This window comes from Rana temporaria, chromosome 2 (genome assembly GCF_905171775.1).
Source record: "Rana temporaria chromosome 2, aRanTem1.1, whole genome shotgun sequence".
Lineage (NCBI taxonomy): Eukaryota > Metazoa > Chordata > Amphibia > Anura > Ranidae > Rana > Rana temporaria.
Window position 1 is genome coordinate 332,810,322 of NC_053490.1, and position 144,179 is coordinate 332,954,500.

The window sequence follows — 144,179 nt, forward strand, 5'->3', positions numbered from 1 at the left end:
GGTGGACTGGCCCTCCCAAATTTTTTGTTGTATTACTGGGCGGCTGTCCTAGTTACGGTGCGCTGGTGGTTCTCCCAGCCCAGACAAAACCCGGCGGTGAGGCTGGAAGCTGCCATACTGGGGTCATACGCTGCGTTGTCTAATCTGGTGTACAGGGGTCCCGGCGCTCCCCATCCTCTGACGGCGTCCATGAAGACGACTGTTAGGGTGTGGCGGGTGGCCAGAGCTATTTACGCTAAACCGAATTGTATTTCTCCACACACCCCACTGTGGGGTAACCCCACCTTGCCTCATCTCTGCGATCTGCCCGAACCCTCACAGTGGGCCAGACGCGGGATCACCACCCTTAAACACGTTATAGCAGATGGTAGGGTCAAGCCCTTTCAGGACCTGAGACGACAGTACTCCCTCCCTGGCTCCCTCGAGTTTAAATACTTTCAGCTGAGACATGCGATGAAGGCCCAATTCCCGGACGCACTGACCCTGGAACCCGACTCAATTGAGCGACTGTTGACGTCGAGCGCAATGGGGAAGCCCCTTTCCACTCTGTACATGTACCTGACGGTGGCCCATGATGTTAAACTCACCCGGTTAATGGATAAATGGAGGGGGGACATTCCAGCTTTGGGGGAGGAGGAATGGGAGGAATGTGTCTCCACATACATCCCATCCATGATAGCAGCTAAGGACAGGTTTCTCCAGCTCAAGTTCCTACATAGGGCCTACTTCACTCCTCATAGAATGGCCAACATATACCCGAATCTTGATCCGAACTGTCCTAGATGTGGGGTCGAGGTGGGGACATTCTGGCACATGGTATGGGACTGCCCGAAGCTTCGGCCGTATTGGGCGGGGGTAGCAGAGAGGCTTAGCGACATAGGAGGGACCAGAGTGCCGTTGGACCCCTTGGTGCTCCTTCTGAGTCATTTGGGTGAGGTCGAGGGAGACAGGTACACTAAGCTATGTATTACGTTCTCACTGTTCTATGCTAGGAGGGAGATACTGCTACGGTGGAAGTCGGTAGGACCTCCCACCCTTGGATCCTGGAGAAAGGCGGTGGACTCGGCTTTGCCCCTTTACAAACTCACGTATGAGAGTAGGCAGTGCCCTGCTAAGTACGATAAGGTCTGGTCGGCCTGGGTGGACGCACCGGGATGGGGGGCCGGGGGGTTGGGGGACTAAGATGGATTCCCCCCCCGCCCGGAATGGGGGCCGTTGCCCCCCCTCTCTCTCGGGGCGCTGCCCACTTCGATCGGCTGCTGGGGTCCTCACACGTCTTGGGGGTTGTCTAGGGACTTGGTGCAGGGGCGACGGTCTTTTGCCCGTGGGTACTCTGAGGAGTACTCCGGTGATCTGCGCCTGGTGGCTTACGGTTGGGGTGGACTGGGGAGGGAGGGCTATGGACTAGCATTTCGTGGCTTATTATACTAGTAGTATTTTCCCTTTTCTTTTTTGGATTGCCTTTGTTCATGATCTGCAAATGCTGAAATCACTTGTTTCTGACTGTCATTGTTTCTATGCAAATCTGATTGTCGAATAATGCATATCTTGTAATGCTGTTTTGTTAATAAAAAACCTCTTTCTGTTAAAAAAAAGTATGGATGTCGGGACAGCGTCGGGTTTTTACGTCGTTTACGTAACTCGTCACGAATAGGCCTTTACGTTAATTACGTTGCCGTCGAAAACAATGTATTTGCGCCATACTATGGAGCATGCGCACTGGGCTACTTTTACGGCTGGCGCATGCGCAGTTCGTACGGCGCGGGGGCGCGCTTAATTTAAATAGAAGCCGCCCCCTTTGAATTACGTGGGGATACGCCGGGCCATTTACACTACGCCGCCGCAAATTACGGAGCAAGTGCTTGGAGAATACGGCACTTGCTCCTGTAAGTTGCGGCAGCGTAGTGTAAATAGCTTACGGGATGCCGCCGCAGGATGTACGGGAATCTGGCCCACAGTGTGTAGAGGATATATATACATCCCAGGTGTTGTACATATATTTATACACTGTATAGTTTAGCTAGATCAGTTCTTCTAATTTACTGGCAGGCAGTTGATTGTGCTAGCTGCAGTATTCTCACGTGGTGTATTGCCTGTGTCCTCTGTAGTTTGCACCTAAAGCTACTGCCCGTGTCCTCTGTAGTTTGCACCTAAAGCTACTGCCCGTGTCCTCTGTAGTTTGCACCTAAAGCTACTTGGTGTGTACTGCATGTGTGCTCTGTAGTTTGCACCTAAAGCTACTTGGTGTGTACTGCATGTGTGCTCTGTAGTTTGCACCTAAAGCTACTTGGTGTGTACTGCCCGCGTCCTCTGTAGTTTGCACCTAAAGCTACTTGGTGTGTACTGCATGTGTGCTCTGTAGTTTGCACCTAAAGCTACTTGGTGTGTACTGCTCGCGTCCTCTGTAGTTTGCACCTAAAGCTACTTGGTGTGTACTGCACATGTGCTCTGTAGTTTGCACCTAAAGCTACTTGGTGTGTACTGCACATGTGCTCTGTAGTTTGCACCTAAAGCTACTTGGTGTGTACTGCCCGCGCTTGGCCCACAATGTGCACAGCACAGTGGAATATTTAGAGTACCTAGGCTGGGTCCTCAATCTGAAGAAATCTTCCTTGCAGCCTCAAAAAAGCCAAGAGTACTTGGGCATGATTATAGACACGTCCCTAAGCAAGTATTCCTTCCACAGCCGAAGGCAAAAGCCATAGGAGACTTGGTCCGAGTGGTAAAGGCAAAAAGAAGGCCTTCCATCTGTCCATGCATGAGATTGTTGAGAAAGATGTGCCTTACGCCCAGTTTCACTCAAAATCATTACAGGACGGAGTTCTGTCAGCATGGAACAAAGATGTTCAGGCCCTGGATCTTATCTCCAGAGGTTCGGCAGAGCCTCAATTGGTGGTTGCTCCCCAAAATCTGTCAGAAGGAAAATCCTTCACACGGTTACCTGGAAAGTGGTAACCACAGACACCAGCCTTCTGGACTGGGGGGGCAGTGCTAGAAGAAGCATCTGCCCAGGGGACGTGGTCCGGGGCCGAAAAGCTCCTACCCATCAACATTCTGGCAATTAATTTGGCCCTCAAAGTTTGGTCTTTCAGACTGCAAGGCTGGCCTGTTCAGGTTCAGTCCAACAATGCTACGGTCATAGCCTCTATCAATCACCAAGGAGGCACCAGAAGTCTGGATGCCCAAAAAGAGGTGAATTACATCTTGGCCTGGGCAGAAGGGCATATTCCTCGCCTATCTGCGGTCTTTATTCCAGGGGTAGAAAATTGGCAGGCGGATTTTTTAAGCCACCAGCAACTGAGTCCAGGAGAATGGTCTCTACACCCCGACATGTTTCAAATCATATGTCAGAAATGGGGAACCCCAGATGTGGACCTGTTGGCTTCCAGGTTCAACGCAAAACTGGACAGCTTTGTGTCAAGAACAAGAGATTCCTATGCTCAAGGGTCAGATGCCCTGACAATCTTATGGGATTGATATTCCCTGATTTATGCGTTTCCTCCAGTACCGCTCCTCACACAATTCCTTCAGAGAGTCAAGAAGAAAGGAAAGGCAGTGATTTTTGGCTGCCTCGGCTTGGCCCAGGAGACCCTGGTACGCAGAAGTCGTAAGGATGGCAGTAGGAAGACCTTGGGTTCTTCCATTATGCCCAGACCTACTATCGCAGGGTCCAATATTCCATCCTGCCTTACAAAGCCTAAATTTGACAGTTTGGCTGTTGAGACCCACATTCCGAGGAAATGTGGGCTCTCAGGGCCAGTCCTAAGACCCCTTTCACACCGAGGAGTTTTTCAGGCGTTACATCGCTAAAAATAGCGCTGCTATACCGCCTGAAAAACTCCTGCCCAGCAACCTCAATGTGAAAGCCGGATCAGTGCTATAAAAATGCACAGATTACTGTATAAATTACACTGGCAGGCAAAGGGTTAACACCAGGGGCGATATAAAGGGTTAAATGTTCCCTAGGGATGGGTTTACTAACTGAGAGGGGCAGTGTTACACTGAAGGGAAAAAAGAGATCCATGATTCAGCTTAGCTGAATCACAAGATCTTTTTACCTTCCTGACAGATCTGTCTCTCCTGTGAATGATCAACGGGTCACTGATTGGCTCCCGTTGTGTCCAATCACTGCGGGAACGGCGCGTGCCCCCTAAACCGCATGCACAAAATCACATACAGGTACGAGATTATATGCACCCGGGCCGCAGTAAATGTACATGGGCGGCCTGGTGTTGCTTAACATTAAACTGCTTCCTCCTACTGTTGTATGTTCTGAGCCACTCCCGGATATGGATCCCTAAATAGATTTTCAAACTATTAAATTTCCCTGTTACTAACTTTCCATGGGGTTCTCGCCCACCTAGATTCCACAATTGATACTACAAAGGCCCTGGACTCAGGGAGGTCTTGCCTGCACCAATTTCTTCATGTACTTTTTAGCCTAAATGCATTAGCATGCCCACAACTGGACCTGCTGCTGGAAGCTTCTTTACATAGTTAGTCTGTCATGAACCTGCAGTAATGTTCATGTCTGTCGGTTTACCTCTCTGGTGTGTTCAGCTTAGAGACAGATCGCTGTTCACTTAGAGGAAGTAAACCTCAACAGGTTTTACTACCTCTTTGCTCCGCGCAAACAGCATAATGGGCTAGTATGCATCGCATACTAGCCCATTATGTGACACTTACCTGCAAACAAAACCCACGCTGTCCCCCTTTGCACGCCTCGTCCATCGTTGCCCCTCTTCCTTTCGGGCACGTTTAGGAGATATTTCCACTACCTATAGTCAAGCCTTATCTATAGATAAAAGTAAGACAAAAGGGTTTACAACCACTTTAAAGTAGTTTTCCCTTAAGTAAGGCTCCAACCCAGCCTCTAACAGCAAAAACACTCCATTAACCTGTGCGCTGCAAGCCAATACCCGCTGATTAATTTAAAAAAATAAAAACATTTTTTGGGGGTTTACATCCACTTTAAGCTTATGCTCTATCAGAACCTTCTCCCCCAGTTGTTATCCCCTAGTATGTATGATGCATGCATATTCTTAACCCCCAAGTGCATAATTTTTCATTTATCCTCATTTGCCACTTAGTCGCCCAATTAAAGAGTGCATCAAGGTCTGCTTGTAAGTTGGAGACATCCTGCAAGGACATTATTTCACTGCATAGCTTAATGTCATCGGCAAACACTGAAATGGTACTTTTAATCCCAGACCCTATATTGCTTATAAAAAAAAGGTATTGAAAAGTAAGGGTCTCAACACTGAACCTTGGGGTACACCACTGACTACCTTAGACCATTCAGAGTATGAATCATTAATCACTACTCTCTGAATTTGGTCTTGTAGCCAGTTTTCTATCCATTTACAAACTGATCTTTCCAAACCTGTAGACTTTACCTTGTACATTAGCCGTGTGTGGGGAACGGTGTCAAATGCTTTTGCAAAATCCAAATATACCACGTCCACCCCCTCTGTCCAAGGTTTTACTTACCTCCTCAAAAATAAATCAGGTTTGTCTGACTTCTGTCTTTCATGAACCCATGCCATCTTTAGCTTAAACTATTTTTCCAGCAAGAACTCATCTATGTGGTCTTTTATTAAACGTTCCAGTATCTTACTAACTATAGAAGTTAAACTAACAGGTCTATAGTTACTTGGTAAAGACTTTGATCCATTTTTAAATATGGGCACCACATTGGCCCTACCCCAATTCAGTCATTAACAAGTCCCTTAAAACTAGATAAAATGGCTTTAAAATTACATGAGTTTAATTTTAGGATCCAAGCGAGTTGTATAGAAACATACACCTGTGGACAATTAACCACTCCCCTTAAATAGACTAAGAAAAAAAAAAGTGTCAGAAAAAGTATTTTAAAAACCGATAGCAAACCATCAGCATTGAGTCCCTTTAGTGCAGGGGTCTAAAACTCAAAATTACCTGAGGGCCACAAGACAAGTTTTCATATGCCATGGGGGGCCGCATGCAAACTTTCAAACTTCAAAAACAACAGTACTGGTGTCAGCGAACACATTATTAACCCCCAGCACTGGTGTCAGCGAGCGCATTATTACCACCAGCACTGGTGTAAGTCAGGGTTTGACAAATTTGCTTGGAATCTAGGAGCCAGCTAAAAAAGTTAGGAGCCAGAAAACGCACCCCGTCCCGACGAGCTTGCGCGCAGAAGCGAACACATACGCGAGCAGCGCCCGCATATGTAAACGGTGTTCAAACCACACATGTGAGGTATCGCCGCAATTGGTAGAGCGAGAGCAATAATTCTAGCACTAGACCCCCTCTGTAACTAAAACATGCAACCTGTAGATTTTTTTAAACGTCGCCTATGAAGATTTTAAAGGGTAAAAAAGTTTGTCGGCATTCCACAAGCGGACGCAATTTTGAAGCGTGACATGTTGGGTATGAATTTACTCGGCGTAACATCTTTCATAATATTAAAAAAAATGGGGATAACTTTACTGTTGTCTTATTTTTTAATTAAAAAAAGTGTAATTTTTTCCCAAAAAAGTGCGCTTGTAAGACCGCTGCGCAAATACGGCGTAACAGAAAGTATTGCAACCATCGCCATTTTATTCTCTAGGGTGTTAGGATAAAAAATATATATAATGTTTGGGGGTTCTAATTAGAGGGAAGAATATGGCAGTGAAAATAGTGTAAAATTACATTAGAATTGCTGTTTAACTTGTAATGCTTAACTTGTAATACCAACGGCCACCACCAGATGGCGCCAGCTCACATCTGGTGGTAATAACTTGTAATACCAACGGCTCACCACCAGATGGCGCCAGCTCACAAAAACTCTTTGCTCCCCCCACTTCCGCCCTGCGGGCCATTTATAACTGGTTCGCAAATGGCCCGCGGGGCGGTACTTTGAGACCACTGCTTTAGTGGGCTCCTATGAAGCCCTGCAGAATGCCCCCCACCCTCCATGAAGATGGCAATTAGAGCTTGGGTTTTGGTTACTCCCTATGTTAGAAATGGTTCTCCTAATGCTCACTTATGGCTGAACCCCTCTTTAGCGGAATGCCTCTCAATCCTAGACCTTCTCTGTGGGCGTATTGTGGTGTCCGTTACTTGTTCCATGTCTGTGGGGGTGGCGCATTGCAGATGTTTGACCAGCTTAAAGCGGTAGTAAACCCGCTGAACATTTTTTTGTAACCCTGTAAAGTAAAAGGCATAATGAGCTAGTATGCACCGCATACTAGCTCATTATGAAATACTTACCTTAGAATGAGGCGTTGGTAACTTACCTGGTCCCATGCCGAGGAGCCGAAAATGTTGCCTCGGTGTGTCTTCCGGGTATCGCGGCTCCAGCGCTCTGATTGGCTGGAGCCGCGATGTCACTCCCACGCATGCGGGGGGAAACTTCTTTCCGACAAGGCCAGGCAGGTTCCGGGCCCCAAGCCGAAAACACCCTGTGCACAGGTGCCGCTGCATTCAGCAGGTCATCGCTGAAAGGTTTAGGAGATTTTTTTTTTACCTACAGGCAAGCCTTTTTATAGGCTTACCTGTAGGTAAAAGTTACAAAATTACCTATACAACCGCTTTAAGCACAAATTTGCTTTTCTCAACTGCTACTTTTTCCGGTTCCTTCGGGAAGAATCCCTTACAAAACCCATCATCGATCTACAAGGCACTACAACCAACTTTGCACCACAGTTTTGATAACCTATGCAATTTTTGGATGGCGGAGCTTCCAGAGCAGGAAACCGAGGACATATGGGAAGTTACTTTCGCTCACCTTATATGCTCCCGGGATCGTCTGATCCAGTTAAAAATATTACACAAGTATAATTTTACGGCATATAGACTGCATAAGACCTACCGAAATGCCAAGCTGATCCAGCCAATTACTGTGCTATTACTAAGCACCGTTTGTTAGTGTGAAACGGGTCAGCTCTTCTGTCCGTTCTGCTGTGGCATGTATTTTTGATTTCATTTTTTGAATAAAAAAAAAGGCAAAAACTTTTTTGGAGTGCGGCTGTCCAGAACTTGTTTTATAACCAATTACTTACATATGATTTGGCACTGCCCTCCCCTACAGGCCTTTTGGTCGAGTGAATTACGTGTTACTTGTCTAACTACTATCCCTTTACCCCAAAAAGGTAGATGTCTGTATTCTAAGGCTGGTGAAGGGTCTGGCCCACTCCAGAGCTGTCCGTATATTACTGGGTCTACTCCTATTTTATGCCTGGAAAAGCATTATACTTAAACGGAGAGTCTCTTCTGTTCTTACCCTAAACATGTGAAAGTTGTTGGTCAACTCAGTCATCCCCTTGTACAAGGAAACCTATTTGAACAGGGGCTGCCCTCAAAAATTCAACAAGGTATGGGATATCTGGTTGAAGTCTGATACCACTACAATAGGGCAAGATAGCCCTGCAGATAGCCCACCTTAATGACTCTTACCCGGTTTCAGCTAGTTAAATAGTGATGAAGAGATTAATGTATTGTAAGATATTTTAGCTCCTTAAACCCCTTGGTCAATTTGATGTAGAGACAACCGACCATTGATAGTGTGAATGATACTTTCCATGCGCTCGAGCCCTTTCATTCCCCTTTCTTAGCAGCAAGCTTTGGGATGTTAAGTTTAGTTAGTAATTCTTTTTGGTAGTTTTTTTTCTTTTGTGAGCCGGGGTACGCACCTCCTATACTTTGAAATAATAAAAAATTATTTGCAAAAAAGGACTACTTATTTACTGTATAAAAGCTTTTGCTACCACAGAGTGAAAAGAAAAGGTCTTAAGCGCCTTAGGAGCCTTCTTGTAGCCTATACTAGCAACTTTTGGCTAGAGGCTTCAGTTTTAAACAGCAGTGCATCTTATCCACCAGTACAAATATAGTATGAGTTTTGGAGAGAAAATGGCCGACATGGCCTCACCCTGTGGAAATTCTTCTGAAGCAAAAGAAAATGCTCCCTTTATTCAAATAAGTGAAAACTCCTCGTCCTCTCTGTCCTGCGGCAGTGCAGAAGCCAAAACAGAGTCAGAGAATGTGGAGAAGAAAATAAAGGGAGCATCTTGTAGCACTGGAGGCTAGGGGTTTCCAACATAGTGGTGAGTTTTCCCATAAAATCTGCCATAGGCAGAACATGCATGCCTGCTGAAACAAGAGGAACGGGACGTGCCTAACAGGAAAAATATGCCCCTGACATACAGCCTCCATTTTTTGATACTCAGACCCCTAGGGTACTTACACAGTAGTGCCGCAAGGGGTTGATTACAACTGCCATGCATGAGGCTGCTGTGCCTTTGTGTTTTTTCATCCAGTTTCTAGGGTCCCCCATATCCAAAGTGGGCGGCAAGGCCTGAGATGCATCTGGATTACTATACATTTCTGAAACTAGCAAGCATGTCTCCTTTTCATCGAAACTGACAAACACAGCTCAGTGCAGAGTGGATTTCTGTAACAAATCATCTTTCAATTCACCACGCTTATTGTGAGCACATGAACTAATTGAGCAGCTTCTTCCTCACACACACCAATCCATACAGAGACTGCAAAAGGCTAATCTAAGATGAAATTCAGGTTCTTGCACTGCTTGCATTTAAAACATACATTTAGTGACGCCTTAATGAGTACATGGCTACACTGGGTCACCTTTTAGATCTGTCTAAAGTTAATACCATTAAATGTATAACTGCACTTTATGATTTTTTACAAACATCATGGTACATCATCTTGTGTATAAATAAAACCTCTACATGTGGAAAACAACAGGCATAAAGAAAAAGTTACTTGAGCAAAAAAAAAAAAAACTGATCAGGTAAAACAACTCTGATCAAATGGATTATCATTGGAAATGTATTTGTAAAATAGATTATATTTATTAGTTATGCTATGAAAAGTACAATTCGGTAACTGACATTGTATCTTGGAAAATAATAAGGCACACATAAATAAGCTACTGAGATAAAATAAGACATAACGGTTAAAATATAATTGTGTGGCAAAAAAGAGAAAAAATACACAATCACAAAAAATGAAAATGTACTAAAATTTAATCTTCATAAAAGTTGTAATTTAATCTGTGACAGTAAAACAAGAAGCAATATTAGAGTTTAGTATATTATATATTTCAGTTTTGAAATTCATAGAAATCAGTTTCCCAGTTTTCCCTATAAAAGAACCCACCATCCCTCCCCAAAACCATTGTACACTAAATGTAGTTTTAAAGCTGAACTCCAGGTCATGCTCAATTTTCACCCTTCGTGCCCTTTCTCTGTGGACAAAAACGCTTTTCAGTTTAACAAATAAACGCCTTATTTAAATATTATTTTTTTTGTTAATGAAGGCTTATCTCATGTGACATCTTTGGCTCCTTATGCATAGTTTACAGTGCCCAGGCACCAGGGAATCAAAGCAGACCTTGCATGTCACATCTGCTGGGGTTCCCAGGAGGAATGAAGGACACTACATAATTTCAAGAGAATCCAAATACTTTGCTGGGCATTCATACAGGTGTTGCTTAGGGATGTTCACTGGCTGTGAGCAGGTTGGTGGGAGTTGCTTTGCTCTGGGCAAGTTGCAACTGGGAGTTGTATAATTGTACCTGCCCAGGTATGAAAGTGGTGATGTCACAGATACAGATAGAAGGAACACTAGAAATTTCTCCTTAAAGAGAAAACAGCACCCGGTTGCACTAACAAAAATTTTGAAGTAACGGGGGACATAGGACCTAGTTAGGGGGAACAGAAAAAAAAAAGGGCAAAACGGACCCAACGAAATGGAAAGCATTTTGGACGAAGATAAGTACGTACCTAACTATTCCACCTGGTTGGAGTTCAGCTTTAATTATAATGGCAAGATGATAGAAATTATAAACTCGTGTTTTAAATATAAAATGAAGTCATCGTGACTCATAGGTATTAGCCCCACTGAGATCATTAAAGAGAATATATATATATATATATATATATATATATATATATATATATATATATATATATATATATATATATATATATATATATATATATATATATATATATTTATAGCGCTACATTTTAGGGCTCGACACAAGCATGACTACAAACAGGATTTGGAAGTCAATATGAAAACCATGTAATTAAACTACTAACATGTAACATTTGAAATGCATTCATGCTCTCATAGAATCATTCAAAATAGAGTCAAGTAACTTTATTTTCACATCTGCTGTGAACACTATTGCAAAAGTTGACACGGTGGTGGTCTTGTTTTCAGAGAGAAATACAGCCGATTCATTTCCAGAGAACCTTGTGCAAACAGTATTGGAGATCTAAATTGTTTACATAATATATAAAATAAAAAAGGAGCCTTTTCAGATTTGTTAAATTATGGTTGGATTTCTTTTTACATATCGGAATGCTGGCACTTTCCAACTAGGCAACAGTTCTTCATTCCTGTACTCTACAAAAAATAAAGAAATAAATCTGTATAAACACATCTATTTTTATATTTAAAAGTCATTTCTACATATATACAGTGGTGAAAATTATTACAGGTATTTGATCCCCTGCAGATTTTGTAAAATGTACCCACACAAAGAAATTAAGGGTCTATATTTTTTATCATAGGTGTATTTTAAATGACAGAGAATATCAATATTTGGATCAAAATGCAGAAAAAAAAACCACCACAATACAATTGTTATAAATTGAGTTGCAGTGGGTAAAATAAGTACCGTATATACTCGAGTATAAGCAGAGTTTTTCCAGCACATTTTTTTGTGCTGAAAAAAACCCCCTCTGCTTATATGCGAGTCTCCCTGCCTCACTGTGCCCATCTGCAGCCTTATGATCTCCCGGCGTTGTGTAATGCAGGCTAGTCGGCGGCCATCCAGTGTAACAAAGCCCTGTCTTCTCCTCGTCTGTGATAGGCTGAACACTAACTCACTGCTGGGAAAGTCAGCGTTCCGTCATGGACGAGGACGCGACGGGGCTTTGTTACACTGGACGGCCGCCGACTAGACTGCATGTCACAGGGCCGGGAGATCAGGTACGCGAGGCAGGCAGATGGGCACTGTTGACTCTTTTCCACTTACAGTAGCTGCTGCATTTCTCACCCTAGGGTTATACTCGAGTCAATGCGTTTTCCCATTTTATTGTGGCAAAATTAGGTGCCTCGGCTTATATTCGGGTCGGCTTATACTCTAGTATATACGGTATATGATCCACAAGCAAAACATGACTTTGTGGAGAAACCCTTGTTGGCAAGCACAGAGGTAAGAAGTTTCTTGTAGTTGGTTAGCAGATTTACACACATCTCAGAAGGGATTTTGGTCCACTTTTCTTTACAGATCTTCTCTAAAGCCATAAAGTTGCTGGGCTGTCGAATGGCAACTCAAAGTTTCGGCTCCCTCCATACATTTTCTATAGGATTAAGGTCTGGGGACTGGTTAGGCCTACTCCATGACCTCAAGGTGCTTCTTGTGCCACTCATTTGTTACCTTGGCGGTATTTTTTGGGTCATTGTCATACTAGAGGACCTATCCACGACCCATCTTCAGTGTTCTGGGTGAGGGAAGAAGGTGCTCATGCAAGATTTTAAAATACATGGCTCCATTCAGTGGCCCCTCAATGCGGCAACACAGCCTGTACTTTTAGCAGAGAAACTCACAAAGCATAATGTTGTCACACCTCACTGCTTGACTGTATGGATGGTGTTCTTAGGGTCATAGTCAGCATTTTTTCTTCCTCCAAACACGGCGAGTAGAGTAAATGCCAAAGAGCTCAATTTTGGTCTCGTCTGACCACAGCACTTCCTCCCAATCCTTTGCTAAATCATTTAGCTGTTTATTGGCAAACTTCAAATGGGCCTGTACGTGGGCCTTCTTGAGGAGGGGGACCTTGTGTGTGCTGCAGGATTTTAATCCATGGCAGTGTATTGTGTACCAATAGTTTGTTTGGTGACTGTAGTCCCAACTGCCTTGAGATCATTCACAGGCTCCTCCTGTGCAGTTCTGGGCTGATCCCTCACTTTTTTCATGATTATCCTTACCCCGTGAGGCGAAATCTTGCATGGAAATCCAGACAGAGTGCAATTAATTGGTTATTTTGCATTTCCTCCATTTGCGAATATTCGCTCCAACAGTTGTCTCCTTCTCATCAAGCTTCTTGCTGATGGTCTTGTAGCTCATTCCAGCCTTGTGCAGGTCTAAAATCTTGTGCCCGACAGCCTTTGACAGCTCTTTGCTCTTGCCCATGATGGTGAGGTTTGAATTGAAGAAAGATTCTGTGGACAGGTGTCTTTTATACACATAATGACTTGTCGTTAGGAGCATCTTCTTAAATAGACAAGACTAATCTGTGTACCACATGAGTATATACTGTAGCCAGTCTTTGGGAGCCAGAATTATTGTTGGCTGGTAGGGGATCAAATACTTATTTTACTCACTGAACTGCAATTCATTTGTATCATGTTTTTTCTGGAGTTTTGGTTGATATTTGGTCTTTATCATTTAAAATACACCTCTGATAATTATAGACCCTTAATTTCTTTGTAAGTGGGCAGATCTACAAAATCTGCAGGGGATCAAATAATTGTCCCCACTGTACCACCACATCCAGATACATTTTTCTCATAAAGAAGTATTGAGGCTTCCATGTTAAAATGCTAGCTTCCCAGCCGTCATGCTGACATACTTTCAGAACAGTCTAATAATTCTGGTTGAAACACAATTCTTTCTCAGGTTGCCCTGGATATGTGCCAAGATCATGTCTTTGGAACTATTATACAAGTGTGAATCCACACAAACATCTACTGTATATTAGGAAGAAGTTAACATTCACCTGGCTCAGACCTGCTGCTTCAAGAGGGTCTAAAGCAGCAAACATGAAGATTTCTTTTTAGGTTTTTTCTTTTCCACTGGTGTTTTCCTATTTATCTGTCTGACCAAATCATAAAAGATCTAAAAATAATAAAATCAGAACATTACAATATACAGATTACTGGGACATTGATACAAATCAACCTTATTGCCACATTTTCTATTCAAGTATGGATTCTTAACTAAAAAGAACAGTCTATCCCGCCAAGCTTCCTCCTCCAAATATCTAGTGAAATAGCGAGAGTGCAAGGGTGTCAATGTGTTTAGGTAGGTAAAAAAAAATAAAAAAATAAACATTATCTTTTTTTTAGCCCTACTATGGATACAAAGAACAAATTATGCACACCTGTAGTATTCACTGTGATCGTCAGGAGTATAATTTAATTAGCAGGGATTTATGGTGGAGGGTCATGGCAATAGCATAAAAATGTAAGGCTAAAATTTAAAGAATGATATTTTACATTATTTTGGACAAGTTCCCCTTTTATAATAAAATATTAGGAGATACCCATTACCATTTACCAACAAATGAAAGCCTAATCTGTCCTAAAAAAAAAGGCATGATCCACCAGGATATACAAAGTAGTTGGAAAAAGTGTCAAAATTGCAGAATTGAGTCTGGACCTTAGGATTTGTTTTATGGGTGCAACGGATCAAAAAAACTCACGGTTCGGATCGTTCCTCGGATCAAGAGTCACAGATCGAATCATTTTTCGGATCGGCAAACCCCCCCCCCCCTCAGGTAGTACAGACACCCCCCGAGCGGTGTGTCTCACGAGTGCAGGCTCCTCCTTTGTGGGTGTAAACAGAGGAGGGCCGCTGCCGGGTGTACCAAGATGGCCGCGGCTCCGGAGCTAGGCCGAAGCCGCAGCCTTTCCTAATGTTATTCCTGCGGCTCCAGAGCTAGGCCCAGGAGGTAGGCCAAAGCCGCGGCCTAATGTTATTCCTGTGGCTCCAGAGCTAGGCTCAGGAGGTAGGCCAAAGCCGCGGCCATAACGTTAGGAAAGGCTGCGGCTTCGGCCTAGCTCCAGAGCTGCGGCCGTAACATTAGGAAAGGCCGCGGCTTCGGCCTAGCTCCGGAGCTGCAGCCGTAACATTAGGAAAGGCCGCGGCTTCGGCCTAGCTCCGGAGCCGTGGCAGTCCGCAGATCACAGTGTGTTCCGATCCGAAGGGGGTGACCCGTTTGGATCACGGATTAACTGTGATCCGTTGCACCCCTAATTTGTTTTGACCATCATGAGGGAGTTAATACGTGTCCTCTTTCAGTAGTCTAAAAACTGACACATTCTGTAACGAAATGACATATTCCATTATCTCTGGGTCTCTCAGTCTAGTACTGGTGCAGGTGACTGCTAAACAGTAATCAGACCTGTCAGCCACACACAGGCAGGGCAATTAAGACCCCTTTCACACTGGAGGAGCTTTAGCGCTAAAAATAGCGCCTCTAAAGCTCCTGAAAAACCCTCACCTGCAATCCCAGTGTGAAAGCCCGAGTGCTTTCACACTGGGGTGCTGTGCTGGCAGGGAGTAAAAAAAAAAGTCTTGCCAGCAGCTTCTTTGCAGCGCTTTAGGAGCGGTAAATACACTGCTCCTAAAGCGCCACCATCCCATTGAAATCAATGGGCAGCGCCGCTGAACCCTTTTTTGGACACTAGCGGGGGTTAAGAGCACTCCGCTAGCAACCAAAAAAACGGTAAAGCGCTGCTAAAAATAGTGGCGCTTTACCATCAACACCCAGGCGATTCTAGTGTGAAAGCACCAACAGAAATCACCATGCTGGAAGAGATGTGCTTTTGTCACATTAGCAGACCCACATTTGGGATGCAACAAAGAAGAAAAATGGTGAGGCGTGACCTAGACACTGTGCGACTTGCAACAAGTAGTTGCCTGTCCCTTAAGCGAATAGGGACAAGCTAGGTAAATTTATACATGGACATAGGGGAAACAATCAGCTATGACACTGCAGCCACAACATCATTACAAGGCAAGGCAAAAAAAACAAACACACACACACAACTGTAACAGCACTTAGAAAAAAGTAGCAAAGAGGACAATAAAGCTGGCCACAAATATATGGAATATATATCCAAAATTAGAGAACCGAGCGATCATTCGGTTTTCTAATGGTTAATGTGCTCAATTTGACTACCGATATCCAATTCTTCATGGGAAAAATAAACTGTCATGTTCGAAAATTGTTTGAATGCACGATTTTCAAAGTGTGAGTAGTGAAATTGAACAAAAATTCATTTGTTAAAAGAATAATGCACACGAACATGTCACAAGTTTAACCCAGAACGAATCAAAAACGGTATTTTAATGCCGGAAAAAGAATAAAATAAATGTAGATGTAAAGTTTTTCATACAGTGATGGGTGAGTAAAATGGACATTTCTATTGTTAAACCATCTTTTGATTGATTTTCTAACAATCTATAGCCAGCTTAACAGTACTTGAGCAGGTGAAGGGTTATAGCCCCAAGAGGACAGGCCTTTAGCTCACGTCACATAGGGGCCACTATAACATGCGATTTGACATGTCAAAATCAGCGACACCGTCCGAATTGGTGCCATGCCAACTTTGTGGCGCCACACCAATCCCCAAAAGTAGTCCCTGCACTACTTTTGGGGCAATTTGAATAAACATCTATGCATGAACACGCACAGATGTCTGTCAAATCCCCCAAAGTCTAACTGAAATTCCCAGCCCCCAGTGTGAACGTGGGCTTAATGTTCTATTTGCCTAGTGTACATTTCTCCTGTAGGTGGCAATACAAAAAGAGGGATTCAACATGCCAGCTTTCTGGATAGTTGGCACTGGAAAATAGACCACCACAAAGGGGAGCTACAAAAGTTTTGCTCATAGCACAAGCTGGGGTACATATTCATATTTGACAGCACTATAGACAACAAAACTAAAATAAAACAAAGATTAAACTTTAAAATTACATGAAAATAGTAAGGATACAGAAATAATGAATACAAATATCAGATCAAAACACTACTAACCTCATTAACATTGATCTTGGACTTAGCAGAAGATTCTAAAAAGGCACAATTATTCCACTGTCTGGCTAGGTTTTGTCCCTGTTCTTTGCCAACTACCCGCTCATCTTCCAAATCACACTTATTGCCCACTAAAATCATGGGAACCTTTATCCGGAGAAAAAAAAACAAAAAAAAAAAGATTTCGTATTTAAAATACAGAAATACAAGTATTCATATATTTTACTAATGAAAAAAAAAACTTCAGTTGATTGCACAGATATAGATATGCAGACAGACATTGTATCAACATTAACTCCACGATGCTCATTGCAGTCCAGTAAGCAGTGTTTGATCTAGTACTCTCAGTAATCGGCTCTTCATAACAGTAACTGGTCAGACATACTCCCTCCACTCCGATCCAATACAAGTCTGGGTGAGGAAGCTTGTGCTGTGAATGTGGCAGTTACTAAGCCACATCAACATAGAAGAAAAGTTCTGGAATTATAATTTTGACAAAAAAACAACACACAAGTAAATCCCACTTTGCAGTACAGTACAGGACACATGCTCGATATTTATAAACCCTGGGTTAGAGGCTGCTACCTTCAGGTGATTGAACAGGGGCAAACCTATCGACACACTACCTTGGCATATCCCTATACGTACCCAACTCAGTGAGTCCTCAATTTTGCAGCACTCAATGCAGGACACAGGACAGAGGGTGGCCTGTGCAATGTACTATACTCTGAGATGAGGAATTTACAAGCAAATCAAAAAATGTTTTTATCTTAATTGTACAGCACAAAGGCTTGATATTTAAAGACCAAGGGACATCCCCCAGCAATGAAGGGCGGCCAACAGTAAGGCATCCAGAACTCTGCCAAAAGGTCCAGCAATGACAAAGGTCAATTGACCCAATGCAGAGTGCTTCTGTCAAAACCTGTGCAGTGGGAAAAGTCATCCATCTGGTAGAATTTAGAAGAAAAGGAATCAACAGAAAAAGAGGCGGTGGCCTTAGAAAGCTAGTCAGAGGCTTAATGTCTGAATGCCCAGGAAACTACCAATCTGGTCAAGTGTGCGTGTATCAATGTAGGAAGTGCTTTAGGGCGTAAGCTCATGACATGAACGGTCTTATCCACCTAGGAGTGGTGGCTTTTGAAGCAGAAGGTCCTGTACAAGGTCCTGAGGGCAGGACAAATAGGAAGTCTGGCTTCTGCTTTTAAGGCAGATTCTGATAACTCTAACCATGCCCACACATTGAAAATAAATCTTCTCTGGGTGCGATGGAGCAGGGCACGAGGAGGAAAGAATTAAGTCTTCATTAAAGTGGAAGGCTGACTGACACAACCTTATGGAGAAAGGAGGGTCTTAGGTGCAAAACTACTGTGTCCCAGTGGATGCCACAAAACTTTGGAACTTGAAAGTACTTGTTTAGGGACTCTAGATAGGATGAATACAGCAATGGGTTTTGGTATTGCGAGAAGGCTTGAATAGAATCGTATGACCTGTCTTAAAGAGGCACTCAATCGACCACTCCCTAAGACAAGAGATGGTCCAGGGCACCAGAGAAAGGCAATATGCAACGGATGTCCTGCCCCCCCCATCAGGAAATGGGATAAACATGTCCGTGGAGGAGGAGTACACAGCAACATCGTGGGGACTGTCCCATAGTGAAGTCCTTGTGGCGAAAGGGGCAAGAGGAAGCACTTGGGTATCCTATAAAGCAGTGTTTCCCAACTCCAGTCCTCAAGGCACACCAACAGGTCATGTTTTCAGGCTTTCCATTATTTTGCACAGGTGATTTGATCAGTTTCACTGCCTTAGTAATTACCACAGCCGTTTCATCGGAGGGAAATCCCGAAAACATGACCTGTTGGGGCGCCTTGAGGACTGGAGTTGGGAAACACTGCTATAAAGAACTCTAGGTGGGAGGTAGTGATAAAGAATGGGAGCTATGGTGTGATGTACACCTGGTCATCCACCTGAGGCCAAGCTATAAACGACTGAATTTTATCATCAAGTTTGAAAAGTTTAAAGCAAAATACTTTAGTTCCAATAGTCTGATGCCGGCAAGGTCCCTTCCCTGACTTCTTACAGCTGCTGGTCTTCGATTGTCTTCTTTGGCTGGTACAGGATGACATCACTCCCAAGCATGTGCAGGAGTGCAGTCATCCTGGCACACAGGCAGCAGGGCTGGTGTAACAGTAACATCCTGAATATGGGTGCAACATGTAACAAAAGGTGAACTTATCCTTTCAACAAATCCTCCTACATAAAGCTGTAGCTGTTTATCTGCAGCCCTCGCTCTTGTATCTTTAGTTCAAAGTACACACATAAAAGGAATTTTCCCAGCAGTAGAAGGCAGGGATCTGACGTCACACACACTGCAGAGCTAGAGCACAAAGCTCAGTGAAATTTAAGTGAGGGAATGTACACATGGGAGTAGAATTATAGATGGACACCCGGGGGGGGCTTTTCCTAAGTGTCCAATTACCTGAAGGTACCAGCCAGGGTCTATCGATATCAAGTCTGCGTTGTGTAGTGTACAATTAAGATAAGGTATTTGAAAGCATTTAAGTAAAATCATAACAGGCCAGGGACAAGAATGTTAAAGAGATTAAGGCCCCTTTAACACTTGTGAAACCTGAAAGTCATGTGACCTTGCGGCAACTTGAAGCAATGCCTGTGTAATTTTGTGTAAAAATTACACTCTGCCAGACCCTCTTTTGTATCCACCTATAACACACAATGTAAGAGTATGTGGTGAACGAAGCTTCTAAATAAATTTTTTGCAGATCCCTTCAGAGCAGTCACGTGACTTCCGGCCGCTCTCCACCCCATTTAATAGCTACCGCGGGAGGAGCCGAGCAGCCAACACAGTGGTCAAGTGAACTTCTGGCTGACGTCAACTGGAGACCTCGGCTCCTCGTGCTGAAGCCCTGGATTGTAGTAGAAGAGCGGCCGGAAGTCACGTGACCAGCCTATAGAGATCAGCAAAAAAGTTATATAGAAGCTTTGGTCACAACATACTCTTACATTGTGTGTTATAAATGGATACAAAAGAGGAGCTTGGCAGAGTAAAAATAAATAGGTTAACACTTTAAAATAGTAGCGCAGGTATCATGTGACATAAAATAAACATTCTAACTGGCACAATTTTTTTCCTCAAGGTTTTTGTTTTCAGAAAATCTGTTTTAGGGTTTTTAAGTAATATTCATGCCTAAAGTAACTTGTGTGAAAAAAAGGCTCTGCCAGAAAAAGGGTTAAAAGACCCTCTAATAGTAGGAGAGGTATAGGAGATTCCACTGTTGACCTGTTTAAGGTGTATGCTCTAAAGTTACCATCCTCATCGGGGCATATAAATCCATATTAGGTGCCTTGACACCAGATATGAACATGCTTGTTCCAGGGCAGTGTCTTAACATATCGAAAAAGATTGATAAGAACATCCACATTAGGTTCCTAAATACACAATGAAAATGTGCTTCATCCAGGTCAGCGACTCATTGAGTAGAAAAGGAAGAATAAGTGAGCAACGAACTGCCCGAATTTCATTCAGGCAAGCCCCTTTTAAACGTACATCTGGTCAGGCATACCAGTGGTCTACGGTTTAAAAACAGTTGCAGAGCCGACTACTGAGTTGGCTTAGACAACTACAAGACAAATATGAAAAAAAACAAAAAAAAAACATAATTAGAAAATATTATGTACACAGGCAGAACAAGAAAACTGCAGGACAAAAATAGAAAAAATAAAAGCAGCATATGACAACTTCACACAGGTCAACTTTAGACTTAAATATGTACAAAAATATTTGGAAAACATTTTAAAGCCAGACTAAATAGAAAAGCAAAATCCTTACATCTTCCGTGTCTTTTACTCGTAAAATCTGTTCCCTCAAGTCTTGCAAGTCATTAAATGTTGACTGTGCGGTGATAGAGTATACTAGTGCAAATCCCTGACCGTTCTTCATATACAAGTCTCTCATGGCAGTGAATTGCTCCTAGAAATATTACAAAAGAAAAAAAAAATCATTAGATACTACAAAAATAAAGTGATGAAGAAAACAAACACACCACAATATATAATGAAATGCCTACAAACCACAAATAGCAGCATTATAAAACACCAGGTTTAGCCTCACACCACCCTTTCAGTAGTTGTGGGCGTATACTCAGGTACTGCAGTTCTCTGGAATGCATTTGTATGGACAAAAAAGCACTGCAGCTGTGGCTCCCCATGTCCACAAGCTGCATCTAGCAGATATAGCATATTAAGGACAATAGATTTCGGCAGTTTTTTTTTCTTGGTACATACCTTTATATCCTGATGTTTACCAGGGCTTCCGGGGTTCCGATGACCGCTTGACTGGGCGTTCCTATCCTTCCGTACAATGATTGACGTCTTGTGAAACAGGTGACCTGTCGCACAACGCGCGTCACTAGACGTTGGGAAAGAGCCGAGATGCAGTCAGCTCTACACGGCGGGCGCAGGCGCCGTATAGTGCCGACTCTTAGCTCGGGTATTTCCGGAAATCTGGTGACGCGCGTTGTGCGACAAGTCACCTGTTTCACAAGCTGTCAATCATCGAACGGAAGGATAGGAACGCCCAGTCCAGCAGTCATCGGAACCCTGAGGCTGGGATAGGAACGCCCAGTCCCGGAGTCGTCACAACGCGGAAGCCCTGGACAAAATCCGGATATAAAAGGTAAGTACAGAGTAAAAAAAAAAAAAAAACAACCTGCCGAAATTAAATGTACTTACTATTGTACTTTTTAATGTAAAAAAAATTGTTTTTAGGGTGAACCTCCACTTTAAATTAACATTGTTTGCACTTGCCGTAAAATCTTTTGATGTGGATAGCAATTCTCAGAAATGTGGGTTCTACTGCCACCTTCAGGAAGTTTGGATGCTGACAAACAATAAGTCAGCCCCCTTCCTCCAACCATCAGGCCTCAATTTTGTGACTAGTGCGTCTTTAAAAAGTAACTCCACTTTTGTTGAGGGCAAAAAAAAAAAAAAATGTCTTCAATAGTCAATGTACACTGCAGGGATTTTAACCTCATTGCAGATTCCCAATTCTGCTGTGATGAAAAGGTGTTTTGCCTTTTGGATACAGATTCTGAATAGGAGCGACTCATTTTTAATGAGCTTCATGCACTTTCAGGGTTCCGATGAGAAAATCTGCAGTGCCTGCCTTTTCCTTTGGAAGTAATTCACCAAATTGACATTTCTGCTGCAAAGGATGCCTAGAATTTGACGACTTCAGGGAAAATCAGAAAGCTAAACACATAAGCAGGAAATATCAGGGAAAGTTCTGTACACCAATGATGTGCCAAATGCCTCCAAGCTGCCATATTGCAGGAAATTAGAGCAGTTTAAGACTGAAAAAGGAACGTAATTTAATAAAATTAAGTTACTATGTGGCTTGTGTATCAATTGTATAGGCTACATTTGTTTTGCTATATTGTTTTCCCCAGAAAAGTGGAGTTACCCTTTAAAGGTGGCGAGACCTGTGCCCCTCAGTGGGTTTCAAGAAATAAAAAATAAAAATAAATGATACTATTTTCTTTATTCTTCATTGAAGGACACATTAGGATAGTAAGACCCCTTTCACACTGGGGCGTTTTTAGGGCGTTTCGGTGTTAACAAAAAGCCTGTAAAGCAACTGAAAGAAGTCTCATCTGCAATCCCAATGTGAAAGCCCGAGTGCTTTCAGAGCCCTTTCACAGTCGCCGAAAAATGTGGTAAAGCGCCGCTAAGACCCCTTTCACACTGGGGCGTTTTTCAGGCGCTTTGGCGTAAAAAAAAGCTCACTCAATGGGAAGGGGGCTTTTAGGCCCGGTGTATTCAATGCTCCTAAAGCGCTGCAAAGAAGCTGCTTGCAGGACTTTTGACGCCCTGCCAGCGCAGCGCCTCAGTGGGAAAGCACTCAGTCTTTCACATTGGATTGCAGATGCAGCTTCTTTTAGGCACTTTTTTTAACGTCCAACTGCGACTTGAGATCTAAGGGATATACAAGTCAGTACAAAAACATCTAAAGCTATTAATAGCCAATAAAGGCTAGTTGGGGGGGGGGGGGTAATAGGAGGGGACGAAAGCAAATATGTAACTTGCCATGACCAAAAAAAAAAAAAACAAGAAAAAAAAAAAAAAAAAAAAAAGAGGATTAACCTGGTGTTGAAGCACAGCTCAGGTAAACAGGGAACTGCTACCCAATGTAAGGGCCTCAACTGCCCAAGGACAACAAATATTCACCATGAGCTTAAAAAAAAAAGAGAGGATACATTTTTACCAATAGCAAGGAAGTCATAAAAGGGAGAAGGTTGAAGCCTAGGATACCTGACTGCAAAAATAGGAACAGACAAGGAATGCCCAACAGAATAGATCAAAAAGGCTTGTAAACCTTCATTTCATGAAATGGAAAGGTATGTCATAGCAAAAAGAACAACCAGAAGAGACTTGGAACCCCTATAACACTGGATTTGAGGGAACAAACAAGTAACATTTAAAATGAAAACAAGTATTCAAACAGCTAAAAGAAAAAAAACTCTTGGCACTTAGGATCAAGAAGAGAAAGGTCCATATTATACAGGATTAACCTGACAATTAAGACATTTCTCGAGAGATAGCATAAATATGACAATTCCTCAAACAGAAAGCAATAAGAAAGGAGAAGATCGTGGCAAAAATTAAAGTGGAAGTCCAGTCAAAAAAATGAAAAATGTTCTATTAATTATATGTAAAATCTCTTCATCTTTGTCATTATTAATTTTCTGTATAGCCGATTGACAAGCTTAGAAGGTCCAATCAAAGCCAATCAGCTTCTTCCTGTTCTTCAGGGACAACCTTACTTCCTTATTTCAGAATTTTGCATGCTGCCTCTCACTTCCTGAAAACGTTGTCCTTTTTACAGTCATGCCTACTCTTTATTTGAACTGCCCCTGTCTTGCCCAGCCGCACACCCATCCCTCCTATCCTTTTTAGACAGACATGCCTAGACCTGCCCAGCCCCACCCCCATGCCTCCTTCACAGATCTCCTACTGTCTTCATAGCCTCATTTTGGATAGCAGCTTCTCCCAAGAGGGGGATGGCAGGCTTTGGAAGCTAAGATTACAATGCAACATGCTGCAGATTTTCTACAGTGTAGAACCACATGGTTGTTTCTGCATGGCACAGTGATGGGCACTACGTGCATGGTGTGGTCCTGTGAGGGGCACTGCATGCATGGTGTGGTCCTGTGAGGGGCACTGCATGCATGGTGTGGTCCTGTGAGGGGCACTGCATGCATGGTGTGGTCCTGTGAGGGGCACTGCATGCATGGTGTGGTCCTGTGAGGGGCACTGCATGCATGGTGTGGTCCTGTGAGGGGCACTGCATGCATGGTGTGGTCCTGTGAGGGGCACTGCATGCATGGTGTGGTCCTGTGAGGGGCACTGCATGCATGGTGTGGCCCTGTGTGCATGGTGTGGTCCTGTGAGCGGCCCTGTGTGCATGGTGTGGTCCTGTGAGTGGCACTGTGTGCATGGTGTGGTCCTGTGACGGGCACTGTGTGCATAGTGTGGTCCTGTGAAGGGCACTGTGTGCATGGTGTGGTCCTGTGAAGGGCACTGAGTGCATGGTGTGGGCCTGTGAAGGGCACTGAGTGCATGGTGTGGTCCTGTGAAGGGCACTGAGTGCATGGTGTGGTCCTGTGAAGGGCACTGAGTGCATGGTGTGGTCCTGTGAAGGGCACTGAGTGCATGGTGTGGTCCTGTGAAGGGCACTGAGTGCATGGTGTGGTCCTGTGAAGGGCACTGAGTGCATGGTGTGGCACATTCCCAGCTGAGGGAGCTACATGTGAGTAATGACTTTAATGCTCCGTTTCCACTAGTTCGATTTGTCATGTGACTTTGGACACAAAGTCGCATGAAAAGTTACAGCCCGTTAATTTCAAAGGCAAACATTCCCATCTATGCGCCTTTGAAATTCAGGGACTTTGAAAAAGGTGCCTGCACTACTTTGATGCGACTTTGATCCAGAGTGTAAAGTTGGATTAAAGCTGCACTCAAAGTCGCACTCTAAATTGCACAGCTTTGGAGTCGCACCAGTGGAAACGTAGCTTAAGGCTAGAGTGCGACTTTGGAGCACAGCTTTGATCCAACTTTACACTCTGGATCAAAGTCGCACCAAAAGCATTGCCGGTACCTTTTCATAGTAATCAATTTTAAAAGTAGCATAGATGGGAATGGGTACCATTAAAATCAATGGGTTGTGACTGGTCATGCAACTTTGGACACATAGTCGCATGACAAGACGCGCTTCCACTATTGCGACCTGTAGTAAAAAGTGGTTGTTAAGGGTTTACATCCACTTTAAAGCAAGTTTAACGTAATGTGCTAGTATGTGATGCATACTAGCACAATATGGCTTTACCTTGCAGGGTAAAAAAAAAAGGCCAGCAGTTTACAACCGCTTTAAATTAAGCGAAGAGATTGCTGGCTTCAAATGCCTGTGTGGTATTGTCACCAATAGGCTTACTATAGGAAATCTTGTCGGCTCTCTACACTGAAACCGGGCACTGGGAACTGATCATGTGATGGGGCCAGAGCGGTTTCAGAATAGGCAAGTATAAGCATCTTTTCTTTCACAGGGTACATGGAATAGCCTTAGAATGGGGGTGAAAGTAGGTTTAGCCTTAGTTCCAGCTTGACTGAATTTCCACTTTAACCACTTGCCGCACGCCATATAAGAATATGACGTCGTAAAATCCTTATCTTTGGGTATATTAAAGACACGGGATGAGTAATTCAGAAGGTACATAGGGTTATGCTATACTGCCTTCGGAAGACAATGGCAAACAAAGCCGTTAGGACAGCCAAAAGCAAACTAAGGAGCGGGCAAACAAGCAAACACTAAAAGACCCACATGAACAGGTTAACAAAAGAGACCCACATGGGCTCATAACCGCCTTAATAACTTTTTGACCAAGCTTGCATCAGATGAGGCAAGACTATCCACCCTAGTAAAAACTTGACAAACTTTTGAATGGAAGACCAGATGGCAGCCTTGGGTAAAAAACAAACAAAAAAAAAAAAAAAAAAAAAACACGATGACGGATGCTAAAAAGCCAATCTAAAAGCCAATCTAATTAATACAGATCCAGCCTGATCCAATGCAGTGCAATTTGGCAGGGACAGATGGAACTTTGTCCTTAGATTTATAGGCTAAAACAAACTATGAGCTTCTAAATCTACCATGAGATAGTGAACAAGAAGCAACACCAGAGTTGAAAGTTTAGAGCTATTGCTGCAGAAGGAAGAACCTGCACATAGAAGGATCCAGGGGAAGGCCTAGGCCCGTGATGGCGAACCTTGGCACCCCAGATGTTTTGGAACTACATTTCCCATGATGCTTCACTACACTGCAGAGCGCATGAGCATCATGGGAAATGTAGTTCCAAAACATCTGGAGTGCCAAGGTTCGCCATCACTGGCCTAGGCTCTCTCCAAGTGTTGAGACTGTTCCAGCATAGACTTGTTGACTTTCTGGGGGTTCAGGATCCACCCAAACATCTGCCGAGTTTTACCCGTATGATGGACCTAGTCAAGGATTTGCCAACTGTTCCCTCAGTAGGGAGTTGTCTAGATAGGGAGGTGCAGTGGGTAGAACAAAAGTTGATGAGTTGGAAAGATGAGATATACAAGATAGCATACTTAATGTGCACATAGGCCAGAATATCTACCAGATAGGGGGGGGGGGGGGGGGACACTAGTAGACGATGCACAATATTTGTACACAAAAGAAAAATAACCTTATGATCCAAAATTAAGTGAATTCACTCGCTTTGGGAACAGTGAACAGAGAAAATGTGCCGGACATGGCGTAGGTCACCGCGGCGACCTATGCCCGGATGTGGGAGCAGATACCTGTGTTACACAGGTATCTGCTCCCTCACTGCCCCCTGAAAAGGTGCCAAATGTGACACCGGAGGGGGGGGGGGAGGATTCCAAAAAGTGGAAGTTCCATTTTTGGGTGGAACTCCGCTTTAAGTAGAGGGTCTATAACATGGAACTTGGCTTTCTTTTATTGTAGTAAAAGGGAGCTTTTCCCCCCAGTGACATCTCTGAGAAAGCTGTCCAGGGATTTTCCAAAGAGATATTATATATAACAATAGGCATTTCTTGCACGGGTGACCTGCACATTAATATTTGAACCCAAATGTTCTCTGCATGTGTACTGAAAGGAGACTTGGTATGAAATGATGGAGAACAACAACTGCTAGCCCATCAACACGGAAGAGTAGGGCTACAGAGATGAGCCCCAGTTGTTGGTAGACAGAGGGATACATTAGAATAGATCCAGGAACTTGATTACATATATAAAATTGTACCAGACACCTAAGGTCAGCCAAGTGGACTACAAGGAAGAATAGGACTTTGGACAGGGTTTACAGCGTTTTATACACAGGGTCTTTAAATACCGGTATGTCCTCTATAGGGACAGTCAAAGTTTTGTAAAGCATGAAATGGCCTAACTATTCTAGAATATTGCTGTGCAAAGCGCTTGGAAGGAATAAAGGTTTTGTCAGAATTAGGCAAGACCCTATATAAAACAGGTTTCAATCGTGAGTGTTTAGGACAGGTTTAAACAGTCTAGGACAGGGATATGCAATTAGCGGACCTCCAGCTGTTGCCAAACTACAAGTCCCATGAGGCATAGCGAGACTCTGACAGCATCAAGCATGATACCCAGAGGCAGAGGCATGATGGGAATTGTAGTTTGGCAACATCTGGAGGTCCGCTAATTGCATATCCCTGGTCTAGGAGAACCTAGAAGTCTTGTAATCTTAGCCATGGTCTATTCAGGTGTTTCTAGGTCTAGGCATGTGTCCTGTGTCAACAATGAAATGCTGTCCTTAAGTTATGGATTTAAATTAGCAAGCTGAGACTCTTCATTTACCAATTCATCAAACAAGCATAGGGTACGTTCCTCTACATCCTCAAGCTGACTGAAAAAGCAGCTGCAGCTAAAGGAAATCAGAGATGGACTGTCAGCTAACATGGCTGAAATTTCCTCCATAAACCCAAACATAGTAGCAGAGAATTCCTTTCTGGATAATAGAGGTAGCTGCTCCTGAAGGATTTAGGGATAAGTCTGAGAAGCGTTGAGAGCGTGGTTGGATCAATCAATGTCAAGTTCTTTTGGAGGTACAATTTCTAGTTAATGTAATAGTTTACTTGGAAACCACAGTATATTTTACTGCCCTAAAGACTGTTCATCACATTTAAATGACAGTACTTAGAAGTGTATGGAGAACATAAAACAATGGATTGTACCAACGTGCAAACAGAGCAAAAAGATTCTATTAGTTTTTAATAATGTCAATATGCCAAGTACAGAAACATAAATAAAACAAGCAGTTTACTCACCGTTCCAGCAGTATCAAGAATTTCAAGCATACACTGCTGTCCTTCTACTTCCACTTGCTGTAAAAAACACAGAAGAAAATATTAAGGCAAAAAAAAAAAAAAACACACAAGACAAGTTTGGTTAAAATATTTCCTTCCAAATCAAGCTTTGTGCAAAAATTCAGCCGTCTATCTTAACAGATTCCGTAGGTTGGTAAAAGGTTTGTTTTAAAGGGGTTTTATGGCCACAGCATATACCGTACTTTCATTTTATAAAACCGACATTGTAATGGCAACAAAATAATATAGTTACGTTTGACACTCCAATATAGACTTGGAAAATCTCCGTTCATGTTGCAATCACTGCCTGTCTGTTGACCATCTCTTTCCACAACTTCCTGGATTCCCTGCATGCTTTGCAGCTTTTCACTGTGGTTTCCTTTTATATTGCCAAGAACGGCATATATACCATGGTATTTTGCTGCCCCAGAGTGTCTTCCGGGTATCGCGGCTCCAGTGCTGAGTGTCTGGAGCCACGATGTTGTCACTCCCGCACATGCATGCGCGAGACTTCTTTCCGGCAAGATCCGGTGACTGCTGGGCCTTCAGCCGAGAATCCCCTGTGCGCATGCACCGCTGCAGTCAGCGGCTCACTGTGAGGGCAATATCTCCTAAACCGTAAAGGCTTAGGAGATATTTTTTTTTTTTACCTACAGGCAAGCCTCATTATAGGCTTACCTGTAGGTAAAGGTAATAAAAAAAGACTATACAACCACTTTAAGCACCTCAGTAGTTCAAAAGGCCTGCTCTGTGAATCCTGTGACAATTCCTATTAAAACAGCATGGTGAATCCTTGTCAGCAAGTTCATGGAAGCTAGTGTGTGGGAAGCATCACAAACTTTACAAACTTCAAGATTATAGATAGATATAATATGAACACACATATATCTCACCATCTATCTCTATATAGAAGGCTGGAAACAATTGAAATACAATTTGGGAATTAATATTAGACTTTGAATTTCAACCCCAGGTAAACATTAAAGGGTCACTAAAGGAAAACATTTTTTTGCTGAAATGACTGTTTACAGGATATAGAGACATAAAAGTTAACCGATTCCTTTTAAAAATGATTACAAATAGATAAAAATCAATCATATAATGTGCCTGCAGGTTAGTTTCACTTTTAAACTGGTTTCATGTTCCTGTGAACTAGAGAGACACACAGAACAAAAGGCAGTGTTTTGTTTTTAAAATGAATCTGATTGGTTCTGTTAAGTTTTAGACACACAGTAATGACAGCTTAGACCACCGTGAAAAGCTCCCAGTACTGTGGTTATAAGGAGCCAGACAAGCAGGAAGTGTGGAGATCAGAGCAGAATTACAGCTACTTCAAAGCAAAAACGAACAATGAGGACATGAAACCAGTACTGCAGTAAGGTAAAGGAAGCTATTTAGCTAAAAAAAAAAAAAAAATTCTTTAGTGATCCTTTAATGATTTTTAACATCAATCTAGATTTGTGGCTGCAGACTTGTAATCTTGTCTAGGACCGCGCTCCTTTTCATTTTAAATCAATCTCAACTAGTAAACGAGAACACCCATATTTCATTGATAACGCGAATAAGCGAGCAATGAAGTAAGCAACTGGTCTTGACAAACTTTATACTTTTCTTCTCCTTATTTGGGGCTTACACACCGTTCTACACAGGGTTTAAAATTGTCTTCGCAATGATTTTCATTTGACGGACGTTTCTCAAACTGCAACTTGTTTTATAAAAGAGACTGACTTCTATGCTGCCATCGTTAATGATCAACAAAAACCATGCAAGGGACATGGCTGCCATCTGTATGTAAGTGGACACGTGCGTCTGTTACTACACACCACCCTGTGCTTGTCCTGCCAAGGGCACCGCTACTAGTGCAATACTGGGAAGTCCTGACTCCTCCATCTGCCTGGCTCATGCCCATTTTACACTTCACCCCTCCATGGCAATGACAAACTGGAAACAAGTGGGCACAGCCGAGAGCAGAAGAAAGGATAGCAATGGTGCCTCAGACCCCACGTGCCAGGAACACAACTAAAGAGCCGCTGTGTGGCTTGAACTCAATGGTAGGCACACTCCAGGTGCTGCTGGTGCTCTGGAGCTTCCACGACCATCCGGGAACCAAGCCACAAAAAATCCCAACCTGGAAGAGGAAAACCTGGGAGAAGACATGGACACCAAAAGTACACCCGATCTACCGACTAAGAACAGTCCTGAACGCACATTAAAAGACATTATGTCTGCTGCACAACAATGCAATGCTTCCCTACACAGTCTTACCACGCAGGTGCATGGGCCCAGGGAAGACATCTCTTTGCTAGGACTTGACCCTCCAAAAAGTGCTGGAATGGACTTCAGCGTTAGAAGACCTTATTAGTGAGCTGAAAGCCAAAAAGGTAAAATTGCTTTACATTAAGCAGATGCCCATTCCCTAAATCTGAAGGCTTAGAGAACAGACTGAGACAATCTTAGGCTATTGGCCCGGACAAAATGTGCCAAAGATAACAAACACCTCAGACATTGCTGAAAGATGGCTATTAAATAAGCTTGACAAAGAGCACTTCTTCATGTTTGAAGTGGAAAGGGTCCATATGATCCTCCACCGCCCCCTACCACCAGATAATCCACTGTGACCCTAATTCTTCTCAAACTAGAGAGACAAGGAAACCATTCTTCAGGGAGCTTAAGAATGTCCCCTTTAATGGCAGCAGAGCCATGCCTTTTCCAGATTTCTACCCCAAAGCGCAGGGCTAGATTTCAAACAGATAAAAAGCACCTCCAACAGCTGCAACTTCATTATTCCACGATATACACAGGCAAACTTTGGGTGGTGGCAGAGAATTCTCACTTTTTTGATACACTGGCAGTTGAATGGCTTGTCTGGCACCATCAGAAATAGAATGCCACGCCCCAGTCAATAAGACAAGAGCACTCAACGGGTCAACTGATTTCTCCTATTGCTTTGCTGCCTGCTAGATACACTATGAATATGGTTGTTTTGTGCACCCCTTGTAATCTTATCTGGATGCAAGACCCAGTAAAGGATACTCAATCGCATACTCCACGATACTTTTGTTGTACGTGCGGCTTCTATTGGTGATTCATTTGCCCACCACAGCTCTGACCGATTACCCTGTAACAGGTTTCATAACTCATAAGCTACGCTGACGTTGCCACGCACTGAAGTACAGTTGTCAGTTTTCCTAAGCTTCGGGGGAGAGGGCTCCCCTATAAAAGATCATAAGCAGTACAAGGAAATTCTCCTTCCTGCACTGTCACAGACATTTAACAAGGCATTTGACTCCAGGTTATTGCCTGGCTCAGTGCATAAGGCCACTAATGTGGAAATCCAAGACAAGGATTCCGCCCTTCAACACCTACCAATGTCAAGGTCCTGGCAAAAGTCTCTGCTACCATAGTCTATCCGAACCAGACAGAATTCATGCCTCTATAGAGCCACCAATATCAGATACTCTACCTCGGGGGTAGCTGGTTTTGTAAGGGGTCAGAGGAAGGAGAAAGTCACACTACTACTATTCCCTCCTTTAACATCCCAATCTAGGGCTCAATGCACATCCTGGTGCAAATCACCAATTTTGGTTGCCAGATGTACAACAATGGACATGGTAAACAAGCAGAGCTAGGCATGCCCTTGATGCTTAATTATTACATCACATTTACACTTATCAGGTCACAAGTCAGGTGCTGTAACAGAATGTCTATGGTCAAAATCTAAAATCATATCATTGTATTTCACTTATTTCTAGCCTACTCCTGTTAATTGATTTATCTTGAAGTTTGCAAACTTGCTCTGTGTAGATTCTCACATGTTTACTTTATTAAATTCTGTGTCACATATTGACTATGCCCTGTTAGCACTGCTGTGTCAAAAAATTCACAGAGCCTGCCTTCTGAACTATCGAATTGCTCAGAAGAGGAGTTTCAGTACATGAATCAGTACTTGCAGGCAGCAAGGTATCATGGGATATGTAATCTATAGCAATTGAAAGTAAAACAGCAGGAGGAGAAGCTGCAAAGCATGCAGGGAATCCAGGAAGTTGTGGAAATAGGCCAGCAGACAGACAGCACTCAACATGGAAAGACATTTTTCGAATACGCTTATACTGCATCAAAAATAACTAACTATTGTTTGTATTACTATTACAGTGCTGGGAACTCTGAGATTTGGAATAATTTGGAGTGCAGGTCTTGTGGTGGAACCGACAGCCAGAAAAGACAGAGGCATGTGAGGGATAAAAACAAACAACTCTTGGGCTCAGAGGACATGGGTTTTTCCAAAGGGCAACATGCATTCTTCTTCTGGAGCAAACAGGTACAGTTTTCTCGGGTTTTTCTGGGGCAAAATGGGATTCTTTCCCCCAGTGGTTTCTTTGTTATAAATATCTTGAGATACAAAAAGATGTACAAGAGGTTCAGTCAAAGGGTACCAACGCCACGTGAATAGAGAGGAGACCCATTCTGGAGAGTTGTCCGAAAAAACACCTCCCAGTCTAGCAATACAGTAGAGAAGGGCTTTGGAAAAGAGCTCCAGTTGCTGGACAACCTCAGGCTCTGATGGCCTTGGACTATGATGGTCAAGGGCTGCTAATATCCTGGAGTTGGACTTCAAGAAATATCGTTGTGGGGTCGTTGGTACATATTCAAGTGTGTATTTTTACAAAATGTATGTAAACTAAAAAAAGTTAAACATTTCTCTGGCAGCAAAAAAAGAAAAAAAAGATCTGTATTTACAAACATCTATACTCATGCTAAAAAAATAAGAGGATGCAATAAATCACTACATAGGATATATTATCTAAACACAGGGGTAGGCAACCTCGGCCCCACAGCTATTTTTTGAAACTACAAGTCCCATGAGACATTTGCAAGACCAATCAATCACAGGCATATCTCCTAGAGGCAGAGGCATGATGGGATTTGTAGTTTTACCACAATTGTAGGGCCATGGTTGCCTACCCCTGAGATTCTAACACAATATAAATTTATATAAGCCCACTGCCTTTGAGATCAGCAATTTAAAAAAATACAACCACTAGGTGGCAATAGCTGCTAGAATACAAATTACTTTAAAGGGAGTTGTAAAGGCAGAAGGTTTTTATCTTAATGCATTCTATGCATTAAGATAAAAAACCCTCTGTGTGTTGCAGCCTCCCCAGCACCCCCTAATTACAGACTTGAGCTCCTCCGCTCTCCAGCCATGATGTCCATGATCCCCTAAGCCATCCAGTACTCTCCTCTTGATTGGCTGAGACAGAGCAGAGGCGCTATTGGCTCCCACGGCAGTCAAAGTCAGTCAGAAAATCAGAGGAGAGAGGGGACAGGGCAAAGGTCAGGGCTTCATGTCTGAATAGATACACGGAGCTCTGACTCAGCTTGGGTGACCTCTGTAGCAAGCTGCTGGCTGAGGGGCACTTAAAAGGAGGGAGGGGCTAGGAACAGCAGAGAGGAATCCGAGTAGGGAAGAAACTAATAGATTAATTTCATAATCAATTGTCGATTAATCGATTAAAATTTTCACAATCGATTAATCGGCCAGTAACATAATGGGGTTAAAAAAACTAAAATTAGCCCTTTATAGTACAAAAAAGCAAATCGCTACTGTAAATATTACTTTCACTGTCCCACAGTAAAAAAGAATTAACCCCTTACAGTAGCGATTATTTGCTCTTTTTGTACTTATTTTATTTTTTTTAACCCCATTATGTTACTAAACATCTCAGGCCCGGGTTCACCCCTCCTGTTTTTTGCAGTAACACTACAGTTCAGTTACATGTTTTCCTATGGGACACGTTCACATCCATGATTTTTTTTCAGCTGCTGCGTATTTGGAAAGGGCAAGGACTTTAACGCAAAACGGTGCCATTTTTTTTTTTTTTTGTTCAATATACTTCAATGCAGAAAAGCATGCAATGTGTTTTTGCGTCAATTTGTGTTTTGTAATCTGCCCAACAACAAATTGCCCCCCCCCCCCCCCCAAAAAAAAAGTGTGTGTGTGTGTGTGTGTGTGTGTGTGTGTGTGTGTGTGTGTGTGTGTGTGTGTGTGTGTGTGTATGTATGTATGTATGTATGTATGTATGTATGTATGTATGTATGTATATATATATATATATATATATATATATATATATATATATATATATATATATATATATATATATATATATATATATATATATATATATATATATATATATATATATATATATATATATAAAATAATCGTTAGTTGCAGCCCTAGATCCGAGAAGAGGAGGATCCAGGCTGTTCTGTGCAAAACCAACTGCACAGAGGAGGTACGTACAACAGGTTATTTAAAATAAAAAAGCGAGCCTTCACAATCACTTTAAGGTATGCCTTCTCAACTTTTCGAAGAGCGAGGACCACTTAAAGCGGAGCTCCACCCAAACTTATTTGCTCCCTCCTTCCGCTGCCACATTTGGCACCTTTATCAGGGGAGCGAATACCTTTTTAAAACCAGGCGATCTGCGAAACTTCCGGCTCCTTCTTGTAATCGAGACCCTCCCCCGGCTGCCTTTTTGGGACACACAGGTCTCAGGAGACGACAAGACCATTCAGAAAGTGCAAGGCTTAACTTTCTGTTTCTTTTAGTGAAGATGCTGGCGCCTGCACCCGGAGCCGATGAACGGGCCAGCTTGGGGTGCCACATTGCGGGCTCCCTGGACAGGAAAGAGTCCTTATATTAAAAGTCAGCAGCTACAGGACTCCCATCAGTGTCCCCTCAAGCACTGGTTAAAAGCTTGTAGGCGTTTGACTGATCTATAAGACCCCATACCCTCTGTCTGGACAGTGCTGATTGGCCCTGTGCACCCTCCCAATAAAAAATAAAATAAAAAAATCTCTAGAAATACACACCAAACTGAGCATGAGCATATAGACTATGTTATGAGGAAATTATTAGGAGTCAGTGGAAGGGGAGGATCAGAGAAGACAAGATCAAACAGCCTTTTTACACATTGCAGAGGATTAATCCCTTAGGTTCCACAGTGAGTATAAGCAGCATGCTTTACTGCATATTGAGACCGATTTTACGGTTGTGGGTTTAGTAACACAATAAATGATTTGGTAATCGGTAGCGGGCCACAATGAAATGGTTTAGAATTAAAAAAAAAATATATTTTTTGAATAACATAATGAGGTTTTTAAACAATCAGGATCATAATTTTCAGTGGGGCCAATCCCCGTTGGATCTTTACAAACTAAATCTTGCGGGTGTTGAGGTGCCCTTTTTAAAAAGCACATGGAGCTTGCAGGATATAATAGAAGTCTATGACTCAGTGCAGCTGACCAGCAGGGAAGAAGCATGTGCACTACACATACGGATCAGTGTGGAAGCAGTCTATATAACCCCAATATGCCCACTGAAAAATTATGTGATTAATTAACTGAACTTTGTGTCTTTCAGCTTCTGCTGGCATCACTAAGCTGTTAGAAAGGTACCTGTCCTAGACAGAGTGATACCAAATGCACTTCGTCTGGGACAGGAGCCAGCGCAACAGAGGAAGCATCAGCTTATGCGGCTCCTTTTTACTCTGTAGCCACATCCATTCACTTTGATGGCTGGTCGGCCACCCACGACCTGGGCTTGCCGACCTGCCATCCCAGTATGTGATCCTGGGTCACTGGTTGAGCACCCCTGTAGTCCATGAATGGGCCATGTCTGTAAGAGGCTGGAGCCACTAGGTGCTGATTTTTCAGTTGCTATTGAACTGGCATGTGGCCTTTTGGCCAATTAGAATCGCTCTGATCAATCCTGGAAGCTCTACAAAAAGAGCGGATAGAGTGGGAAATTCAAATCCCCAGACCGTTACACCAACTGCATGGGCAGTGACAAGTAATCACCTATAAAAAAAGTGCAGCGAGGACCAGAGGCTTCGAAAAGGTATACTGTAAGGTTTTCGTCCACCTTTGTAAAGTTAAGCACTAAACAAAAATGATATACTTGAAGTTACCATAAGTCTTGTCAACTTACCTTTCTGTATGAATCCTCTATAGTGGGATCATATTTTTCTACAAAAATTCCCTGAACAAACTGCACCGTCTAGAAGACAAACACAGAAACAATAATAAATCCATGAAATTAAAATACCACATAATAAAGTAAACCTTTTATTAGGAAAATATAGGGGGGCTGTCATTGTTGACCTCTTTCTGAAAAGGCAGTTGCATGGGTTTTACACTTACCCACTGGCTTCAGGACATAAAAATCAGTCTGTTAATAACACAGAAGTATGCAGACCTGTACAAACTACTGAAAGCAAGGGGCCAGAAAGGCAGCCATGCAACCAACTAGCCTTTACAGAAGTCAATACTAACAGCTACCAAATTTCTTTTAATTTATTTTTTATTTTTTAAGTCCTTTAAAAAAACAGATTCAGAGAAAAATTATTCTGCTAGATAAGTTATAAACCTATCAATGGATTTTATCAATGGATTTTTATCATCTAACAATAAAGTGAAAACCATGGGATATTTTATAGCAGTCATGTAAGATTTTGAGGCAAATTTATACACAGGACCAAAGTTCTGAAAGTTAACTAGATATTTAGAAACAGGTTCATCTACCTATAGAACAGAAGCTACTAAATGGAAACCCATGGCCACCACTAAATCAATGTAAACAAGTACAAAGGCGAGTTCTAGGTTTTATCACCAATATGAATGATCATATAAAATATTGCATTTGAGTATTAAAAATGACGGGTTAAAAATCCTCCTTTACTCTACCCAAAATAATAATAATAAAAAAAAAAAAAAAAGTCGTGCATATAGGTCTAATTAAATAAATACACCAACAGAACATTTCATATTCCCGATATGTGCCTGCTGTACTATGTACTGGTATGAAAACGTATCCTGTTCTCTTTGTATTGCTTCTTTTGTGCGAAACCTTGCGTTTCTGACAGTCCCTCTGCTTTCCTATTAAACACTTGAGCTCTGGAAGGTTTTACCCCGTTCATGACCGAGGCCATTTTGTGCAATACAGCACTGTGCTACTTTAACTGGCAATTGCACGGCTATGCAGCACTGTACCAAAATTAAATTTATATCATTATTTTTCACACAAATAGAGATTACTGTACTATTGGTGGTATTTGATCACCACTGGGTTTTATTATATAAAACAAAAAGGTGAAAATATTTTCTTCTCAGTTTTAAATATCCCCAATAAAGTCAAATTTCTTCATAGATGTAGCCCAAAATGTATTCTTTGGGGGAAAAAATAAAATAAAAATCCCCAATAAGGCTAGGCTCGCATCTACACGGTTGATGTGGTTTTCAGGCGCATTTTGCGGTGCGAATATGCATTTTTGATACGTTTAAAAAAAAAATCTCTTTAATAAACAGTGTATAGCTGGTTGTTAAGCAGCAAGCTGGGAAAACGCCCACCGCGTCCTTAACAACCGATGAGTCATCAGCTGTCAGCGGGCTTGCCTGCAGACAGCTGAACGTAAAAACAAGCACTGCAAAAAACGGTGTGGGATCCCCTCCCCAATACATACCAGGCTTTTGGGGTCTGGTATAGATTTTGAGGGGAACACCACGCCAACATTTTTTATTTATTTTTTAAATGACATGGAGTCTCCCTCAAAATCCATATTAGACCCTTTTTCAAGCAAGCAGCCTGTAGGTCAGGAAATGGAGGGGCTGTCCCCTAAAAAATGCATAGGTGTGAACCTAGCCCAAGCATATATTAATTGGTTTGTGTGAAAGTTATGGCGTCTCATCTAATTTCTTGAGGTCCTAAAGGACAGGACTAATTACTCTCAAAATTACCCTTTTGGAAAGTAGACAGTCTGACATATTTAAGGTATGGCGAGTTTCTTGCAGCTGTAATTTTCTGTCACAATTCTTTGGAAAGTGAAGAAAAAAAAAATATATACAAAATAAAATGTAAAAAACATTTTTACATCCTGTCAGAGTAGTAAATTGTCACCATAGTGACACTGTACTACCCCCCCTCACCATTATTGCTTATACAGTGATTCTTACTGTAGAAGCAATAGCTTACCCGTCATGAATGGGTTTCCCATTCACGACAGTGGAAGATTTTCACTCATTCCCCTAGTTTGACAACTCAAACATTATGGATTTCCCATTACTTTCTGCACCAGAGATAATGATTAACAATAGTAAGGGTAAAAAGTCATAGTGGGGACACAGACAGCAATAAAAACCTGACTGGGATTCTAACCACGACACAAGCTACCCAAGGCTTGTATATACTAACAGTCAGGGCTTATACTGTTTTACAAAACACTATTCTTTTACCTTGGAAAAACAATAGTTATGTACTACAAAGGTAAAAAAGGAATGACTTGTTATAGTGAGATGGTAAAATTTGTAAAGACGTTTGTTTATTTAATCACTAAAATTGGTGTATGGCGGTACCTATAGACATCAAGAAAAACTAACTGAGCAGGTAAAGGGAAGCATGGGACGAGAAATGGCCTAGACCATTTGCCTCAACCAAAAGCCTTAAACAAAGTGTGTTAGGTTTCACGTACACTACAGCTCCTAGAAATTTGAGTTTAGGAGCTTCTGGCTTTTTATTTCACCCAGTTAGGGGAGGTTCAACCTCCCTCTCCTGAAAGTGGAAGAACTGCGTTCAGGATAGGAACGTTTTAGCCGTACTTCACGTCCAAATGTACATGAAGTCTTAAGAAACGTGAAGACAAATAATTTGTTTTTTAATTTATGCAATTATTGCTTACCAGTGCGGACTTCCCAACACCTCCAGAACCAAGAACCACGAGCTTGTACTCGCGCATGATAGTATCGTTTGTCAAATGCTAAAGGAAGCTGAGGAAAAAAAAAACCTTCATTAAATTTACCATGGCAATTTAAACAATTTTTTTTTAATTCAATAATGCAGGAGGAGTGTAACTTTTCAGGGTTTTTATTGCATCCTAGGAGAGATTCTGCATATTATTACCTTTGTGTTTATTAAATAGAAAAAAATTAAAAATAAATTGGGGTGTTATTCTACACTCCATTCAAAATAGTAATAATAAAAAAAACACATATAAAAAAATACATATAACAAATGAGTAACCTATCCACAGTAAAAAGTATACTGGACCATAGAACACCTGAATCTGAAAACGCTTCAAAAATAGATATAGCGAGGACACAGGCAAACATTGTTAAGACAGCCCCATATAAACCCTCCCACTAGCAGCCATGCTCAGTTTTTGTGTCCTGTACTTCATGAAAATGGGAATTTTGATTTACCGGTAAATACAGGACTGGAGTTTAAAGATTATGGGTTAAATGCTGCCATCTTAAGGCAAAAACTTTTGCTAGGGCCGCCCCATATGGGTACCCATATAAACCCACCTACTCCATGAGGCTCCAATTTTGTTTTGTTTACCTGTGACCTGTAAAGAACATGCATAGCGCACTATGTACCCTCACTTTACGTACACTCCCATGTACGGACACCTTGGCATCTGTGGCAAATGTTGGTCAGCTTGACATGGCACTGCTCCTGGTTTTTAACATTGGCGTCAATAGGAAATATACTATTGCAAAGCAGTTTGTGCATTAAGTGAAAAAAGGTATTGCTTCACGTTAAGTACATTTTCATTTCACATGCATGCTCTGGTCCCATTGTGTACTTAAAAGTGGGGTATGCCTGAACTCCAAGATAGTGCTCAACAAATCCCATGTGCCAGGTCGCCATGGCAACTAGAAATTGAGTCCTGGTGCCTGGGCTTTTGTCAGCCCACACAAGAGAATAGGTTTTGTCGTTGAAATAAAAGCTTTGCTAGAAAAAAAAAAACACAACAGGCCCCTAACTTTTCTAGCTGCCTTCTAGATGCAAAGAAAATATGTCAAGTCCTGCTCCAAGGTGAGCCATTTAAGTCCACCTGTGAACAGAGAACCAGGCGGCGGCCTTGCAAATCTAGAATACGTATACTTGAGGGTAAAAAGCCCAAGAGACACCAACAGCCTGGCTCTGAAAGGAAAGGCAGAAACCAATTCCTTAAAGTGGATGTAATTCCGACAACATTTTTATTTTTGTCACAATGTACAGTAGAAGATTTCCTATCATCTATGCCCAGTCTTGCCACACAGAGTTACTCCAGGTCTGAGCAATCCTCTTATTGTACAGTGAAATAAAACGAACTTACAGAGAAAAACCTTAGTCTGTTCTTCCCCCTTGCTGTGAGTGACAGGTTATTTACATATCTCATGCACTAGCCTGAGACAGGCATTATTTTTTAATTCCCACCCCCACTCCTTGCCTGAAGTCATGTGGTTACTTTTCTGGATTTTGACTGGATGTTAGTGATCATAGCAGAATTTAGTGTAAGGAATACACAGGGGAAAAATGCATGTTGACAAGGGGAGTCAACCCACAGAGCTCCACCCACAGAGCTCCAGACAACCGATCCACTCACAGAATCTTCAGTTTTTCAGTTCTTATAACAGACAGAGGGGAAACATTTGACAGGTAAGGATACATGCAGGAGGCATCTATATCCTTATAGATCAGCACTATGGCAGTAGTTTAGAAAGAATAAGAGTGGGTTTACATCCACTTTAAGGGCATAGGGCCTGGAAATGAGGATATATGCAAGTTTATTAGACCCGTCAACTTCTTAAAACAGTAATTTTACACTGAGTACACAAAGTACATTTCAAATTTAAAAAATTGAAAAATGAAAATTGTTAAAATCTCTCTCTCGATATATATAAAATATATTTCTATTATACGCACACACTTAGTTATCTATATCTATCTTTTGAGGATTGCTGGGAGGACACATGGGTTTCTGTGCCAAGTTGTGATGCTGTTCCAAGCAATTAATCTATGTCCCTGTTCTGCAGAATTATGCCTTTTTATGGTCATCTGTCTACTCCTTCTGTAACTTCAGATACTTCTCTCTCTGCCATTTCTCCCTGACAAATAAGGAGAATTACACAGCCAGCAATAAACACCTTCATGCGCATGTTTATTCTGTTTTCTTTACTCATTTAACCATGTCATGTAGATTCTGTGCCCATTGATTTTCGGAATAGAACAGAACACCAATAAAATCAATCATTTGGCAAACATTTTAAGGTGCTAGAGATACCCACTGGTTGCTAGGGTCCATGCACACTTCTGAACATAAACCTATGCATCCTGCATCTTTACCATGCAATCAGCTTTTCTTGCACTGCAGGGACATTTTTAGAATGTTTTTACGTGATTTGTGTATGTTCTGCAATGGATGAGGCGGTGCCTGCATTTTCTGCGCAGTTGCGTTCATTAATACAAACAAGTGTGCCATGCATGCAACACCATCTCTACAGAAGAAATGCTTATTGTAAACTGCACCTAAACCTGTAAGGTCTTGTTTACACCTGTGTTGGTCTCTGAAGAAACATCCACAGTGGATTGACCTTTCAGAACACAATGCAGACGAGGCTGACTGAATGGGATAACTGCATTGCAACTGAAAACATAAAAATAGACTCGCTGTTGCAATACAACACCATTCATTAAAAAAAAGGTCGCATTTGGCAGAGGTACTGCTTGGTTTGGTCGTGCTATGAGCGAAACATTGCAGCTGCAGCATGTGTACAAACCACTTTTGCGATTAGGATTCACCGTTTTATATATGTATTTTCACTAGTTATTTATTTGTCACTGTTATGTATATCATTTACCACTAGCCATCACTGATTTCGTGGTTGATGGTTGTTGTGGAAACTTACCTTAGTAGATTTTGCTACAGTGTGTAGCGCTTATCACATTTTTTCTTTCATGTGTACAAAGCCCATCAGCTGATTTTCCCATAGTTTCTCAATCAGCATCTGGCTACACCTAGTCCTGCACACTGCATTTGGTTCATTCATGGAAGGGGAAGGGTCATTTTTGTTTTAGGAGGCTTGTGCATCAGTAGTAACTGTATTTGGTACTCGTTTATACCGTCATTCAGAGCCTTTTAATTGTACTTTAAGTATACTTTGTGTCTCACAGTCAACTACAATAAATTAACTCTTTCAAAACGCTTCTCTTCATAATCTATGAGAACAAGTGGCTACTGTTAGAAAAGCATATTTTTCATGCCTTTGTACTCCTACATAGGATTTTTTCCTCCCAGCAAAGCGATTTATTCATTACAGTATTAAGGAGAAAAGTGAAAAAGAATAATTATACAAAGCTTAGATTTGTTTACTGGCTTACAAATACAGAGTCTTTCCTTCAGTCTACATAAATATTACTATTAAATACATATGGTCAAAGACATGGAGGTCTCTCTGACTATTGTAAGAAAACGTGATATGAACATGGACCTAAAGCCAGTCAGCTGGGGAGAAAAGTACGGAAATGCAGCTTCTCACAGCTAGGACTAGTTAAATACTCACAGTCGGACACAAGTAGATGGGGCAATTCGACTGCTTACATCCTTAAAGTGCCTGGGGTTATTAAGTTGTACCTTTAGGTGACTGGACACTGGCAAGCTTTCGAAGACGCTCCCACTGGGCACCTTCCCTGTAATCCTACCCCACTCCTTGAATCCTCAATGTTGTGGAAAGCAATGCAGAGAAACTAAGGAATAGAAGGGAAGGTGGTAAACTCCGGTTCTAAGCCCCAGTATTATCGGCGCCAGGAGTCCAGGGCTTAGAAATCCCCTGAGCTGAATGTCCAAAACTTCCCTCTTCAGGAGGGACGTTTTGGAGCATTCTAATTGGTCAGCACCGTCACATGGGCAGCGCCGACCAATCAGCATCCGCATACCCCATCCTGTCAGCTATGGAGAAGACATGTGGATGCAGAGAGGATTTCTAAGCTCCGAACTCCTGACGCTGATATATCGGAGATTGCCGCAGTCCAGGTCAGCGGGACCGAGGGAGCTAGGGGCGGGAGGGGGACCTGTGTAAGTTCACCTTACAGATTTTTCTGTAAAGGCAAACTTACACTTTAACAACCAATGATCAGTTGTTTGTGGGTTTCCCTTCGACAGCTGAATGTAAACCAAAGAATTGGTTTGCCAAAAAATTTGAGGGAAAAAAAACAAAAACACACACAGCATTGAAGCACCAATTGCCCTGGTCGAAAGTGCCATGACCGGAAAGGGTGGCCCGCCCTTTAAGAGCATAGGCCTGTATGACAGCCTGCCTGATCCACCAAGAAATGGTGGTCGACGAGACAGCCAGGCCCTTTCGTGGACCAGACACCGACACAAAAGACAGTCAGAACTCCTTACTTATTCCGGCGAAATGCCGAAACCACCTTCGGAAGAAGGGAAGGTCAAGACCGCCAACTCAGAAACCACTCTAACAGAGGTAAAGGCCACTAAATGGGCCCCCTTCTGAGATAGTGTCAAGAGAAAATCTCTCTGATGGTTTACAAAAGGAAGGTTCCTTGAAGAACCGAGAGCACCAGAGTCAAAACTCATGGGGGAAGAGATGGGCCAAAAGGGAAAGTATATGACAAACCCCCTGCACACAAAAAGGGACCCACCAGTGAACAGACCGCAAAAGGGCCACTGAAAGAACACAGCCAAGGCTGAAATCTGCCCCCAAACGGTGCTTTAAGCAATTTTTAGATCCACTCCAAACTGTAAAAACAGCAGGAACCAGGACACCGAGTACGTCCGTGGACGTCACTCCATCCCTTCGCACCAAGAGATGTAGGCCTGCCAGGTGCGACGATAGATCCTCCGGAAAGAGACCACAGTGCCCTTAGCATTGTTGAGATGACCGAGTCAGACAGACCCCGGTCACTTAAAGTCTGGCTTCCAATAGCCATGTTGAGCAAGTCAGTGACTGTACAACAGGAGGAAGTATGGGACCTCAAAACAGAGGGAACTCCCGCCCTGGCAACCGCCAGGGTACCTCCGCTACCAGGCGCCCGATATCAGCGTACCAAGGACGCCGAGGGTAATCTGGAGCGATTAGAATCATTGGGATCTCCTCAGCCTCCACTCTGTGGAGCAGCTGAGGAAGCAACTACAATGGAGGAACGGCAAAAAGTCGCCGATGCAGACCCCACAGGGCCACCAGCGCGACTTACACGTCTGTACCAGATCACTAGACCTGGCCACTAACTTCGACACCCTTGCGGTGGAGACGAGCGGCCAGGAGATCCATGCCCTGTGAGGCTAACCTCTTGCAAGGGAGCCGAAACACCCCAAGCACAAAGACCAGTCGCCCTGGTCCAGCATCTGGCGACTCCAGTAGTACACCTGATGGTAGACCGAAGCTGAAACCAGATCGGGCGACCTTGCAACCTCCTCGACCACGAGGAGAAGCATAGCCTGATCGCCTAAAGGACAATGAATGGTAGACAGCACCTGGTATTCCCAGGCAGTCTCCCACCCAGGCACTAGCCAGGCCCGACCCTGGGTAGCTACCGAGACCAGACGAGAGCGGGCACATTCAGGGAGGTGTGGCCGTAGGTCCACGCAAGTCCAGCGACTCAGGGCCGACATGACCCCCCAGGTTCACAACCCGTGAGGCTGGCATCCGTCATAAATACCGACCACTGGAAGAAGAAACTTCCCGGACCGAAGAGTCGGGGATCTCCGTCAGCAACTCAGAGAGACTGACTAGGTGGCGCACCGGAATCTGATGATTTCAGAGACAAGAGATTTTTAACCACCTGGACAGTATTTCCCCTGGAAAACCTGAGTGTGGAACTGGGCATACAGTACCGCCTCGAAGGAGGCTACCCACAGGCCCCAGACCAGCAGGCGCCCGGAGAGAAGACCGATTGCGTGATGCCAATACCTTAACAGCAGACTGAAGAGTCTGCAATTTCTCCAGGAGAAGAAGGACCTTTGCCACGAGGAGTCCGGATCAACCCTAGATACTCCAACACTGAGTCGGAACCTAGCATGCCCAGGATTTGAACCCTGGGTTGCACACATGAAGGGCAGGCTTGCTGCCACTGAGCTACACCTTCTGGCCTAAATGTTTAACACCCACCCAAATCTTCGGAGGGTCTGAATGGGAAGAACACATCCACTAGGTCTTAGACAGAAGCTGCTCTCAGAAGAAAGTCGTTCAAGTAGCCAATGAGGCAAAGCCTCGCTGTCCCAACAAAGTTAGGATAAGTGCGAGCTCCCAGCTGAAAACCCATGGTGCCAACGCCAGATAAACAGGGAGGGCCACAGGCTGACAGAGACCCTCTCTCACGACGAAGCACAGAAAGAAAAAAAAAACACTGACATGCGCAAAACAGGACATGAATGTATGCGTCCCTGATTTCCGAGGACGCCAGGACGTCCCCCGGATGGAGCGCAGCTACCACCAAACGAATGTATTCCATGCGGAACTACCCGCCTGAGGCCCAAAGAAAACCCCAAACTTCTCGTCCTGCAGGAAAGGTAAAATTACCCCGCAGCTTAGCAAGTCCCACACTGCCCAAGGCAGACAGACGGGCTGGGAGAGGAAGACACGAGGAAAGAAATTTTGTGTGTGGATAGGAGGAAACCCTATCTAGTACTCCGAAGAGACCACCTTGCAGACCCACTGGTCGAAGAGCAGGGAGGTTTCACCGAATTGTGAACCTGCAAGTCGCCCCTCCCCCCTAGAGACAGGGAGGGAAGGTTACATACAGTGGCAGGATTTGGGTGCCGGCGTGATCGGCTTACGCACCCAGGGACGGATTAGTCCCCCAGCGGGGCTTTTGATGGCCTGGGAGGGTTGCCCCTAAATAATACACACGCATAGTGTGTATGTATATTATGTAGGTGTATGCACACATGCCTTTGGAGGAAACCGGAGTACCTGGAGGAACCCACGCAGAAACAGGGAGCAACAATGCAAGCTCCAGGCAGATTGGCGTCAGTGTCCGGATTAGAACCAATGACTCTCTCGCTGCCAAGTAATGGAGTTAACCACTACACCACCGTGTGCATAAAACCATTCTGAAACAGAAGCCCTGGATAACAAGGGCGCTGCATTCAATGAAGCATCACAGACCTATATGAGGCCCTGGACCAGCTGGTCCGCTAGCCTAATAACTTTGGTAGAGAGTCGGTGCTCCTCCACTGTCTGGTGCAAAATGCTCACTCCGTGAGTTGTATACAGCACTATGGGTCAGGACTACTCCAAGAGGGTCCACCACCGGAGAAGAAGCCCACCTTTTGAAAAGGCTCTCCTCAAAAGGGACTACAAAAGCCCTCAGCGGCTGTTCTCATTCCGCCTCTTAGAAATTATCAAAGAAGGGCACAGAAGGAAAAAACCTACACAGAGCGGTCTAATTTGTGTAATCCAAAAAAGACTGAGCCCTCGGCCGAAACCCAGCTGCACTATCCAGCTTAAGAGAGTCCCTTGCAGCAGTGAGAAGCGCACCCATAAATGCCTTATCCTGCTTTTTTTCCTACCCAGGTACCTGGTCCATGGCTCCATTACAGAGCATTCCCCAGGGGAAAACAGGAGAAGAGGGCACTCTTTTACCGCCCGTCCGCAGTCCACCCCCACCCTGGCACAAACGTGTCCAGGACTAAGAATAAAACCTCTGTGGGAATCCCAGGTGAAAACACCTGCTGCCACCACCAGCATGTTGGGGAAGGACCCAGATACGGACTCCAAATATTAATAATATTTACATAGTGTGTATGTATAATATGCACACCTGTCCTTACAAATAAACAAAAGCTCCTAGAGCTCTATTCAGGGCCTCTCACCCACTTGCTGCACCGATCAGGGGTACCCAGGGGACTCACCTCAGGAGGAGACTGCCCAGCGCTGCCGTCCGCTCTCAGCACACAGCGTGTGAGAGGAAAAGAACCGTGAGGTAACTTTGCGGCATCTGCAGGGACCTGTGTGCCAAATGGCGGCAAAATGCTGCGTTTAAACAGGAAAAGCCTCCTAGGGCTTTTTAAAAGTGAAAAACCCCTCACAGGAAAGCCCCATACAAAAAAGAAAAAAAAACACAGGCCAGATAACACAGTCCCCTCAGGAAGGCCCCCTTCCCCCTGACAGCAGCAATGCAGCAAGGAAAAAGGAGCAGGGAAGGGAGGAGAAGAGGACCCCCGAACCCCAGGAATGCCCAGCCGTAGCAACCCACCGAAGCGGGAGGGACTGTACTTGCCGACGCATTCCTGACATTACTACAACCGCAATGGAGGTAGCTGTCGGCCCGGTCCACTGTGAGTGAGACAACACCACAGCCCAGTCATATGTGGACCTCGGAGCAAAGCTCACCGGCCACCCCAGGAGTCATGGGGTATGGCGTGGCAGACCCAGCCTCTTTGCAAAGGTGTGCCCACGCTTGCTGGTCGAACTGAGTAGACTACAAGGATCTATATTATCCAGCTAGTCTCTCAGCCGACAGATACGTCCTTCTCCTTGCTAGGCATGCTGCAGTGAGGAGGGTCATGTCTGGAGGGACGGTCCCCTGGGCGGGGCTGTTCAACTCAACGCAATTTTAAAGCAGGACCCGTTAGGTATCTTTTATACCTTATCAAAACTGGGTTATTTTTTTTTTTTTTGCATCAAAATTCCCGAAAAATTGCAGTGCAAAGATCATTGTACAAATTGCAACGACTGCTATCTTATTCGTTAAAATCATATCCAAGTTTGGGCGTTCTGAATAATTTTGTAGCAAAAAAAAAATGATTTTTTACATGTAGGAGAGAAATGGAAGAATTGGCACAGGGAGGGATGTGGTTACACTTCAATACTAAACACTTTCACCCCCTGTCCAGGCCAATTTTCAGCTTTCAGCACTGTCACACAACTCCATTTGGTCACGCAACACTGCACCCATATGAGATTTCGATCATGTTTTTGAGACAGATAGAGCGTACTTTGTGGCATTTAATCACCACTGGGTTCTTGCTATATAAAATGAAAAAAGTCTGAAAACTTAAAAAATATTTCTTTCCGTTTTTGTTAAAAAATATAGCAATAGCAAAGAAATAATCTTTCTACATAAAATTTCAGTAACATTCTGCAACATTACTTTGGTAAAAAAATAACCAATCAGTGCATATTATTATATTGTCTGTGGGATAAGTTACAGTTTACAAACCATGGGATCTACAGTATATTTGAAAGTTGATCAATCCTGGTGTACTGACTGCCTAAATTCTTGGGGCCCCTTTTTGGAAAGTAGACAGTCCAAGTTATTTAGTAAGAGGCATGGGAGAGTTTTTTGCTGTAATTTTTTTGTTAACATTAAGAAAAAATAAGAAATGTTATAAAATGCACACAAAAAAAGTAGAGCTGATCCATGCTTTAGACCAGTATGAATGTGGTGTCCATGATAAGCTTGGAGAACGGTGCAGGTAAATGCAGCAGGTCACCTGTCACTGATTTAAACAGCCTGCCCTAAACACCTGTAAATCCCTTGCAGATGAAGAAGGCTCTTTGTACAGGTGTACGGATTGGTGCACGCATAAGAATGAGGCCTTTGATTTCAATTTTATTTGTCAACCATGTCTTATGGTACAGGTACATCATAGTAATTGGGTAGGAAACAGGAAAAAAAGAAAATCCAGTTAAACTGCCAGCTATAGGAGAAGGCTGTCTAATTCTGTACACAACACATACCTGCTATCCTCAGCATGTAAACAGTGTTCACCCAATATCAGAATAACGATGTAAAGATTATATCAGACCTGCAAAAAAATAAAAATATATAATCAATTAAGCTTAATAAGCAAATAAAATATAGCCGATTTATTAATTTACTTCTGAAACAAGCCACACTTGATATAAATCTGCAGGACATTAGACAGACTAGCTACTACAAGGTTAACAAGTTGTTGTTTTAAATGTGGACCAATAAAATTATACCCAAGGATTTCAATTTTATTATGCATAACAAACAGGGACACCTTTCAAACAGTAATACAGGAAAACCGGAAGCAAACAATATTGATTAAAAACAAGCCATTTAGAAGAGAAGAACAAAAAAAAAAAAAAAAAAGTCAGTCTCTTACTGTAATGCTATTTTTAAGGAACAAAAATAAAAAAAATAAAACCTGATATCACTCTAAGTGCAAGACACTACAGAGACCAAGTTACAATGAGAGAATCCAGGTTTTATTCCCATTGAGATTACCTTTTAAGCTACTGTACTAAAAGTAAGAGTCTGTAAAGCCTGCACCCCACTACCATGCCAACATTTGTTGTAAACATTTGAACAATGCTGCAAGAATATTTATTCTTACTGCTTCCGTTGTGGGGCGGAGGAATAACAGCAATCCCACGGAGAACTAGCACACAACTGCTGAAAAATAGCCTAATTCTTGTTATCACACATCAGATGTAATGTAGTGTTACTAGCAAAAGTGTGCCAGTTGATTGAACAGATGCTTTCTACATTCCTTGCAACCCTCCTAGTGGTATGAATGTTTATTACATGGACAGAGTTTGTGATCTAAGAAAAGTATTGTATAGCAATAAGTTATATATGGGGTGTATAACAAAGCGCACAGAAGATACAAGTCCAGACTATGGAACCTAAGGGGGCAAATATATATATATATATATATATATATATATATATATATATATATATATATATATATATATATATAAAAAAAATATATAAAAAAAAAGTACAGTAGCGCAGTGTGTGCAACATGGCATACTGAATTTAGCGGACTGGACTATGCAAAGTACTGCAAGACGCAGTGCTTGATGCATGCAACATAAAGCTTATATAACCAGGGTAGGCAACCCTGGAGAGGTGGCGACTGAACTGAACATAGAAGAGATAAAAGACCATCAGGTGAAGCGATTTTATGTTTTAGGCCCTTTTCACGCATGCAGATCTCGGGAGGATCTGTTTTTGGACATCCGCTTGCTCAGTGGTGATCGCTCCGTTGATCCCTGCTGAGCAGGCGGATGACTAGTCTATCTGTGCAGAGACGGACCAGTTAGATCTCTTCTATGGGGGGGGAGGATCGGATGAAAACGAACCGTCTGTTTCGTTTTCATCCGATCTGCCAGTCGGATACAAATATGGTTTGCATCCGTCACACTTTAGTGGAGAGGATCGGGGCTGATCGGATGTCAGCAGACATTTTTAGTCCAAAAGCGCCTGAAAAAACGCCCAGTGTGAAAGGGGTCTTAGTCTCATGTTCTTTATAGGTAGGAAAAGCTTCTTAAGCGCCCATCCCATGCAGGTTAAACTGACGCGATCATCCTGATTGTGGAAGCATGCACTTTGACACCAGCTGTCGCAAGAGTTACCTGCAGATCACACACTGACATTTTTGAAAAAGCCAGCCAGTCACAGATAAATTAACAGTCATTTAAAATCTACTCTTTTAGATTATTTTCCATTGACAGACTCACAGGCACCCATTACTTATTTCTGAGGGCCTTTGTGAGCACTTTTGATCTTAGCATGATGACACCGACACATCAATAGCAATGAGGACACCCCACCCTAAATACTTTTGCGCATATAAAGTTTGAATTGTTGGTAAATGTAGGGAGAGTACTTTTTACTTTTTCCATTGATTTGCATTCTTAATCATTTTGATTATGAAAATAAATACACCATATGCATTTTGGCATTTGTACAAGTGTGCAAATACAGTATATATTTATGTGTAGGCATGGTTTTAATAAAGATAACAATTTAATTTCCAATGGGTATACTTTTCCACGTGCTTACATACATTTAGGCGCAGTTTTTTTTTTTTACAAACTACGCCCTTTAAAATGACACTGCTTAAAACGGCGCTTCAGTCTGCCTTCTTTGGTGCCTCCGTTTCCCCCCTCAGGCACCACCATTATAGCGCTTGTGCAGATGTGGTCATAGGCTCTGCTCAGCGTTTGGATTCTGGCAAGGCTCGTCGGCACACACACAGGTAATTTTGCACACACAATTACAGAGGTGTTTGCCTTTTATGCCAGCAATGTGCACAATGGCTGGGAAAACGTCTCTTACTAATTTGTAAGAGAGGGAGGGCAGACACTGAAGTGGCACAACAACCTTTAGGGTGAAGGTTCAACTTATATGTACAAAACGCAAGTTGTATTAAATCCAAAAACAAACATTTTTAGATCTCAGCTTAGCAATTTTTGGCTGCATTCATTTTCTTTTTTTCTAAGCTTTTTTTCCCCTTTATTTCACCTAGTGATCCAGTCAGTAAGTCTTACTTTTCAAACTTCCTTTAACAGACCAAGCTGTCCAGCAAAAGTAGTAGAGGGTTGGGATAACCCATTTAACACTGACAGGAGTTACTTACCGGTAACGTCCTTTTCCAGGAGTCTTTCAGGACAGCCACCTTAGAGAGATCCCGGCTCCTCCCCTCTCCGGAAACACCACCTTCCATTGCAATATTTAAGCCTCATCCTCCCACCGGCCCCTCAGTTCTTCAAGAGTACCTCCGGCCAACTGGGGAGACACAAGAAATACGTCATACAACACTTTTATCTTACCAGATGTTCTCATTTGATGAGTTCGCAGATATCTGATAACCTGGGTGAGTACCGGTGCTGTCCTGAAAGACTTCTGGAAAAGGACGTTACCAGTAAGTAACTCAGTTTTTCCCTAGTTCGTCTTTCAGGACAGCCTCCATAGAGAGGATAAGAGAGCACCTTACCTTAGGGTGGGACTACTGCCTGCAGTACTTTACAACCAAAGGCCTGGTCTTTGGCTGACAGCAAGTCCAATCTGTAGTGCTTCACAAACGTGTTAGAACTGGACCACGTTGCAGCCCTACAAATCTGCTCTGGAGAAGCACCAGCCCACTCTGCCTGAGAAGTTGCCACTGCCCTGGTGGAATGTGCCCCAATACCATACGGGGGATCCAACCCCCCTATAACATAAGCTTGAACAATAGTCGACTTTAACCATCTGGCTATAGTACGTCTGGAGGCTCTGCACCCCTTCCTAGCCCTCGAAAATAAAATAAAAAGGGAGTCAGACTTTCAAAATTGTCTAGTACTCTAAATATTGAAGGACGCACCTCCTAACTTCCAAATTATGAAAAGTACGTTCCTGTTCCCTCACAGGGTTTGAATGAAAAGTAGGTAAAATAATTTCTTGGCCTCTGTGAAACCTCAAGGCCACTTTTGGCTAAAAGGCTGGATCTGTCTTAAAAAAACAAACGATCCGGAAAGCCCTGAAAAAAGGGAGTTCAATTACTCGCCTTGCCGTAGTAATCGCCACTAAAAACAGTTTTGAGGGTGATCAATTTTAATGTGCAGGACAGCAACAGCTCAAAAGGTTCCCCTGTAAGGGCCTGTAAAACTAAAGAAAGATCCCACACCGGAAAAGGGGAGATTCAAACTGGCCTCTGTCTGCTTAAGGCTTTAAAAAAATGTATCATCCATGGATCCATCGCTAGCTGCTTTTCCAGGAAAACGCTCAAAGCCGATACCCGTCCTTTCAACGCGCTAAGAGCTAAACCTTTGTCTGCCCCAGACTGCAGAAATTCTAGCACTGCTACCGAACTGCGTATGTCAAAAGAGCTTTCTGAGCACCAGCTATTAAAACGTTTCCAAACTTTACGATAGCTTGCGTCACCTCTTTCCTACAGCTTAGAAGAGTTGCTACTTGACGATCAGAGAAGCCCTTGTCCCTTTGCAATTCCTCCTCAGAAGCCAAGCTGCAAGGTTCCACCTGTCCACGTGAGGACAACAGATTGGACCCAGAGTAAGAAGATTGTCTAGAACGGGAAGAATCCATGGGGGTTTTACGGCCAGGCTTTTTAGGATGGAGAACCACAGTCTCCTGGGCCAATCAAAATGAGGATTGTATTCTCCACCTGAAACTTCCTCAACACTGCTGGGATCAGCACTGGAGGGGGGAAAGCATAGCACCTTGAGAATGCCCATGTCTGAGCCAGTGCATCTATTCCCACAGCCCAGTCCCATCTGTTCAGGGAAAAGAAGAGATCTGCTTTGGCATTTTGCTTTGAGGCAAAAAAGGTCCACACATGGCACCCCCACCTCTGGACTACCATGTTGAAGACCTCCTGGCTCAAGACCCAGTCGCCTTCCCTCAGTGTTGTCCTGCTGAGGAAATCCTCTGCCTGGTTCTGTTCCCCTTCAAATGTATTGCCGACAGGGACAGAACATCGCGTTCGGCCCATCTGAGGATGACTTCCGCCAGAATCCACAGGGAGCCACTTTTTGTACCCCCATGCCTGTTGATTTAGGTCACCGCTGGGGAGTTGTCCGACTGGACTCGAACATGTTGCCCCTGAAAGGATCTGAGTGCCAGAGCTACTGCCCTCAGCTCCCTCCAGTTGGAGGACCTCTCTGCGTCTTCTCTCCCCCAGGTACCCTGTACCCACCTGGGGCCTTAAGTGCACTCCCCCAACCTGTGCCGCTGGCATCGGTCGTGGCCGTCCTGGATACTGGTAGAATCTACTCGAGACCCTGAGACAAATTTGCTCCCTTTCTCCACCACCAGAGGGATCGTTTGACCTGACCTGGAATCGAAATCAGGAAATCCAAAGACCCCCGACTGTGGTCCCAGACCCTCAGAATAAATAGCTGAAGACGACGAAAATGTAGCCCTGCCCATTGAACTGCTGGGAGCGTGGATGTCAGTAAGCCCAAGGCTGACATAGCCTTTCTTACTGAAACCTGACGGCTGCCCTGTAAAAGCAAAATGGCTTTGTCTACCTTCAGGACCTTCTCTGAGGGAAGGAAGACCCTTTGAATTGTTGAATTCAACACACAGCCTAGGAAGGTGACCTTTTGGGACGGAACTAAGCTGGACTTCTCTAGGTTTAGGAGCCATCCTAAGTTTTCCAGGATGTCTCTTGCTACCTGAAGATCCCTGGCCAACTGCTCTGGAGAAGGTGCAAACAGGAGAAGGTCGTCTAGGTATGCGACTATTGAGATTCCCCCCAGTCGCAGGAATGCCAGGACTTCCACCATCACCTTGGTTAAGATGCCGGGGGGAAGATGATCGACCGAACAGGAGAGCTCTGAACTGCAGATGGAGTACCTCTTCCCCGGTCTTTACCGCTAGCCTTAGGAACTTTTGATGGTCCTCTGCTATGGGGAAACCTTCTTTTCAGCGCTTTCAAGAAAAAAAAGGTTTCCTTTGCGGATCCTGCCATTCTTTCTTGATGGCATCGACCAAAATATCATGGACTGGGAACACCCCCCCTTTGTTCCTCTGCAAAACCTTTCCGGCTTCTCACCACTATTAGGGAGAATTTTCCGTTAGGTCAGGTGAAACCGCTTGCTGCGCTGGTGGAGGGTTGCTCTGGGGCTGGGGCAACTGAAAACTGGAACACAGTGCCTGAAAAGACTGGAAAGCGCTCGAAAGCTCCTTAACTGACGCCACCAGATCTACCCCCTGCTCTACTGTCCACTCTCTTACTAGCCCCTCAATACACCCCCTACAGAGTGCCTTGGCCCAGGAATCCCCCATTGTGGTTCTGCACACAGGACAGTTCTTCCTAGACCCATGGGGGGATTTACTCGTGGCTTTCTGAAAGAAAAGGACAGAGAAAAAAGGCAGCAGCATTAAGCTAGGGCCCACCAGCGCTACTAACAAGGATCACCAGGAGTGCCACCCCCGGGACCAACCATCACCAGGGTCCCAGATCACTCCTATCCCCACTGACCACCAGGAAGGGGAAAACACCTGTGGAGCCAACGGGAAACAGGTAAGGGAACACCACCCCTGGGTTCCACTTACCTTAGAATGGCTGGTGCTTTCATCTCCAGGAGCTGCCTTTGAGGCCTCTACCTCCATTTCCGATTTGAGGAACGGTGATCACTGGCCTCCCAAATGCTGCCACACCAGCTGCAGGAAAGGCCGCACGAGCCGAGTGCCTGGTCCGTTTTCTATGCCACTTCCGGAAACCAGAAGACACAGCCTCGTGTTGAAGCGTCCGCCCCCAACCGGAACGGACGTCGCCCGTCATCCAGCCCAGCCTCCAGAGCTCCAAGCTGGCTGCTAACGCAGGGGGGACCTGGAACATTTACCCACAGCGCCCCCCCCCCCCCTCTCCAGCCGCATAGCCTCAGCTTCCCCAGCCATCGGCCCTGGTTCCACAGCGGTGTCTCCCCACCGAAGGATAACTGAGGGGCCGGTGGGAGGATGAGGCTTAAATATTGCAATGGAAGGCGGTGTTTCCCGAGAGGGGAGGAGCCGGGATCTCTCTAAGGTGGCTGTCCTGAAAGACGAACTAGGGAAAACCGTTTGAAAAAGTGTCAGCTGGAGTTCAGCTTTGTTAGTCGAGTCCATCTAAATCTGCTAGGGCAACCAACACTACCCTCGCCCCAGATTGACAATGCTGCTTTCTAATGCCAGCCATAGACGGTTCAAATCTCAGCCTGTTCAGCAGCGACCAGCCAAGATTCAAACCATGCCTGGGCAAAGCCGATTTTACCCAAGTTGATCGATCAACTTGGGTACAACCAGCCTGTCAGATATTTCTTGTGATTATTGCCAGCGGCTATAGCCACTAGTAATAATCACTGTTCTCCCACAAAGGTCGCCAGGAGAACACAATAGCTCTGCAGGAGGAGTTCCCCCATCTACACGGACTATGTTGATTGGGGGGAAATTGCACCATCTCTGGCTGGCTTTAGTGTGGCTCCATTGCTCCTGGAGACACTTTAAGGCTGCATTCACATATTTGCAACGTGACTTTTTGACCATGTTTGTCACACAGCAGCATACTGTAGGTCAGCCTGTTCACTTGAATGGGCTGCCATATGCAAAACAAATGTGCCAATGTAGCATGTGCACCTTTTTTGGCAGTAATCCAAGCACGTTCTCGCAAGGAATGTTCTGGTGGGTGACTGTTACCTACATTTGGGGTGCCATTAAGAAACAATGGTACTGCAAGGGTGATGCATAGTTTCCAGGAAAGCAGCCAAATACACATTTTTGCCCTCGTTGCCGCATCATGTAGGTGTTAATGCAGCTTAAGACAAGAGTGTTACTGTCTGGATCCCCTGGTAAAAAAATAAATAAAAATAGGAAACTAAATGTGGGCACCATATCTAAAAGGTTGGTAAGCTGCAATATATTACAGTTTTCATTTTGAGTTTAATACCACTTTCATTTGATATGTTACATGCATTATGAATACATTTATATAAAACAGCCAGGGAAATATATTCTGAAGTGCATTATTACAACAGCCATAGAAAAAAGGTAGATTAAAGCACAACAAGGTAGGTACATGTTTGGTATACACATGTGCAATTTACATCTTGTTGCTTACAAACTGTACCCAGATTGGACAATATGCTTGCTTAGAGCATATCTGAGTAATCGTGAATTCAAATAACAAGGAAAAAAACAAAACACTAATGATTCATTATGCTTATCTGATAGTATGTGAATGCAATAGGCATGCAATTCCATTGAAATTAATTAGATGTGCTTCCAAATCTAGTTACACGCAGCCACTGTGCAATGCTTATTTGCACGATAACTACACAACAGTCTCTTGTCCCTACAAGTAAACATGTAATGTGTTCTAACAAAGCAATGCAACTCTGAAGATGTTTGAGAGATGCAGTGATCATGAAAGCCATCCAGCAGCGGTACATTCGCAGCACTTGCATCTGAAAACAGACTGCTCGTCAAGTTTGCACACATATACAGGGTGTGTAAAGCGTCCCCAGCGTTGCTGCCGACATGATCATTACCTCAGTGGCATTAAAGGGGTTCAAAGGTAAAAGGTTATTAAGTTAAAGCATATCTACCCCACCATCCCAAAAAAAAAAAAAAAAAAAAATGGATATTGCAGCTTACTGTCCCATAGAACAGAGGCCTGCACTAGGTTTTTTCCACCTTTATTTTCGTCAGATAATCCTCCAAATAACACTTCTTGTCCCTGGGTGGCTACACTTACTCCTCCACAGTATCAATGGAAGGAGCTATGGTTATTAAAGGGGTGGTTCCCCTAAAAATAAACTTTTGACTTTGCATTTGCTACATTAATTACAATTAGAATCGGCTGGTTTTATTTAAAAAAATACCTCCGTACGTAGCGTTTGCTATATTCGTTCCCACCGCCACTTCCGGGTACGATGCTGGCAGTGGGCGTTCCTAATTGATGGACAGGCATCCGACCGACGCATCCATCGCGTCACGAGATGCCGAAAGAAGCCGAACGTCGGTGCGCATGCGCCGTATAGAGCCGCACCGACGTTCGGCTTCTTTCGGCATCTCGTGACGCGATGGATGCGTCGGTCGGATGCCTGTCCATCAATTAGGAACGCCCACCGCCAGCATCGTACCCGGAAGTGGCGGTGGGAACGAATATAGCAAACGCTACGTACGGAGGTATTGACGTGGGTCGGGGGTACTTGCGGCGGTCCGGTAATCTTCACGAGCGATCCGGGATGAGGGGGCGGCGGTTCGTTTTTGTCCGTCCCCTCCGGATCGCTCCCCAGCCAATCCGCTTCCTCCCCCGCCTGCATTGTAAACACAGGCAGAGGAGGAAGTGATGTCGCCGGTATATTCGTCCGGCGGAGGAGCGGAGACATCACACAGTGAGTACACAAGCACTACACTGACACATAGGCATAGAATCCCCCCCCCCCCCCCGTCACTAAATAGCAGTGATCATTTACTGATCACTGCATTTAGTGTCAGTGTGACAGGCAGTTAGTATCAGGCAGTTAGAGTTAGGTCCAGGATAGCCCCCTACACAATAAAGGTTTTAACCCCTTGATCACCCCCTAGTTAACCCTTTCACCCCCCTTTTGCCAGCGTCACTAAGCGATCGTTTTTCTGATCGCTGTATTAGTGTCGCTCGTGCCGCTAGGTAGCTAGTTAGTGCCAGTAACGCTTACACCCACGCGCAAAGCATACTTCCCCCCATATGTGGAATTACACCCCAAAATACATTCTGCTGCTTCTCCTGAGTACGGGGCTACCACATGTGTGAGACTTTTTGGGAGCCTAGCCGCGTACGGGACCCCAAACACCAATCACCGCCTTCAGGCTTTCTAAGGGTGTAAATTTTTGATTTCACTCCTCACTACCTATCACAGTTTCGAAGGCCATAAAATGCCAAAATAGCACAAAAACCCCCCAAATGACCCCATTTTGGAAAGAAGACACCCCAAGCTATTTTCTGAGAGGGATGTCGAGTCCATGGAATATTTTATATTTTGACACAAGTTGCGGGAATATGATAAACTGATTTTTTTTTGCACAAAGTTGTCACTAAATGATATATTGCTCAAACATGCCATAGTTATATGTGGAATTACACCCCACAATACATTCTGCTGCTTCTCCTGAGTACGGGGCTACCACATGTGTGTGACTTTTTGGGAGCCTAGCCGCGTACGGGACCCCAAAATCCAAGCACCGCCTTCAGGCTTTCTAAGGGTGTAAATTTTTGATTTCACTCCTCACTACCCATCATAGTTTTGAAGGCCATAAAATGCCAAGATGGCACACAACCCCCCCCAAATGACCCCATTTTGGAAAGAAGACACCCCAAGCTATTTGCTGAGAGGCATGTTGAGTCCATGGAATATTTAATTTTTTTGTCATTATTCAATCACTTGGGACAAAAAAAAAAAAAAAATATTCAATGGACTCAACATGTCTCAGCAGTTTCCTTGGGGTGTCTACTTTCCAAAATGGGGTCATTTGGGGGGGTTTTGTACTTCCTTGCCATTTTAGCACCTCAAGAAATGAGATAGGCAGTCATAAAATAAAAGCTGTGTAAATTCCAGAAAATGTACCCTAGTTTGTAGACGCTATAATTTTTGCGAAAACCAATAAATATACGCTTATTGCAATTTTTTTTACAAAAGACATGTGGCTGAATACATTTTGGCCTAAATGTTTGACTAAAATTTAGTTTATTCGATATTTTTTACTTTTTGTTATAAGAAAAATAATTTTTTTTTCTAAATTTTCAGTCTTTTTCCGTTTATATCGCAAAAAATTAAAATCGCATAGGCAATCAAATACCATCAAAAGAAAGCTCTATTTGTGGGAAGAAAAGGACGCAAATTTCGTTTCGGTACAACATTGCATGACCGCGCAATTACCAGTTAAAGCAGCGCAGTGACAAATTGTAAAAACACCTTGGGTCTTTAGACAGTGTATTGGTCCGGGGCTAAAGTGGTTAAACAGCCTTGACTACCAACTAATCTGCCTTGTGTTTACCACTATTACATTGGGATGGGGAGATTAGCAATTTACAAACGATAGATTATGGCAGGGCTTGACAAATATGCATTAAAGTGGATGCAAAACCTCACATATACCCAGTGAAGTTAACAGCCTCATACATCCCTATGGAGCGCGGATGTCAGCGAAGACATGTCTGCTGACATCCGACTCGATCAGATCTGCTAAAAACAGACGTATGGGGACACGTCCCCATCCGTCCATGGCGGATCGGATAAGATCTGATGAAAACGAATCTGTCCGTTTTCATCAGATCGCTCCATAGGAGACAGCGGCGCCCGACAAGCCCCTCCCCGCTCAGTGAGCAGAGAGGAGCTTGTCATCCGTCGGCTCAGCAGAGATCTGCGGACGTAGCCCGCCTGTGTGAAAGGAGCCTTAGGATATTTTCTCTTCCTGGTTTAGGGCTCTTTCACACGGAGCGGACCGTTTCTGGGTCCGCCAAAGCTCAGAGGGGATCCCCGCAGAGCTGTCGGCGGATAGGGCGGTCCCCGCACACAGTGCAGGGACCGCCCTGTCTCTGCTCCGCTGTCCCCTATGGGGGACCGGATGCAGACGGACCGTCTGTCCGTCTGCATCCGGTCCTTTCCGCCGAACGGAAGAAAAATAGGGTTTTTTCCGTTCGGAAAAGCGGATCCCGACTGACGCGGACGCTAGCGGATGCTCCATCCGCTAACGGACGCGTTCCCATAGGGATTCATTACAAGTCCGTTAATGGACTTGTAATGAACGGACGAACGGTCCGCTGGTGTGAAAGGACCCCAACACTGAAGTGAAGCCTGGGCATACAGCCAAGACAGCTGATTAAAGGAAAGGCACACACCCCCACTCCTCATTAGGTACAGACTTTCAGCTCTGTCCCTTGAATCACTCAGGGCTCTGCTGATCTATTTATAGCATCCTCCCCAACACAAAACTCTGGCTGCTTTTACCATATGTGACAGAGTCAGGCTGATAACAGAAGAAGAACAGAACAGGAGAAAGCTACAGGACATAGTAGCTTGAAGAGAGATAAAACACTGCAGATATATGTGCCCCACTCAAATTTCATGAATCTGGTTTACATCCACTTTAAATCTACGAGCCAGCTAAAAAAGTTAAGAGCCAGTTTTTTTAAACCAACAAAGCTTGGTACATGTAACATGTTCCTGAAGGTGAACGTATGCTTTAACCCTCACAGCCAGAGCCGTTTTTGCATTTTTTTGCCTAAAAACCCCCTGTAAGGGATCAGAGCGGTTAACAGCCGGCTCAGACAGTCCAGTAAAACAAAAATGGCTTTATTCAGCAAAACGTCAAAACAAACAGAAGAAACGACAGGCTTGTCTTGCAATACAGGTGTACATATGGAAAAAGTTTCCATCTCAGTATCCACAGGCTGGTGTGCACAGTACACAGCTCTAACCAGAGTAACAGTCTTTTATATCATTTAGCTCACCCAGCAAGCCACAATCCAGCAACGAATCCTCTGACACAGCATGCTGCCCATCTCTCTCTCCAAAACACACAACTCCCCTCTGACACTTTCAGCCCAGCTGGCATAAGCAGGCCTGAAGGGAAGTACCTGCCCTCTTCAATGAATCCCTTAACCCTGCCCCAGGCTGACTCTGCACACCCCCAAATATTATATATTTTCTGAAAGCAGACACCCTAAAGAATAAAATAGTGGTAGTTCCAATTTTTTATGTCACTCAATATTACCCCAAAAGGTTAAAAAAAAAAAAAACACATTAAAAGTTAATCTTAGGGGGCACAAAGATGCAATTACCCAACTGTTTGGTAAAATATAAAATCCAAGGCTGCAGTGAGTAAATAGACACCCAACATGTCAAACCTTGAATTTGTGTGCGCCTGTGAAGTGGCAACAAACTTAGGAACCCTATATTTTCCATAGGCGACGCATTAAAAGCCCTCTATAAGTCATCAGTTTAGAGTTACGGAGAGCAGGGCTTGTGAAGCAATTGGGTGGCAGCCCATGAGCCGGGACAAAACCTCATCACCATGGCAACATGGGGTTTGTCAAGCCCTGGATTACGGTCTCTTGCACACTGCTGCCTAAATGCAGCTTTTTTAGGCATACAGATATTTTTTTGTTGTGTTTAGTACTGATGTACATGCAGACCATTGTTTTGTTGCTGGTGAGTATTTTACATTCATACAATGTTAATTTAAATTGCATTTTGAAAGCTAGAATTTATTTTACACTTGTATGAGTGCGAATATGTGAGAAATAAACAAAACATTTCTGCCAATAATGATGTTCAAACATCAGGATCGTGTGCAAGGCCTCCAATTTGTTTTTGCTTTCAAAACAACTAATGGAAAGTAACAAGGAGATACAGCCACCAAATCCAAGAATAAACTGCAATGTTACATTTTTGTTCTGGCGGGTAACCCCTGCAAGTGAGCTACATATATTCCAAAGATTCTTACTGGATACTCTTTAGTAATGGCTTGTTTACACCTGCATTAATCTGTGAAAATCTAACCGTGGTTGATCACCTTTCAGAGTGGCACAAGAGTGGTCTTTTTGAAAGAGAATACTGTACCACAACTGTGAGCGTAGCATTTGACACGCAGCCTACTCGCTTGAATAGTGCAGCAAACAACAAACACAGCAAAACATGTGGGGAAAAACGCATGCCATTCGACACACAAAAGGTACATGAGCTACTTTGGCAGGGTTGTCACGTGTAGGACAGCCAATTGAAATGACGGGCTAAATGCTCAGATAAGGGTCTGGTATGGATTTTGGGAGAGACCCCATGCTATTTTTATTTTTTGGAAAGATCCAAACCCAATCCAAAGGGTAACTTTTTTGCTGATTATTATATTGCCAACAATTCTTGGTTTTACATTCAGCCATCAGTGGGGAAACCCGCTGACAGCTGATGACTCAACGGTTGGTAAGGAAGTGGCAACTGGCTTTCCGGCACGCTCCTAAACCAGCAACACGGTTTGTTATAGAGAAAAAAAAAAATTAAAAGCAACACTTGTGTTTTTGGTGCAGGTTCTTTAAAGTCTATTAAACGCATAACGCAATCTGCAGCAAGAAAAAAACGAAAAATAAGAATACAATAAAATAAAAATATTTCCAACAAAAATGTTAATTTATTTATTACAGGTACCTATTATAGCGTCGTCAATTTTCACAGTGCTTACACATTTACATTAGTCCCTGCCCTAAAGGAGCTTACAGTCTAAGGTCCCTAACTCCCATTCATACACAATTTAGATATGAGCCAATAAACCTGCCAGCATGTCTTTGGAGTATGAAAGGAAACCCACACAGACACAGGGAGACAACATGCAAACTCCGTACAGGTAGTGTCGAGGTTGGGATTCGAACCGATGACTCTAGTGTTGCTGGGCGGAAGTGCCAAGCACTTAACCACAAAGCTTTAAAATTTACATAGCACACTTGTTTTTGGCAAAAGTAGATTTCCTAAAAAATTACTGAGATAAGTATGTAGGTTGCAATTTCTAACATGAATTCAAAGTCAATGACTTAAAGCGGTGGTTCACCTTCCTTACCATCAGTCTAGCATTACATTCGGCATAGTAGCGCGAGCTACAGTATGCCGGTCTTACATTTTTTATCCCCGTACTCAATGTGCTATTGCACATTAAAGATTCCGACTCCCGCGGGGAATGGGCGTGCCTATGGAGAGGGAGGATGATTGACGGCCGGCTCTGGCACGTCACGCTCCCCGAAGACAGCCGGAGTAGGTCTCGGCTCTTCACGGCACCTGCGCACAGGCTATGCGCAGGCGCCGTGAAGAGCCAAGCCTATTTCGGCTATTTCCGGAGAAGCGTGACGTGCCAGGGCCGGCCGTCAATCACCTTCTCTCACCATAGGAACGCCCATTCCCCGGAATCTTCAATGTACAATAGCACAGTGAGTACGGGGATAAAAAATGTAAGACCGGCATACTGTAGCTCGCGCTACGATGCCCGATTTAAAGAGGAACTGCTCACATAATTTGTAATAAAAAACATCTTCTTTGCCATTCAGAAGTCTCCCTCCAACCACTCTGCATATTATTTTATATATACTGTGATTCTGTACTTGCCAAATATGCTGCAGAAACCTCCCGCCACCAAGTCTGGCTGCATCCATTTTAACAGTTATCTGGTGAAGCTGCCATCTGTTCACTTCCTGAAGTTACAGACACACAGAGGCACACCTCCAGCTCTGCAGCTCTCATTGGCCCTTTTATGACTCACCCCCTCCCTTCCTGGCAAACTCTCGAGAATGAGCTGTGCATGTCATAAGCCTAAGCTTTTTACCAGCTAAGAAACCGGAAGTGGGTTGTATAAGGTATTTACTGGCAGAAATAAACTGTTTTACTATCCAAAGTTAAACCAAGGGAAGAAGATTTAATAAATGGAAAGATGAAAAAAATCACTGAAATTTTACTTATACGTATGCATTAACGTATGCATTGAAGTGAAAAACCTGTGCTGCAGCTCTCCCCAGACCACCTTTTTTTTTTCTTACCTAAAACCGATCCAGCGATGTGCACAAGTGCAGTGGCTCCAGCTGCCGTTGCTCTCCTCATTTAACAGAGTAATAACAGCAGGGGCCATTGGCTCCCACTGCGGTCAATCATAAGTTGTGACACAGGACATCTGTGTCAATGGATGCAGCAGTGGGACTCGGAAGCGAGCCTGCACAGGTGCCCCCATGAATGACAAATGCGTGGTCATACAACATTGTACCCAAATCATTCCCTCCCCCCCCACAAATAGAGCTTTCTTTTGGTGGTATTTGATCACCTCTCCTCTTCTTTTTTTTTAACAAAAAATAAAAATGACAAAGTACAAAACCATTTTATATTTTGTTATAAAATTTTGCAAACGGGTAATTTTTCTCCTTCATTGATGTACGCCGATAAGACGGCACTGAGAATTGGCGCAGATAAGCACTGGTAGGTGAGTGATACGCAGCACTGCTAGGTGGCATTGACTGGCACCACTGGTGGGCATTGATAGGTGGCACTGGTGTGCACTAATGAGGCTGATGTGCCTCTTCCACTGGGGACCGATGTTCCCTATGTAGGAACCAGTGATTGGCTTTTTCTCCTCACGCTGTCAGCGCAAGGAGAAAAAAAAACGATTACCGAGCATTGTTTACATCACATGATCAGCTGTCGTTGGGTGACAGCTGATTACATGGTAAGGGGCCGGGATCGGCCCCTTACTTGGATCTGTGATCACCCGAGTCTCACTGACGTGGTTGATCACGGCGCGCGCAAAGGGAAGAACGTCTATTGACGTCCTCCCGGCAATTGGGGTCTGCGCTGTAGCCGTCATTCGGCTATAGCGCGGGCCCCTAGTGGTTAAATAATCAAACATTCGCAACAAAGTATTGAAAGCATCATCAGCAGAACGACTAGGTAACTGGAATTTTCAGAAAATGTCAGCCTTCATATTTCCTTAAAGTTCCTCTGACTCACATTGGAATGCATTTTGCTGCAGGCAACACACAAGCAAAACACATTGTAAAACATACACGGTCAAATATTTATCAAGCAAGTTAACAAACCCAATCATATATATTAATAGTGTAACTCACACGGCCTCCAATTTAGCAAAGTATGTTTTATGGATATTTTAAACCTCTGTACTTGCAAACTGTGATAGACATACACTTAAAGCAGAAGTTTACCCAAAAGGGGATGTTTCGCTCTTCCTATCCCCCCTCTCCTTTAAATGTCACATTTTTTTGTGGTGGGGGAGCAGGTACCCCGATTTAGACAGGTCAATCTGCAAAAAGCACTAAAAAAGCATAGATGTGAATCCAACTTCACCTTTTTAAAAAAAATAAAAAAAATATGGCCTGGCAGGTAAAACAATAAAGCAGATCTGGCTGCAATAACTCACCTTTCACTAGATGCCACCAGTCTTCTGGGTTAAAGGTCCCCCAGAGTCTTTCAACCCACTTCCTGTAAGCCAGGCTGTCATGGACACGCTCCCTGGGGAGCGCATCACACGGACAGTGTAATGCATTACAGACATTACATAAGCGCTGTGCTATCCAGGGGTAAAGACCACCCAGCACTGTTGCAAAAGAAGGAGAGGCAAGGGATGCAACCGCTTTTTTTTTTAAGCAGTAGAGGGAGAACATGAACTTTTTAGCTGAACTGTATCTTAAAAGTGTGATCTTAAAGTGTCGCCAAACACAGAACCCTGCATTCACTATATCTGGTCTCCCACAGAACATGGAAATGCAATTATTTAAGTAAAAATAAACTGCTAAATACATTTTCTCATCAGCAGTAATAAGCAGTCTTGTGACTTTGATCAGTGTCTGGTTAAACCTTGTAGGAGGAGTCTTCATACTGCACTGGTTGTCCTATCAGGATGCAGGACCCCTGACCCTCTATCTAGCCCTGTGCTGATCACATACACACTCCCAAGAAAAAAAAAAACTCTAGCAATACACACCAAGCCTGACAATGTAAGAAGGGGATGATCTGTGCATACAGGATCAAACAGCCTTTTTACACAAAGCAGAGGTTTAAACCTGGAGGTTCCACATTGAGCATAACAAGCATACTTTACTGCATATACAGGCTGATTTTACTGCTGTGGGTTTAGTAACACTTTAAAGCGGTTGTAAACTTTTTTTTTTGTTTATTTAAACACACAACCAAAGGCATAATAAGCCAGTAGCCGTTGCCTTCTATCTCATTATGAAATATTACCTTAGATCAAAGCTTTTGCAGAGGTCCCCGTACACCGATGTGACTGGTGACACGCCTCCCGGAGTTAATTCGAGGATTGCGTGCTCCGGTGCTGTGATTGGCCGGAGCCATGATGATGTTACATGGGTGCGGGAGCAGTCGGTCATGGCACAGCTACTGAAGAAATGGCACTAGCGAGCCGCTTCTTCAGTGCGCAAGTGACGATGACGTCAGGACATGCGTATACAGTGAATATCTCCTAAACTGTGCAAGTTCAGGAGATATTCACGGTAACTATAGGTAAGCCATATTATAGGCTTACCTGTAGGTAAAAGTGATAGTACAGGGTTTACAACCACTTTACAGTAAGGGCAGAAGATTTATGTATAATTTATTTCCAGGAATCCACCTGCCCTTAGCTCAGGCATTAAAGCCTCTAGATGAAAGAAAATGTCAATGAATGACAGAATGTTGGCCTAGGTCAGAAACTAATAAGCAACTGATGTAAAAAAAAAAAAAGTTTAAAAATTAGTCAATATAGAAAACCTTATTATCCATTTACTTATGCTAGGATTAAAAGGATTAATGCCTATTAGATTGTAAACTCTCAGGACCCTCATGTATTGAATTGTATTATTGCTGTGTACTGTCTCCCTTTCTATTGTAAAGAACTGTGCAAACTGCTGGTGCTATATAAATCGTGTATAACAATACAAAAATGTTGATTAAGAGGGTTTAGTTCTGCTTCCCTGCAGGCTTATAGAAAGTCTGTCCAAATTATCTTCTGCAGTGCGTTGTTGTGAGACAGGTTCTATGAATTTCACATACAATTTTCAATTGGCCTTCTCTCCAATGCCTTATACTACTATACACTGCAAAACTAGCAACACGGGTGCAAATCACAATGCCTCTCACTCATCAAAGTCCATATGAAAGGTCTACGGCAGAAATGGGCAACTTTGGTACTCCTGCTGTACTAAAACTTAAAATCCCATCAAGCCTCTGCGAGTTATGCCAGTGGCTGTCAGAGTATTGCAATGCCTCATGTGACTCACAACAGCTGGAGTGCCAAGGTTGCCCATCCATGGTCTACAGTGTATTTGCGACCTATGCGTCTGAACTCTTGGGCAGCCAGCTGTGACAGATTACTGAAAAATAGACACATTTTCATTCTAAACAAAATGATTGAGGAGGGGGACAGGGTGCAGGTATTATTCTGTGGAACTACATGCAACTTTAGAGCAACCAAAAGAGGAATCAATGACTTAAGTTGTAACCTTGTAATAGAGCTATGGCCCCCCGTTTAGCATTGTCTTGCTGTGCGACAGAATTAAATACCTGTCCCTCATTGTGGGCTGTCTGCATTCCAAGTCTTTGTAAGTATGAATTAGGCAAGGTTTCACACTGAAATTTGTTATGCAATTTTCCCACAATCGTTTTTTGCACCTTTTAGGCTTAAGCTTTTTTTGTTTTAGCCAATGGAAAACTAGTTTTGTTTAGAGGCCGACCAATATGGGTTTTTCTCTGGCCAATTTAGAAATCAGGGCGGCCGATAGATGCCAATTTTTGCGGCCGGTATTTTAGGCCATTTTTTTTTTTGGCAGGCTGCACTGGCGACACTGGCAAGTGGCCCCGATTGGCAGTTGATAGAGTAACTGTGTGAAACTGCTCTCTGCACCTCCGCTGTTTGTGAAACTGTATGGAGAGAGGGCTGACAAATTCAGAATGATGTCGTAGGTGGGCGCACATACATGTAGCGGCCCGCCCAGATCCCATCGGCTGGTATTGGATAGCTGGGTCCCGCCCACCCCACGTTCCCCCTTCCTCTGCTGGCAGAGGCGCGGCCAGTGTTCAATATCAGCCCAATTTGGAAAATAATCGGCTTATGCCGATTTCTCCAAAATGGCCAAATATCGGTTGACCTCCAGTTTTGTTCACCATGTAGGTTACAATTTGTCCGTTCAATTAAAAAAAAAAAATCTAGATAGTTTTCTATTCAAGATACAATAATAATAAAGTTTATTCAGTTCATTCAACGAATCCAATCTCTGCAAGCTGAGATAACATGCACTGTATTGATGCATTCAAACTATTTCACAGTAACAATGAGATAAACAAAGTTTAGGAATATTAGTTGCTCTTTAAAAATTAAGAATTGAATCGAGTGGATTTAAATCAAGTCTCTTTACTAGTGATTTAAATCAAATCCACCCTGGCGTTACCAAAGCCATTGTATAGTGGTTGGTAGACATAATGTGTCATGACCCAAAGAAGTTACTGTACTTTTTCCGAATGTAAAGCAAAACCATGTGCTAAGAAGTGAACGGGCACAATATAATTATAGTGTCAGAAATGCTCTTCAAATCACTTGTGTGAATAGGGGCCAAAAAGATTTTCAAAATGCATGAAATGTGCACACGTTTTTCCACATGCTTTCAGCCCTGGTTCACACTGATGCGATGCTGGAAACACAAGATTCGCTGCGTTTCTCCCACATCACAATTTTACAATGTCCATGGAATCTGCTGCAGGTGTCAATGTTAGATTAACGACACCCCAAAACAGATCACAAAGTGCAGTGTGATTGTCAGAATCGCATTGCATGGGTGTGACCATCCATGCAATGCAATGCAATTCAGGTGGCGGGTGAAAAAAGGGTCTGGCACCATTTTGGTGCGGATGCAATGTGATTTAAGCCATACAAAATGTATGGTCCAAATCGCACTGCACAGACCTTGAATGCAGTGCCATTCCTGTGTGAATCGCATGCAGTGTTCCACACGCACCAGTGTAAACCTAGGCTTAAAAGTTTATTAATAGTGGAAAAGTGCAATAGGAAACATTAAATCACATACAAAGCATGTGTAAATAGTACAGAAAACACATAAAAAGTATTAAAACATGTTTGCATGCATGTGTGGTGCAAATGAGCTCAAAACACTGTCCTAACTAAGTTTACAGTTTAACCGCAACTCCAATCTAAATTTATTTTTTATTTTATTTTTATTTTAGAAGTGTTCCACTGCCTGCAATACACACCTTAAGTGTCCCCCGAAGTACCTGTTCTCTGCCACAAGATGTCCTCAGTCTTCTGGGTTCATTCAATGATGCCATTCATCACTCTACTGGTAAGACTATGGAGATCCCTTGAGAGTAGAGCCTCATGGGTCTGCCAGGTGGGTGTTTACACAGGGCACTGGATTTACAGCATCTCATCAACTGCTGCTTCCATCACTGAGGACCAGTCTCCCAGCACCGAGAGGAGGCAAATAGAAAGAGGACCATGAAGCATCATGTGTCTGAAGACTTCCCTTTTTTTCCCCATCCTCGTGACAATAGTCATATTGACACAAATATTAATTTATAAAGTTATGGTCTGACACATACCAGACATTTGTAAAGCTCAGTGATGTTCTTTGCACCAGCGTAGTGCCATGAAATGAATAGAATAAGTGTTAAAAAAAAAAAAAATGTGTGCATTTCTTTCTGGCCTGACAATGGCATTTTCCAGAATAAGTACATATAGATTCAAAATGAGCACTTGATTCACAAAGCGATGTCTCAGCCAATAGGGTTGGAGGGCACTGATATAAATACAATATAAAATATTGCCAACCAAATAATTATTGATAATCTTAGCAATAACAGAAGATTCTTGCTACAAGGGAACTCAAACGATTTTTTGCTTTTCATAGAGAGGAATTGTTAGAACCTTAATCAAGCTTCTGATATCAGGTTCCTGTTTGGGAGATTACCCCCGACTTCCTGGCCGTGATTTACTTGATATACAGGGGTAGATTTACTAAAACTGTTGCACTCAGAATCTGTTCCAGCTCTGCATGGTAGCAAATCAGCTTCTAACTTCAACTTGTTCAATTAAACTGACCAAAAAAAAAAAAAATCCCTGAAGCCGATTGGTTTCTATGTAGAGCTGCACCAGATTTTTCACTCGCCAGTTTTAATAAATTAACTAGGGTTACACCAATGCCACTTTAAGATCAAGTACAAATAACATTAATTATTTTCACGTATTCGCCCGATACCGATTACCTATACTGTTTTAAATGTTATGCGACAGTGGCACATGTGACAGTAGTGTTTGTTTTATAATTTAACAGTTTATTTTTTACAATTTTATTTTATCTAATTTTTTTTACAATGCTTTTTTTTTTTCCCCCAGGGTGGACGGTGTCGGGGTTTGTTTATTTTTTTTATAAAAAAACTTTTAAAATTTATTATAATTGTTTTTCAGCCCTGTTGTGGGGGATCTTTGGTGAGACATCAGGGGTAAATAGACCCCTGATATTAGTCCCTTTCCCTCTCTGAAAGGGGTAAGGACAGATATTCCCCAGTCCCTTTCTCTGCAGCCTCAGCTGCACTGCAGATGAATGGACAGGAGACAGCGGCTCCGCTCACAGAACACAGGTTACGATGTTTCAGTTATGAATAGACAGAGTCAGTGACTTTGTCCATTCAGAAAAGGAAGGAGTCCGTAAATAACATTTACCGGCTCCTTCCTCTGCCATTCATTCTGAAAGATTCGGGACATGGGGGGACAGGGGGAGCCCACGGAGAGTCAGTGAGGATGCAGGGGATCCGAGGACAAAACAGATCGGGACCCAGAGCAGGACACAGGGAGCACATAGGGACCCTGGGGGACACAGAAGGGAACAGCCGGGGGTGATTGGTGTGGTGGGGGGGGGACAGTTATAAGCACCGATCTCCCGACAGCCGTGTGACAGGGCGGGGGGGGAGGAGGAGTAGAAGCGGCTGGCAGAAAAGCTATACAGGGAGATTGGTGCTTGTAACTGCCCCCACCGATCATCCATTAGGCTGCCCAAAAATGGGGTCAAGCATCAGAGCATTTGCACAAGTACTCATGCAAATGCTCAGTATCGGTGCAACCCTAAAATTAACCCCAATGTCACAGGCGGTGAGGGTGAACATCCACAAAAGAGGGGCACAGAAATCAATAAAACAGATGTTCTACCCTTTCACAACAAAATAAAAAACAGACAGATGTTAAAATCCTGTGACAGCTCCTTCACTAGCAATTCAATGAGCAGACAAACACAAGCATCCACAAATCTACTGTTAAAAACTGGGCAGGTAAAAAAAAACAGCCAAACAAGTGGAAAATCTTACACGCAGGTTTTAGACTGTTAATAAATGCTTAGAGTTTGCATTACAAGAATACATTAAAATGTTGCCTCATACAGGCACATCAAATATATGTATTGAAATTACAAGCATGACACTAAATTGACACATTCCTTATAAAACTATTAAACAGAAATGACAAGTTACTGAACTAGGCAGCAGGGTCCAACAAAACTAAACAGAACCTTGAGCTGAAGGACATAATTAAACCCTGATGACACGCCACCAAAAAGCTGAAGAGGTGTGAATGGAAAATGTGGATGGTAGAACAAAAAAGTGCAATTCTTAAAGAGATTCTGTCACCACATCCTGCTGTATTAAACCAGGGCTAGGCAACCTCTGCATTTCAGCTGTTGTGAGGCTACAGGTATTGCAAGACTGACAGTCACAGGCTTGACGCCTAGAGGCATGATGGGATTTTTAGTTTCACCACAGCTGGAATGCCAAGGTTACCTACCTCTGTACTAAACATAGGCAAACAATCTGTAGCACGTTCACACTTCTGCAGAATTTCAGCCACTTAAAGGGGTAGTAAAGGTAAATGTTCATCCTATGCATTAAGGTGAAAAAACATCCAACAGCACCGCCCCCCCCCCCCCCCTGTTTTACTTACATCACCCCTCGAAAGTCCCACGCGCGTCCCCGTCATCCTGTTTGGTTCCCAGCCTGGCCGTTGATTGGTTAGGTTGGACGGATTGATGGCAGCGCAGCCATTGGCTGGCGCTGCTGTCAATCACATTCAATGATGCGACGCGGCGGGGCCGAGTGATACAGTCAGTGGCTATGACCGCCGCTGTATCACGGGAGCGTGCTCGCAAGAGCTTTCCGCCATGCGAGGGAGCTCCCATGAAGGTGGAAAGCTCTCAGAAGGAGCTGAGACGGCCGCCGAGGGACCCCAGAAGACCGGGTTCAGGGACACCCTGTGCAAAACGAGCTGCACAGTGGAGGCAAGTTTAACATGTTTGTTATTTTACAAAAAAAAAAAAAGTTGTGTCTTTAGTGTTCCTTTAAGCAGAGATATCAGCACCACTAGTTTGACAGAAATACTACATTTCCAGGCTGAAAGGAGCCACACCTCTACACCATCACAATGTTTCTACAGCGAGGACAACATTCTCCTAAAATCGGCGTATGCGACATAGTAAACACTGACAGCAGTGGCTTTCACTGCCTATGTTAGAAGATTGGACTTGCAGCTGAAATGTTGTGCTGTAAGGGGGAGGCTGCGGGTGGCTTAGAAGCCACGCCCCATTCACACCCGAGTGTTCAGAAGCTTCACCAAAAGTGCTTTAAAGGGGTTGTAAAGGTTTGTCTTTTATTTACTAAATTGGTTCCTTTAAGCTAGTGCATTGTTGGTTCACTTACCTTTAACTTCTAAATGTTTTTTTTTTCTTTGTTTGAAATTCTCACTTCCTGTTTCTCCTCAGTAAACTTGCCACCATCATCTGAGTGGTGGAAAGTCATTTAGAACAGCTTACTGAGGAGGAACAGGAAGTGAGAAATTCAGACGAAGAAAACAAACAAAGAAAAAAAACATTTAAAAGGGAAATTGAAGGAAAAGGTAAGTAAACCAACAATGCACTAGCTTAAAAGAACCCATTTAGAAAATAAAAAACAAACCTTTACAACCCCTTTAAGGCTTGATTGACACTAGGTTTTCCATTATATTTATGGTGCCCATTCACATCTGAGGGCAACAAGGTTTGAAAGTTGAAGTTCCTTCATCATGATTTAGGCTTAAACAGACTTCAATAGTAATATGTTAAAAAAAAAAAAAAAAAGTCTGAAAAAAGAAACAAAAAACATCAACAGACACTCGGTTCAAGACTGATACACCCAAACAGGGATGAGCCTATGTTTATTTACCATTCCTGGTCCAATGAGCTGCGGGCAGGGGAGACTTCCACTGATGATACAAACGAGGGAAGATGCCGATTACATCAATGACCTTAGGTCACCGATGTCACAAGGATCCCAGCCCATGTGTGTGCATAGTTGAAGGGCAGGGCATTTCCCAGCTGCAGCTCATTGGCCCAGGAATGGTCACTTCCTGTTTCGCGTGCAAACCCAGTTTTGAACAAATGCAAGCTCATCCCTATTTGCAAAATACTCTAGTTTTATGCAAGAAACACTGCTGTAAGTACATGTACTACAAACTGCCCGAGTGTTTTTTCTTGGTAGAGCAGGACGTGGTGACAGGGTCTCTATAAATAATTCACACTGGCACCCAGCAGCCTTTCAATAGGAACGAAACCCAGCAATTCAACTGCTTCCAAAGACAGTTACATTCAAGGCATGCTGTGCATAACTGTCACAGTTGCTTGTGCCGTCAACCAAACCGTCAAGCCATCAAATGGCTAGTGTTATAACAGATCACATGTGTAACACCATGGCAACTGCAGATCAAACATTAGCGAAGATGGCAGCTTCCTTGGCTGTTAGGCTGGATTCACATCTATGCATTTTTAGTGTCATTTTGCAGATTTACACTACAGTCCATTTTTGCACTACAGTCCACTCAAGCTTAACATGGTCTCCTCTGGAACACGTTCTGTAGTGCAAATCTGCAAAATGCACTAAAAATGCCATAGGTGTGAATCCATCCTAAAGATTAAGAGGGCCTGGCTCCGCTTTTAAAGCAGAGTTCCGCCCATTTAAAAGTCAGCAGCAAGGATGAGCTCTGGCGTGTTCGCATAGAACACGTGCAGAGCCCGCCAGGAAGTGAGCCCGGCGCTGTGCTAATCACAGCCAGGGAGACATTGTCCCGATGCTCGGCTGCAGGGATCGTGAAATGTCTCCCTGACTGTTATTAGCACAGCGCCGTGCACACTTCCTGGCGGGCTCTGCATGTGTTCTATGCGAACAAGCCAGAGCTCATCCTTAGTCAGCAGCTACAAAAAGTGTAGCTGCTGACTTTTAATAATCAGACACTCGCCTGTTCCACGGTCCAGCGAAGCAGGCGCCACAAAGCCTCTCTCATTTAGCTCTCCTCTCTGTGGCGCCAGCATTCTAACTGTAGGCGCCCGGTTGTGGCTTCACAGCCGGGCGCGAGCTGCGCATGGCCGGGCAATCTTCTGGGACCTGCAACGTGTCCCAGAAGATGGCAGGGAGGAGAGGTGATCTTTCTTCCGGCGCCAGGGGAGCCTTTAAAAACTGGCCAATGAAAAAGACCGGCTCCTGGAGAGTTGTCAAAGAGGGACCTCTTGCGGCCCTCATACTTAGAGAGAAGGCAAGTATAGCACCTTTAGTTCTGCCTTAATGCCCAGGATATGGCACAGCTTCTCTATCATGTGACCACTGTGATTGGCTTTTACACTAATTACATGATCGGGCACTCATCCTGCTGGCTCCCAATCAGAAGCTGTGACCATGAACTGCCAGTAACAGACCATACAGAAACGCACCCTCAGTGCAACACCTCAGACCATCGTGAACGCAAGGTCACCTTTACAGAAAATCTGTAATGTAGCCTTACGCTGGACCCCACCCCCGGTCCCGTTGTCCCATAATCCTGCTCTGCACTTCACCGGTCCGTAAATTAGAAGTTCCTGTGGCTTAACCACTTGCCGATCAATGCACGCCAGTATACAACGGTACAATAGCAGCGGTGGGCAAATGGGCGTACCTTTACATCCCCTTTAAAACGTATTATTGTGGGTGCGCACACCGCCGGCGGGATGCACTGGACTTGTTCACCAGGGGCCAGCGATCATGTCATGGAGCAGCAGAACAGGGAGATGCCTATGTAAACAAGGCATTTCCCTGTTCTGCCTAGTCGTATCATTGTGGGCATGCGCACATCGCCGGCGGGGTGCACTGGCCCCGTGGACTCGATGTTCGCTGGGGGCGTGACGATATACGTCGGTACAATGGCAGCGGTGGGCAAATGGGCATACCTGTACGTCACCGCTTAAATTGCATCATTGTGGGTGCGCACACTGCCCACGGGGTGCACTGGCCCCGCGGACTCAATGTTTACCGGGGGCCCGCGATCATGTCATGGAGCAGCAGAATGGGGAGATGCCTATGTAAACAAGGCATTTCCCTGTTCTGCCTAGCAACATGACAGCAATTTACTGCTCACTGTCATCTGGAGCAGTGATCTCTGTCATGTTGTGAGACCATCCCCCCTACAGTTAGAATCACTCCCTAGGACACACTTAACCCCTTTATTGCCCCCACTGGGAGAGGAGGATCAGTTGTGTATAAGCTGTTCCCAATCCCCTAGACCAGGGACCGCAAGCTCCGGACCGGTCCGTGACATGTTAGGGGCCGAGCAGCACTGACAGCAAGTAAACTCAATCTGTATTGGCGGTTGCTCGCATTGCAGCCCGGGCTCTGCCTCTTGTCTGGTCGGTGGCAGGGACCTGCTGTAAGTGACGGGTGGGTGAGTGAAACTGTCCCCTGGCAGTTACAGCTACTCTCCATCTGACATCCCAGGACACAACAAACGGGTCTTGGGTAAAAATAAAACTTCTATAAGCACCCTTTCACACCAGCAGACCGTATGCCCATATTTCATCCATCAGTTTATGGATGAAAAAGGAACATACATGTATCCCTATGGGATAGCGGGTGTCAGCGGATGTCTCATTGGTGTTCGCTGTGCTCCGATTCTGCAGACGGAAGAAAATCTTATTTTTCCATCCGTCTACAGATCGGATGAACCTGGACAGACGGTCCGTATTCATTCGATCCCCCCATAGGGGAGATCTGACAGGGCGGTCCCTGCACAGTGTCCAGGGACCATCCTGTCATCTGCTGGTTTAGCGGGGGATCAACGGAGCGATCCCTGCTGAGCAAGCGGATGAGAAAGGTACGGATCCTCACAGGATCCGTACGTCTGATAGGGGTGTAAGGTGAGGAGAGATTGATGCAGTGATCCACTCACTGATAGTATCTGTGCAGTCAAACCTCTCTAAGGATCTGTAAATACAAATCAGACTACAGCGATTCCCAATAAAACCCTACGAGTGAGCGGATCACTGCCCTAGACAGAAACGAGCAGTTGCCCTGTGCAGCGTGGGCATAGCCCGACTGTTTGGGAAAACTCAGAGTTGGGCTTTAAACCAGCACTATCCCTGCTGCCTTACAGTTGGGAAGTAGCAGCATATTCAGATGTATTAGCTAGTTCCGTAAGAAGCTTTTCTAGATTAAAGGAAGCTTTATTATAAAACATAATGAGCGGCCCACCCACATAAGTCAGGCAGTCCTCTGACATAAACAAGTTCAGAGGGCTGAGCAAGTTTTAGACCTGATGAGAAGTACAGCAGAAGTTGTGTCAGTGTAATCACACAGCTTAGATTGTGAGCTCTGTGGGCACAGTCCCTGACAAGAAAGCAAGCCCTGTACTCACAAGTCAGGGAGAGTCCCAATGACCGCCTGGAGGAAGTCCCTTCCGCCCTCTCCACCCAAACCAGAGCTGGCAGCCTACGGGCCGCATCCCCGGCCTTTCCTGCTCACTCCTCCGCCTGTACAGCGCTCCGTCCACACCCACAGCCCCCTGTCACTTACCGCTAGTCTTTATTTCCAGAGGCCACCACCTGGAGCCGGATCCCCCGGCAAAGCCAAAACTCTAATAGACGGACAACAGCCCCCCTTTTCTCCCGGCTGGCCAGTCACAGACAACTACCGCTACAATCACCTCACGCTGGGAACCCGCCTAGCCAATGCGCGCCGCCGCCGACTTCCACTCACGGCGGAGAGGGGCGGGGCTTTCCGTGTAGCGTGCGCGCGACCCCCGCAAGCCTCGGAGGGGTTGGGGGGCCAATCAGAGGCGAGCTTTGGTGAAAACCGTTAGAAGTGAACGAACGTCACTGGCATCTGAAGGGGAAGAGCCGATGTGCGAATTGTGCGCTCTCCTTATCTGGCTCCAGTCACACAGATCGATGAGCTGGGGACTAGTTGGCGGCTGTCATTGATTTTAGAGAGGAACTTCAACCCCCCTTTTTCCACTCTATAGCTGGATACACACTATACAATATTCTTTGGATTTACAAAAAACAGATAATATGACGTTAGGCCTAAACACTTTCAATTTGGATGCAATCAGTCAGATCCTTGCATTACATAGTTAAATCTAAAGCAAATCTATCAGCAAAAGTTGTATAGTGTGTATTCAGCTTAACCACTTCAGCCCCGGAAGGATTTACCCACTTTTTTGCGCTTCATGGCTTTAACTAACAATTGCGCGGTCGTGCGGCATTTGTACACAAACAAAATTGACATCCTTTTTTCCCCACAAATAGAGCTTTCTTTTGGTGGTATTTGAACACCTCTGCGGTTTTTATTTTTTGCGCCATTTACAAAAAAAGGCGTACATTTTGGAAAAAATCTATATTTTTTGCTATAATAAATATCCCACAATTTTTTTTTTCTGGAGTGCGCATGCGCGAGGCTCCATGTATGGCTGCTTGAGCTGTGAGCCCTGCTCCAGCCTCATACATCAGTGCCCATTACAGGCCGCACAGTGAATGGATTTTCACAAACAATTCCAGGCAGAATCCTGAGGAGTCCGGGCACATTCCTGGCTATTTTTTATTAAATTAGAAAGGACCCGGTAATCATGGCCGAAAATCCAAGATGGCCGCTGCAGCACAGCCTACTGTGTCAGGTACCATTCTCCTAACAGACCTCAGATAAAATATCTCCTCAGAGGGTCTGCCTATTTCCTCAGGACTATTACAGACACCTAATACCTCCTCAGCCACTGGTGAACCTCTTATTTTTTTTCACAAAGCCCGACAGTATCCATCCTTCCACAGGGCACATTATTGCCTCATATCCCAGCCCTATTACCTCAGAAATTATTCCAAGAAACCTGGCATTTCAGATGGCGGACCTGTTCCAAACATTTTCTGAACGCCTGGACAGGGGTTTAGCTCAAACTGCAGCCAAAATAACTAGTGATTTAAAAGCTGACTTCCACAATCTAAGAACAATAATAGACTATATTGAATACAAATTGGAAGAAACGGTGGCTTCCTCTACCCAAACTGCTAAAAATTTATCCTCGGTACATGAACAACTGGATTATGCTAATTCAAGAATCGATGACCTCCAGAACAGGTCACGCAGGTATAATCTCAGAATCGGGGGTTACCTGAATCTGTGCTGGATGTCACACTAGCAGTACAAGACCTGATTAAATCTCTTCTACCTGTAGCACTCTGCTCCTGTTGAGTAGGCGCTATTTGTAAATTTAGTTATCTGAGCTGTAGTTTAGCTCCAAATTTTATGCCAAATTATGGGTCTTTGTTCCAGCTCGGCTGTGTTGCACATCTTCCACCTGACTATGGGTGTCTCTGTCACCAGGAGTCAAGGTTGGAACTGCAATGGGCTGGGTGTATTGGGTGCCTCTTGCCCATAAGCAGCTCAGTGGCGTGGTCCCCGCCGCTGTGCATTCTGGGGAGGGGTACTTAAGGGACAGACACCGTTCTGGCGGGCTTTTCCGATCCTGTCCTGATGGCCCTCCTGACCTCAGGGTTGTGTTAGCAGCCTTTTGGTCTCCGGGCCTACTGGCCCGAGGCTCTGCTACTGAGAGTCCAGGGAAGGTCCCGTGCTGTCTTGCCTGAGGGAAGAAGCCATCCAATTGGAGGACGCACCCTGGCCAATTTACCTCACCGTGCGGCCGGCTTGGCTGAAAGATCCTGGCACTGTGAGCTGTGTAATCTCTTTTGAACTTTGCAAAGTGTGTGTGTGGTTACATGATCCTGTGGCAGAGGACCGTGCAATGATTCGACGGCACTCATCAAGTCTGTGGCAGAGACTTTTGAAGCGCTTCGCACCGGCTGCTAGGTCAGTGAGAGAGGCCTATCCGGTGGTTGCTGAATCCAGTGTGGAAACAATTTATCCTCTGGATCCAAGGTCATACCTGTGATCCGCAAAGTAAAGTACCTGAATCTTCCCTACCCCCTCACCCCTCTAACGGAACTTGTTTAACCACCAGCCGCCGTCAAATAACGGCGACAAGGTGGTTGCTTAACTCTGGGAGGACGTTATATAACGTCCTCCCAGAAGTGCGCTCCCACGCGCCCCCTGGGGCGCGCACACGGGAATTTCCGTGACCGCCGGGTCCGGAGGACCCGGCGCATCACGGTGAATGGCCGCTGATAGCGGCCATTCACCCCGTGATCGCTCCGTCCAATGACGGAGCGATCACATGTAAACAAACCGGCGTCATTTGATGACGCCGGTTCCTCCCTCCTCTCTCTGTACCGATCGGTACAGTGTGAGAGGAGAGCGCAGATGGCAGCAGCACTGTGGGATGGATCTGTGACTATTGCAGTCACAGATCAATCCATCCCTGCTCAGCCATCCCTGCATTAACCCCTGCAATACCTTCCCTGCCCAATACTCTGCAATACCTTCCCTGCGCAATACTCTGCAATACCCCCTGCGCAATACTCTGCAATACCCCATGCTCAATACTCTGCAATACCCCCTGCGCAATAAATACCCTCGCGCAATACTCTGCAATACCCCCGCGCAATACTCTGCAATACCCCCTGCGCAATAAATACCCTCGCGCAATACTCTGCAATACCCCCGCGCAATACTCTGCAGTACCCCTTGCGCAATACTCTGCAGTACCCCTTGCGCAATACTCTGCAGTACCCCTTGCGCAATACTCTGCAGTACCCCTTGCGCAATACTCTGCAGTACCCCTTGCGCAATACTCTGCAGTACCCCTTGCGCAATACTCTGCAGTACCCCCGCACAATACTCTGCAATACCCCCGCACAATACTCTGCAATACCCCCCTGCACAATACTCTGCAATACCCGACCAATACTTTGCAATACCCCGGCCAATACTTTGCAATACCCCGGCCAATACTCTGCAATACCCAGAAAATACTCTGGGGGAAAAAATGCGTTTTAACCACTTCCCGCCCACGTCATATGAGGTCCTTGACTTTGTGCAGGGATATCTAAATGATGCCTGCAGCTACAGGCATCATTCAGATATCATTTTTTTCAGCCAGCGATTCTCTACACCATAAGAATGATCATGGCGGCTGTTCCGCCTCTTGATCGTTCTTACGGGAGGCAAAAGGAGACATCCCCACTCCCTTCGCCCTCCGGTGCTTCTTCCGACTCACCGCTGCGATCGAAGCCAGGATCGTTTTTTTTTTTTTCCCAGGCTTCCCAGCCTAGAGGTGAGATGTGGGGTCTTATTGACCCCATATCTCACTGTAAAGAGGACCTGTCATGCTATATTCCTATTACAAGGGATGTTTACATTCCTTGTTATAGGAATAAAAGTAATCAAAACATTTATTTTTGGGGAAAAACGTGTCAAACTTAAATAAATAAAGTACAATGAACAATAAAAAAAAATAATAATAATGTAAAGCGCCCCTGTGCTCGTATACAGAAGCGAACGTGCACGTAAGTCCCGCCCACATATGAAAACGGTGTTTAAACCACACATGTGAGGTATCGCTGCGAACGTTAGAGCGAGAGCAATCATTTTGGCCCTAGACCTCTTCTCCAACTAAAAAGATGTAACCAGTAAAAACATTTAAAGCGTCACCTATGGGGATTTTTAAGTAGCGAAGTTTGGCGCCATTCCACAAGCGTGTTCAATATTGAAGGGTGACATGTTGGGTATCTATTTACTCGGCGTAACTTCATCTTTCATATTATGCAAAAACATTGGGCTACCTTTAATGTTTTTTTTTTTAAAAGCACAAAACTGTTTTATTTCCCAAAAAAATGCGTTCGAAAAATTGCTCTGCAAATACCATGCGCGATAAAAAGTTGCAACGACCGCCATTGTATTCTCTAGGGTCTTTGCTAAAAAAAGCATATATAATGTTTTGGGGTTCTATGTAATTTTCTAGCAAATAAATGATGATTTTTCCATGTAGGAGAGGAATGTCAGAATTGGTCTGGGTGTTCCAGAATGCCTGATGGGGCTCCCTGCATGTTTGGCCTCTGTATGTGGCCACGCTGTGTAAAAGTCGCACACATGTGGTATCGCCATACTCGGGAGGAATAGCAGAATGTGTTTTGGGGTGTAATTTGTGGTATGCATATGCTGTGTGTGGGAAATAACCTGCTAATATGAAACTTTTGTGGAAAAAAAATAAAAAAAACCTTGATTTTGCAAAGAATTGTGGGAAAAAATGACAACTTCAAAAAACTCACAATGCCTCTTTCTAAATACCTTGGAATGTCTTCTTTCCAAGGGGGGTATTTGTACCTTTCTGGCATGTTAGGGTCTCAAGAAATGAGAGAGGCTGTCAGTACATCAGATGTGATCAAATTGATCAATTTTTTAAGGGAGCTGCGGTGGCTCAACGCGATTGGCACTGCGCTGACAAGCCATTCACCTCTGCAGCTAGGGGGTTCGGATCCCGGTCTCGGCTACATGTGAATTGAGTTTGGTGGTCTCAGCCCGGCTCCCGGTGGGTGCGCTATGCGAGGTAAGCCTGCGCTTAGTACGCCCACCCCCCTCCCACAAAAACCACCACACTTACACGCACTCGAAATTGGGTTAACATGCACGCACTTTGACCACGCGGTCTCTAAAAAGAGAGGCAAAAGACTAATGGGGCTGGTTGAGCGGGCTAGATCCTCTCACTCCCTTATAGGGAGTCCCTCTGCCCCGTTGGGCTTCAGAGCGGAGCAGGTAGGGCGGGCTGTGTGGGAGGACCCCCTTACACACCCGCCATTGCCACCCGGGGCATGGAGAAAGGTGGCAGATTGCCTCTGGGGGAGGCCTGCCTACTCCCAACTCCTGCAGTCCGGCTCCTAGTACACGCACAAAATACACTTTAAAAAAAAAAAAATTGATCAATTTTCAGTAATTGGTACCATAACTTGTAGACCTTATAACTTTCACCCAGACTAAATAATATCCAATTTTTTTTTTTAACCAAAGATATGTAGCAGTATACATTTTAGGCCACATTTATGAAGAACAATTCATTTTTTGCAAAATTTTATAATAGAAATTAAGAAAAATTAATTTTTTTACAAAATTTGTGTTCTTTTTTCATTTATAGTGAAAAAAATTAAAACCGCAGAGGTGATCAAATACCACCAAAAGAAAGCTCTATTTGTGGGGAAAAAAGGCCAAAAATTTCATTTGGTTACAGTGTTGTATGACTGAGTTATTGTCATTCAAAATGTGAGAGCACCGAAAGCTGAAAATTGGTCTGGTTATTAAGGGTGTTTAAGTGCCCAGTTGTCAAGTGGTTAATAAAACCCTTGAAGAAAAAGAAAACAAAGTGGTGGTGTGCACATTTGTAACTCTTCAGGAAGGACCCCTAGGACAAGCATGGTGAACAGTAAGGTAACGGTAGGCCCAAATCTAAACCAGCAGCTCCTTCATGGGTAGTGCTACATACCTAAAAAAAAACAGCAGCGCCTTGAGCTGGATAGGGCTCACAGAGATTTGGGTCCTCCTAGAAAGGATGGAAAGCCAAGAGATATCATTCCTAAACCCCATTTCTTCTCAGTAAAAGAAGAGGTCATGAAACAAGCTAGAATAACCCCACAAATACTATGTCAAGGACACCCAATTCAACTTTTTGCTGATTTATCGTCTTCTACAATCCAACGCAGAAGAGCACTTAAACCCCTGCTACTGATCTTGTCTCAGAAAGACATTAAATACAGATAGGTCTTTCCCTTTGCGATGAAATTCTCTGAAAATTATAGACCTTACTCCTTCTCAAGCCTACAGGAAGGAGAGTGGATCCTTCTCCAACTCAAACTTATTTCTACTGAAGTTGACATGGACACCTCTACAACTGGTCCTGGTTCTTCTAAAATACCTACTCCAACAAGCCCACAATCTCCCCTTTGGAACAAGGGAAAGAAAAAGAAGATTAAAGACAATAGCCCTACTTGACTTTGATCTTTTTCATCTATTTTGTTACTACCTTTTTTTTCCTCGATTCTAAAATCCGAGCACAGATTTTTCTGTACCTCAGGTGTTAGGATAAATCCATTCTAAATTCAACCTGCTCTCCGGTTCAATCCTCACAGTTTTTCTGTTTTTTCTATAAAGCTCTATGTTCCTTTTTTTTGTTTAATCTAGTAACATATTACTTACTAAAATGTTATAATAATTCTACTACTGTAAAGTATTTTCTAGGTTATAGAGCTTTACATAAGCCTACTCTCGTTTTACTGTGCATAAATTATTTTCTTTTCTATCAGATTTTTTCTATGGGCTCCCTGTATGGGGGTGGTCCACATGTGTACCCACCTATCGCCTGGAAATCTTCGGGTCTTCAGGGGATAGGTTGTCTGGCCGTCTTAGTCCAGACTCTTTTTTTGATCTGGTTGAAAGGATTCGAGAGGAGTCTCCTCTTACGGGTTCTAACCTTACATGTTACGACGAGACTTCTTTTAAATATTCTATCTCCTTTCTTATTTTTTTCTGTTATGTTACTTTTTTCTCCCCTGTGTGTCTAACCCAATTGTCTCTCTTAGGCCCCGTACACACAGTCGGTCCATTCGGACCGTTCTCATCGGTTAACCGATGAAGCTGACTGATGGTCTGATGTGCCTACACACCATCATGTAAAACACAAGGACGTGCTGAGAAAAATGAAGTTCAATGCTTCCAAGCATGCGTCGACTTGATTCTGAGCATGCGCGGGTTTTGAACCGATGCTTTTGCGTACTAACCGTCGGTTTTGACCGATCGGTTAGGCGTCCATCAGTTCAATTTTAAAGCAAGTTCTAAATTTTTCGACCGAAGGATAACGGACCGATGGGGCCCACACACGGTCGGTTTGGACCGATGAAACTGAACTTCAGTCCGTTTTCATCGGTTTTGTCCGATCGTGTGTACAGGGCCTTAGGCCTCGTACACACGACAGAGTTTCTCGGCAGAATTCACAGAGAAACTTGGTCAAAACCCGGATTCTGCCGAGAAACTCTGTCGTCTGTACACTTTTGGCTCGATGGAGCCGCCGAGGAGCTCGTCGAGAAAATAGAGAACATGTTCTCTATTTTCTCGTTGTTCTATGGGAGAAGGCGGCCCGCCGAGCTCCTCGGCGGCTTCATCCCAGAACTCGACACCTCAATCTCCACTCAGAAGTACACCTGCTCAAGCTTCAGTACCAAGGTCCTCTAAGGGTGAGTGGGGCCAGTAATAGCGGATATGCCTCCCCTGAATCTCATGGCTAGCAACCAACAAACACACCTTAAAGCGGAGGTTCACCCAAAAATCAACTTTCTGCCATTAAATCCAGCATACTGCTGACATCTGCAGTATGCTGTTTTTTTTTTTTTTTTTTACTTATCGTTTTATCAGCCGTTGTTATCCGGCTCCGAGCAGGGATTCCTTCCGAGTATAGGCGTTCCTAAGCCAAGCGGAGTTGATTGACGGGCTGCTAAAGCGCGTCACGCCTTCCGAAAATACCCGAAGTGACACTCGGGTGTTTACGGCGCCTGCGCAGTCAGCTCTACACGGCAGGCGCCGTATAGCGCCGTAAACACCCGAGTGTCACTTTGGGTATTTTCGGAAGGCGTGACGCGCTTTAGCAGCCCGTCAATCAAATCTGCTTGGCTTAGGAACGCCTATTCCCCGCAGAAATTCCAGCTCGGAGCCGGATAACAACGGCTGATAAAACGATAAGTACAAAAAAAAACAGCATACTGCAGATGTCAGCAGTATGCTGGATCAAATGTCAGAAAGTTGATTTTTGGGTGAACCTCCGCTTTAAAATAGCCTCTCACAATGTGCAAGGCGTGAATTCTCCTGTCCAAAGGAGAACATTTTTAGATTACTATAAATCCCTTAAAATAGATATTCTTTTGCTCCAGGAAACGCACTTTCCCATACGCTACAGTCCTGATTAGAGTTGAGCGGACACCTGGATGTTCGGGTTCGGACTCGAACCCGGACTTTGAAAAAAAAGTTTGGGTTCGGAACCGAACCCGAACCCGGACTTTGACCCGAACCCGAACCCCATTGAAGTCAATGGGGACCCGGACTTTTGACTACAAAAATGTCTCTAAAAAACTAAGGGAAAGGGCTGGAGGGCTGCAAATGGCAGCAAAATGTCGGGAAGAGCATGGCAAGTACTCTTGAAATAAATATGGATAGGGAAATAACTTAAAATAACAAAATAAAAATAAAAAATATAATGATTTTGACCTTGGAGGACGAGGTCCATACAGTTTTGTTCAAAATTATTCAACCCCCCAATGCTGTAAAGGGTTTTAGGGAATTTAGTGTACATTTGTAATTGTATTCAGAATGCAATCCTACAAGGACTTCATAAAGAACCATATGCAACTAATATGACATCAATTGGTTTTGTAATACAGTAGTAAATGCAAAATTCAAGGCAAAGGGCACTGTTGAAACGCTACCTGGTCGTGGCAGAAAGAAGATGCTGACTTTGACTGCTGTGCGCTACCTGAAGCGTAGAGTGGAGAAAAGTCCCCGTGTGACTGCTGAGGAACTGAGAAAATATTTGTCAGATGTGGGTACTGAAGTTTCTGCTCAGACAATACGGCGCACACTGCGTAATGAAGGCCTCCATGCCAGAACTCCCAGGCGCACCCCCTTGCTGTCTCCAAAGAATAAGAAAAGTCATGTGGGCAAACCACACAAGTTTTGGGATTGTGTTCTGTGGACTGATGAAACAAAATTAGAACTGTTTGGGCCCATGGATCAACGCTATGTTTGGAGGAGGAAGAACAAGGCCTATGATGAAAAGAACACCTTGCCTACTGTGAAGCATGGCGGGGGGCCAATCATGCTTTGGGGCTGTTTTGCTTCTGCAGGTACAGGGAAGCTTCAGCGTGTGCAAGGTACCATGAATTCTCTTCAGTACCAGGAGATATTGGATGACAATGTGATGCAGTCCGTCACAAACCTGAGGCTTGGGAGACGTTGGACCTTTCAACAGGACATGATCCCAAGCATGCCTCCAAGTCCACTAGAGCATGGTTGCAGATTAAAGGCTGGAACATTTTGGAGTGGCCAGACTGAAATCCGATTGAGAACCTCTGGTGGGACTTAAAGAAAGCAGTTGCAGTGCGCAAGCCTAAGAATGTGACTGAAGGTGGAAGCGGCGGTGGAGGAGGAGGAGGAGGAGGAGGTAGCCAACACAGCAGGTTTTGGTTTTTAATTGATTTATTTTTTAAATTAGGGTAAACCCCAAAAGAGTGAGACAGATCTAGGGTTGCTACCTCATCCCTTTAAACCTGAACACAGAGTAATTACACAGGTTCTGGGGCTAATTTAATGTCGATAAGGCACCAAGTGAGTTTAATTAGCAGCACCGTAATCAGCCAGAGAACCTGTGTAATTAATATGTTTTTGCTTTGAAAGGGATGAAATGGGAACCCTAGAAAGCTCAGAAAAAAACAATGGCTGGGTAAGGCCGGCCAGGTGTCTATTCTGCACAAGGTACGGACAACTCCTCTGGGATCCATGCCTGGTTCATTTTAATGAACGTGAGCTTGTCCACATTGGCTCTGGACAGGCGGCTGCGCTTGTCTGTGATAACGCCCCCTGCCGTGCTAAATACACGTTCAGACAATACACTGGCCGCAGGGCAGGCCAGCACCTCCAAGGCGTAAAGGGCAAGCTCAGGCCATGTGCCCAATTTGGAGACCCAGAAGTTTAAGGGGGCATAGCCGTCATTCAGTACGTGTAGGGGTGTGCTAACATACTGCTCCACCATGTTGCTGAAATGCTGCCTCCTGCTAAAACGTTCCATATCAGCTGGTGGGGCTGTGTGTTGTGGCGTGCTGACAAAGCTTTTCCACATTTCGGCCATGCTAACCCTGCCTTCTGAGGTGCTGGCGGTGCCCCTGCTGCGTTGGCGACCTCTTCCTCCTCCTCTGCCTTCGCCTTCTGCTTCCACTGTGCCCCCGCTGCCAGGTGGGAATTGCACCAGCAGCGCGTCTAACAGCGTGCGCTTGTACTCGCGCATCTTGCGTTCACGCTCCAGTGAGGGGATTAAGGACGGTACATTGTCCTTGTAACGGGGATCCAGCAGCGTGGCCACCTAGTAATCAGCACCTGTCATAATGTGCGAAACACGCCGGTCGTTGCGGAGACACTGCAGCATGTAATTGCTCATGTGTGCCAGGCTGCCCAGAGGCAACGAAAAGCTGTCCTCTGTGGGAGGTGTATCATCTGTGTCCTCTGTATCCCCCCAGCCATGCACCAGTAATGGCCATGAGCTGGTCTGGATGCCATCCTGCTGTGAACATGGTTCCTCCTCCTCCTCCTCCATGTCTTCCTCCTCCTCATCCTCCACCGCGTCATCCTCCAGAACTGTGCCCTTGCTAGACAATTGTGTACCTGGCCTTTGTTGGTGCACGAACCCACCCTCGGAGCCACTTGTGAATGACTGCCCTGAAAGCCTTGCAAATGATCCCGATTCCTCCTCCTCCTCCTGTGCCATATCCTCTTCCATCATCGCCCGTAGCGTTTTTTCAAGGAGGCATAGAACTGGGATAGTCACGCTGAGAGCAGTGTCATTGGCACTGGCCATGTTGGTGGAGTACTCAAAACAGCGCAACAAGGCACACAGGTCTCGCATGGAGGCCCAGTTATTGGTGGTAAAGTGGTTCTGTTCCGCAGAGCGACTCACGCGTGCGTGCTGCAGCTGGAACTCCACTATCGCCTGCTGCTGCTCGCACAGTCTGGCCAGCATGTGCAAGGTGGAGTTCCACCTTGTGGGCACATCACATATGAGGCGGTGAGCGGGAAGGCCGAAGTTACGCTGCAGCGCTGCCAGGCGAGCAGCAGCAGGGTGAGAATGCCAAAAGTGTGCACAGATGGCCCGCACTTTCTGCAGCAGCTGTGGCATATCGGGGGTAAGTTCTCAGGAAACTCTGCACTACCAAATTCACCACATGCGCCAGGCAAGGGATGTGCGTCAAACCGGCTAGGCCCAGAGCTGCTACGAGATTTTGCCCGTTATCGCACACCACCAGGCCCGGCTTGAGGCTCACTGACGCCAACCACTCATCGGTCTGTTGTTCCATGTCCCTCCACAACTCCTGCGCGGTGTGTGATTTTTCCCCCAAACAGGAAAGTTTTAAAACTGCCTGCTGGCGTTTACCCATGGCTGTGCTGAAGTTGGTGGTGAATTTGTTACGCTGACTGGATGAGGAAGCGGAGTAGAAGGAGTTAGGAACAGGAGGCAAACTGAAGCGCCCTGCAATCCTCGGTGGTGGAAGGACATGTGCCAAACTGCTATCCGCCTCAGGCCCAGCCGCCACTGCTTTTACCCAGTGTGCTGTTAGGGAGATATAACGTCCCTGACCGTGCTTACTGGTCCACGTATCCGTAGTTAGGTGGACCTTGGCACAGATGGTGTTGCGCAGTGCACACCTGATTTTGTCCTCCACTTGGTTGTGCAGGGAAGGGATGGCTCGCCTGGAAAAGTAGTGGCGGCTGGGCACGACGTACTGTGGGACAGCCAATGCCATCAGGCTTTTAAAACTCTACGTCTCCACCAGACGGAATGACAGCATTTCAAAGGCCAGTAATTTTGAAATGCTGGCATTCAGGGCCAGGGATTGCGGGTGGGTAGAGGGGTACTTCCTCTTATGCTCCAGTGTTTGGGAGATGGAGAGCTGAATGCTTCCATGGGACATTGTGGAGATGTTTGGTGACCCAGGTGGTAGTGTTGCTTGCCGGTCCTCTAATTGAGGGGTGGCAGGTGGCACTGTCACTACGGAGGTGGATGAAGAGGCAGAGAGGCCCGAGACTGATGCAGAAGAGGAAGCAGGAGGAGCCAGAGACCTTTTTTGGTTTTTGAGGTGTCTACTCCACTGCAGCTTGTGCTTTGCACTTAGATGACTGGTCATGCAGGTTGTGCTCAGGTTGAGAACGTTTATGCCTTGCTTCAGGCTCTGATTGCACAACGTGCAAACCACGTGTGTCTTGTCATCAGCACATTGTGTGAAGAACTGCCACGCTAGGGAACTCCTTGGACCTGGCTTTGGTGTGCTCGGTCCCTTGCTGCGTTGGGTAGTAGCAGGCTTACTGTCTAGGGGACGGACGCTCTGCTTTGGCACCCTGCTCCCTCTTCTGCTGTGCTGGTGGCTCTGTGCGACCACCGCCTCTTCCTCCGAACTACACGGGTCACCTGCATGAGGTTGATTCCATGTCGGGTCGAGGACCTCATCGTCCTGCACATCATCTTCCACCCAGTCTTCAACACTGCCCTCCTTGTCGGTCTGCACAATTGCAAAAGCACCAGCAGTTGGCAACTGTGTTTCATCATCATCCAAGACGTGCTATGATGGTCCCCCCATGTACTCATCTTGAAATATAAGTGGTTGGGCATCGGTGCACTTAATCTCTTCCCCTTCTGGGGCTGGGCTAGGTGGATGGCCCTGGGAACACATGCTAACAGACTCATCAAAAAGAAGGAGAGACTGCTGCATGCTTTGGGGCTCAGACTTCTTGGCTGATTTGCAAGGGGGTGAGGTAAAAGACTGATGGTGGACATCGGCTGCAGGCGCCAACTCTGAACTTTCAGCACAAGACTGGTTGGAAAACAATGTGAAGGAACTGGAGGCACTGTCAGCAACCCAATCTACTACCGCCTGTTCTGCTCCTGGCCTCAACATTCGTAGAGCTGGATTAGGCCCAACCAAATACCGCTGCAGGCTCTGTTGGCTACTCGCACCTGAGAAAGGTGTTTCACTTGTGTTTGTAGCTGGCACAGATCGACAACGTCCTCTCCCTGTAACAGGAGCTCCACCAGCAGCACCATGACCGTGGCCACGTCCCTTATTTGACGTTTTCCCACGTATTTCTCAAATTTAGGGTCTTGCCCTAATTTTGAGAAATTTTAAATACAAAAATAGTGTAATATGGTGAAATAGGCAGAGATTCACCTATATATTTCTCTACCTATAGCAGGAACCCAGCCCTAAACGATGTACTGGCGGAGTACTGGTGAAATGGGCAGAGATTCACCTATATATTTCTCAAATTTAGGGTCTTGCCCAAATTTTGACAAATTTTAAATACAAAAATAGTGTAAGCTGGTGAAATAGGCTGGTGAGATTCACCTATATATTTCTCTACCTATAGCAATAAGCAGGAAGCCAGCACTAAACAATGTACTGCACAGACAGTATATCACAGGGGACAGGTGGAGTGCTGGTGAAATGGGCAGAGATTCACCTATATATTTCTCTACCTATAGCAATAAGCAGGAAGCCAGCCCTAAACAATGTACTGCACATACAGTATATCACAGGGGACAGGCGGAGTGCTGGTGAAATGGGCAGAGATTCACCTATATATTTCTCAAATTTAGGGTCTTGCCCTAATTTTGAGACATTTTAAATACAAAAATAGTGTAAGCTGGTGAAATAGGCAGAGATTCACCTATATATTTCTCTACCTATAGCAATAAGCAGGAAGCCAGCCCTAAACAATGTACTGCACAGACAGTATATCACAGGGGACAGGTGGAGTGCTGGTGAAATGGGCAGAGATACACCTATATATTTCTCCACCTATAGCAAGAAGCAGGAACCCAGCCCTAAACAATGTACTGCACAGACAGTATATCACAGGGGACAGGTGCAGTGCTGTTGAAATATTCAGAGTCACCTATAGATTGCTGACTGCCCCTATAGGAACATTTCTGGAACCTGTCCCTGAACTATGTACTTGACAAAAACACAGTATATCACAGGTGAACAGGTGGTGGCAGGTGCAGTGCTGTTGAAATATTCAGAGTCACCTATAGATTGCTGACTGCCCCTATAGGAACATTTCTGGAACCTGTCCCTGAACTATGTACTTGACAAAAAAACACAGTATATCACAGGTGAACAGGTGGTGGCAGGTGCAGTGCTGTTGAAATATTCAGAGTCACCTATAGATTGCTGACTGCCCCTATAGGAACATTTCTGGAACCTGTCCCTGAACTATGTACTTGACAAAAAAACAGAGTATATCACAGGTGGTGGCAGGTGCAGTGCTGTTGAAATATTCAGAGTCACCTATAGATTGCTGACTGCCCCTATAGGAACATTTCTGGAACCTGTCCGTGAACTATGTACTTGACAAAAAAACACAGTATATCACAGGTGCACAGGTGGTGGCAGGTGCAGTGCTGTTGAAATATTCAGATTCACCTATAGATTGCTGACTGCCCCTATAGGAACATTTCTGGAACCTGTCCCTGAACTATGTACTTGACAAAAAAACACAGTATATCACAGGTGAACAGGTGGTGGCAGGTGCAGTGCTGTTGAAATATTCAGAGTCACCTATAGATTGCTGACTGCCCCTATAGGAACATTTCTGGAACCTGTCCCTGAACTATGTACTTGACAAAAAAACACAGTATAGCACAGGTGAACAGGTGGCGGCAGGTGCAGTGCTGTTGAAATATTCAGAGTCACCTATAGATTGCTGACTGCCCCTATAGGAACATTTCTGGAACCTGTCCCTGAACTATGTACTTGACAAAAAAACACAGTATATCACAGGTGAACAGGTGGTGGCAGGTGCAGTGCTGTTGAAATATTCAGAGTCACCTATAGATTGCTGACTGCCCCAATAGGAACATTTCTGGAACCTGTCCCTGAACTATGTACTTGACAAAAAAACACAGTATATCACAGGTGAACAGGTGGTGGCAGGTGCAGTGCTGTTGAAATATTCAGAGTCACCTATAGATTGCTGACTGCCCCTATAGCTGAACAAAATTCCTAAACTATATGAAGCACAGCAGATGTCACAGGAATAAAGAGTGCTTGTTGAGATTTCTGGAGCAGGATACACCTAACACTGTCCCTAAGCAGCAACAGCAGCCTTTCCCTATCATAAGTGAAGCACAGTGACAACGAGCCAGATACCATAAGATGATGCAGATATCAAAGAAATAAAGTGTGCTTCTTGAGATTTCTGGAGCAGGATACACCTAACACTGTCCCTAAGCAGCAGATTGAGCAGACTTTTCATATCATAAGTGAAGCACAGTGACAACGAGCCAGATACCATAAGATGATGCAGATGTCAACGAAATAAAGGGCCTAATCCTCAAAAACCCGGTGCAACGTATTTTTTGCCATTTAAGTTACACCGCCGCAAAATCTCTACCTAAGTGCCCGATCCACAAAGCACTTACCTAGAAATTTTGAGCGGTGTAACTTAAATCCGTCCGGCGCAAGGCGTTCCTAATTTAATGGGGCGAGTCCCATTTAAATTAGGCGCGCTCCTGCGCCGGACGTACTGCGCATGCTCCCGACGTCATTTTCCCGACGTGCTTTGCGCGGTTTTACGTTGCGCCGGGTTTTGAGAATCGCAACGGGCATAAAAAAAAAAAAAGGATGTTGCGGTGGGAGAAAATGACAGCGACGCGGGATAGAAGAGTCTGCTTTTACAAGGTGTAAACAGTTTAGGCCTTGTAAAAGCAGCCCTAATATTGCGACGGCAAACTAATACTTACGGAAAAAAACGAAGCTTAAAAGCTTCGTGGATCTCCGTAAGTGCTAATTTGCATACCCGAAGCGGCATTTCGACGAGAAATGCCCCCAGCGGCGGATGCGGTACTGCATCCTAAGATCCGACAGTGTAAGTCCCTTACACATGTCAGATCTTCTGCCTATCTATGTGAAACTGATTCTGTGGATCAGTTCCATAGATAGAAACAGGGATACGACGGCGTATCAGTAGATACGCCGGCGTATCCCTTTTGTGGATTACCCCCAAAGTTTGCTTCTTGAGATTTCTGTCGCAGGATACACCTAACACTGTCCCTAAGCAGCAGATTCAGCAGCCTTTCCCTATCATGAGTGAAGCAGAGTGACGATCTGTGCTGTGTGCCTCTATCTAATATAGAGGCTGGTCACATGATGGGTCAATGCTGCACTGGCCAATCACAGCCATGCCATAAGTAGGCATGGCTGTGATCAGTTCCCAGTCACAGTAGTAAAACGAATGGCGATTGGCTGCCGTGCAGCGCGCGAAAACATACCCGAACTCCGAACCCGGACTTTTTCCAATTATTCGGGTTCGGGAAAAACCCAAAGTCCGTACCGAACCTGAACTTTACCGTTCGGGTTCGCTCAACCCTACATGTAGTATAATTCAGCAATAAAGTATGTAGTGTATAAGAAAATTAGTAGCTTACCCTATGAGTAAATTGATAAAGCACAGAGCTGGGCCGCCCGAATGATTTCCCCCCACGGCCGGCATGGGGGTTTGGTCGTGGATATCTAAATGTAGGCATAATATATATATATATATATATATATATATATATATATATATATATATATATATATATAACCCAAAGCTTGGTAAAGTTGGGGAGGCTATACTCCCATTTTTGATCGTTCTATTTCACGTTGTGAAAACCGGTCGTGTGTACGCTTTAACAAGGGGGAAAAAAATGCGCATGCTCAGAAGCAAGTTATGAGACGGGAGCGCTCTTTCTGGTAAAACTAGTGTTCGTAATGGAGATAGCACATTCGTCACGCTATAACAGACTGAAAAACATGAAGACTGAAAAGCGCAAATCGTCTCTCACCAAACTTTTCCTAACATGTGGTAACACGAAATCGGCAAAATCATTCGAATGGAACTTCGCCTTTATAGTGCCGTCGTACATGTTGTTGTACGTGTTGTACGTCACTGTGCTTTGCTCGAGCATTTTTTTTCACGATCGTGTGTATGCAAGACAGGCTTGAGAGGAATCACGTCGAGAAAAACGTTGTTTTTTTCAATGACATGAATAACTGGCGTGTGTAAGAGGCAACAGTGATCAAGTTTTTTTTTTGTGTGTGTGTGTGTGTAATTGGAATATTGATCAACTAAGTGCTGCCTACAGCCTGACACAGAATTTTAGAAAAAAAATATTATCTTTTTTATTTTATTTTAATTTGTGTGTAAAGTGAGCCAAAAGTACACAGTGGAGCTGTGTGCAGTATGAATCATTCAACAGAGAGTACCGAGTGGAATGGTGTACAATATGTAACACACAGCACAGAGAGTAAAGCAACAGACAACACTGAACATACAGCACAGGGTGCCATGTGGAGTGGTTTCGAGTAGTTAGCACATAGTGTACAGGGGAATTCCCATAATGTCATCAGGATTTCCTGTAAGCAGTAAGCCATGTATTAGTGATCTTCCGCTTGCTGATAACACTAAGCAGGAGACTTATAGGAGAGCTGCAACGAGCCAACCCTTAAGGTGATATTTTAACCAGCAGTTTTTTTTAAGCACTGTCTGTGGTTGATGCAATCACTTGCTGAGTATGCAACTTTCTAATGTTCTAATTTAAGCTGGTGTCATGATCGCTGCCCCAACTTCTCTATTTTATGGTGGCTCTTGCAGCGTCCTATGGAGCTATCCTTGCATGTATGAACTAGGGCTGTGTCTCCGTACAGTGTGTGCATCAATAGAAGCACATAGTCCCATAGAGTAGCAATGCCATAGTATTGAAAGCGGTATACTAAGTGCTGGGGTAAGAATTTTAACAGTTTACTGGGGAATGTTTATGTTATGGTGCTCAATGTGTTAGGCTGCTTTCGGTAAAGCGCCGCTATATTTAATGTGCTTTACCGTTGTTTCTGCAGAGGTATTTGGCCGCAGGCGGGTCACTTTTAACCCCTGCTAGCGGCTGAAAAAGGGTTAAAAACCACCCGCAAATCACCACTGTAGCGGCGCTTTGCCGGCTGTGTGGCCGCGCTGCCCATTAATTTCAATGGGCAGGAGCGATAGAGGAGTATGTGTATACACCGCTCCTTCACCGCTCGAAAGATGCTGCTTGCAGGAGTTTTTTAACCCTCCTGGCGGTATTCCCGAGTGTGGCTCGGGGTGAGATTTTCAAGCTATGATCGGTAACCCCGAGCAACACTCGGGCTTGCCTCGCTGGATGCAGAAAGAGGTTTCTTACCTTTTCTCTGCGATCCATCGATGAATCCTCGCAGTGTACGGCGGCCGGATGTCCGCCCGATGCTCTGTGTTCTCCTGATTCCCTTCCCTGCGAGCGGCGCCACGCAGGGGGGCGGAACGGGGGGGGGGGAGAACGGCGCAAAATTCAAATAGTATAAGTAGTAAAAAAGTAAAACACACTGATACTATTGGATTAAAAAAAATAAAAAAAATACAGTGACCTTTGATTGCCCCCCCCCCCCAGTGCTTTCCAGTGCCCTGTCTGTAGAATTACTGTACCAGTGTCTGTATACTGCACAACAATCATGGCAAAGCGTGCCTCTACTTCAAAATCGCTATGCGACCTGCTGCCAAACAGCGACAGCGATACGGAATCCCTTGCGGAGGAGCTGAGTGACAGCGACGCGTGGGATAGTTCGTCAGACGCAGAAAGCGATGTGAGTGACGATCCTGCACCTGTGCCCAGCGATGTGCGGACTTGGTGTGCAATTGATCGCGCTACGGAGCACGTAGCACCCCCAAGGTTTCCATTCACAGGATCACCTGGGATAAAAGTGGACATAGAGGATGACAATCCTTTGGAATACCTCCGACTTTTTTTGACGGATGAGGTGATCGACAAAATCGTTTTGGAGACAAATCGATATCAAGAACAGCAAGCTGCTACCCATCAGCTATTTTCAAGGCACAGAAAATGGGAGCCTGTGACCAGCGACGATATCTGGAAGTTCCTGTATTTCCTAAAAAGGGTGGTACTGGGAGTGGAAGAAAGGGATGGTGATCAGAGGCGGTAGGGGGCAAAGACAAGGGGTGGTATCGAAGGGGGGAGTACTTACACCTGTGAAAAAAGCTTTATGAAAACCTATGTGATTATCTAACAATTTATGTAAATTGATCTTTTCATCTGCCTTGCAATGAAATATAGAAAAGTAAAAAGAAAAAGCTATTGTAACCTCTAAAAGGCAAACTTTGTCTTTAGGCTTTATCACTTTTCTATGTTACTGTCAGGGAAATGGCCGTAGAAGAAGTACTGGCAATCTTGCCAGTAGAAAAAATGGGCGCCATAAGCACATCATGTGACAGGTGGATCCTCCTGCTGGCCTATTGTCAGGGAAATGGCCATAGAAGAAGTACTGGCAATCTTGCCAGTAGAAGAAATGGGCGCCATAGGCACATCATGTGACAGGTGGATCCTCCTGCTGGCCTATAAAAGGCTGCCACTGTCTGATCTAAATTGCTGGATTGTCGTCAGCCTTCCTGAGTCCCTGAGCCTCTGTACTACTGCTGTTTTGATTTTCTGTTGTGACCCGGCTTGTTCCTGACCTGTCTGATCCGATCTCCTGGTTAGACCCCCTGGCTTGCTTTACTGACTTGTTACCTTCTCCAGCACCTGATCCCGGCTTGTTTCACGGACTTTGCTTCAGTTATCTGTTCCTGCCTTTTTTCCAATACCAGACCTTTGGCTTGTCTCCGTTCCTGCAACCTGCATCTCCTGCCTGGATTCACAGTGTTTGATCCCCAGCCGGTTTCCACTGTTGCTCCTTGTGCACACCTTGCCAAGTGTTACCGAGGATTCCTAGAGACTGCAGCCCAGCGGTGTTTCCTGTATTCTCCAGTATTCTTCAGGCACTCTCCAGCTCTTCTCTCCTGGATCTATCTGGCAACCTGTGCTTCTCTGGGCACTACACCCTCTGTACCCAACCTCAGAGGTGTACTGCACTCAGCCGCAAGGGGAGCCCTCTTGGCATTTCGGCCTCCAACCAGGTACATGACAGTTACATTAAAAAAAAATCACACTTATGTGTTGTCCTAGTAAGATTGTTAATTATATTTAAGAGTGAGTATCTTGGGCTGTACACTTTATATAAGTTCTGCCTTGAAAACATTTCTAAAAGATAATGTGTGCGTGTGTAATTTGTATATGGTTGATAGAACCATGAGTTCTGCACTCTACAAAAAAATCCTGAAGGAGAATGACCACCCAACAGTTCGTGACCTCAAGCTCAAGCACATTTGGGGCAGGACAATGATCCGAAACACACCAGCAAGTCCACCTCTAAATGTCTTAAAAAAACAAATGTAGCACCCTCTACCTTAGGTAGGTAGGTGCTAGAGTAGTGTTTTTGTGTGTACTGCCAGTGCAGGTAAATTTAAACAGGCCTGTGAGCTAGGCCTGTTTGCTTTTGATCTGGGGGCAGGGGGAGTGGTTTAGTGTAGCAGCAGGCGACTGACACGTTCCTTAGCTCTCTGGCGCCTCCAGTGAGAAGGTTCTGTTAAAGAGGCAGGGCAAAGGGTTGGAGTGACATGGGGTGTATCTGGGAGCCCTGACCAATCCCCAACTAGGAGGGCCAGGCCTCCTATATATACCCATGGTCAGCCTGCTGGGGAAGGATTTGTCAGGTGGAAGAACTTAATGATGGCGTGTTAGGCTGTGGTGGGCCTTGAGGGACCCCCTTTCTGGGGGGGGGGGGGCTTGACCTCGGCCCTGGAGCTCGGGAGCAGAGACTGTCAATTTCGATTCAACTACTTTTAATTCCACTAAGAAAGATTCATCATTTGGGCAGCCCATGTCCCTTTTCCTCATCCAAGTTTAATCCCCTAATAAAAACAACAAAAACATGCAACAGACTTTGTTGACTGGAGAAAGTGTGCCTAAAATAGATGTCTGACCAAGCAGGGTGATGTGTGGAGCTGAAACACGCAGCAACCCCACAGAGGCACTGCTACACACAATTAAGGTTTTGGAGTGGCCTAGACACAGTTCAGACTTAAATCCAAGTGAGATGCTGTGGCATGACCTTAAACAGGCCGTTCATGCTTGAAACAACATGCTCAAAACAATTCTGCAAAGAAGAATGGGCCAAAATTCCTCCACAGTGATGTGAAAGTCTCATTGCCAGTTGTTGCAAATGTTTGACTGCAGTTGTTGCCGCCAAGGGGGTTATTAGGTTAAGAGGGCAATTACTTTTTCACATCAATGTGTAGTCAAGTCAGCACTGTTTGTTTACAGGACTGTATTACTATGGCCCCCCTGTCCAGCCCTAGTCTTAGGCCTTGTACACACGACCGAACATGTCTGCTGAAACTGGTCCGCAGACCAGTTTCAGCGGACAGATCCGACCGTGTGTACAGCCTAGCAGACAGGTTTCCAGCAGACAAAAGTTTTAAAGCATGCTTTAAAACTTGTCGGCTGGAAACCCGTCTGTCTGACATGTCCACTGGTTAGTACACCTAACCAGCGGACAGAAATCTCCCGCATACGTCGAATGGATTCGATGCATGCGTGGAAGTATTTTACTTCCTGGTTTGGTGGCGTCTACGTCACCGCGCTGTCTGTCCGCGGGGATTTCGGTTTGATGGTGTGTACAGCCATCAGACCAAAATCTCCCAGTGGACATGTCCGATGAAAACGGTCCGCGGACCGTTTTCATCGGACATGTTCTATCGTGTGTACAGGGCCTTAGGCTCACTGGGCCATATTCTGAGTAAATCTCCGCCAGCTTCGCTTAGGGCACTTACACTCCGCTGTCCCAACTTACTGGAGCAGGTGTTGTATTCCCCAACCACTTGCTCCATAAGTTGGGACAGCGGAGTGTAAGTGTCCCGGCGTAGCCTGGCGGATCTCCAAGGGGGCGGCTTCTATTCAAATGAAGCGCGCCCCCGATACAAAAGAACTGGGCATGCGCCGGGCTGCAAAAAGCCCAGTGCGCATGCTCCAGTTCTCGGCGGAAAACGTCAATGACGCCGACGTGTGCGTCATTGACGTAAAGTCGTATTCAAGAACGACTTACGTAAACGACGTATCCGACGAAAAAACACGACGGGGACCCGACGCCATCCGTAACATGGCCTACGCGAGACTTGCGGAAACTTACCCCTCATATAGCAGGGGTAAGTTTCCGCTTACGCAAACGACGTTAGCGACGGTTACGCGACGCGAACTCGTTCGTGAATCGGCGTAGAAGGATCATTTGCATACGCAAATGACTCCTTCACTTAAATGCCATCTAGCGGCGGCCGGCGTCATTGCATTTAAGATCCGCCAGTGTAAGTGACTTACAGATGGCGGATCTTAAGTGTATCTATGCAAAACTGATTCTGAGAATCAGGAGCATAGATACACGGGTCAAAAAAGGGAGTTACGATGGAGTATCCTGAGTTACTCCATCGTAACTTTGCTCAGAATATGGCCCACTGACTTTGAAAAGGTCCCAGGAAGGTTTTTGCAGCCTGCTGACCCTCATTAACCCAATTTAAAATTAACTTAATTAAAAAAAGAATAAAGTTTTATGATATTGTTTTTTATAGCTTTAACAACTTAAGGACCGCCTCCTGCAGATATACGTCGGCAGAATGGCACGGCTGGGCACAAGCACGTACCTGTACGTCCTCTTTATTGCATTTTTTTTTACCAAAAATAGGTAGAAGAATACGTATCGGCCTAAACTGAGGAAAAAAAAAAATTATATATTTTTGGGGGATATTTATTATAGCAAAAAGTAAAAAATATTGCATTTTTTTCAAAATTGTCGCTCTATTTTTGTTTATAGCGCAAAAAATAAAAACAGCAGAGGTGATCAAATACCACCAAAAAGAATGCTCTATTTGTGGGGAAAAAAGGACGCCAATTTTGTTTGGGAGCCACATCGCACGACCGCGCAATTGTTAAAGCGACGCAGTGCCGAATCGCAAAAACTGGCCAGGTCCTTTACCTGCATAAAGGTCCGGGTCTTAAGTGGTTAAAGTAGAACTAAAGATTTTTTTCTTTTCATTTTAGATGAAGTAAGGGAGGGTTATAACCCCTGCTATCTTTGTTCAATTGAAGAGACTTTCCTTAATTTCCTGTCCCAAAGCCAAAGCAGGAAGTGAGAGGAAATCCATCCAAATTAAGGGAATCCTTGGTTGTCACCAGATTCACCAAATTAGGGCCCCTATTGGAAGATCTATCCTCTATTACTGTTCTGGGGTCTTTTAAAGAAAATGGTAAACAGGACAAATGTTGAATCGATCTAATGGGGACACAGACAGTAATAAAAAACTGTCAGGTGTTCTATTCCCTCTCCACACTATCCCAAATAAAAAAATGTAATAAAGAAAACACTTTTGGCTAGATTCACAAAGAGTTACGCCGGCGTATCAGTAGATACGCCGTCGTAATTCAGAATCTAAGCCGTCGTATGTTTAAGTGTATGCTCAAACTGAGATACACTTAAACCTAGCTAAGATACGACGGCCTGTGCCGTCTAGTTCCGCCGGCCGCTAGGGGCATGAACGCTGATTTACGCCTAGAATGCGTAAATCAGCGAGATACGCCGATTCACGAACGTACGCTTGCCTGTCGCAGTAAGGATACGCCGTTTACGGCGTAAAGTTAGTCGAACAAATAGCTGGACTAGTGGATAGGGGGCGCTAATGAACAAAAGTGAAAATCCAAAAAACACAATGACAATATACAATCGCAATAAAGTGCATGTGCAATAAAAGCAGGATTCCACCTTCACCGATCTATATCACCCAATAGTGCATAGAGGATGGCCCCTTACCGCATGAAGTTGACCTATTTCGCTAAAAAGAGGTCAATTATAGCTTGTTGTCACCATGGACAAAGAGTGGACACCTGAAGTTCCTGTAGGTCAGCTGGTTAAAGCGTCATAGGGAGATAAAAACAGAGAGATACCGCCATGGCATAATACCGTTTTATTTAAAATGTTAAAAACAAACACAATGCCGAGTGGAGGCTTACTTGAATAGTGCCCGCATCCCGGCACTGAGGCTTTGGCTTTGTTGATCAGAAAAAGATCGTAGAAACCGATCAAAATAGAGAGCGATGTCCGCGCTGGGATGGTCTGCAGCGTGCGCTTCACCTCGCAAGGCTGAGGAACCAGCTGGACAGGAAGATGCTGTGCGTGGTCTGCGTGTCGCCTCGACGTATGTTTCAATATGTCGTCATCAGGAAGCGCTTCTTCAAGATCCAAATAGCTGGACTAGTCAATGTTAAGTATTGCCGTCGTTCCCGCGTCGAAATTTGAAAAATTTACGTCGTTTGCGTAAGTCGTCCGTGAATGGGGCTGGACGTAATTTACGTTCACGTCGAAACCAATACGTCCTTGCGGCGTACTTTGGAGCAATGCACACTGGGATATGTCCACGGACGGCGCATGCGCCATTCGTAAAAAACGACAATCACGTTGGGTCACGAGTAATTTACATAAAACACGCCCCCCTCATCCTCATTTGAATTAGGCGCGCTTAGGCCGGCCCATTTACGCTACGCCGCCGTAACTTAGGAGGCAAGTGCTTTGTGAATACAGCACTTGCCTCTCTGACTTACGGCGGCGTAGCGTAAATACGATACGCCGCCTCAAAGATGCGCCCATCTACCTCAATTTAGCTATTTAACTTTAGGGACAACAAGCAGTGATAATTGGGAGAGTATTGGCTAGATTCAGGTAGATGGGTGCATCTTTGAGGCAGCGTAGCGTATCGTATTTACGCTACGCCTCCGTAAGTCAGAGAGGCAAGTGCTGTATTCACAAAGCACTTGCCTCCTAAGTTACGGCGGCGTAGCGTAAATGGGCCGGCCTAAGCGCGCCTAATTCAATTGAGGATGAGGGGGGCGTGTTTTATGTAAATTACTCGTGACCCGACGTGATTGACGTTTTTTACGAACGGCGCATGCGCCGTCCGTGAACATATCCCAGTGTGCATTGCTCCAAAGTACGCCGCAAGGACGTATTGGTTTCGACGTGAAAGTAAATTATGTCCAGGCCCATTCACGGACGACTTACGCAAACAACGTAAATTTTTAAAATTTCGACGCGGGAACGACGGCCATACTTAAGATTGACTAGTTCAGCTATTTGTTCGACTAACTTTACGCCGGGAATCGCCTTACGTAAACGGCGTATCTTTACTGCGACGGGCAAGCGTACATTCGTGAATGGGCGTATCTCGCTGATTTACGCATTCTAGGTGTAAATCAGCGTTCACGCCCCTAGCAGCCGGCGGAACTAGACAGCTAAGATACGACGGCGCAGGCCGTCATATCTTAGCTAGGTTTAAGTGTATCTCAGTTAGAGCATACACTTAAACATACGACGGCTTAGATTCCGAGTTACGACGGCGTATCTACTGATACGCCGGCGTAACGCTTTGTGAATCTAGCCATATGTGTGGATTGAGCAAACCTCTTTAGAATACACAGTTTGATGAGTGTCTCCATGTTATGATGAGTGTCTCCATGTTACAATACAGTCATTTCTAGTGACAGGCAATATTCTACCATGTTCTATCTAACCGGCTTTGATCTACTCTGGGCCCACTGTCTCACAGTAGTCACTGTTCCAATTTCTCAGTTCGTTTTTCATGACCGTAGAATGTTCTCTACTGGCTTCTTTCAATAAAGATAGATATTTGATTGGCTCTGGAAAAACTGAGCTCTTATATGGTTGTAAGCAACCTCTATGCAGTCAGAGAATATGTAAATAACCAAAGCACTGTCAAAGTCGCTGTCAAAGTCCAGTGAAACTTCTCTCCTTTCCTTTTTTATTATTACATATATAACTCATTGTAAATAGAGAATTGTATCTATTTTGTCCCACTACTCTGGGTACTGCACTGATGGCTTTTCTTATTCTGGCAGCCATGCGTTTACCTCACTTCCTGTTATGTAACTGTCCAAAACTGGAACATCTCTCCAACAGGCACACAGACACCAATTTATATCTGAAAGAGTTCAAACTCTTTTCCTTTAATCTGATGAACATTACATTTATAGGTGGTGGCTTGTTATGACTATAAGTCATGAGTGTATTTCAGCTATTGCTTCACTCTTCAGAACATGGGAGTCACACAGAGTACATATTCTCATGGACCACTCCACTGTGACTCTTAGTGCTCTCTATTATTATCTCTGCAGCGCCCCCGACCCCTGGAATTAGGGAGGGACAACATTGAACCACAGGGTGCTGGTTCTTAGGCATGGTGGGTGTGTATGGATGCATATAAGATGGGCACCAGTCACATTTAATATGAACAAGGTGGGTTTATTGCTCATAACATCAAGAAATGAAGGGAAAGAGGGTTAGGGCACCCTTAGGGCAGTAGGAAGACAGATTAGCAGACTCCAAAAACAAAACCAGCTAGGTAGTCAGCAATACAGAACAAGGGCCTTAGGCCTGCACCCAACGCTCTGTATCTACTTATCAACTGCTGTCTTCAATAGCAACCAAAAATTCACTGTACCATGCAGGGTTTATTTGGATTAGTCCCTCTTGATGCTTTCCCAGCTTCTCCACAGTCCACAGTTTGTGGAGGAGTAACCTCTGGTACTCGTACCTCTCAACTTTTGGAGATGGGAATAAGGGACACCTATTAGAAAAAGTATGTAGGCATAGGGCACACCCCCTGCCAAGCACCCTTAAAGGAGAATAATACAGAAAAAAATATTAGGTAAGCCAATAAGTGCTTTTTTTTACCACTACTATTCCTTTATACAAAAAAATAAGTAGAAGTACACCACACACAGGATGGAACTGTGGGTGTCCTATAATAGTGCAGTGCCACGTCCTGCATATATTGGAAAATTTATTTTGGAGAGGAACAAGAATGGACTTTATAGGCACCAATTATGACATAAAAATAATTTTGTTGATGCAATTTCCCACAGGGGTTATTGGACCAACATTACAGTAGGTACATATATAAAAAACATTAAAAACAAAGAAAAATTAACACAAAGAATTGTATTAATCAACGGAGGATCGGATTAAACCAATAATGATCCAAGAGAGGCATCAAAGAAGTATGATAACTAGCATACCGTATTTATTCGAGTATAACGCGCACCCGTGTATAACGCGCACCCCTAATTTTCAATTAAAAATCGGTATAAAATCATTGTAATTGCCAAAAATCATTTATGTCCAGCCATGCCCCTTGTATGTCCAGCCATGCCCCTTGTATGTCCAGCCATGCCCCTTGTATGTCCAGCCATGCCCCTTGTATGTCCAGCCATGCCCCTTGTATGTCCAGCCATGCCTCCTGTATGTCCAGCCATGCCCCCTGTATTTAACCCCCGCTGTGCCCGGGCTGTAAAACTATACAAAATAAACTTTCACTTACCTGCCTACGATCCCCCGTTGTTCCGATATCGCCGTCCCGTTCTCCGGTCCCGGTCTCTTCCACTTCCTGGGGGTCGGTGACTCACAGTGCGCTCAGCCTATCAGCGGCCGCGACAGGACATTGCTGCGGCCGCTGATAGGCTGAGCGTGCGGCGCGCGGGAACATTACAGACAGCGTTCGTTTGAACAGCTGTTTTCCCTGCCATGCATAGACACTCCCCCTTGCTCGCGATTGGACAGATCCGTCCAAGGGGGAGTGTCTACGCGCGGCAGGGAAAACAGCTATTCAAACGAAAGCTGTCTAATGTTCCCCCGCGCCGCGTGATTAACATTGTAGCGGCGTTGGTGGCGGCGGTGGTAGCAGCGGCGTGTGCGGCGGCGGTAGCAGCGGCGTGTGCGGCGGCGGTAGCGGCGGGGGGGACAAAGTCCTCGAGTATAACGCGCACCCAAACGTTGAACTTTTTTTTGGGTATAAAATTTTGCGCGTTATACTCGCATAAATACGGTATGTAGTAGTAGATCACAATCAAGCTCGACATGTTTCGCAGGTAACCGCTTCTTCGGGAGCTAATGATATTTCTAGAGAAAAGATAGACTGTTATTGGTTTATACATGTATATTGGTATATAACTATACATCATATATACTAAACAGAGCATATCATATGTGCAATGAAGCATAATTATTAATCTATTCTTTTCTGTTTATCACCGCACTGTCTCTCGTTCTGGTGCTGTTGTCATCTTCTCTGCCTTAGTGCACACTCCCACTTCCTGTAACGGTCTTGTACGATTATTTGGGTTGTTCACAATACTTGAGTATAATATTCAATTAACCCACATCTTCGCATGTACTATATTTATCTTGGCGTACCACTCTTTTTCTGGTGTGTCCCTACATTTCCTTCCTATGGGACCCACAGCACACTGTTCCTTCCCTTGGTGGCACTATGGTGGTTATGGTCATATTCGCATGCCCTGTGATACAGTGCTTCATTGCACATATGATATGCTCTGTTTAGTATATATGATGTATAGTTATATACCAATATACATGTATAAACCAATAACAGTCTTTTCTCTAGAAATATCATTAGCTCCCGAAGAAGCGGTTACCCGCGAAACATGTCGAGCTTGATTGTGATCTACTACTACATATGCTAGTCATCATACTTCTTTGATGCCTCTCTTGGATCAATATTGGTTTAATCCGATCCTCCGTTGATTAATACAATTCTTTGTGTTAATTTTTCTTTGTTTTTAATGTTTTTTCATATATGTACCTACTGTAATGTTGGTCCAATAACCCCTGTGGGAAATTGCATCAATAAACGTATTTTTATGTCATAATTGGTGCCTATAAAGTCCATTCTTGTTCCTCTCCAACATTAATTTTCCTATTCCTTTATACAGGCTTTTGAAATTTACAAATGCAGCAATTTAGAAATTGGATGAAAGGTTTAGCACTGCAAATTACTTTTTGAAAGATAAATAGTGCATGTTATATACAGCTACTGTATATAGATGAGCCCAAAATGAGGGACAAATGAAGAAGAAAGAGAGTCAGAAGGACTTTTTTTCTAAATCAGGGACAGTTCCTTTAAAATCAGGAACAGTTGTCAGCAATGCTGGTACTCCATCTCAGAATTCCATTGCTTTCCTCATGCCTCCAGGCAACTACCAGGCTCTCTCTGCTGAAACCTTTCTCATGCCCCCAAGCTCTCTCAGTTCAAGCCTCCCTCATGCCTCCAGGCAATAAATAGGCTCTCTCCACCAGAGCCTCAGGCACATGGCCAGGCCTTAGACTTCAGGCCTCATTCAATGCAGTTGTTCCTCACACATCCACTAAAGACAACTTCTCTCCAAGCATGCTCAGTTTCATGAAACTCCTACACAGTGACTGAGAGAAAAGCATATTCATAACTCAGTCTCACTGCACCTCATCAAACTAATGCCAAAGGTAACAATGCCACTTATTGACAGAAGGGAGGAACCACAGTTAAACCAGGCTTAGGATAAACCCAAAAGACTACAAATTAGCCAGGTTAGTTACCACCTAGCACAGCTAAATTTGCTAGTAGCCCCTGTTTAAAACTTTACTCTTTATAACAATTTATCTTTAAATAATTACTTTTAATAGTTTTATTAATATTATCATACAGGCTTATATAGTGCTAAAAGTTTGTGCGGCATATTGCAATATAAAGGGTGACAGTACAATTACAACCTAAAAGGGAAGTGGTACAAGACTGTGTGGGGAGTTGATGAAGAAAGAAAAGTTCAGTGTTAGAACAAGATAAGTTTTCAAGGATAACCTAAAGACAAACAGGGTGGGGGATAGCTGGATAGATTGGAGTAGTAAGTTCCAGAGGATGGGAAAGGCTCTAGAGAAGTCTTGAAGGCCACCATGAGAGGTGGTAATGAGGAAGTAAGAGGACAACAGGCTTCAGGGGGAGTGTAGAGGATGGTTAGGGTAGTATTTTGAAATGAGGTTGTTGATGTAGCTCTGGGCTCAGTTATGGATGGCTTGTAGGTTGTTGTTAGTATTTTGAATCTTATTGGTTGGGCAAGCGGAAGCTAAAGAAGATTGGCAGAGGGTGGTGGCTGGTACTTAGTGGTTGGCAAGGTAAATGAGTCTGGCAGCAACATTCATGATAGACTGAAGAGGGGAAATTCTGTGCAGAGGCAGTCCAACGAGGATGGATTTGCAATAGTCGAGGCGAGAAATAACGAGTTAGTTGCTTGTTGGTTCAATTGGGTAAGAAAGAGCATATTTTGGAAATTTTATGGAGGTGAAATTGGCAAGATTTGGACATTAATTTTATTTGGGGCTGAAATAACAAGTTCAGGATTACAGTTAGAACTCTATACATTTATATCACTCGGATCTCTCTCTCGCCATATGTTACTGTTAAAAAGATAATTTAACTATGGTCATTTTGAACTTTGCAGTTTACTGATTTACCTCAGCAATAAAATATAAAGAGAACTAGCAGGAAGCACATTCAATGTATTACTAGTAAAGTCAGTGCACATTTAGAGAGCAATTCAAAAACACAGTACAGAATTCCCCAGCACTCAGTTAATCAAGAAAGGGAACCTAATAAGTAACCTATTTCTGACATATTAACTAAAATGGGATTTCATAAACATAGTAAATACAAATAGTATTCATAGCATATTAATGCAAATATATGTGGAAGATTCACACCACAACAAAGTTTACAGAAAATACTACAGTATACTCACACAATTTTTGTGTTTTCTATGTTGATTAAAGTCTACAATTCATTTACCTTTGTAGTCTCTATCTACAGAACCTAAAAAACAAGGTCAAGCTGCTAAGGAAACACAAGAAATTACATCAGTCTTATTACTTTCATCCAACATATTCTTAGATGTAAGAATTCCATTAAAGCCCAAGTTAAGCCAAAACCTTTTTTCTTTTTTTCTTTTTTTTTTTAAATGAGGAAGGTAGAGAATCCCTGACACAATACTGTGTTCTGTGAGAGATGTTGCCTCTTTACCTGTTGGTATAGGAAGTGATAAAAAATCTTTCTGGTGGGGACACCGACTGCGAAACACTTATTTTTCTTGGTTTACAAGTTCCGCTGGGTTCATGATATGGTTCTATTATTCTGTAACAGCTCTGGTGAACGGGAGTGAACCACAACTGCGGCTAGCAAGGATTTCAATGCACTTCTCTATGTGAGAATTGAGTAGAGAACCCCCAAACTCCTGTTTGCGTGGAGTGACGCCTGGGGTCCAATACTGAATTCTCACATAGAGAAGTGCATTGAAATCCTTGCTAGTCGCAGTTGTGGTTCACTCCCGTTCACCACAGCTGTTACAGTTTACATCTAAATAACCGGCATTCATATGTATATCATGCCCCTCTGCAGTGATGAGATGATACACTGTTAATAACCTCTGCCAAACAATCACAATCATTGCCTGATCTGATACACAGTAATAAACTGTTTTTAAGTCTCGCTGATATATATTGTATATGTTTCAGAGCAGATGGAGAGCAAAATTGCATGGGGGGGCCCCAAGATTTATTTGGTCAAGGGTCCAATCAACATTAAAATGATGGCTCTGCCTTTATATCATGACTCAAGTATATAGGCCACTGATGACCCCAGTTTCATTTCTACCTTTGTTTCAGTCGGTCGGCACTTCCGTTTGTCCTTACTCCACGCAACCAATGTAGTCACGTCGTTCTCATTATATACCCTGCGCATGCGTAAAACTTTGCCCTCGTCGCCCGCCCATGATGGTCTTTTTCCTATATTCCACGCCCCTTCTCAGTGGGAGACGACAATATGGCGATGTCACATGTGCGTGGTATACCCCGTACCGACGAGGAAAGCCCGGAGGCGGGAACGTCCCGATCCAGGCCCAAACGATACAAGGCCACGAATATGTCACTTTATGAGATGGTGGACATACTGCGGAGGAAATATTACGATGGCGATCATGGGCCATACAACACCCCTAATCTGAGGAAGGCACAAATAATGGACAAAGTGGCGAAGAGTCTTTACCATAAATTTCAGGTCAGGAGATCCAAGGAGCAGGGTGGTCTGACCTTAAATTGAGGGAGCCAGAGCAGTATAGGAAGATCAAGAAAATTCTGGACAAAAGTACGTACAGTTTATTGCAAATTTGATTATTAGATTCTTGCATGTTTTTCTCCATGTGCTTGGTTTGCCTGGTTGTACTTTTGAAAATGGCAACTTTCATGTTAGTGGCCAAAGTTTATTATTTTATCGTTCGTAGTAAACATCGTTCGTCAACAATATGATGTTTTCCGCAGATCCAGGTAAACCACACGTGGTCATGCCTATTTGTCTTAAAACAATGTTTATAAACATTGTTGTCTAGATGATATGTTTGTTTTAACTTACTAGAATGTGAAATGTAAACCTGATTCATTCAGTGTAAAGAAGAGGATACCCAGCAGCTGGTTACACATCTGTACTCAGGAGCACCTGTGTGGCCCACCAGAACAACCTTTTTAGGGTGTCACACACAGGTGCTACTGTGGATATTTTGGGGTGCCTCCTGTGTCACTTTGACAAAAAGCATCAGTATTCCAGCTTTGTGAAAATCCCCAAAATCTCGTGTTCATTTTTGGACTGTGCCAAAACAGACAATTGTACCCCACTTCCAAGCAATGTTTTCAATTTCTGCCCACCAATATATGTGTGCTGAGTATACATTTAGTTTAATTTTCTTAGGGGATAGAAGACACCAATCGGAGGAGGCTAGGAAGTACAAACATCCTAAAGCACACCAACCTCAGCATGTGGAGGAAGTAGAGGTGGAAGAAGAAGAGGTGGAAGAAGGAGAGGTGGAGGAAGGAGAGGTGGAGGAAGGAGAGGTGGAGTTTATCACCACAACAGGTCAGTGTCTGTCACCACAGCTTCAGGTAAAGAGATGTAGGCCTGCATATTTCTAATAACCTTTTTATTTCTTTTTAGGGGATGAACATGGTGGTGTCCCACAAACTACTACTACTCTTTTCTCAAATGCTAGTGCACAAATAATAATTCAAGAAATAATGGAATGTAGTATTGAAATGGACATGAGGAATAGGATAAATGTCATTGAACAAAAATGTAAAAACATCATTGACATTTTGGGGCGAATAGTAGACTGACCCCCCCACCCCCACCATTTTTATATTATTTGTTACGCACCCAAATTTATAGATTGGATATTCCACAAGCCAAAATTTAAAGATGCACACCGTGTGTCAACATGTGCTATCTGCCATCACAGGATATCTATGTCCGTGTTTTGTGGGTGCAACCCCTTCCTCGCTACTCAAGTAGGTGAGAGGAAGGGTTTGCACCCCCAAAACACGTCCATTGATCCCCCATGATGCCAGATAGCACATGTTGACATTTGGCATGGGATCAGAATATAAATACCCATTTTGACACACAAACTGTGTGCATCTTCAAATTTTGGCTTGTTCAGGGGCGACGTCATGTGTTTCTAAGGTTGAAATTTGTAAGTTCTATTGTTTTTAGATATTTTATAAATAACAATTTTTCAAACGCACAAATTGTGCACAGAATAAAAAAAAAATATCTACTCAACTATGTGTGGGTTCTTCTTTCTATGCTCAAAACCAGTTTGTACATTTAAAAGTGCTTGTTTACCGTGACAATTGTGGTTATTTACTAAAAAAAGAGAAATCCATTTGGCACTACAAAGTGCACTATAGGAGAACCAGGGAGACAGATAAAAGAAACACAAGCAATAATGACAAAAAACATTTTTCAAAGAGAACATTTTTGGTTTATTTATTTTTTAGAATAAATTAAATATTGTCTGGCATTGCGATGGCCCCCCTACCTGTGAAGTACTCTACGTATTTATCTCGTACTTCATGGGCACTTTGGGGGGCCAAGCCAGTACGGCCAGTGTCCAAGCCAGTGAATGTTTGTGAAAGTCCGGCCTCAGGCCCAACATTATTTAAATACGATGATGAATGTCTGCGCAGAAACATGTGCAGGATGCAACAGCAGAAGGTAATGTTATTCAATTTGTATTCCGGGGTGAGGGTCCTCTGGGGGAACGGCCACATCAGGTGTGGTCCCAGCCCGAAAGCTTCATCCGCAACAAAAACAAACGGAAGTCCCTCTACGTTGTCCTCATCCAGTGGCAGTGCCAGGCCACCAGTCTGGAGACATTGGGCAAATTCTGTCTGTGCGAAGACTCCACCATCCAGCCATTCTTCCCCACGTCCGCATACATAAACTCGTACTGTGCCGACACCACTGCCATTAACACAATACTATTAAAACCTTTATAGTTATAATAGTACAACCCCGAACGGGGTGGGGGCACTATGCAGACGTGTTTCCCATCAATTGCCCCTCCGCAGTTAGGAAATTCCCACCACTCTGCAAAATGGGATGCCACAGTCTGCCATTCCTTTGGCGTTGAAGGAAACTGTGGAGTCAAACAAAAAAAAAAGAGTACTTTTGCACATAAACATTTCAATCAGATTACAAAAATACATTCTTGTCTAACATCAGTGTAACATTTATTTGAATGAGTATTTAAAGCCAAAACTATAAAAGGCCCACTTATCAGATTCCTCACCCCTCTGATGGCCCGTTGTAAAATAAATTTTAAGGGGGGGGGGGGGGGTTCTAGCTGAGTTTGGGCCCTCCAAAAAAAAGCCTCTAGCACTCTGCCTAAATTGAATGAGAAACAATACATTGGGACACATTTTAGGGGGGGGGGGGTTCTAGCTGAGTTTGGGCCCTCCAAAAAAAAGCCTCTAGCACTCTTCCTAAATTGAATGAGAAACAACACATTGGGACACATTTTAGGGGGGGGGGGTCATAACTACAATGGAGCAGACAAAATACATTGTTAAAACATACTAGGCTAGGTGCGTTTGGGCCAAGGATAGCATGCTGGAGAGGTTAGTGAAGGGAAATATGCATGTAGGCCAAAAAAAGAGCATTAAAAGCTTACAGCATGCATGGGGACAAAGGGGACATTCACAGCATATTACAATCATGGTAATTAGGGAAGGATGAAAGAAATACAATACATTAGCATTAAAGACATATAGCCAGATTCAGAAAGAGCTACGCCTAAGTGTAAATATGCGCCGGCCTATCTATGCGCCGTACCCACAGAACTAGATACGCCTGAAAATAGGCTTCTTCCGACCGACGTAACTTTCCTACGCCGGCGTAGCGTGGGCGCATATTTACGCTGGACGCATCTGGTGCTCCCATTGATTTCCTATTCAAATATGCAAATGAGGGAGATACAGCGATTCACGCATGTACGTGCGCCCGACGCAGGCTACACGCGGTGCGCGTAAGTTGTACGTTCGGCCTAAAGTTATTCCATCAAAAAGCTGGTTTATCTCTGCACCAGACGTGCACAGGTCAGGTGGAGAGCAGCTACAGCAGCACCGTAACGGACGAGCTGAGCAACCCCACTTGCAGGACAACACATCTGTCTGCCAACATGCCAGGGGCAGCCATGGTCCTAGCACTACTAATGGTTCCACAGGCACGTAGGAGAGCACGGGAGAGGATATACTGCACGCGCATGAACGTCTTTGGCATGGGTGATTCAGAGGTGTATCGCATCTTCAGATTCAGCCCTGCTGCCATCCTGGAATTAGCCACAACCCTGCATGATTACATCACCAGCAAGATACACCGCTCACATGCAGTGCAGCCACTGGTCAAGGTACTGGCAACACTGCATTTCCTTGTAAGTGGATTGTTTCAATGAACAAGTGGAGTAGTGGCTGGGATGTCACAATCCACCATGAGCAGATGCGTGCACCAGGTTGTCCCCGCAATCCTCAGACGCATGTCCCACCATATTATCAAACCCACCCATGAGCATCTGCGGCAGAAGGCAATGCAGGATTTCTACATGATTGCAGGATTCCCACGCACCGTGGGGGCCATTGATTGCACACATGTGGCACTACGGCCCCCCCGTGCCACAGAGCACATATACTGCAATCGTAAGCAGTGCCATTCCATCAACGTACAGGTGATAGCCGATGCCCAATGCCTCATATTGCACGTCCGTGCCAAACACCCAGGGCCCAGCCACGACGGCTACATATACCGTCAAAGCAACATCCCAACGGAGGGGCACATGCACGACTAACATCCTCCTGTCTTTTCCCTTCCAGGTGACTCGGCATATGCACTTGGGCCCCATCTCCTGACTCCATACCAGAATCCCCAAGCCAGAGGAGAGAGAAACTACAATGCTGCACACATACGTACCCGTGCAGTGGTGGAACGCACATTTGGCCTCCTGAAGTCCCGTTTCCGATGCCTGGATAAGTCGGGGGGTACCCTGTTGTATTCCCCAAACTTTGTGTGCCAGATCATCGGTGCATGTTGCATGCTACACAACTACACCATGAGAAAGGGCCTGGAGATTGACATACACGATGACCTGACCCCCGAGCCACACAGTCCCCCCCTAACCGAGGGTACCCCGTCTCCTGAGGGAAGAGCAGTCAGGAGTAGGCATCTTTGCACGTTAAACACACACATTCATCATGGCACAAGGAGAATGCACGCATGCACACCACTGTGGTTCCTAACTCACACACACTACATCACATTGGATTAGCCCAAGTGCACCATGCAGGACTTGGGAGCAGCAACGCCGCGCCAAGGCTCCAATGGTGTCGCTGTCCATTCATACCACATTCACACGGTCGTGGGGATAACTTCTCCCCGACGACCCAGGGTGACACACCTTGCTGGCAGGTATGTCACCCCCACATTCACACACCAGTCACACTGTAGCCTGCACTACTGACCGTGTGAAGTCAAAAATAAAATAAAAGGCTCATGACCTGAGCATAAATAAAATAAAAAAACTCATATCCTAAGCATATAAATAAAATAAAAAAACTCATATCCTGAGCATATAAATAAAATAAAAAAACTCATATCCTGAGCATAAAAATAAAAAACATATCCTAAGCAAAAAAAAGTCACTCACCTGCCCAGACGTGGGCTGCGCCTGGCGCCACCTCTCTGGCCCCTCAGCTGCCTGGGGGGAGCCACGGGTGGGGGGGGTGGGGCATCTGGAGGTGCCTCATCCCCAGGTCTGCCACTCCTGGCAGGTGATGGCTGCCTGCTCTCCAAGGCCACGGCAATGTGGCTGAGGTACCGATTGGTCTGGGCCTGCATCCTCAGCTGGCGGGTGATATTGTGCCGCTGGTTGCGCTGCCTCTGCCTCCCCTCCTCCTGGATGGTAGCCGTGTTGGCCTGGACCGCCACAGTCAGGCTCCTCCCCTCCTCCTGGATGGCAGCCGTGTTGGCCTGGACCGCCCCAGTCAGGGTCTGCACCTCAGCGACAAGGTTAGCTGTGGTGGCCTGCAGCTCCCCCAGGCAGGTGACCACTGCAGCACAATTGCCACTAACATCTTGCACTGCATGCGTAATCTGAGCCGAGGAGGCCAGGCTGTCAGCCACCCGGTGCAGGTGCCCGGCTAATTCCCCCATATGCCGGGTCTGCCAGGCCTGGTCCCTTGCTATTTGTTCCTGCACGGAATCAGGAACACCACGCGTCTTCCGTGTTGCCTTCCTGGGGGCAGTATGGTGAGCCCTTTGAGGGGCTTCCCCTAATGGGGGCTGAGCCAGATGGGCTTCACCTGATGGGGGGGAGGTGTGAGAGGACCCAGGTAAAACAGAGGCCTCCTCTATATAGAGGCAACCCTGATCAAGGGTCACCGTCTCCTCCTCAATCACCTCGAGAGGAGAGGTGGGGGCACTCCCCTCCACCGCTGGAACTTGGCTTCCTAGGGGGTCTGGCTGAGGTTGTTCCGGGGAAGATGGCGTGGGATGGCCACCGGCAGCAGATGGCCCAGCTCCCTCCTGCACATCTGTGGATGACACAAAACATTCACATGTTGGTGGACCCACACACTTGTCACATGTTCCCTTCCACCCCCTCACATGCTACACACCGGATAGGGGATAAAAAACACTTACCTGTCCTCGAGGCCTCATCAAGGGAATCAAAGCCCTCCACGCCCTCCAACTGCTCCCTCTCCAGACACCGGGAAATCACCTCCTCCTCCGGGGTCAAGCTCAAAGCACATGGTGGTCCGCCACCCGTGCCCCTCTGGTGCTTCCTGATAGCGGCCACCTTCTCCCGAACATGGCGCCTCAGGTCATTCATTTTTTTATTAATGTCCTTGTATGTGCGGCACTCATTGCCAAGGGCACTGACTTTAGTGGTGATGGTGTCCATGATGACCTGTTTCCTGGCCCGGCTGGTCTCGCGACTCTGGGCACCATGGAGGTAGATGTCATACCTCTCAATGGCAGACATGAGGACTGCCTTCTCCTCTGGCGAGAAATTCTTCTTTCACTTGTCCTTCACTGAAACTCTAGCAGCCATCGCACAGCAAAATTACTTTTCTCAGGGGGGGAAAAAAGCAGGTTGTAATTTTGCGCCGGACGGGCGCATGTCTGGGCGTATTTATGCGCTCGGCGTAAGCCAGTGGCAGTGGGCCGGCGTATCCCAGGAAGTTGGGCCGGCGTAGTTGATCATACGCTGGGCGTAAGCCACTGCTCTCCACGCTCAGACCATCATTAGCATACGGTCACACCCACTTACACTTACGCCGCCTTACACCGTCAAATTTACGCTACGCCAGCGCAACGTTGGGAGCAAGTGCTTTATGAATACTGTACTTGCCTCTCTAGGTTATGTCGGCGTAGCGCATATGAGCTGCGCTACGCCGGCACAAAGATGCGCCGATCTACCTGAATCTGGCTAATAGAATGTGATGTTAAAGAAGAAAACTTACCTTAATATAGTCCTTCTGCACACTTGTATGATGGCAGAACACATCTCAGGGGGTGATGATCCCAAGAGCCTGGGGGGAGATGCCTGTCGAGAACTTGAGGTCCTGCAAGCTTCTCCCAGTCACCAGGTACTTCAACGTGGCAATGAGCCTCTGCTCGGCAGTGATGGCTTGGCGCATCACAGTGTCCTGCCTCGTGATATAGGGGGACAGCAAAGCCAAAAGACGGTAGAATGTTATGAGTATTCTGTTTTTTTTTTGTTTATTTGTTTGGCTCGTTGGCCCAGACTGCTGTTTTGCTAGGTAGGCCAGGTCCTTGTTTTCCAGTCTGCCTGGACTTTTCTTCCCATTTTTTTTTTTTTTTTGTTCATTTTTTGTACGAAATGTCTTATGTGATTTGTTTTTGTGCCACTATTCTGCATGACCTTTTTGTTCCTACCCCTTTTTTTTTGTACTGTCTTCAGATGTTTCGCATTATTTGATTTTACAATGTATGTCTTGTTTTTTATGGCACAATAAAAAAATAAATCTGATTTGAAAAAAAAAAAAGTATAACTGAGGGCAAAACTTTTTATTTAATGGCCCAGATTCTCATACATTAGCGCTGCTCCTGGGCAGCGTAATGTATGAGCTCTACGTTACACCGCCGCAGGTCTACAGGTTTAAATCCTGATTCTCAGAACACTTACCTGAAAACTTGCGGCAGTGTATCGTTAGATTGCTCGGCGTAAGCCCGCCCAATTCAAATGGGGCGGGCACCATTTAAATTAGGCGCGCTTCCGCGGGAACGACGGCCATAGTTAACATTGGTTGCCCCTGCTAATAGCAGGGGCAACCTTACGTGTCGGGTTCGCTACGTAAACAACGTTAATTCGCTGCGTCGACCTCGCGTATGTTCGGGAATCGCCGTACTTACCTCATTTGCATAGACGACGGGGAAAAGCGACGATGCGACACCTAACGGCGGGAAAACAAATTACTTTTAAGATCTGACAGCGTAACAGCCTTACGCTTGTCAGATCTAATGGGTACCTATGCGCAACTGATTCTAAGAATCAGTCGCATAGATACCCGGGGCCAGATGAGGAGTTACGACGGCGCTAATGGTGTTGCGCCGTCGTAACGCCTTCGAGAATCTGGGCCTTAGTTTTTTTGTTCAGTGGAGAATGATTAGAACACCTGTCAGGTTTGTATTGCTGTCTGTGACCCCAGTTGGAAGATTCACCCTCTCTTCTTGTCATGTTTACTGTTATGAAAAGTGAAAGAAAGGGCCAGATTCACGTAGATCAGCGGATCTATAGATCCGCTCGATCTACGTGATTTAAGATCCGCTCCCGCAAGTTTAAGAGGCAAGTGGCTAATTCACAAACCACTTACCTCCAAACTTGCGACGGCGGATCCTACATCCCCCGGCGGAATTCAAATTCCGCGGCTAGGGGGAGTGTACTATTTAAATCAGGCGCGTTCCCGCGCCGATTTAAATGCGCATGTGCCGTCCGGGGAATTTCCCGGCGTGCATTGCTCCCACTGACGTCACTAGGACGTCAGTGGTTTCGACGTGAGCGTGACTTGCGACGCGCGTGTTTGTGAATCGGCGTACGCAAACGACGTTAGAAAATTCAAGTTCGACGCGGGAACGCCGGCTATACTTAACATTGGCTGCGCCTGATAAAAGCAGGGGTAAGTATACGACGGGTACGCCGCTACGGAAACGTCGTAAGAAGACTGCGTCGGGTCCGCGTACGTTCGTGAATTTGCGTATCTCGCTGATTTACATATTATTTATCGTAAATCAGCGGGAACGCCCCGGCGCCATTTTTAAATTGAAAAAAAGATCCGACAGTGTAACACAGTGTAACACTGGGGTAGATTCAGGAACAATTTCCGCCGGTGTAGACTGAGATGCGCGGCGTAAATGCCAATTTGCGCCGGCGTATCTCTGCGCCGTATTCAGCAAACAATATTACGCCGTAACGTAGATTTTTTTTTTTTCGTTTGGACCTTTCCACGCCGGTGCGGCGTGGGCGCCCATTTACGTTGGTCTGAACTAGCGCGGCCCTGGTTTTTCTATTTTAAATATGCAAATGAGGGAGTTGGTCCGATTCAGCAAATTACGAATTGCCGGCGCAGGCTACTCCCGGTGCGTGTAACTCTGGTTTGCAGCGGAAAGTTACCCTTTATAAAGCAGGGGTAACTTTACACCACACTTGCACAGGTCAGCTGGAGAGCAGCTAAAGCAGCAGCGTTACAGACGACCTGAGCAACAACACTTGCTGGACAACACATAGAGGCGGTCCCCATGTTGGGAGAGGCCCTCAATAATTACAGCCCTCTCCTCTGGGCTGAAATTGGTCATCCGCCCACCTGAGGATTCCTCATCAGCCATAACTGCCCCACCACAATGCAAACGACCTAACTTAGAAAAAAAAAAGCTTCAGTACATTTGCACCTGCAGGGCGGAAGTCTGGGCTGATTCATGGACTGGGCTTTGGTAGTGGGTCGGCGTAGCTCAGGGATCACGCCGGGGCGCAGTTCTGAGCATGTGCAGATTGGGGCATTTACCCCTGGATGTCACTGAGCATGTGCGGTCTAAGATGCGCCCCGCCGTGACCCCTGCGCCACGCTCCCCGCTTCATTAGCATAGGGAGCCACCCATTTTATTCTACCCCGCCTTACGCCGCGCTACGCCGCCTTACGCCGTGTAAAATCCGCCACGCTGGGGCAAGAGACAGGAAAAAAGTTTCCTGAATCACTAGCATGCCTCTCTGCGCTGCTCCGGCACAGTGTAAAAAAGATGCACTGCGCCGGACCAAAGATCCGCTGATGTTCCTGAATCTGGCCCACTGTCAGATCTTAGCCCTATCTATGCGTATCTGATTCTATGAATCAGGCGCATAGATAGGACCAGTGTAAGTCAGAGATACGATGGTGTATCTGTAGATCTGTGAATCTGGCCCTAAAAGAAAATCCCACATATTTGGTTGTCCCAAGAACAGTAATATAGGTGAATTCAGAAAGAGTTAGACCGGCGTATCTACAGATACGCGGCGTAGGTGTAAATATGCGCCGGCGCATTTATGTTCCGTACCCACAGAACAAGATACGCCTGAAAATAGGCTTCCTCCAACTAACGTAACTTTTCTGCACCGGCGTATCGTGGGCGCATATTTACGCTCGACGCATCTTGCGCTCACATTGATTTCCTATTCAAATATGCAAATGAGGGAGATACACCGATTCACGCATGTAAGTGCGCCCGACGTAGGCTACGCCTGGTGCACGTAAGTCGTACGTCAGGCCTAAAGTTATTCCATCAAAAAGGTGGAATATCTTTGCACCAGGCGTGCACAGGTCAGCTGGAGAGCAGCTACAGCAGCAGCGTTACGGACTAGCTGAGCAAGCTGAGCACCCACACTTGCAGGACAACACATCTGTGTGCCAACATGCCAGGGGCAGGCGTGCTCCTAGCACTACTAATGGGTCCACCGACTCGTAGGAGGGCACGGGAGAGGATATACCGCACGCGCATGAACGTCTTTGGCATGGGTGATTCGGAGGTGTATCGCATCTTCAGATTCAGCCCTGATGCCATCCTAGAATTAGCCAGAACCCTGCATGATGACATCACCAGCAAAACACACCGCTCACATGCAGTGCAGCCACTGGTCAAGGTACTGGCAACACTGCATTTCCTCGCCAGTGGATCTTTTCAGCGTACAAGTGGAGTCGTGTCTGGGATGTCACAATCCACCATGAGCAGATGTGTGCACCAGGATGTCCCTGCAATCCTCATACGCATGTCCCACCACTTCATCAGACCCACCCAGAAGCATCTGCAGCAGAAGGCAATGGAGGATTTCTACAGAATTGCCAGATTCCCACGCACTGTGGGGGCCATTGATTGCACACATGTGGCACTACAGCCCCCCCGTGACACAGAGCACATATACCGCAATCGGAAGCATTGGCATTCCATCAACGTACAGGTGATATCCGATGCCCAATGCCTCATATGGCACATCCGTGCCAAACACCCCGGGTCCAGCCACGACAGCTACATATACCGTCAAAGCAACATTCCAACAGATTTTGAACAAAACATGTACGGGAACAGCTGGCTGGTTGGTGAGTGACATGGGTGTCAGGCATGACTGTCCGAACCCATGATGCAGACATCACGAGGGGCACATGCACGACTAACATCCTCCTGTCTTTTCCCTTCCAGGTGACTCGGCATATGCACTTGGGCCCCATCTCATGACTCCATACCGAAATCCCCAAACCACTTACCGGTACAGGGCTATTTGGTCCTGGACATTGACAGCTACACCCCTGGTCTTCCGTGTTGCCTTTCTTGGGGCAGAAGACGCCTGCGATCGGGTGTAGGGTGAGCCCCTTGAGGTGATTCCCTTGCTGGTGGGAGATGCAGAGGGGCTTCCCCTCATGGGGATGGAGGTGTGAGAGGGCCCAGCCATAAAACTGGACTCCTCTATAATGAGGCCGATCTGGCCAATGTCCACTGACTCCTCCACCACCTCCTCGAGAGGAGAGGTGTGGACAGTCCCCTCCACCGCAGGATCTTGGGGGTCTTGCTGAGGCTGCTCCGGGGACGAGGTGGTTGGACGGCCACCGGCAGCAGATGGGCCCGCTCCCTCCTGCACATCTGTGGATGACATAAAGCAGTCACATGTTGGGGGACCCACACACTTGTCACATGTTCCCTTCCACCCCCACACATGCTACACACCGGATAGGGGATAAAAAACACTTACCTGTCCTCGAGGCATCATCCTGGGAATCGAAGCCCTCCACGCTCTCCAAATTCTCCCTCTGCATACACCGGGCGACCTTCTCCTCATCCGGGGTCAATACAATGTTGCAGGGTGGTCCACCCCCCGTGCCACTCTGGTGCTTACAAATTGCGGTAAGCTTCTCCCGCACACGGAGCCTCAGGTCATTGATTTTTTTGTTTATGTCCTTGGCGCTGCAGGTGGCATTGCCAAGGGCATTAACCTGAGTGGCAATTGTGTCCAGGATTTCTTGCTTCCTGGCGCGGGTGGTATCGCGACTCTCCGCACCATGGAGGAACCGATCATATTGCTCCATAGCAGAAATAACAATTGCCCTCTCCTGTGGAGAAAAATTCCTCTTTCTCTTGCTGACTGGAGCAGCCATAGTACAGCAAAAGAGGCAAGAACTAAGGACCAGCAAAATTACCTTGCTCAGGGGGGGAAAAAGCAGGATACAATTTTGCGTCGGACGGGCGCATGTCTGGGCGTATTTATGCACTCGGCGTAAGCCGGTAGGCTGGCGTATACCAGGAAGTTTGGCCGGCGCAGTTGTGAGCATGCGCACAAGGAAGCGATCATACTTCGACATACTTTGAAGATAGGCCGGGCGTAATCCACTGCTCCACGCTCAGGCCATCATTTGCATAAGTTCACACCCACTTACACGTACACCAGCTTACGCCTTCAAATTTAGGTTACACCGGCGCAACTTGGAGAGCAAGTGCTTTGTGAATCATGTATTTTGCTCTCTCACTTATGCCGGCGTAGCACATATACAATGCGTTACGCCGGCACAAAGATGCGCCCATCTACCTGAATCTAGCTACTAGTGTGGAAACCTTCCAATGCTGACTCTACAGTAACTCTTCTGTCATTGGGGGCAACCAGGGATTCCCTCAGTTTGGAGGGATTTCCTCACTGGGAAATCTCCCCAATGAGACACAGATGGGGAAAAAAACAACAACAGGGGTTATAACTCCGGATTACACACTATCCAAATGAAAAAAATAAGTTTAAACTTAAGTTCTACTTTAAGCAGTCACACTATTAACAGCAGGGGCCCGGATTCACAGACAGCAGGCGCACATTACGGCGCCGCAGCGCATCCCCCTGTGCGCTACACCGATGCAGCGCAGAGAGGCAAGCACCGCATTCAGCAAACTCTTGCTCCCCACGCTGCGTCGGCGTGGCGTAGGTTTTGAAGGCACAGGCTGGCGTAGGTGGAAGTGGGTGTGACCCCATGCAAATGATGGTCCTGAGCGTGGTGCAGTGTTTTATGCCCGGCGTATCATGAACGGCGCATGCGCCGTGACATGGACGTATGCCCAGCACCCCTATGCGCATGCTCACAACTACGCCGGCGCAACTGCCTAAGATACGCCGAGCACATAAATACGCCCAGCCATACGGCCGTCCAGCGCAAAAGTACACCAGCTTGTCTTCCGCTTGGTGCAGAGTACTTTTGTTGTCTGAGCCATGTCAGATAGTGAGGTGGACAGGGAGAGGAGAAAGAAAAATGTCTCATTTGAAGAGAGGGCGATCCTGACCTCAGCAATTGCCAAGTATGATGCCTACCTCCATGGCGCACAGAGTGCCAGGACCAGCAAGGCCAGGAAGCAGGAGATCTTCCAGAAGATTACCCTGGAGATCAATGCCCTTGGGCATGAATCCAGGACCTGCAAAGATATTCAGAAAAAGATCAACGACATGCGTCGGCGTGTCAGGGAGAAGCTGGCCAAGGTGAGAAGGCACCTTAGGGGCACGGGAGGCGGACCAGCTTCTTCTCTCAAGTTGACACCTGAGGAGGAGGTGATTGCCAGCTGTCTGGAGCAGGAGCAGGTGGAGGGCCTGGAGGGCTTTTACTCCAGTGACCAGGACTTGAGGAGAGGTAAGTGTGTTTTATCCCCCATCCGGTGTGAAGCATGTGAGGGGGTGGAAGGGAACATGTGACAAGTGTGTGGGTCCACCAACATGTGAATGCTTTGTGTCATCCACAGATGTGCTGGAGGGAGCTGGGCCATCATCTGCCTGTGTCCGACCCACGCCATCCCCGGAACATCAGCCTCAGCCTGACCCCCTGGGAAGCCATGAGACATCGGTGGAGGGGAGTGCCCACACCTCTGCTCTAGAGGTAGTTCTTGAGGAGCAGGTGGATCTCCATCTGGAGGAATGCCTCTACCTTGAGGAGGCTTCCATCTTCCCCGGACCCTCTGAGACCTCCACGCCCATCAGGGGAACCCCCTTAAGGGCTACCCCATCCAGGGGAACGCCCTCAAGGGCTAGCCCATCCAGGGGAACCCCCTCAAGGGCTACCCTGTCCAGACAGACACAAGCCTCTCCATCTCCACAGAAGGCTCTGAGGAAGACCCGTGGTGTAGCCGGATCCCTACAAGAAGGGCTGGAAAGGGAGCAGGCACGGCAGACACGGCACATGACCGATATTGCATGTGACCTCCACCGTGTGGCTGACAGCCTGGCCTCATTTGTTGGGTCCTCGGCGGAGACCCAGGATGCATGTACAGTGGCTGTGCAGGGCACCACAGTCGCTATGCAGCAGTGCCTCAGCCAACAGGCTGAGCATACCAGCTCCATCACCGACTCCCTGCAGGAGGTAGATGCAAATTGTGCAGCCATGGCCACATGCCTTTGTGACCAATCAGAGACCCTTGAAGCCATGCGTCACCACATGTTAGTAGGGGGTCCCTACACATCTGGGGACCAGGCATCTGATGTGAAGGCCAGCCTGGATCGTAACACCATGGCTATGGGGGAGCTGCAGGCCACAGCAGGCATTGTGGCGGAGGTTAAGAGCCTGGGCGTGGTCGTGCAGGCCAACACTGCCGCTATCCAGATGGAGGGTCACCAGAACAGGCGCCTCCAGCGGCAGAACAACGCCCGGCAGTGTCAGTTGCAGGCCGATACCAACAGCGCGCTGACACGCATTGCACTTGCCTTAGAAGGGATGCAGGCATCATCCGCCACAACCTCCAGGAGAGTGAGCCCAGGTGATGCCCCAGCCCCCCACCCGAGTCGTCAACAGGACAGCTCCAGAGCCGAAGCCTTGGCATGAGGCCTGGCCCGCTAGAGGGCAAATGACTGGCCTGATGAAAAGTGCTGCTCAGAGTTTGAGCTTTTATTTTTATTTTTGGTGCCGTGCACCTGTAAGGGCATGCCATGGCTGTTAATGGCATGATGCCCTTTTTTTCCTTTCACGGATGTCACAGCACCATGCACACGGTGAGGAGTGCAGAATTAGTGCCTGGACACAGTTTTGCAGGGGCAGGGTTTGCCCGGTGAGGTCATTGCAACCGTGTGACTGGTGTGTGAGTGTGTGTATGTGTGTGTGACATTCCTGCCAGCAAGGCATGTCACCTTGGATCATCGGGGAGAGGTTATCCCCACGACCGTGTGAATGTGGTATGAATGGACAGCAACATCATTGGGGCCTTGGCGTGGCGTTGCTGCTCCCAAGTCCCGTGCGGTGGACTTGGGCTAAACCAATGTGAGGTGGATGTGGTGTGTGTGAGTTAGGGACCACAGTGGTGTGCATGCGTGCATTGTCCGTGTGCCATGATGAATGTGCGTGTTTAACGTGCAAAGATACGTTTCACGAGGCAACTCCTGACTGCTGTTCCTTCAGCAGATGGGGTAGCCTCGGGCAGGGGGGGACTGTGTGTTTCGGGGTCAGGTCATCACATATGTCAATCTCCAGGCCCTTTCTCATGGCGTAGTTGTGCAGCACGCAACATGCACCGATGATCTGGCACACAAAGTTTGGGGAATACAACAGGGCCCCCCCAGGACTTATCCAGGCATCAGAAACGGGACTTCAGGATGCCAAATGTGCGCTCCACCACTGCACGGGTACGTATGTGTGCAGCATTGTATCTTCTCTGGCCTCTGGTTTGGGGATTCCGGTATGGAGTCAGGAGATGGGGCCCAAGTGCATATGCCGAGTCACCTGGAAGGGAAAAGACAGACAGGATGTTAGTCGTGCATGTGCCCCTCGTGAAGTCTGCATCATGGGGTCGGACAGTCATGCCTGACTCCCATGTCACTCACCAACCAGCCAGCTGTCCCTGTACACATTCTGTTCGAATTCTGTTGGGATGTTGCATTGACGGTATATGTAGCTGTCGTGGCTGGCCCGGGGTGTTTGGCACGGACGTGCCATATGAGGCATTGGGCATCGGCTATCACCTGTACGTTGATGGAATGCCACTGCTTCCGATTGCGGTATATGTGCTCTGTGGCACGGGGGGCGTAGTGCCACATGTGTGCAATCAATGGCCCCCACGGTGCGTGGGAATCCGTCAATTCTGTAGAAATCCTGCATTGCCTTCTGCCGCAGATGCTCATGGGTGGGTTTGATGATGTGGTGGGACATGCGTGTGAGGATTGCGGGGACAACCTGGTGCACGCATCTGCTCATGGTGGATTGCGACATCCCAGACAGGACTCCACTTGTACGTTGGAAAGATCCACTGGCGAGGAAATGGAGTGTTGCCAGTACCTTGACCAGTGGCTGCACTGCATGTGAGCATTCTGTCTGTCTGGTGATTTCATCATGCAGGGCTGTGGCTAATTCCAGGATGGCATCAGGGCTGAATCTGAAGATGCGATACACCTCCGATTCCCCCATGCCAAAGACGTTCATGCGCGTTTGGTATATCCTCTCCTGTGCCCTCCTCCGTGCCTGTGGACGCAGTAGTGCTATGACCATGGCTGCCCCTGGCATGTTGGCATACAGATGTGTTGTCCTGCAAGTGTGGTTGCTCAGCTCGTCCGTAACAGTGCTGCTGCAGCTGCTCTCCAGCTGACCTGTGCACGTCTGTTGCTGAGTTACACCTCCTTTATGGGGAATAACTTTACGTCGGACATACAACTTACGCGCACCGCGCGTAGCCTGCGCCGGGCGCACGTACGTTCGTGAATCGCCGTATTTACCTCATTTGCATATTTGAATGCCTAATCAATGGGAGAAGCAACATGCGTCCAGCCCATATTTGCGCCCACGCTATGCCGGCGTGTGCAAGATACTTCAGCGTAGGATGGCCTGTTTTTAGGCGTATGTCGGTTTGTGGGTCTAGCGCACACATACGCCGGGCGCACATTTGCACTACGTCGGCGTAAAGTGATTTACGTCAGCGTAAGTGCTTTGTGAATCTGGGCCAGGGTTTTTAAATCCATATTTTCCAAGTGTCCGAATCCTGTTGTCAGGACTAGGGATGAGCCGAACACCCCCCGTTCGGTTCGCACCAGAACCTTCGAACGGACCGACCGTTCGCGCGAACATTTAGAACCCCATTGACGTCAATGGGATTCGAGCGTTCGAATTCAAAAGTGCTCATTTTAAAGCCTAATATGCAAGTTATTGTCGTAAAACGTCTTTGAGAACCCGGGTCTTGCCCCAGGGAACATGTATCAATGGAAAAAAAAGTTTTAAAAACTATTTTTTTCTGGAGCAGTGATTTTAATGATGCTTAAAGTGAAAAAAAAAAAGAAAAATTCCTTTAACCCCCTTAGCGGTAAACCCGAGCGTGACTCGGGGTGTTTTTTTTTATGCTGGGATCAGTATCCCCGAGTCACGCTCGGGGTGAATGTGCAGAGCCTGCAGCGGCGTCCCTTACCTTCTCCAGGCGATCCAGCGATGATCTCCCATTGCTGTGATTGCCGCCGAGACCCCCGCCGCGCCGTCCATCGGTCATCTGACTTCCTGGTTCTGTTCCCTGAACCGCAATGGTGCATGGGAGCGGAACTGGGAGTGAAATTCAAATGTATGCACAAACACAAACATATAAAAAGGAGGTGATACAATGTAATCTGAGAGGATTACACTGTATCACCTTGGAATCTGACACAGTGCCCTTTCAGTGCCCCTTGCCATTGTCATTTGTGACAAATAAAACCTTTGAAAACCCTTTAAAAAATGGCATCAAAAAAGCGCTGTCCTACTAATGCGCTTTTGGATCAGCTGAACGACAGCGGCAGCGACACGGAGTTGATCGCAGAACAGAGCGACAGTGAGTCGTGGGGAGATTTGTCATCTGACTCCGACACTGATCCAGAAAGTGACAACGCCGTTGATCCCGCACCTGACCTAAGTGATGTGCGGACTTGGTGCCCTATAGACAGCGATGCGGACCAGGCAGCGCCCCCGAGGTTCCGATTCACTGGATCTCCTGGGATGAAGGTTGATGTGGAGAGTGACAACCCTCTGGCGTACCTGAAACGTTTTCTTTCTGAGGAGGTAATTTTAAAAATTGTGACAGAGACCAATCGATACCACGATCAGCAATCTGCTATGCTGCGTGCCAGATTTTCCAGATCCAGAAAATGGGAACCGGTCACTAAAGAGGACATCTGGAAGTTTCTGGGACTCATCATCCTTCAGGGGGTGGTGGGCAAACCGCTCCAGAAATGGTACTGGACCACCAATACGATGCTGGCCACTCCATTGTTTGGCACTGTGATGTCTGAATATCATTTTTCACTCATTATGAAAAAAAAAACTTCGCCAACAACGAAGATTTTGATGAGGCCACGCATCCTGCGCCCAAGCTAAAAAAAATCTGGGAGGTGTGCCAGATGATTGTCGCCAACTTCCAGCGGACCTACGTGCCAGAAAGGGATGTCAGTGTGGACGAAAGTCTGATGGCCTACAAGGGACGCCTGAGTTGGATCCAGTTTATTGTGTCCAAAAGAGCGCGCTTTGGCATAAAATGTTATATGCTATGTGAATCTTCCACCGGATATATCTGGAATGCGGTAATTTACACCGGGAAAGGTACCAAGTTCAATCCCAGGTACAACCGCTATGGGATGGCCACATCGTCTGTCCTTTCACTGCTGGACCCATTACTGAACCAGGGATATTGCGTGACAACAGACAATTTTTATACGTCACCGGAACTTTATGAGGTTTTGCTCCTCAACAAAACGGATGGGTATGGTACAGTTAGGCCAAACCGGCGTGACATGCCATCTACGTTTGGCAAGAAAAAACAAAAAAAAGGAGAGATGGTTGCCTTTCAAAACGGTAAAATGATGGCAATGAGATGGAGAGACAAAAAGGACGTGTGTCACATGAGCACCGTGCACAGCACCTCCACTACCATGGTCCGCACAAAACACGTAAAAGATGTGCTCAAGCCACAAGTCGTGATCGACTATAATCACACGATGGGAGGTGTCGACCGAGCCGATCAGGCAATGACATTTTACCCGGCGATGCGCAAACAACAGAAAAAATATTACAAAAAGATTTTTCAGGCATCTCCTTGAACAATGCCTTTGGAACACTTATATTCGTTATAAAGCAAACACGAACATACCTCTTGTTCATTCTGACTTTATATGGAAGGTGGCTGAGCAGATTTTTATTAACCACCCAACGCCATCAGTGTCTGCTAACAGATCCGGACGACGCGCTGTTGACGTTGGCAATCCAGAGCGCCTGACAGGTCGTCATTTTGTAGAATTTGTACCGCCAACCGCACGAAAGTTAGCGCCTACCAGGATGTGCGTCGTTTGCTATTCCAAGAGGGATGGCAATGGAAAAAAAGTCTGTAAAGAAACAAGGTACTATTGCCCAGATTGCAACGTCGGACTTTGTCTAGTTCCCTGTTTCAAACTGTTTCACACCCAGGATGTGTATTGAATTTCTTTGTTTGACTAATTTCTTTATTTTTCATTGCATTATTGAATAAAATTATATTATTTATTAGATTATAATTCATGTGTTTGTGTTTCAAATTTATCACATCTGGAATGTCTACTAGAGTCTTGTTTTGGTCAGGTTTAAATAAGTAATTACTAAGAATTGCAGGCCTATAATACATATCACCAAATTTCCATGCAAAAAATTGTACCGCTTTTGGTACGTAATTCCAGACAGAATCATACCGCCAGGGAGGTTAAATATGGTACCTGCTGGGTGTCTATAGTATGCCTGTGAAGTGGCACGTGTTTAGAACGGTCCCTGCACAAAATGAGTTTACTATAAGAAAAAAGTAATTTAACCACTTAGGTGCACACTGCAGAGGACACGGACAGTACACACACCACATAGCTTTAGGTGCACACTGCAGAGGACACAGGCAGTACACACCAAGTAGCTTTAGGTGCACGCTGCAGAGGACACGGGCAGTACACACACCACGTAGCTTTAGGTGCACACTGCAGAGGACACAGGCAGTACACACCACATATCTTAAGGTGCACACTGCAGAGGACACGGGCAGTACACACTACACAAAGCTTTAGGTGCACACTGCAGAGGACACATACAGTACACACCATGTAGCTTTAGGTGCACACTGCAGAGGACACAGGCAGTACACATCACATATCTTTAGGTACACACTGCAGAGGACACAGGCAGTACACACCACATAGCTTTAGGTGCACACTGCAGAGGACACAGGCAGTACACACCACGTAGCTTTAGGTGCACACTGCAGAGGACACGGGCAGTACACACACCACGTAGCTTTAGGTGCACACTGCAGAGGACACAGGCAGTACACACCACGTAGCTTTAGGTGCACACTGCAGAGGACACGGGCAGTACACACACCACGTAGCTTTAGGTGCACACTGCAGAGGACACAGGCAGTACACACCACGTAGCTTTAGGTGCACACTGCAGAGGACACAGGCAGTACACACCACATAGCTTTAGGTGCACACTGCAGAGGACATAGGCAGTACACACCACGTAGCTTTATGTGCACACTGCAGAGGACACGGGCAGTACACACACCACATAGCTTTAGGTGCACACTGCAGAGGACACAGGCAGTACACACCACGTAGCTTTAGGTGCACACTGCAGAGGACACGGGCAGTACACACACCACGTAGCTTTAGGTGCACACTGCAGAGGACACAGACAGTACACACCACATAGCTTTAGGTGCACACTGCAGAGGACACAGGCAGTACACCACGTGAGAATACTGCAGCTAGCACAATCACCTGCCTGCCAGTAAATTAGAAAGTGCAGATCTAGCTAAAATATACAGGCCCGGATTCAGAAACGAGATACGACGGCGTATCTCCAGATACGCCGTTGCATCTCTGAGTGCGGGCCGTCGTATCTATGCGCCTGATTCAGAGAGTCTGTTACGCATAGATTTCCCTAAGATCCGACCGGCGTAAGTGTCTTACACCGTCATATCTTAGGCTGCATATTTACGCTGGCCTCTAGGTGGCGCTTCCATATAGTTACGCAATGAATATGCTAATTAGGTATTTACGCTGATTCAGAAACGTACGTCCGGCCGGCGCATTTTTTTACATCTTTTACGTTAGGCTTTTTTCGGCATAAAGTTACCCCTGCTATATGAGAAAATTTTACGTCGTTCGCGAATAGGGCTGCACGTAAGTTACGCTCACGTCTAAAGCGACTTGCAGCGTAATTTCGAGCATGCGCACTGGGATTTTTTCACGAACGGCGCATGCGCCGTTCATAAAATACGTCAAATACGCGGAGTCACCATTAATTTAAATAAAACACGCCCACATCATCCCCATTTGAATAAGGCGGGTTTACGCCGCACAACATACGTTACGCTGCCGTAACTAAGGGCGCAAGTCTTTTCTGAATACGGAATTACGGCGGCGTAAAGTATCTGCGATACGTTACGCCCGCAGATAGATGAATCTATCTGAATCCGGGCTACAGTGTATAATTATATATACAACACCTGGGATGCATATATATCCTCTACACACTGTGGGCCAGATTCAGATAGATCAGCGCATCTTTAGATCTGCGTAATCTATCTGATTTAAGATCCGCCGCCGCAAGTTTTAGTGGCAAGTGGGTAATTCACTAAACACTTTCCTCCAAACTTGCGGCGGCGTATCTTAAATCCCCCGGCGGAATTCAAATTCCGCGGCTAGCGGGAGTGTAGCATTTAAATCAGGTGCGTCCCCGCGAGGATTTAACAGCGCACGCTAGGACGTCATTGGTTTCGGCGTGAGCGTAACTTGCGACGAGCGGTTTTGTGAATCGACGTACGCAAACGACGTAAAAAAAAAAAATATTTGACGCGGGAACGACGGCCATACTTAACATTGGCTGCGCCTCATAGAAGCAGGGGTAAGTATACGCCGGGAAAACGCTTACGTAAACGACGTAAAGTGACTGCGTCGGGCCCGCGTACGTTCGTGAATTGGCGTATCTCGCTGATTTACATATCGTCGCCGTAAATCAGCGAGAACGCCCCCAGCGGCCATTTTAAAATTGCAGTTAAGATCCCACGGTGTAACACAGTTACACCTGTCGGATCTTAGGCATAGCTATGCGTAACTGATTCGCATAGATACGACCGGCCTAACTCTGAGATACGACGGTGTATCAGGAGATACACCGTCGTATCTCTCTCTGAATCTGGCCCTGTAACTTTATCTGACTAGCCTGCCTGCTCTATCTACCTACTAAAAATGACACTCTCTCTCTCTCTCTCTCTCTCTGTCTTCTCTCTTTTAACCACCGCAACACACTACACAAGGCCGACCTGCAGGCAGCCTTTTATAGTGTGGGGCATGTACTAAACCCCCTGAGCCATAATTGGCCAAAGCCACCCTGGCTTTGGCCAATTATGGCTCTGCGTTTTTTGCAAGCTGTGATTGGCCAAGCATGCGGGTCATAGTGCATGCTTGGCCAATCATCAGCCAGCAATGCACTGCGATGCCGCAGTAAATTATGGGCCGTGAAACGCAACTCGAATTTGGCGCGAACGGCCCAAAACGTTCGTAATTCGACAAACGATCGAACATACGATGTTCGAGTCGAACTTGAGTTCGACTCGAATACGAAGAATCATTGAGAAAAATCATTGAGAAAAATAGCATGGGTTTCCCCCCACTCCCCCCAGGTCATTACAAGCCCCTTTGGCCCTATATACTTAGAACAGCATTATACAGGCGGTGCAAACAAGACAGGCACTGTAGGTTTGTTGTTAGGAAGAATGTTTGTAATTTTGAACTGGTACTTTTTAAAAGTGTAGCTCCAGCCATAAAATCTATTTTTAAGCTTTTCTGAAAACATAGAGACGGGTTATCACCCCTGTAAACATTTGTTTTACTGTCTGTCTACATATGTTCAGAAGATTGCAATTCACTTTCTGTCCCAATGACAAATGATGTTTTGAAATTTTGTTTTTTTTAGTGAAACAAGGATTGGTGATAAAGCATCAGTGGACAGGAGACACTTCTTACAGAAGAGGATTTCCCTTCCCAGGGGTAGATTTCCTCTCACTTCCTGTTGTCTCCTTCCGTTTGCAAGTAGGAGTCGTTTTTCAGTTGGATGTTTGAAAGTAGGGGCCTGCCGTATATACTCTGCAGAAATTTGGGCCCTAGGTGTTGGTGTTGCCACAACACTGTAAGCCCTCACAGTTAGTCTTGGTGGGCGCTGGAACGTCCTGCTGTGAACTAATATATCAAGAATTGTAATTACATTCCATTGTTGAACAGTGGTAGAAAAATTGGGCCTTTGGTGCTGGCGCTGGTGCCACAACACTGTAAGTCCTCACAGTTACTCTTGGTGGGCGCAGGAATGGGCCCTGCTGTGAAATATTAGATCAAGAATTGTAATTACATGCCCCTGTTGAACAGGGGCAGAAAAATTGGGCCTTAGGCACTGGTGCTGGTGCCACAACACTGCAACCCCTCACAGATACTGTGGTTGGAGCGCAGGAATGAGCCTGCTGCAAAGTATTGCATCAAAAATTGTAAGTACACGCCCCTGTTTTAATGGTGATAGCAATCCCAAGTCCTGTATACACATGTTATTATTAAAGTATATGAAGAATAAAGGCAGGATTGATATATGAATGTGTGGAACTAGATAAACCAAAATCTTTGTTTTCAACCGTCTTCGAATGCCTGTCTGTATAAATTGTGTAGTGAACCCATCCAGGGGGTCACACACCCCGCTACCGAGCTAACCCCTTACACATGGTGGAGTGCCGCGGCAGTTAAAGTAAACCCAAAATGGAGGAGATACTGAAACAGCTGGCTATAGGTTTGCAGCGGAGCCTTGCAGCTCAACAACAGGCTCACCAAGAGAGCATGGCAGCTCAACAACAGGTTTACCAAGAGAGCATGGCAGCTCAACAACAGGCTCACGCAGCTCAACAACAGGCTCACCAAGAGAGCATGGCAGCTCAACAACAGGTTCACAAAGAGAACCTTGCAGCTCACAGAGAGAGCATTGCAGGCTTGGAACAGAGACACCAGCAGCAAATGGAGGCCGTCAGAGGCAGCAGACCGAGGCTGGGAGTCAGGCCAGTAACATACTGACTTTTCGGGTAAGACACTTATTGCCAAAGATGACTGCAGATGAGGACCCTGAGATGTTTCTGACTACGTTTGAGAGAGCAGCGGAAAGAGAGAGTTGGCCTAAAGACCAGTGGGCTGGACTAGTGGCCACCCTATTATCTGGAGAAGCCCAAAAGGCATATTTTGATTTGGAGCTTGCAGACGCAAAAAACTATGATCGATTAAAAGAGGAAATATTGGCACGTTTCGGTGTAACCCTGGATGTCCGTGCTCAGCGTGTCCACAGTTGGAGTTATCAGCAGAGGAAGCCACCTCGGTCGCAGATGTATGACCTCATCCATTTGGCTAGGAAATGGCTGCAGCCAGAAACTCTGTCCGGACCAAAATTTTCGGAGCGAGTAGTCATGGACAAATTTCTTAGGTCTCTTCCTAACACCCTGCAGAAATGGGTGAACCATGGTGGTCCGGAAGCCGCAGACAAACTTGTAGACCTGGTCGAAAAGGTACCTAACAACAGAGAATTTGTCCTCTTCCACCAGAGATGCACAGACTTTTCACCCCAAGACCAGACCCTCCCCACCTATAGGTAAGACTGCATCAAGGGATGGGGGTGGAGAGAGGTTCCAAGGAGCAACTAGAGGAATTATCGGGACTACTGCTAATGTTTGGCGAGAGCGGCCTGGAAGACCCATCCCACAGGAGAGGACCAGAAGGTTGATTTGTTACCGTTGCCGGGAAGAGGGACATGTAGCAGCAGTTTGCCCAGCGGGTGATGAACCCATGCAGTGTGACTTTCTGACAGAGAGACGACAGTCCCTTTTTGCAGTCACATGCACTGCAGTAAAGGGAAATGAGAAACCTTTATATAGAATGTGCTTAGATGGTAAAAATGTTGTGGTATTGTTGGATTCAGGTAGCCTGGTCACCTTAGTGAAAAGTGATCTAGTGGTGGGAAAAACCTTACATCCTAGGAAAATGGCTATAGTTTGTGTACATGGGGACACTCGAGAATATCCGGTGACTACGGTCTCCTTTGAAACCTCCCTCTGTAACTTGTGTCACCAGGTGGGTTTAGTTCCCAAACTGCCACATGACGCCATTGTGGAAAGGGATTTCCCAAAATTCTGGGAACTCTGGGACTGCCCAGATTCCCCAGTAGGTGGTTCTTCTGAGTCTGAACCATCTACTCCAGAAACCTATAACTGTGAGGATTCTCCTGAGTTTCCATTCTCAGTATACATTGCTAAGAGCCCGGAAGAATGTAGTGAAGATAGATGGGGAGTTAGTTAACCCTGACGAGAGGGTTGCCCTCCCTTACTTCATTATTGAAAGGGACCTGTTAATATCGAGTGTCACAGAGGATAGAGGACACCATTGAGCAACTGGTAGTGCCTAAACCGTACCGCAATATGGTTTTGGAACTGACCCATGGGCACATTCTTGGGGGACATTTGGGAGCAGAAAAAAACCTGGGAGAGGATCACCCAGAGGTTTTATTGGCCTGGGATCACTAAAGAAGTGGAATTGTACTGCTCTTCCTGTCCAGTGTGTCAGATTACTGCACCCATGCCACATTTCCAGAGTCTGTTGGTACCCACAGTCTGTTGGATCGCCATGGACTTGGTTGGCCCCTTACTGAAGTCCACTAGAGGGCACCAGCACATCTTGGTAATAATGGACTATGCCACCCGGTACCCAGAAGCGATTCCTCTCCGAAACACCTCTGCTAAAACAATTGCCAAAGAGTTATTTCAGGTTTTCAGCTGTGTGGGTCTTCCTAAGGAAGTCCTAACTGACCAGGGCACCCCGTTTATGTCCAGGGTGACCAAAGAACTTTGTAAACTCCTGAAAGTGACCCAATTACGTACATCAGTATATCACCCTCAAACAGACGGGTTAGTGGAAAGGTTTAATAAAACCTTAAAACAAATGTTGAGGAAGGTGGTGGATAAAGACGGAAAGAATTGGGATTATCTGCTCCCTTATCTGATGTTTGCAATAAGAGAGGTTCCCCAATCGTCCACAGGGTTCTCTCCGTTTGAGCTACTGTATGGGAGGCACCCCCGGGGCCTACTGGACATTGCCAGGGAAACATGGGAGAGTGAGAGTTCCCCTCATCTAAGTGCGATTGAACATGTGGCCCAAATGCAAGATAGAATTGCCCAAGTGATGCCGATTGGTAAGGAACATTTAGCCCAAGCCCAATTGGCTCAACAAAGGATTTGCAATCGTGGGGCCCAGGTCCGTTCCTTTGCACCTGGTGATAGGGTGTTGGTGCTGGTCCCCACGGTCGAAAGTAAATTCCTAGCCAAATGGCAGGGTCCCTATGAAGTGTTGGAGAAAATGGGGGTGGTGAATTATAAAATTAGCCAACCGGGAAGACGAAAACCTGAGTAGCTCTATCACGTGAACTTGCTGAAACCATGGAAGGATAGAGAGTCCTTGGTCGCTAAGACTACCCGATTTTCTGCTCCAGTTAACCTGGTTGTCCCTGAAGTTGGGATAGCGGAGACTCTATCCAAAACTCAGCAACAGGAGGTTAAAGAATTTGTGCTCCGTAATAAGGAGACGTTTTCAGACCTGCCAGGTTGGGTCTCCGGAGTTGAACATGACATTATCACCACACCAGGGGATAAGGTCAAGTTGAAGCCTTATAGAATTCCAGAAGCCCGGCGAGAGGCAATTCGCCAGGAAGTAAAAAAAATGCTTGAGCTGGGGGTGATAGAAGAGTCAAATAGTGATTGTCCCATTGTCTTAGTGCCCAAACCAGATGGAAGTTGGCGGTTTTGTAATGACTTTCGCCGCCTGAATCAAATCACTAAGTTTGACACCTATCCTATGCCCCGCATAGATGAACTGATTGATCGCCTAGGCACTGCCCGGTACATGACAACGTTAGACCTGACCAAGGGTTATTGGCAAATTCCTCTCTTGGAGTCGGCCAGGGAAAAAACAGCATTCATAACTCCAGACGGATCTTTCCAATATCGGAGGATGCCTTTTGGGGTTACAAAATGATCCTGCCACATTCCAACGCACCATGGATAAGACCCTTCGGCCTCATCGAGCCTATGCTGCTGCATACCTCGATGACGTTGTCATCCACAGTGAGGATTGGAAATCACACTTGCCAAAAGTTCAGGCTGTGTTGGATTCCATCTGGAAAGCCGGGTTTACAGCCAATCCAAAAAAATGTACCCTTGGGCTAGAAGAGGCGAAGTATCTGGGGTATACCATTGGAAGAGGTCTAATCAAGCCCCAAATAAACAAAATTGAGGCTATTCAGGATTGCCCATGTCCCACCAACAAGAAACAGGTTCGTGCATTTTTAGGGATCACGGGGTATTATCGCCGCTTTATCCCCCATTTTGCCTCACGAGCTACTCCCCTGACCAATTTGACCAAAGGGAAGGAGTCTGTCATGACCAAATGGACTCCCAAAGCAGAAACAGCTTTTCAGGCTTTAAAGCAGGCTTTATGTAGTCAGCCAGTTTTAAATTTGCCTGATTTTTCACGGGACTTCGTGGTTCAGACAGATGCGTCAAATGTGGGGTTAGGAGCTGTACTCAGATTATCAAGGGGGAGGAACACCCTGTTATGTACCTCAGCCGAAAGTTAAAGGCCCATGAGGAGAATTATGCCACCATTAAAAAAGAGTGCTTGGCGGTGAAATGGGCTTTGGATTCTCTCCGGTACTACCTTGTGGGTAGACAGTTTGAACTGGTGACGGATCATGCCCCATTGAAGTGGATGGCACAGAACAAAGAGACCATTAGGAGAATAAATATTTGGTTCCTGGCCCTCCAGGAATTTAGTTTTGTGGTAACGCATCGCCCCGGTGCTAAAATGGGGAATGCAGATGGGTTGTCCCGAGTGCATGCCTGCCTGGCAACCTGTGTCCCAACCCTAGGGTTGAAACAAGAGGGGGGGTATGTGACAGGAAGTCAGGTAAGTCTGTGGGTGTTGTCACAAACGGGAGATACATTTCTGCCTTGTTTAGACAATAAACCTTTTGTTATTAGGCGTCGGCTGCAAAAGTATCCAGAAAAGGTTTAAGGGCGTTGGAAAACTTCAGCTGTTCAGAATGAGGCAATTAAGGCCTCTATAAGTAATCCAGAGGATTACCACTGATTTGCTGCATCCTGAGGCTTTGTGAGTAAGGAGAGCAGTAGCTGAAAGTCTTCTGAGGAGGTGAGGTGGTGACTGATTTTTCTGTGTGACAAAAATCAAAAAGAGACTATTGTTTTTCTGCTGTATGAACAGCAGTGTCTGCCCAGCACTAGGCTGTGCCAGACTCCCTAGATAGGTTCCTGTGTGGTGAAGGTAGACGCCCCAAGTGGCCAGGGTTTATTTTATGTTTGATTTTGTTTATGCTGTTTGGATGCTTGCACTTGTTTCCAGCAAGATGGAAGAATAAACCAAAATCATTGTTTTCAACCGTCTTCGACTGCCTGTCTGTATAAATTCAGTGTGTAGTGAACCCATCCAGGGGGTCACACACCCCGCTACCGAGCTAACCCCTTACAACACCAAGTAGCTTTAGGTGCAAACTACAGAGGACACGGGCAGTACACACCAAGTAGCTTTAGGTGCAAACTGCAGAGGACAAAGGCAGTACACACACTACATAGCTTTAGGTGCAAACTGCAGAGGACACGCGCAGTACACACCAAGTAGCTTTAGGTGCAAACTACAGAGGACACGGGCAGTACACACCAAGTAGCTTTAGGTGCAAATTACAGAGGACAAAGGCAGTACACACCAAGTAGCTTTAAGTGCAAACTGCAGAGGACAAAGACAGTACACACACTAGGTAGCTTTAGGTGCAAACTGCAGAGGACACAGGCAGTACACACCAAGTAGCTTTAGGTGCAAACTACAGAGGACACGGGCAGTACACACCAAGTAGCTTTAGGTGCAAACTGCAGAGGACACAGGCACTACACACCAAGTAGCTTTAGGTGCAAACTACAGAGGACAAAGGCAGTATACACACTACGTAGCTTTATGGTGCACACTGCAGAGGACACAGGCAGTACACACCAAGTAGCTTTATGTGCAAACTGCAGAGGACACGGGCAGTACACACCGAGTAGCTTTAGGCGCAAACTGCAGAGGACAAAGGCAGTACACACCACGTAGCTTTATGGTGCACACTGCAGAGGACACAGGCAGTACACACCACGTAGCTTTAGGTGTAAACTGCAGAGGACACGGGCAGTACACACCAAGTAGCTTTAGGTGCAAACTACAGAGGACACGGGCAGTACACACCAAGTAGCTTTAGGTGCAAACTACAGAGGACAAAGGCAGTACACACACTACGTAGCTTTATGGTGCACACTGCAGAGGACTCAGGCAGTACACACCAAGTAGCTTTAGGTGCAAACTGCAGAGGACACGGGCAGTACACACCAAGTAGCTTTAGGTGCAAACTGCAGAGGACAAAGGCAGTACACACCACATAGCTTTATGGTGCACACTGCAGATGACACAGGCAGTACACACACTATGTAGCTTTAGGTGCAAACTGCAGAGGACACAGGCAGTACACACCAAGTAGCTTTAGGTGCAAACTGCAGAGGACAAAGGCAGTACACACACTATGTAGCTTTAGGTGCAAACTGCAGAGGACACGGGCAGTACACACCAAGTAGCTTTAGGTGCAAACTACAGAGGACAAAGGCAGTTCACACACTATGTAGCTTTAGGTGCAAACTGCAGAGGACACGGGCAGTACACACCAAGTAGCTTTAGGTGCAAACTACAGAGGATATGGGCAGTACACACCAAAGAGCTTTAGGTGCAAACTACAGAGGACACAGGCAATACACCACGTGAGAATACTGCAGCTAGCACAATCACCTGCCTGCCAGTAAATTATGAATAACTGATCTAGCTAAACTATACAGTGTATAAATATATGTACAACACCTGGGATGCATATATATCCTCTACACACTGTAACTTTAACTGACTAGCCTGCCTGCTCTATCTACCTAGAAAAAATGACACTGTCTCTCTCTCTGTCTGTCTGTCTTTAACCACCGCCGCAACACACTACACAAGGCCGACCTGCAGGCGGCCTTTTATAGTGTGGGGCGGGTACTAAACCCCCTGAGCCATAATTGGCCAAAGCTTTGGCCAATTATGACTCTCCGTTTTTTGCGCGCTGTGATTGGCCAAGCATGCGGGTCATAGTGCATGCTTGGCCAATCATCAGCCAGCAATGCACTGCGATGCCGCAGTGAATTATGGGGCGTGACGCGCCACTCGAATTTGGCGCAGACGGCCTGTAACGTTCGTATTTCGACGAACAGTTGAAAATACGATGTTCGAGTCGAACATGGGTTTGACTCAAACACGAAGCTCATCCCTAATCCTAAAGCTAAATAATCCTATGCCACTGCCCAGCACATTGAATGTGAGGAAGAACATAAGAATATGTTGTTGAGAACTGTGAAAGGCAAATGTTCTTTTCAGCAATAGGTTTTAGTTTCTGGAGCGGATGTGATGACTAAGTTCAGTTGGGTGATCAAGAAAATATCTCATCCTTCTTCACTCAGCACAAGGTTCAGAATTAAATGTTAAGCAGCAAACCCCTTATGATAGATTTCTATTTAACTACTATTTATTTATGGATTATACTTAACATGATTGCATAAATCATTCGATGCACGCACAATATTATTTGTACCTACAAAATAAGACTGTCTGAATGGTAGCTGCGCAAATTGTATTTCAAACAGCAACAAAGTAGTAGAAATCAAGTAGCTAGGTATTTATTTCAGGGTGTGTATTTGTATGCCCCTATTTAGTTACTCTCATCTGCCACCCAGATAGAGGTATCAATTTCCTCCAGCATGTCTAGGACGAGGCTGCTATTTTACCATGACCTACAGTTGCAGTTACACAAAACCACTGACACTTTCCTGACTCATCAGGGATCTCTTAACCCCATTCTTTCTGAAGAAGACACACAATACATGCAATTCATTTTATCTGTTTTCCTGGAAGGTTGCAATATTCTGCAGACCAGACCACATTATGCTCATAACAGTAGAAGAATGTTATTAAAAAAAATTGCAAAGTATACAGGGGGTAGGCAAAAAGGGAAAATATATATATATATTTTTTTGGATTCCCTTTTATTTTGAATTTTTATTTCTGTTTTCTCATAATTTATTGTTTTTTTTCTTATATTTTACCTTTATAAGGCCACATTCACAATTGTAAATGGGCCTGGCTGCGTTAATATGCGAGAACCCCAGCTGGGGTTTCCGGCGATTAGCTACAGGAGGCAGCCCTATTAAAAGCAATGGGAAGTTACCAGCTCCCGCAATTAACCACTTCAATACAGGACACTTTTACCCACTTCCTGCCTAGGCCCATTTTCAGCTTTCAGCACTGTCACACTTTGAATGACAATTACACGTTAATGCAACACTGTACTTTTGCTGATAGGTGTCCCTCGTTCCCATCTTAAAAATTTGGGAGGTACGCCTATATAACTTCCTGCGAGCTTCACTGAAGGTTAGCTTCCTTCCTAGCTATCTTCAGTAAATTATCTATCGCCCTGCCCTTCATGTAATGGAGATGAAAATATAGGACCATGTTTGTAGTCTATATAAGGGAAGCAGCCTTGGTGGAACTATGAGTCCCTCCATAAATACGGTGGAGGAGTAATGTAGCCACCCATAGATAGGAAGTGTGTTATTCATTCACAGAATCACCAGGTCAAAAGAAGCTCGAAAAAAGAAAACAAATTCAGACAGCACACCAAGGACGGGTAAGATGCAATATATTACATGTTAGATTTAGATGGACTTTAATGTGGTTGTAAAGGCAGAAGGTTTTTTATCTTGATGCATCCTATGCATTAAAATAAAAAGCATTCTGTGTGCAGCAGCACCCCTCAGCCCCTCTAATGCCCCGTACACACCATCACTTTATGTGATGAAAAAAAAACGACATTTTCTGTGAAGTAAAAAATGACGTTTTTGAAACTTCAATTTTCAAAGACGAAGTTGCCTACACACCATCGTTTTTCTCACAATGTTCTAGCAAAGCGAGGTTACGTTCTCACCACTTTTTCCATTGAAGCTTGCTTCATAAGTAGCTTCTGGGCATGCGCGGGTAAAAAAAACGTCGTTTTAAACAACGTTTTTTACTACACACGGTCAATTTCTGTGAAGTAAAAAATTACGTTTTGAAAAACGACACATAAAATTGAAGCATGCTTCAATTTTTTTTGGTCGTTTTTTACAAGACATAAAATGACGTTTTCCCCCACACACGGTCAATTAAAGTGACGTTTTTAAAAACGTCATTTTTTTTCATCACATAAAGTGATGGTGTGTACGGGGCATTATACTTACCTGAGCCCCATCGTGACCCAGCAATGTTGCATGAGAGACTCAGCTGCCCGGGACTCTCCCTCCTCATTGGCTGAGACAGCACCGAAGCACCATTGGCTCCCGCTGCTGTCCATCAAAGTTAGTGAACCAATAAGGAGAGAAAGGGGATGTCTGAATGGACACAGGGAGCTGAGGCCCGGCTCAGGTGCTCCAATAGCAAGCAGCTTACTGTGGGGGCAGGAGCACTGAAGAGGGACCTGAGAAGAGGGGTGTCATGGACTTTGGAATGCTTAAGTGTATCTCCTTGAAATCTGTTACACAGTGGGGGGTCTTCTGCCCTGTCTTAAGGCTAACCCCCCCCCCTTCCAGACGTCTCCATGGTCTGAAGGAAAAGCATTGTTCTGTGTCTGGCTGTTTGTGTACATTGATTGCCCCCTAGGGCTTCTGTCTCATTACACATAGCAGTCCTTCTATTCAAGCTATCGGACCAATTCCTTGCTGACCTTGTTTCAAGTCCTCATTTGCATGGCTAAGAGGACCTAATTGAGAACTACAATGTACTTTCTTTTGGTGGTATTTGATCACCTCTGCAGTTTTTATATTTTGCGCTAAAAACAAAAAAAGACCGACAATTAAAAAAAAACGTTTTTTACTTTCTGCTATAAAACACACCCAACAACAATAGGTAAAAAATCAAATTTCTTTATCAATGTAGACCAGTTTGTATTCTGCTACATATTTTTGGTAAAAAAAATCCCAATTAGCGTATATTGATTGGTTTGCTCTTACTAATAATGGCAGCGATTATCGTTTTTTAGTAGGACTGCGACATTGCGGCAGACAAATTGGACACTAAGGCCCGGATTCACAAAGCACTTGCGCCGACGTATCTCCAGATACGGCGCGTAAGTGCAAATATGCGCCGTCGTATCTGTGCGCCGGGCCCACATACTAAGATACACCTAAAAACAGGCTTCATCCCACCGACGTAACTTGCCTACGCCGGTGTAGATTGGGCGCATATTTATGCTGGACGCATTTGGCGCTCCCATTGATTTTCCATTCAAATATTCAAATGAGGGAGATACAGCGATTCATGAACGTACGTGCGCCTGACGCAAGTGCGCGTAAGTTATACGTACGCCGTAAAGTTATGCCCCATAAAGGAGGTGTTACCTGAGCAGCATCCATGCCTAAGGGCTGCACCGGGGAACACAAGCCGACGTATTTTACAACGTTTACGTAGGACATGAATATGGCTGAGCGAAGGTTACGTTCCACCTACGCCGGCTTACGCCTAGGAAACCCAGCGCAGTTTTGGGAGCACTGGCTTTGTGAATTCAGTGCTTGCCTCTCTGCGCTACGTCGGCGTAGCGTACAGGAGATACGCTACGGTGGCATAAATGTGCGCCGCTTTCTGTGAATCCGGGCCTAAGTGACACTTTTTGGGGACCAGTGACACCAATACAGTGATCAGTGATAAAAAAATTCACTGACACTTCACCATATAAATGACACTGGCAGGGAAGGGGTTAACATCAGGGCCAATCAAAGGGTTAAATGTGTTCCCTGTGTGTGCTTTCTAACTGTGTGGGGGACGCTGACGCTAGACAGAGAGAGAGAGATTGGTTCCTGTTTACTAGGAATCACAGATCTCTCTCCCTCTGTGACAGAATGACTGTCTGCCTTGTTTACATAGGCAGACCACCGTTCTGTCATTCTCCCAAATGATTGCGAGTAGCTGGCGGCCATCGCAGCCGCCGGACCCGCTGATTGGCTCCCGCTGTGCCGGCGGGTACAGGTACGTTGTTTCATGCAGCCGGGCCTCCATGCTGGAGTATATGTGTGGTAGGCGATCCGGAAGTAGTTAAAAGTTTGACTTGTTGCATTTTACATTTTATATGTAATGTAATAGTGAGGGTCCCGGTCACCATAAAAACGCAGCAAAAACGGACACAGAGTCTGCATGTCAGTGGACTGCAGAACTTCAAAGCATAACTTTAAAACGGAGAAAACTGTTTTGGCAGCTTTCTCCGGGTTTTGCTAAGTTTGAATGGGGCTGTGTGGTCTGGAGATCCTGCAGAGACTTGGGCGGGATGGGATCTCCGGCCCTGTGTCCAGGTCTTGGGAATAGCCAGCAGGTTGGGTGCTCAGGTGAAAACAGCCAATATAATCAGGTACTGGTGAGAACAGAGTGGAGAGGAAGGTGGAGACCTGTGTGTGGGGAGCTGTCTGTCTACCCTGCAAGACTACATCCCTTATGTGGGGGGGGGGACTTCGTGCCGATGGACTGAGAGGCTAGTAGACCTGGGGTGGCTAGTGAGTCCAAGAGGGGCTGAAGGAAGTCCTGAAGTCGGGGAGACAATAGACTGGAGAATCCTGTTGAGGCCAGGAGTGGGCCAAGGTTTAACAGGTACAGCCAGGCTGAAGTAAGCCTAGGAGCCAGGAAGCTTGGCATTTTGTGTTTGTGAACAGTATTGGAGAAGAACCCCTGCGTGGGAATCCTATGAATGGACTTTTTATTTTGTTTCCTTTTAATAAAAATGGGCTGCCATGCCCTTAAATCTTACAACTGGCTGCTGTGGACTCGCTAACAATCGCATTTACCACTTAAGTTAAACACCCCCATATTACAGTAACTATAGCACTAGTTAATAATATAGATAGGAACTGTGGCAGGACTCATACACTTATGGGATCTAAAAAAAACTTTTACTTTTTTTATGTGCTGGCCAAATGCTCATATTTAGTAAACACAGCGAATGTCCTTAAAGTGGGAGTTCACCCAAAAATCAACTTTCTGCAGTTAGATCCAGCATACTGCTGACATCTGCAGTATGCTGGTCTTTTTTTTTTTTCTTTTGGTACTTATCGTTTTAGCAGTATCTCTTCTATGGCTCCGAGCGGGGAATCCTGCGGGGAATGGGCGTTCCCGAAGGCAAGCAAGTTGATTGACGGCCTTCGATAGCGTGTCACGGCTTCCGAGAATAGCCGAGGTGACACTTGGCTGTTTACGGCGCCTGCGCCTGCCGTGTAGAGCTGACTGCGCAGGCGCCGTAAATTGCAGAGTGTCACTCGTGTGTATTTTCGGAAGCCGTGACGCGCTATCGAAGGCTGTCAATCAACTTGCTTGTCTTCGGGAACACCTATACCAGAAAGTAATCCCCGCTCGGAGCCATAGAAGAAATACTGCTAAAACGATAAGTA

At 45.4% G+C, this 144,179-nt stretch overlaps 1 protein-coding gene across 1 annotated transcript; it reads right to left on the minus strand.

The window, feature by feature from the left end:
* Positions 1-11,142: 11,142 nt before the first annotated feature.
* On the minus strand, positions 11,143-76,882 carry RAP1A (RAP1A, member of RAS oncogene family). The gene is made up of 9 exons (XM_040337496.1): positions 76,707-76,882; positions 48,792-48,859; positions 39,002-39,089; positions 36,259-36,327; positions 28,224-28,280; positions 20,674-20,814; positions 16,833-16,976; positions 13,788-13,906; positions 11,143-11,406 (listed from the first exon to the last, which is right to left on the minus strand). Exons 3-8 carry the CDS (start codon positions 39,056-39,058, stop codon positions 13,817-13,819), a joined length of 558 nt encoding a protein of 185 aa, XP_040193430.1. The 5' UTR covers positions 39,059-39,089; positions 48,792-48,859; positions 76,707-76,882; the 3' UTR covers positions 11,143-11,406; positions 13,788-13,816.
* Positions 76,883-144,179: the final 67,297 nt, after the last annotated feature.

Excerpts from the sequence above, each read along its gene's own strand:
- RAP1A (XM_040337496.1), bottom strand. The coding sequence starts at position 39,058 with ATGCGCGAGTACAAGCTCGTGGTTCTTGGTTCTGGAGGTGTTGGGAAG. Across the intron at positions 36,328-39,001 it reads GTGTTGGGAAGTCCGCACTG|ACGGTGCAGTTTGTTCAGGG; the intron begins GTAAGCAATAAT and ends TTTGTCTTCTAG. Across the intron at positions 16,977-20,673 it reads GAGTAAAAGACACGGAAGAT|GTTCCCATGATTTTAGTGGG; the intron begins GTAAGGATTTTG and ends CTCCGGATAAAG.